The sequence below is a fragment of the Chenopodium quinoa genome, unplaced genomic scaffold (genome assembly GCF_001683475.1).
Source record: "Chenopodium quinoa cultivar QQ74 unplaced genomic scaffold, ASM168347v1, whole genome shotgun sequence".
NCBI classification, from domain to species: Eukaryota; Viridiplantae; Streptophyta; class Magnoliopsida; order Caryophyllales; family Amaranthaceae; genus Chenopodium; species Chenopodium quinoa.
In genome coordinates this window covers 5245399-5389577 of record NW_018743955.1, presented here as the reverse complement: position 1 = coordinate 5389577, position 144179 = coordinate 5245399, and the positions used below count along the sequence as shown (strand labels likewise).

The following is a 144179-nucleotide window of genomic DNA, read 5'->3' as shown; positions in this document are numbered from 1 at the left end:
ACGTATCTGTGATTGACACGTGGCAGGCTCCTATTGGCCTACGTGAAGGACACGTGGCGGAACCTGGTTGGTCCACTTGTCAGACGGTGATTGGTAGATAAAAATCCCCTAATCATATATATATATATACATATGTATGTATACATATATACATATGTATATATACATGTATGTATGTATGTATGTATGTATGTATGTATGTATATATATATATATATATATATATATATATATATATATATATCTGTTTTGAACGGTAACCGATTCGATTTGATTCGAGAAATTCAAGACCCAAATCCGATTTGTTGTAACCGAACTGAACTCAACCCATATCCGAATTTGACTTGATTTGAACTTATTAACTCGACACCGATTTGACCTGACTTGAGGTCAACCCGAATCTGATTTGATCCGACCTAAATTCAAACCGAACTGGTTTGACCCGATTTAAACTCAATCTGAACAAAAATTAACCCAAAAAATACCCGATTTAATCCAATCTGTTTTTTTATTAGAACTGATATTAACTCGACTCGATCTTAATCCAACCTAATTTTGAGTTGACATGATTTCAAACTACCATAATCTACTTGGATGACTTGATATCGTTTAAAAATGTACTTATTTCAATATTAAATTTCGTCAACCCAACTAAAATTCAACCAAACACAAAAAGTATCTGAATGATAATTGACCGAATATTGATATAACCTTAGTAATCAAACCGAAATTAACATAACCGAAATCAACCGAACCGGAACCAACCCGATCCAAAGTCATCTAACCCGAAGTTAATCCGTTCAAAATTGTTTTGAACCCAATCCGAATTTATCCGAACCGAATATGAACCGATATGAAGTTAATCTGACCCAAACCCGATCTAGACCGGACAAATCTTGACTCAAATTTGGTCTGACCCAAATTTGACCTGACCCAAAAGTAACCTAATCTGATCCGAGGTGGGTTACCAGGGTAATTTTGAACCTAATATACCCAATCCGAACAGACGCGGCCCGTCATAGATTAGCTACACTCCATCTGGTGATCAGAAATGACACCTATACTTAAGAGGCAATGAAACATACCCATACAATTGGACTCGAAATCAAAGTTAATTTCGTCGCAATATCTAGTTTATTACAATTTATTTGGAAAGTTTTTCAAAAATAAGTCAACCTTTACTAAAAATAAGTCAAACAAATTGGTTGTTGGTGTAATAGTCATTGAGACTGCACTTGGTAGGGAGGACTGCGTGTTCAATCCCCCACAACAACAATAGGGAGGGACAGAACTAACCTAACCACCCAAAACTGAACCCTAAATCCGAAAAAGCCTAGAGGGTTTTAAAAAAAACAACGAACTAAGGATAAGTCGACCTTTTAGGGGTATTATATTTAATTAGGTCAACCTAAGGATAACTCAGAATTGGACTTGTAATATATCGTTGGAAAGCTCTTTTCAAGCCCTATCTAACTACACAACTATTGGACTCATATGGATCAAACTAAACTGGATTGGAAGTTTTTCATAAATAGGATACGAAATGAATGATTTTTTTGAAATAAGAAATGAATTATTTTTAATTTATAACATTTTAGAAAAGGGGAAATCCACGAGACTTTTCAACATTTCACCTCGCTCGATATTCAATGACATGAAAGATACTCATCACTGGGTTTGGTTTTTGGGAAGACACAATCAGGTGTCTACAATATGCATCGACAAATGGGTACCCATTTTTAGCAACCTGTGCTTAAAACACGAGTCCATGCAAAAAAAAAAAAAAACACCCAGCACCGATGCCTTAATCCCAACAATTCCTCGTAAGTTAAGGGCACCGCTTAATCGGTGCCTTAATCCTAAGAAATAAAAAGGCAACGCGCTCTCTCTATCTCTTTCCAAGGTAAATAGTTGTTAATAAGAGATTTCACTATTAGCATCTATGATACAAGTATTTAGAGGTGTCAATTCGGATGATTGACTCGGGTCTGGTGAAGTCGGGTCGGATCGGATCGAATCAATTTTTTAAGTTGAATCATACTAAATTATTGTGTTTACGTGAGTCAAAATCTAAATCCGATATATTCTGTATCGGTTTTCGAACATGTGTTGTACACCACGGTCTATTTTCATAGGATTACTGTCCCACAATAAGGGTTTGTTCTCATACGTTGAAATTCAGTTCAGCTCAACTCAGTTCAGCTCTTAATTTCCTTCTCTTATGAAATATTCATTTCAGTTCAGTTTAGCTCAGTTCAGTCAATGAGAACATACCCTAAAGAGTGACAAATAATTGTTCATTTTGGTAACGAACAGTTGCGAACCCTTTGTAAATAAAATTATACTTGTCAGCTTACCGCATTTCGAAAATTAACAATGTGTACAAGCAAGTAATTGCTAAACAGATCCATTAACTACTATTTTATTTAATTATGATGATAGCACCCTGCTTTAGACCTTGCTTGAATTTGTCACATAATGTTACGATACAACACAAGATATTAAAAATCAACATCTATTAAGCACCCTGTCCTCTTCCCTTTCTATTTGACAATGAGGACATTGGAATACCCTGCTTTCATGACCTTCAACAATTGTACCTTCAACAACACTAGACCCATGGACATTGCACCTAATCGATATCGCCGAGTTTTCTCTCGAGTACCAATAATTGCTGCAACCAAATAACAAATGGATAGCAACAATGGTATGTAGTCAAATTTTACAATATCTCTTTATTGGTAAGTTTTTCTTGTAAATTGATGATAAGCTGGATCATTGAACTAATGAGACCGAAGTAAAGAGAAATTCCACCAAATAATCTCCCTTCATTTCCCGGATAGTAAAACCAGCAACAATAACCTTTGTTTCGCCATACAATCCCAGCTCCCTTTCCTTGATGCAACGCCTCGAAAATTGCCATCATTAAGCATATAGAAGAAGTAATGATGCTTAGTTTAAAGTAAATATTTGGACCAATTTTTCCTTGACTTTTCACTTGGGAAAATTTAGCTTGACATAATTCAACAACCACATTAAGCACAACAAACACCCACTTAAGAAAGTCTCTATTTCCTAGAGTTTTTGATCTTAGAGTTTTGAGTATATTCTTAAGAAAGTTACCTTGATCGCGATCTTGTAGATTTTCCATATACCTAATGCTACAAATAGGATTATAGTCTACTACACTAAGACTAAGCCCAAATTTACTAACAATAGCATCCAACTGCAATTTAATTTCCTTAACCTGACGAGACATGAAATATTTAAGCGAATTAAGCCAGAGTGCTAGACCAACCCCGTTACTATAAAGACTGTTAACAAAAAAGCGGCGTATACCCCCCTTGGAATGAGCAAGGGTAAAGAACTTACGAGCATCCGCCATGAGATCCTCCATTATGCGTAGTTCCTGCTTAGACTCAGCATCAAGGAGTACATTATTCATGATGTTGGAGACAGTTTTGTTGGAGCCAGACCCAGTTGATATCTGATATCAACAAACTTTTGTTAATATCACCAGTTTTTCTCTCTCCTCCCTTCACATGACCAATTTTTCTTTCTCTCTCCTCCATTCCCATGACCACTACTTCCTTCTCTCTCCTCCATTCCCATGCCCAAGGTCGACCACATAGCGGATCTACACCGGCCTGCCGGCCAGCCAAAAAAATGACACCTTAGTAGCAATTTATGAAAATTGGGGCCATACAAACCCTTTAGGGAAAGGGATTTGCTCGTACTAGTGGTGTTGCGGCGGTCGAATGTTGGTGCAACGACCTGTGGTGGTTGGCTGGGGTCGATTCGTAAAGGCTAGTGAAGCTAAAGGTGGTGCTGTGGGTGGTAGCTAGTGGTGGTGCGGCAGCCAAATGTTGGTGCGGCGACCGTGTGGTGGTCGGCTGGGGTCGATTGGTGGTTGGCAGGAGTCGATTCGTGAAGTTAAAGGTGGTGCTGTGGGTGGTAGTAGAGGTTGCACGGTGGTGATAGAGGGGAGAGAAAAGAGGTGTGGTTGCTAAAATTACAATATTACCCTTGGTGTGGTAGCTAAATTTACAAAATTAGACTTGATATTAACAAGTTTTGTTGATATCTGATATCAACTTGTATTTACTCGTTTTGTTGAGGTCTTCGAGTTGAGACTTGTAGTAGCCCTACGTGTCGTTGTCACAAGTCTCTTTGATGGTGTATGATTCGTGGTACCCAAACGCGTATGTCTTCATCTCAGGCCCGGTACATTCAATCAGGTTGATTCCGAGTTCGGCCATTAATTAGGAATTTTAATGATGATTTAGAATGATGCTAGCTGAAACTTATTGAGTAATTGAGTTGAATTACTAATACATTACACCGTTACGCTTTGTTTGGATAGCAAAGAAGGAAGGAAAAGAAAGGAAGGGCAAATGGAGGAAGGGAAGGGAAAAGAAAGGGAGGGGGAGGTGAGCTCCATTTTCCCTCCAAATCTCTCCAATTTTGGAGAGATTATGGTTATTATAGAGAAAGGGAAAATGGATCCCTCCCTCTCCTTCCCCTTCCTTCCCCCAATCTTTTACCCAAACAAGAGATTTTGTCCCCCTCCATTTCTTTTCTCTTCTTTTCCTTCCATTTCTTCCTATCTAACCAAAGTGTTAACTATTACGAGGGAGGGAGTACTTATAAATGTAATGACCTATACTTCTTACTGTGTAAAGTGATTTTTCCGCAGCTCAGCACCTTCCAGCTGGTTTCCATGAAATTCACTGCAAATAAATGAAAGGTGAAAAGTAAACTTATGCAATATTTATATCATAAAGTTTTGAGAGAGGTTAAAAAGCTTGATGGTTTGTTTGGATAAAGAAAAGGGAAGGAAAAGAAGGGGAGGGAGGAGAAGAGGAGGGGAACGGAGGGAAAGGGAGGGGAGGGAATAATGATGAGTTTTCCTTTCAAATCTCTCATTGGAGGGATCAATTTTCTACAATTTAATCCTTCCATTTCTCTCCCCTTCAATTCCCTCCCTTTCTCATTTGCTATCCAAATGAAAGACACTCCATCTCTCCATTTCTCTTCCCTTCTTTTCCCTCCATTTCCTTCAATCCAAACACACCGTGAATGAATTATATTATGTGATTCCATGAGTAATCAATATAATACGACTACATATATTTGAGCATTTGACTAAGTATTAAATCAAGGAATTAATACAATTAATAAATAATAATACTTCCTTCATTTTTATTTAGGCGCGTCTGATTTAGGCACATATATTAAGGAGAGGAGAGAGAGTGAGATAGAATGAAAAAGCAGGTAGCTTGTAAATGCAAGGTAAAAAATTTATTCCAAAAGGAAACGTTTCAACTAAAAAAAAAAAAACTTCCTAAAAAGAAACGGAGGTAGTAAAATAATGATTCTTCAAAAAATAATAATGCTGATATAGTCATCATTATCCTTTACATTGTGTATTTCTCATTTTTTAGGAGCAAATACAAGTTGATCTAATAGATCAACTATCAACAAAAAATGCCAATCTAGAGCCTAGAGGGAAATGTTATAGTTGTTGGTATATATTGACGTTAGTAACGTATACATATCTTTATTTCAGGGTGGGGTTATATTTTATTACATTTTACTTTTTTTACAACTTTTTTTTATTAGGTAGTTTCACATAAAATCTGAGTTTAAAAAAAAACTCTCAAATAAATTCTATAATTTCAACTTACGTGACTTGTAAAAGAAAAAAATATTATGTCTATCCTTATAATAACCAATTGGTTATCGAAACTAATATCATAATACGATAAGGTTAGGCCACATTTCAAAATGCACAAAGACTAAATTATGTAAGCTAGGCCAAAAAAAAAAAAAAAAGTTTTTTTATAAGCTATATGCCTTGAGGTTGTTGAGTTTCTAATGTGTGTCCATACTTTTTCAAAATCAGAAGTTGTGTCCTCTAATTTTAGTTTTTTAATCAGCTGTATTATATGACGTTAACTTGACAATAGTAATTGTAAAAAGAAAAAAAGAAAAAAAAAATGGAAATGTGGCCAAAACAGATTAATATACTTCGTACTTTCTTTTCTGCCTTAAGTAGTTGCATTTTAACTTTCTTTTCTGCCTTAAGTAGTTGCATTTTAACTTTCTTTTCTGCCTTGAGTAGTTGGACTTACTGTCAAAGGATTTTTCTTGTGCTTTTCTCTTTGAAGCTTCTTTCTTGTTTCCTCCCCATTTCTCTCCTGCCAATGTTTATTTTCAACTAACCCTTTGTTCTTTGTGATCTTCTAGGGAATCTATTCTAGGCTGCATGCATGAACATATATAATTTTACGTTAGTAAGGTAGTCCCTCCCCCTCCCCCATCCCCACTATAAAAAGTACCAAGACAAACATTTTAAAAAATATATAATCAAACATATACTACCTCTGTTTCATATTATTTGTAACGATTTGACATAAAGTAAAGAGGAAAAATGTCTAATCATTGCAAATAATATGAAAATAGAGGTAGTAAAAAAATTGAATGTATAATAAAAGATTGTACATCGATCTGCTATAAAGTTACCTTAAAATGATCAAAAGTTATTCTGTAATAAAAAAAGTTACCCAGTATATATGAGTTATTCTAATATGAATAAAATTTATTGATAAAAGTTGCACAAAAAATTCCAAAAGTTAACCTAAATTCAATAAAAGTTACCTCGATGTATAGTTTTTTTTTTTTTTTTTTTTTTTGAAGACCAAGCTACGGATATCATTAAAAAAGATCAATTTCCGCCAAAGTGATCAAGTTTTGGGGAAAAGACCCAAGGGAAACAAATTCGTTACAACCTCTAGTATCCCATCTAGAAATGTGATGGGCTAGAGTATTACCCCCGCGCTTAATATGATAAAACGAGAAATAATTAAAACCGGAAGCTAGACAATTAATATCATCATAAATAAAAAAAAAACAGGAGAGAATCCCTTAGTCTTGGAATTGACAGGCTTCACCACCTTTTCAGCATCTCCAGGAGCACTTCTATGAAGCCAAGTCTGCTAGCAAGCTGGAGCCCAAACCTGCAGACAGGAGCTTCTGCAGCACAAATATCCCACCCTGCACCAACCTGTCTTACAGCAGTAGCAAGAAGCGAGCCCTGCTCACTTCTAATGACCATCCCGAGCCCTGTCTTTGCACCCATATGGGCATCACAGTTCACTTTTACCTTTCTGCATTGGGGCAAGTCCAAGCACTTGGTGCACGACACACAACAACAGCAGATTTGGTTGACACCTTTGCCATATACTCATTGTTTCTCTAACATAATTCATCCAACCTCTAGCCACTTTGACAGCGCACTGAAAGACTCTTGCTCGAAAACACTCTTGTTTCTACAATGCCAAGAAGCCCAGGCTAATGTAGCCACTTGAAGCTGCTCTTCCTTTGATAAATTTGTGGAACACCAGAGCAAATGTTCTGCAAAATTGCTATCCGGAGCAGTAAGAACTTGATTGCACAGTGGGCTAGCAGCCCATATTTCAGCAGCAGCTTTGCAATTAAAAGTGGCATGAATTATTGTTTCCTCGGGGGTATTGCAAATACTACAGGATTGATTAGGGACAATGTGTCCGTAAAATAATCATTCCTTGACAGCAAGGAAACCCTTACATGCTCTCCACAAAAAATGCTTCAACTTTGGAGGACAACCCATAGACCACACAAGCTTCCATATAGCATTCAAATTAGGACCTTGCTCGTATGCATCATTTTTTCTCAACCAGTAGCCCAACTTGACAGTATACACACCATCATTTGAAGGTCACCAATACATCTTATCTGGGGGGCTGCGAGATGACAGCGGAATTGTTAGGATTCTAGCAGCATCCTCTTCATTAAAATTGTTTGTTATTGCATCAAGGTCCCACTCCCCGCATCCATGGTTAATCAGATCGCAAACCCTTAGTTCCATCTCACTCGTAGCACATGGAGTTGGAACAATTACAAAAGCGTTCCCTGGTAACCAACCTTCATTCCAGACATTAATTGCACTACCATTCCCCACTCTCCACTTGAGACCCTCTAATAACAAACCTCTTGCACCCCAAATACTTCTCCAAGCATAGCTTGGATCATAGCCACACGTAGCCTTGAGAACTTCACAATTTTTAAAATATTTGGCTTTTAAAATCGAGTGTATGAGAGTTCCCGGGTTGTGATGTAGCCTCCACATTTGCTTTCCTAAAGGAGCTTGATTGAAGCATTTTAAGTCCCTAAAACCCAACCCACCAAGAGCTTTGGGTCAACACAAGCGCTCCCACCGTTGCCAATGCATCTTACTCGTAGTTTCTGTTGAACCCCACCACAATCTCGCAAGCATGGCATGAATCTGATTAATAAAACCATTAAGGAGCTTGAAAATACTCATCATATAAGTTGGTATAGCCTGGGCCACTGCCTTGATAAGTACCTCTTTTCCCGGACGAGAAAGCAACTTCTCCTTCCACCCCTGCAGTTTCTTCCACAATCTCTCCTTTAACCCTGCAAAAATAGCTTTTTTGACCTCCCTATGATAGTTGGCAACCCAAGGTACTTTTCATGTCTTTCAACCTACCTCACCCCTAAAATATCAATAATTTCTTGCCTTCGGTTTTGACACCTTTTTGCTAAAAACAACTTCTGTCTTGCATAAATTGACTTTCTGACCTGAAACTCTCTCATATTTGCTGATAATATCAGCTATAACCGAGCATTCTTGCACATTTTCTCTAGCAAAAAGAATACTGTCATCTGCAAAAAATAAATGAGACACCCTGGGAGCATTTCTGCAGATTCTAGCACCATGAATCAAGTTACCATTAGCAGCTTTCGCAGTTCGAATCGAAAAAGCATCCGCACATAATAGAAATAAGTACGGAGATATCGGATCACCCTGGCGTAATCCTCTAGATGGTACCACAGACCCCGAGATCTACCCGTTGATCTTAAAGGGGAAAGAGACACTATTAAGACAACACACAATCCGATGAACCCAACATAAGAGAACCCCATCTTGATCATCACTTGCTCCAGAAAGACCCACTCCACCTTTCATATGCCTTACTCATATCAAGCTTTAGAGCGACATTTCCATCTTTCCCTTCACCCCCTCTCTTCATAGCATGAAAAATTTCGAACGCTACAATAGCATTATCAGTGATGAGTCTCTGCGGAACAAACACTCTGATTTGGAGAAAAAATATCTCTAAGGAAATTTTTCAGTTTATTCGCCAACACTTTAGAGATGATTTTATAAATAACATTGCAGCAACTAATAGGCCTAAACTCCGAGATCATAGTAGGTTTATCACATTTTGGAATAAGCACAATGGAAGTGTTATTTATCCCCGCCAAATCTACATTCCCATTCCACCAGCTCTGCACATAAGCAATAATATATGATCCAACAATATGCCAAAATTTCTGAAAAAATAAAGCGTGCATACCATCAGGACCCGGAGCTTTATTTGAATGCATTTGGAACAAGGCTTGTCTAACTTCTTCACCCGTCGATTCTCTATCCAAGATTGAATTCATCTCATCAGACACAACAATATCCAGACCCTCCATTACATCTTGAAACCCAGTAGGCAAACTCGTAGCAAAGAGGTTAGAGAAATAAGCGGCTATCAGCTTCTCAATATCGACTCTCTTGTTCTTCCAAACCTCATTGTCATCAAAGAGCCCCACAATTCTATTCCGGGATTTGCGTTGACTAGCTTTGTGATGAAAATATTTAGTGTTTTTATCCCCATCACGAAGCTCATTTGCCCGTGCACGAGCAAACTAATATGACTCCTCAAGTAAATATAGATAATCAAGCTTCATCGAAAGAGTATGACATTTTTCCAATTTCTCACCATCCATGGGCCTCTCCTTAAGCAACTAAAGAGCCTTCACTGCCTCTTTAATTTTCTTCTTTATTGAGCCAAATGTCAAAGCCACCCAGCTCGCCAATCTTTCACCACAAAAATCTATTCTCTGGCGCAACCCACGACCACCCAAATCAGCCCAAGCTCCTCTTACCGTGTCATTGTAGCCCTCGTCGGACAACTAGAACGCCTCAAACTTGAACCCCGAGCTTCCCCCATCATCACCACATCGCTGCTCAGTAGATAAAATAATTGGTGCATGGTCGGGTGATATGTCTATTTTATATAGTATTTTAACCGTCCCTTGGTCATAATTAGTAGTGTTTTTGGCTCTTTTAAGCCACTTTTATTACTAATTAGTGTTTTCTAGTGTTTTTGTAGTTTTGCTTGAGTTTTGTAGGAAATTGCACATTTGGAGCGTTTTCCGGGTTTTTCATGAAGCAACTACGAGCATTAGGAGGACACGACCATCTTTGAAGCCCAAGACCGGTTAAAGCCGGTGATTAAAGGCTCGGTATGTGATACCGGGGCATTTGGACCGAGTATTCAAGACTCAAAGAGGAAATCCAGATTGGGCCGAAGAATCGAGCCCAATCGAAGTCGAAGCCTCGAAGAAGAGACCGGGCCCGATCGGGCAAGCTTGCGCCCGATCTGGCGGGCGCGCACAAGAATGCACCAGCAAGAAGGCGCGCCCGATCGGGTGAGCATAAGCTCGATCGGGCCCGATCGGGCGGCCCTTCGCCCGATTGGGCGCGTGTTTTTGGATCTGAAGTTTTAGTTTTCAATTAGGATTTGTTTTAGGGATGTTTAAGTTCGATTTTTGTACGTAATTTTGATTATCTTCTTTTACTCTTTCTTAGATTTTCTCTCTGTACTTAGCTTTTGGATTAGTTTCTTTCTCTTATACTTTGTTCTTGACTTTATTCTTAATTCCACATTACTTTGGTAACAATTTCTCTTCTCTTAATCTTAGTTATTTATTATATTCCTTTGATCATGTTTTGTTTTATTACTTTGATTTGTTTAGATTTAATTATGTGTGAGTAGTTCTATTTCTAGGGTTTATGGGGATCCATAAATAATATGAAGGGGTAATATATTGTTGTTGATTATCAATGTTATCACTACAAAAAAAAAATGAGAATAGACAACACTTAAGATTGCAACACTTACAAAAATGTTACTCTTAATAATCTAACGCAACAATATTTATTTGTTACCTTGAACTAAAGTAACAGAAAAAAGTGTTGCTCTAGACTATATAAGGCAACAATCTCTAAAAGTGTTACCTTTTTCTTGTCTAAGACATCAAACATAATAATTGTTGCATGAAAAGATAATAATAATAAAACTATTGTTTGAAAATGTAACATTAATATCTATGTTGCCATCTATGGCAAAATTTATATTAAAAAGACAACATAATTTAAGATGTTGCTTTTATGGAAAGTGTGTTATATATATAAGCAAGTTTGGTGGAGTTGGTGGGGAACTCACCTTGTGACATTGAGGTCACAATTTCGAGCCCTACCAACTACTAAATGCTTGGGAATGTCAACAATTAGAAACATTTTTGAATTGTCTCCTTAGATGACAACATTTTTCATTTGTTGTCTTTGTAAAAGTGTTGCCTTATGTATCATTCTACCTTGGCTTTCAAAATTGTTGCTTTTTAATAAAAATGTGTTGCCTTATGAATAGACAACGGGGGCATATACTATGCCTCATATGTGTTGCCTTATCTACAAGACAACACTTTTTTTATATTAGGAAATGGTTTTGCACTGTTACCTTTGCTTTATTTTGTTGTAGTGTATATTAATTTCCTATTGATTGATTTAATGCTCTGTGACTAGATTTGCACAGATCTTTTATGCATGAGTTTGACAATATTGATTCGAGATTCGAGAGATGAGAATTGATGTTTAGGTCTAGTTTCAATAGGCAGGTTCATTTTTAAATGGTTAAGTCGAGATTCGAGAGATGAGATTTAATACTGGTAAATTAATTGTGTGATTGTAATACGTAGCGAAAGCCCTTTATGATTTGATTAGTTTATGCATTGATGATTGATTATTATGTTTTACCCTAGAATAATATTTATTGGTGAACCTATACCCTAGATATTTTATTCATTGTTTTATCTTTACTCTTAATCTCCGTAGTTTTAGTTTGCTTTAATTATAATAAATTGGTTACTTGATAATTTAGATTACTTTAATTAATTAGGAATAAAAAGACTTGTTTCCCTATGGATTCGACCCTACTTTCATATCTATTATTAGTTAGTGGTTTTAGGAATTACTTTTGATTATGTGATACGGCTTTAGCCTGTCAAAATTTTGGCGTCGTTGCCGGGGAAACGGTTTTATTTTTAATTCTGATTTTCTTTTGTAGTCTAGGTTATTTCTTTTTGTCTCAGAGAATGTTAGTTCTTTGAGGCAAGTCTCATATTTGCTTTTAGTTTTCTTTGTTTATGCCCAAGTGTTCCAGATCAGGTTACATCCCATTCGATCTTGAGATCGAACGATCCTTCCATAAACAGAAGAATTTCTATAAGCAAATTCTAGCGATTCACAGGTATCTTCTGATCTAGAATCAGAGATGACGGCTCCAAAGAAGCTTAGTGATTATTCACAACCAAAGCTTACAGATTTTCCACACCCGACTCCAACTCCAGCTCTTGATGGGGTACAGTTTGAGATTAAACCCCAATTTATAACGATGATAGAAAGGAAGCAATTAAGTGGAGCTAAGGGTGAAGACCCAAATCTTCATATTGCAGACTACTGTCAATACTGTAATACCATCAGGCAAGCTGGGGTCACACAAGACCAAATCAGGGAGATTCTCTTTCCTTTTTTGTTTAACTGGAAAAGCCAAATTATGGTTTAAATAGAAATGCACTCGGTATAAGTGTCTGGGAAACTCTTGTTTTGAATTTCTATAAAAAATACTATCCGGTAGAGAGAACAGCTATACTACGGAGTGCAATTCATAACTTTTCCCAAGAAGCCGATGAAACTTTATATGAGGCTTGGGAGAGGTTCAAGGACCTACAAAGAGAATGCCCCCACCATAATTTGGAACAATGGCAGTTTATCCAAGCCTTTTACAATGGCATTGGAAATTCATCTAGAATAATCTTGGATTCTGCCGCTAGTGGGAGGTTTATGAACCTTAATGTTGATGATGCAGGTCAAGTTATTGAAGATATGGCGATACAAAATTCTCAATATGGGAATCCCAGAGGCTTTGCTAACAAAGGGAAACATAGTGTTGACTCTGTATCCTTTTTGCAAGCTTAATTAACCTCTATCTGCAAAAAATTAGATACCAAATGTAGCTAATGTTTCTGCAATTAATAATAATGCTAATGAGGCTTTCTGTGAAAATTGTGGAATTTTAGGTCATTGGGAACAAGATTGCAAAAGTTTCGTGGAGCAAGTCAATGCCTTTCAAGCTTATATGCAGAATAACCCATACTCCAACACCTACAATCCTGGGTATCGGAATCATCCATACCTTTCCTACCAGAGTACCAATGTTCAAAATCCACCACCACCACAATAACCACAGGCGCCACAACAACAACAACAGAAATACTACCACCCCAATGCTGGAAGAAGAACCAACCACAACAACCCTCCTCATCTTCCGACCCTGATTTGGTAGAAATTAGAGCGATGCTTGTTAACATGCAAAAGCACATGGAGAGTAGAGATGCCCAAATTGATTCGATCCTAGCACACAAAAAATTGTAGATAACCAAATTGCACAATAGCCCGTCAACAGGGACCCCTACCAGCACAGCCGACCAGGCCTACAGATCAAGTCTATGCAATTACTCTAAGGAGTGATTCAAACTATGAAGGGCCCCTTATGCCTAAAGATGATGAACCTGTTTTAATAAATAATGCTAATCTGGATTCCGTTAAACCTGACAGTGTAGCTAATAGCCCTGCAGGGCTAAAGAACAGTACTAATATATCTGATTTTACATTGCAGGGTACGACTCTAGGGAAAGTGTCCACTCCAGATAAGAGTAGTAATGCTCCAAAGTCGTTTATCAAACTTCCATTCCCCAATCGTCACTTGAAAACTAATTTGGATAAGCAGTTTGGTAAGTTTCTGGAGATGGTAAAAGATTTGCAAGTAACAGTTCCCTTCACTGTATTAATTACACAAATTCCTGCATATGAAAAAATCATGAAGGAAATATTGACAAGAAAAAGGTCTATTAGTGAGGTGGAGACAGTAGCTTTCACTACAGAGTGTAGTGCCGTACTTCAAAATAAATCTCCGCCTAAATTAAAAGATCCGGGTATTTTTTCTATCCCTTGTCATATTGGCAATCTAATGATTGATAATGCATTGTGTGATTTGGGTGCTAGCGTTATTGTTATGCCATTATCTGTATGTTCCAAGCTAGATATGGGTAAATTAAAAGCTACTAATATTACTCTACTAATGGCTGACCTTCCTTTAAATACCACCTAGGTGTTTTAGAGGACGTTCCTGTTAGAGTAGGTAAATTTTATATACCTGTTGATTTTGTTGTTCTTGATATGGCCGAGGATATGCAAACCCCAATTATTTTGGGTAGACCATTCCTTAACACTGCAGGAGCAATTATAGATGTGAGAAGTGGCAAATTAACGCTATCGGTGGGGGACGATAAAATTATTTTTAATCTTAACAATACCCCTAAAAGCCCCATGACAGAGGAGAAGTGCTTTAGTGTTAATGTGGTTCAAAGTTATTCTAACAAGCCCCAAGCTATTGTAAAAGATCCCTTGGAGACGGGATCTTGTGTTGCATCCTTTTCAGATGAGATAGACAAATGGCAGAAGGAAGTTTATGCAATAGAAAGAGCCCTCTACACTGTCAGTCTTGGCTTTGAGGATGAGAATGTGGAATCAAACAAGCAAGTTGTGGAAATTGAGCCTACGGTGAGTGTTCCGCCAGATCGAGTTGCAAGTGCTAAATGCAGTGACAATTTTAAGCAACCCTCGATCGAAGAGGGATCTTTGGTGCGTAGCATTGAAGAGCCCCCAATCCAAGTCAAGGAGGATCCACCAGATAAAGTGAATTGGCGTCCCACTGGGTATATCAGGAAGCCGCGTCGTGGCCTAAACACCGCTCAACCGGGTGAGAAACCACCCGACCAAGCGTTAGGTCAAGGGTCCTAGTTCTTGTACTTGGTAAGAAGGTCGTGCGGGACCTAGATAAACCAGCGCTTTGCGGGAGGCAACCTCTATTTCTTGCTTTATAGACTAGTTTTTTCCTTTATTTTATTTTATTTTATTTTTATTTAGTGAGGTGAGGAGAGTGCAATTTTACCTTTCATAAGTTTTTGTACAGGTATTAGATCATAAAGTAAGGAATTTTAAGGAAAAAATTGAAGAAAAAGAAAACATCCGATTTGGGTACGGGCCTGATCGGGCGGCCCCGCCAGATGAGGCGCGCACATAGGGGTCACAAATCGAGCAAAAAGTGCCCGATCGGGCAAGGAGTCCCGATTTGGCGTGCAATTTGGATTTTATTGGAGTTTTAATTCGCCCGATCGAGCGAGGCTTGCCCAATCGGGCGAGCAAGGAAGGAAGAAAATCAAAGGGAAATTTCGCCCGATCAGGCGAGTCCACCCGATCGGGCGGAATTTTGGAGAAATAGAGTGACATAAAAAGAAATGTCGGGCGAAGCTCGCCCGATCGGGCGAGCAACGTGGCGAATTTCAGGTTCGAGTTCGCGCCCGATCGGGTGCGGATATCACATTTCAGTAGAACGAGTCTTCGCCCGATCGGGCGCGCCTAATTTTTTGTCCGGGGTTATATTTCTTTATCCTCCTTTCTTTTCTTTTCCTTTCTTACCTATTCTTCTTCATTCACACTTTCTCTCTCTAAAACCTCCATTTTCAAACCTCCAAACTCACTTTCCTTTCAAAATCTCCTCAAATTCATCCATCAAAACTAAATTTTTCTTACATATTCTTAGACAAAATTGGCCTCAACACTCTGAACTTTGGCTTGGGTGCACTCAGCACCCTGAACTATGAAAAATAGCCAAAACACCCTGAAGTATTAGCATGGTTGCACTTAGCACCATACAAGAAAATTTCCGGCCAAAAGTGGCCGGATTCCGGCGACTTTTTTTTAAATAAAAAAAATGTTTTTTTTTTTAATTTTCTTCTTCTTCTTCTTCTTCTTCTTCTTCTTCTTATTATTATTATTATTATTATTATTATTATTACAAAAATAACTCGATTTGCGTGTTGTTATTTATTTTTTTACGGAAATTAAGGTTTCGGGGGTCGTTTTTACCCTTAATGAGTCCAAATTAAGCTCGGAATTCGCAAAAAAAAAATAATGAAAATACCTCGTTTTGCATGTTGAGGAATATCTCGATTGGCGTATTGTTATTTTTTGTGATGGAAATTGTTCGGGTAAGGTTTCGGGGGTCATTTTTATCCTTAATGGATCCAAATTAAGCTCGGAATTCGCAAAAAAGTAATGGAAATACTTCGTTTTGCGTGTCGAGGAATATCTCAATTTGCGTATTGTTATTTCTTGTGACAGAAATTGTTTTGGTAAGGTTCCGGGGTCATTTTTACCCTTAATGAGTCCAAATTAAGCTCGGAATTCGCAAAAAAATAATGGAAATACCTCGTTTTGCATGTCGAGGAATATCTCAATTTGCATATCGGTTTCGGGGTCATTTTTACTCTTATTGGGTCCGAATTCAGTTCGGGATTTGCAAAGAAAATACTTCGTTTTACGTGTCAAGAAATATCTCGATTTGCGTGTCTTAGCTACTTAGATATTTCTCGACACGCAAAACGAGGTATTTCCGTTTTTTATTTTTTGCAAAATCTGAGCTAAATTTGGTCCATTAAGGGTAAAAATGACCCCCGAAACCTTACCTGAACAATTTCTGTCAAAGAAATAACAACACACAAATAGAGGTATTTTCTTAATAATAATAATAATAATAATAATAATAATAATAATAATAATAATAATAATAATAATAATAATAATAATAATCTTCCTCTACAATTTCCACTAAATTTCTACCACTTTCTCTCAAGTTTTCTCAAAACCCTTAGAGAGAGAAAGCTTCAATTCCTTAATTTTTCACTTCAAATGGCTTCAAAGAGATCTAGACAACAAAGAGGTGAAGGTTCTAGGCAACAACAACAACCGATGGTCGACACGGAGCTTCAAATACCGGGATGGGAGGAAGTTGTCATAACCTCAACCGAACAACGAGCTAGGATACTCAACCTCATCCAGAGGCAAGTAATATCTACTCGATTTGTACATCATCCTACGTTGCCTAGGCTAGGACTTGATAAACCGGTAGAGAAATTGTTTAAAGGTATAGGATTGAGTGGATTTTTCCAAATGCATTATGATACCTATGATTATTTGACATTAGAATTTATTTCTAGCTTCAATGTTATTAAAACTAATGCTTTAATCACTCATGTCCAATTCCGATTGCTAAACAATGATATGCGATTAACTTTAAAAGAATTTGGTAAATTGTTTGAGCTTAAATCGGACAAACCTATTGAACCCTCGCAAGACCACATTGACGTGGTCTATAAAAGACTCACTGGGGAGGGTTTGCTTAACCTCCAACATGCCAAAGGGACGTGGATTCAACATCCCGTCCCAAAGATTTGGCAAAGGTTTTCCGGCCTCACAATCTTTGGGAGGCATGAGCCGGCAAATGTTAGGAGAGATGAACTTGAATTATTGGCTTCCTATATGATTTCTAATGCTGAAAAACTGACATACCACATAGGATAGCCCAACATTTTCAAAGGGCGGCCAATGCGGCCGAGGGGGGTAGGTCTAGGGCGCCTATCTACTTTGGGGGGTTGGTGACCCATATAGCAGTGAAACACCTAGGATGGAACCCGACCGGGCATAGGAAAGTGGAGGGTTCTACTCTCATGGACCTAGCAACTTAGGGGGCCTAAACTGGGTGCAACCTATGGGCGGTGAGACTTGGTGGATAGTCCACCGGGAATCGGGTAGGAGAGATCAAGCATTTACGCTACCCAACCCCGCTTGACCAAATTTGAGAAGGGGAAGCCTTCCTACACTTTCGAGTTAAACGGTCAAGGTGAGGTTCAAGAACCTCACCCTTCACCACAACCCCACCTTTTACCCCAACACTGTAGGGAATAGTTTCAAGCCTTTAAAATCCCACTAGCTTGAACCCCACTGTGACCATACACTAAAGTATGGTGGCGTCCAAAAGGGAAGAAGATAGAGCAAAAGAGTCGCCAACAAGTTTTTAAGGAACTTGTAAACCGTTCACGAGGTGAAGGTTACACCCCTTAACGATCCAAGAGATCTTCAACTCCATAAGGTCATGAACCAAATAAGGGTTCGGGGATGAAGGTACAAATCCAACCTAAAAGAGATTGAACTTGCCCTAATAATAGGCCTCTACTTTATTCTGCTCCTATTCATGTGCGCTTTCTGACTAACATGCAATCAATAGGATTAACCCTAAACCTGTTTTATCTATGTTGGTTGAATTTAATGCACAAATAAACTATATTGGCGATCACTTGAATTATAGTCACAATTAACCTAACAAGATTATTAATTATCTTATCAAGCGTGATTGCAAATACCAATTCCCTTTAACCTGCAATAAAAGGTGATCAAGCAATAACAATATACAATATACAATAATATGCATATCAAGCAACATAATAAATAATCATCATCAATCATAATCATAAATATTAGAAAGATCATAGAAAGCATCATACTTTTAATCATACTTGATATTAAAAACACCCTAGACATGATACTAGGAATAAAAATAACAATCTAAGCACGATGTCTACATCATAAAATCAATAAAACCATTAAAGTACTTACTTGGATGCCTCGTACCTCTTTCTAATAACAAAATACACACGTTAGTAACTTCAAGGAAAATAATAAACAAAGCAACTAATTAAATAATTGAAAGAGAAATTTGGGACCAAACCCTCAGAAATTAAAACCTTTCACGTCTAGGGCGAAGGCAACTTCGAATATGGCTAGGTGTATCAAGATCTTGTGAATGCGGAATTTTGTATGAAAAAGCAAGAAAGAAAGAATGCTAAAAAATTAATGTTATTGAGAATTGATGAAAGAAAGATGATGAATAAAGAGAATTGGATGAACGAAAAAGAATAAGGAGAACTGGTGAATGTTGGTGATTGTTGATTATAGATTGTAGATTGTAGATTGTAGATTGAAGATTGTAGATGAATAAAAATGGAGTTTTTTGATACGATATTTATAAAGAAAATCGGCCAAAAAAGATAATTTATCAAAATAGAGCCTGAAGATCACAGAAACACATTGGCGCCAGCCTTGGCTCATTGGCGCCAGGACCAGTGGCTAGCGCCAGACGCCAATGGCTGGCGTCTGGCGCCAATCCTGGTTCCAGGCGCCAAGGCCTGGGGTTTGACGCCAAACCGGCTTTTAACACGTTTTCGAAAATCTGATAATTTTACCGTACTGGAAGATAAAATATTATAATTTCAGTCGAAAATGCTATTTGATCTAATTTAAACTCTAAAGAATCCTAATTGAATTAAGAATGATAAAACCTTCTAGAATGTTCTAGAAGACCAAAACCATTCCTAATTACATTAGGAATGATAAATCATATTAGGTTCTCCCCTAGATCATTGGGCCGTACTTAAAACTTAAACCGGGCCCAGTTTAGTAAATTGGCCATAACTTCCTAAATACTCATCGGAATTGGGCTTATAATATATCGTTGGAAAGGTCTTTTCAAGCCCCATCCAACTACACCATTATTGGACCCATATCATGGACCAACCAAACTTGATCGGCTGTTTTCCTAAAATAAAGTTTTCAAAAACAGAGAGAAAAGAAAAGAAAAGAAATAAAACTTTTCGCAACACTAGACCTTTCCACACTTTCGTTTCATTCGATTATGATTCGACGTGAAAGGTACTCATCACTGGGTTTGGTTTTGGGGAGACACAAATGGGTGTCTACAGACCCCAACACCATTCACCCCACTACCAACCACTACCCCAACCCTACACATATGGCATACCCACCTCTTCCGTCGATTATAACATCGACCCCTATGCCCCTTATGATTTTTTGGCTTTTAGGAGCCAACTTGACCGTATAAAGAGAGGGCAAGGTAGAGTGGAGGGCATGGTGCAAAACCTAGACTCTAGGTTAGACACTTTAGATAGGAGGGTAGGTCATGTTGAGAGGAACCTCGGGAGGGGTTTATACCCTATGTATGACGACTATGCACGCCGAGGGGCTATTCCCCCGAGGCCTTAGTTCCCGATTGGTTCCAATACCCCCAAGGAGGGTATTCGACCCCCGGGGCCTTTGGTACTTATGTGGACTACTCCTTAAGTCCATGAATATGGGGCCGATGCTCCTTTTGGGGAATGGGGGGAAATGTAGACCCTAACTACTTTGCAGGTGGTTCGGGCTTTGGTGGTGTTGGTACGAGCAATGGAGGTGCCGGCTCGAGTTATGTAGGAGGCTACCAGAGGATGGATGAGGATGATGACGAGGAGTAGCTTCTCCTAGCTACACTCCCAAGCCAACAAGGGCATTGTTTGATTTGGCTTGAGGGGAGATTTCTTGTACACATGGTAACTCTTTCTCTCTTTTCTCTATTTATTGCTTTTCTAGTATAGATTTTATTGCTTTCTAGTGTAGTTTTTATTGCTTTCCTTTATGAAAAAATACAAAAAAAATTTGAAAAATATAAAAAAAAAATCTAAAAATAGTTCCAATGAATTGTAAATCATGCTTCCCTGTGCCCCATACTTGAGAAAATTTGTTTTGATTCTTGGTATATGATGATAAGCGTTGTGGATTTGTTGATCATGATTCGATGTTTGATTGCCTTGGAACCTTAACATGAGTCAATTTTGTCCAACTACTTGTGAATATAGTGCTTGACTAGTTGACTTGGTTAGGAATGTGTGATAGTTCCTGGTATGTCAATGAATTTGAGTATTGATTTGCAACTATAAGTAATGTTTATATGACTCATTATTATGCACATTGAGGAAGACGAAGTCATTTGTTCTTTTAGGTAGCCTCCGGATGATTTTAGATACATTTGTTCCCTTCTTGCTACCCATGTTGTTGCCTTGACTTTTTGTTGTTTATTTAGCCATATTACAAGCCGATTTTCCCCATTGGTTATTAGTCCCAAGCTTGGCTTGGGGGAGCTATTAGTGAGTGACGTACTGAGGTGAGAGAGTTTGTAGTGTGCTAATTATTTGCACAATTTGGGTGGGTTTTGAGAAGTTATTTTGTTCTTGATCATGTTTATTTTTGATGAGTTTGAAAGTTATATTTTCTTGAAAAAATAAAGTAAGATGTTATGAAAAAAAAAGTTCAAGAAAAAAAAAGAAAAAAAATAAGTGAACTTCAAGAGAAAGAAAAAAATTGTTCAATGTTCAAATGTTCTAGTTGGAGGTTGATCAAAAGAAAAAAAAAATTGAGCTTCAATGAAAAAAAATTCAAGTTTGGAAAATAAAGTTTGTTTATTCACTCCATTTCTTCATTATTATATCTTATGAGTGAAATTGTAAGAGTTGGGATTGTTTATATTGTTTGGAGTTGTATTTGGTGGATTATTAATTGGGGTTGAGTTGTGTAGGAGATGTTGATCATTATTTATTTTGATCATGGGTTTACTAGGATTTGCTCCCTTAAGCATAGCTTTTCTCTCACTTGTTCCCAAATGATTCCTATCCTTTACCCTAGCCTTACATTACAAGCTTTAAAGACCTTTCGACCTTTGTGCATAGAGTTGTATGAATGTGAAAGTGTTGTTCATCAATGCGAGTTATGATTTGACATATTTCGAGTCGACTAGTAGGTTGAGCGTACATCTTTTTATACACACGAGAGTGTGAGTTGGAAGGGCATTGTTCACAATAAAGGGGTTGGTTGGAGAGCGATCAAGTACATCTTTTACTCGCCACATAAATGAGAGTTGAGTGTGTGAGAACTAGTCTTGAATTCTATATGCTCTTGTGGTTTGCTCTATTTGACTATTGTTAGGGAGGAAGGGTAATTGGACGGATTTGATTGGTTGATTTTGAAGCATGTTTATTGGATTTACCATGAATTGTTTATGCTTAATTTTTACTTTTTTGGGGTAAAGCATATTTATTTATTCATTGATGAGATCTTTGCTTAGGGAGAAGCAAAGGTTTGGCTTGGGGGAGTTTGATATGTCTATTTTATATAGTATTTTACCCCCATCCCTTGGTCATAATTAGTAGTGTTTTTGGCTCTTTTGAGCCATTTTTATTACTAATTAGTGTTTTCTATTATTTTTGTAGTTTTGCTTGAGTTTTGTAGGAAATTTCACATTTGGAGCGTTTTCTGGTTTTTTCATGGAGCAACTACAAACATTAAGAGGACACGACCGGGGCTTGGACATCCCCAAGACCCTCTACTTTTGGAATAGAATTAAAAGGAGAAACACTACTCACACCAAGTTTTTGTTTCTTCTCTATTCTAGCAGCAGGAACATTTAGAGCAGATTCGGACATAGCCTCGACACTCCTCTTCCTTGAACCCGACCCTACATCCCCAGTCTCAGTAGTATCCATATCCACGGACACAACATTTCTTTGTTTCTTTTGCCCCCTAGACTCGGCATTCAGCATTTTACAGGCCCCATCACGCTTCTGATCAGTCACCTCACCCCCCAAATTCGTTACACTCCCACCTTCATTGCCAATAATTCCATCACCAATAATCTCAGAATGTAAGGGAGCAACGTTCTTACCTCTTTCCATGACCATAGACGGCCTAAAAACCATTGCACCACTACCCTCGTCAGTAATAGTCACAAGAGAAACAACCTTGGGTTTTGGTATGGAAGAAGAGCTCGCATTTGGTGAGGCAAACATCAAATTTCTCGCAGCACTTGGAGGCCCAAGCCGAATTGCAACTGGGTCATTGTAGTCAGACCGCTGCACTCTACCTCTCTTCGACATACTCTCCATCCATTTCTTCTCCATCTCTCTTTCGGCAATAGGCACTTTCGAGCGGTAAGGGGATGCAGCCAAGAATGGCCCATATTGAAACACCATTGGAGATTCATCAGTGCATTTGTCCTTTTCATTACAGTCCTTATCATTGTGTCTGATGCGGCCACAATAATAGCAGAAGTCTCCAAGTCGCTCATACTTGAAGCCAATCCATTTGGTAATCCCGGAGTCCAAAAGGAACATCAAGGATACGGATCTAGAGGGCAGTTATCAAATGTAATTTCAGACGGTTGTTCATCGGCACAAATTTCCTGTAATAAAAGGGTTTGATTATCAAACGCCCAAGGTCTTCCATCTAGCACCTTTTTCCTATTAACAGCATTGAAAAATTGAAACACAAAGAGGTTGGTATCGACAGACCTAATCGCAACGTTCTCATCGATTCGCCATATGTTTTTCAACACCCTCTTCATGGCCTTTACATTGAATGTCTTCTTAGTCAGAAGTTTTCCCACCAGAGATAATTCGAGCTTTTGTTGTGGCTCATCATCATCCACCATAGCACTCAAACCATCAAGCACAAAGTTCTCCTCTTCAGCCAGTTTCAGATTTTCCCACGCTTTCACCAATTGATCATCCATAAAGCACAAGACCGTATGATTCAAAGAGGAAGATTTTGAATGTATTTTAAAGGAATTTGCAGGATTAGATTGCACGTAAAAATTGAGAAAAAAGTACGGAACCCTAGAGAGAAAATTTTCAGAACCCTACTCGAGGGACTTATAGTAGTATGATAATTTATCAAATTTATTGGATGTATACCTCGATGTATAGTAATTTTACTTTACATTGGATGTATACAAAAGTTTTTGAAATTCTAATGTAGTCATTTTTTACTACCACAATTTTTTAAAATGGATGGTTAAGATTATTTGTTTTAGTTATTTACTAGATTAACCCCATGTGATGCACGATTTTAAAATAAGTATTGAATTATAGACTTTTAATACGTATTGAAAGAAAATAACTTTCTTATTTTTTCTAACTAATTTCTAATTAAATATGAATATACAATTCCCGAAAATGCATAATTTTCATATTTAATTAAGAAATTTCAATTAAATTAAATTATTAACTAATGTTAACAACTCGTAAATAACTAAATAGCATAATATGTGTAGAAAACCCAAATTTAAAATTTTAAAATTCAAATGGAATATATTTTCAAAGCTATGTTAAATAGGTTACTTAAAAAGGAAAAAGAAATATAACATCATCCTTGCATTTTGGAGGGAAAAAATTTAAATAAAAAATTGACACATAGATAATGGTGATATCAGAGCCTTAGCGGTTGTTAATTTAGTATATACTAGATTAGACTCGTGTGTTGCACGAGTTAAATAATTTTGTTATCATGCATAAACAATTAATTATATCATACATGTAAAAAAGAGTGCCAATTTCTTTTTATTAAAAATGTGTAGTGTTGATTAAAATAATAATTATTTTAAAAAAGATTAAAATAAAAATAATAATTAATGACATCACCAATAAAAATGGAGGGAAACTTTTTAATATGAAAATGACACGTAGGATAATTAAAGGGATAATGAAGTCAGCAGTGTTTTATTTTAGTAACTAGTTTAGTCCCGTGCGTTACACGGATTAAGTAGTCATTATTTGTTTAAATAGTTTTCAAATTTATATTAAAAAAATCATAATCTCATTAATTAATTTTGAAAGAAGCACCGTATTTATTTAGTTTTGGAATATAAGAGGAGGAAAAAAAAAGGATGAGGTCAAAAATAGTTTAGGCAGGAAAATTTTTAATAAGAAATTGACATGTGTCCCTTCATGTTTTGTTTTAGTAATAGTTAATAGATAATTAATAGATAAAGATTTTTAAATAAAATCTTTTTTTAATTATTTAAAAAATATTTTTAATTTCCAAAATTTATTTTTCAATATTGCAGAAAATATATATTTTTTAATTATATAATTTAATTACTATTTATTAATAATCAAAATAAACATTAAATCATAAAATCAAAATTTAAAAAATGTTCATCATGTTCATATGTCATTATTTAAATTTCGAGATAATATGAAATGGGTCTAGGCAACTCGAAACAAGGAGGAGGATAGTTTGGTCCACAAACAAGGCTTAGAAGATACCATACTAAAACCATTTAGCAGTAGTAGAGTTAGGCCTTGTTTGGCTTGTCTTATTTTTTCTTATTTGAACTTATTTAATCTAGTCTGGTTTAATCTGATCTTAATGTGAATGTCAGATTTGATCAAACTTTAACATTAAATATACAATAATTTATATGAAAAAATATATCAAGTGGGGTCTTGTTAGATTCGTAATAATGTGTATTTTATTAATGTGTGATTTTCATAATTTTTGTCATTACAAAATTAAAGATATATAGTGATAAAAAACAGCACATAAAACGATGATCTGATCTGAACTTATTTTATCCTAACATTTGTTTTACACTCTTGAATCACTAAAACTCTCTTTCCCATGTATTTTAATTTTTTTTTTCATTTTTTAGATTTATCTACATTTTAATTAAGAATTAACTTTTGTTGATTTATAGATTATTGATTGATAAGTATTATAATAAATAATTCGGTTTATAATAAAATTATGTGATAGGTTTTTTCAAAATAAAATAAAATTATGTGATAGGTTAATTTGGTATTTGCAATTTTTAATTATAGCTTATAATATACAATTAAAATAAAAGTAGGCAAAAAAAAAAAGGAAAAATTGTCCGGAATAATCCCACCTTTGTGTCGTCCGCTGAAAATAATCCCACATTTGGATTATTTTTAAATAATCCGACCTTATACTTAATCCACTCTAAATGGTCCCAACCGGTCATGTAACCTATTATAACAGGTTACTTGACACGTGGCGACCTTTTATTGGTAAAAAAAATAAAAATAAAATAAAATAAATTTTTAACAAATAAATTAATTTTTTAAATGAAAAAATAAAAATAAAATATTAATATTTAAAAAACCACCCAAGCTACCGCCGGAGTCCCTACTCCGTGGCGCCGGCCACCATAACTCAACCCTAGCGCCAACGACCAACCAAGTGGCTCCGGCCACTCCCGATCCCCCACCTTGAACCACCAACATTCATCCCTCCCCCACGAAAACCCACCTGGAAAGGGTTTCGGAAAACTACAGGCGACCTTTTCCCACCACGTTTTCCGGCCTGGCTGCCTCCTCCCCTACCCATGTCCCTTTTTCGGCCCCCTCCCCTTCCCCTCCCCTACTGATTTTGACATAATCCCCTCTCCCCAGTAAGTTTCGGCCCCCTCCCCCGTCGATTTCAACATAAACCCCTCTCCCCAGTCACCACGAGAATAGGTGTGGTGGTTTAAAGACGTCAAGATAAGGGGAGGAGCGGCGATCTACGTGGGTTTGGAAGCGGCTACCAGCGCGGGTTCTAGAAGCGGCGACGGCGCGGTCTGGGCTGATGGTGGCAGCGTAGAGTTGGCTGGCTGGTGGTTGTTGTTAAATTAGTTTTAAAATAATTAATTAATGTTAATTAGTTATAATCATTTCTAAGATAAATTAAAATTAAAACTTATTTATTGACCAACCATATAGTAACACGTGTAAATTAAATATAATTAAAAAAAAACTTATGCAACCGGTTACAAATCACCTGGGACCATTTCGAGAGATTGAGTATAAAGGTCGGATTATTTAAAAAAAAATCCAAAGGTGGGATTATTTTCAGCGGACGCCCAAAGGTGAGATTATTTTCATTTTTTTAATTTATCTACATTTTAATTAAGAATTAACTTTTGTTGATTTATAGATTATTGATTGACAAGTATTATAATAAATAATTCGGGTTATAATAAAATTATGTGATAGGTTTTTTCAAAATAAATTAAAATTATGTGATAGGTTAATTTTGGAGGATATTGATCTTCATTAATATATATTATGCTCGTTGGTCCTCAAAAAAAAAATGTGATAGGTTAATTTGGTATTTGCAATTTTTAATTATAGCTTATAATATACAATTAAAATAAAAGTAGGCATAAAAATATGAGTAATATTTTTTCTTATTTTAAAATAGGTCACACATTATTTTAAGAATACTCCCTCTATCCCTTTATTTTTGCCCCATTTGGTTTTACACGGTCTTTAAGGCACGTGTTAAAACATTTATATCTCCATTTTCATACGCTTAAAAATTATAAAAAGTTTCTATTAATTAAAATTACAATGCGACAAACCAAATAAGATCTCACATGAATATATTTCCTTTAGTAGAACAACAAGAATTTGCAGTCAAAGTTTTCAAAGTTTAACTCAAATTTTGACAATGGAACAAAAAAAATAGTGACGGAGGGAGTATAATTTTTGTTTATAGTTTCCCATAAATTTTTTTTAGAAATAATATTTTTCAAATCTTATTATTTTGAATATAATAATTATTACATTAATATGGAGTGTATATAAAAAGAAATATTTTATTTTTGGTAAATAATTTGTTTCCTTAATTAATATATGTTTTTAATTAAAAAAATAACTAAGAACACACTAAGTAATGACACGTGTCATTGTTGATACGGTGTGTCTTTTATTATTTATTATTACTATTACTATTACTATTACTATTACTATTACTATTATTATACTAGTACATGGTTGGTCTCTTATGGTCTAAGAATTGTTTATATTTTCTGATATAGTAAGTAAGTTCAAGGTTTTATATTAGTTGAATGTTTTAGAATTGTTGCTCATTTGATAATTGAACAAAGAATTGTTTCTCAATTGATAAATGAGCAAAAAGAAAAAAAAATTGCTCATTTGATAATAGAACAAAAAATTGTTGCTCATTTGATAAATGAGCAAATTAAATAATTATTTGCTCATTTGCTAAAGGAACAAAAAGTTGTTGCTCATTTGATAAATGAGCAAAAAGTTGTTTACTCAGCTCATTTGATAAATGAACAAAAAATTGTTACTAAAAAAAAAGGTTTGTTTGACATCATTTTTTGTTTTCAATTTTTTGTGTTTTTTAAAACAGAAAACCAAAAATAGGAAATTAGAAAAAGGTGTTTCCACTTTTTTTTGCTCTCAATTTTCAAAATTATCATGATTTTAACAAGGTTGGCAAATTTTTGACTCAATTTGTGACACATATCATATGACTTTAAAATACAAAAAACCAATAAATAGAAAACCACAACGATACCAAACGAACCCGAAATTATAGGAGTTTATTTGGTTGTAAAATAACATTTTTGCCATTACTATGTAAGCAATCTCAACAGTTGGATCATGTGGTATGTATCCAAGGGTTGTGATTTATTCTTTATATATAATAGGGCTCTTACATAGAGACCTATTCTTATCGGATCCCTCCCTTAGTTTTGTGCCCGGGCGCCAGATTGTCGATAAGATTTTAGGATAAACTTTTTGGCTTGTATTTTATATACAGTCATATAATTCATTGTGATGATTCTCAATATTCAGACATATGATATCATATCGTTTATTTATATAATAGTGTACATTTTGTAGTTTTGTTTGTAAATAGGTTTCAATGTTATTATTAATTTGAAATTATTTTTACAGATATGAAAGTATTTTTACCAAATCAAAATCATTTTTATTGATTAAAACTTTTTTTTTTACTGATTCTATCTCTATTATTTTTTAAAATAAATAAAATATATTATAAATGAATCTTGTTTTAAAGAACTTTTTAAAACAAATTTCATGATGCCTACAATATTTTTATCTTTAAAAATTTATTCAAACTTCGCTTACTTAGCATCATAAGTGTCACAATAATGCATATTTGTCGTCTACGTCGCACAACACTTGGCAAAAATTTCGAATGCCAAGTGTTGTTGTCTCGTGGCTTGGCTGCGAAACCGACGTTATTTATTAGTGATATGATTATTGATGATTTGATGAATACGGTAGCTAAAAAAAACATTTACACTTTGTTTGGATAGAAGGAAATGAAAGGAAGAGAAAGGGAGGGGGACAAACTCTCTTGTTTGGGTAAAGGATTGAGGAAAGGAAGGGAAAGGAGAGGGAGGGACCGAGGGACCCATTTTCCCTCTCTCTTTAATAATCATAATCCCTCCAAAATTGGAGAGATTTGGAGGGAAAATTGAGCTCACCTCTCCCTCCCCTTCTTCTCCCTTCCCTTCTTCTTTCCCTCCCCTTACTTTCCTTCCTTATTTCCTATCCAAACAAAGCGTTAACAAAATAATTATTGACTGAGCTCTAGAGTTTAGCCATTGCTACCATTAGCCATCATTAACATGAACTCGAAATATAATCAAATAATCGATGTCATTTCTTTGCATCTCTCACTCTATTCCATACTACACCAAACCTTAAAAAACAAAGCTAATTAATTTTAGAGTATTTTTCAGATTCTTCACAAAGCAACCATCAAAGTGTTTCTTTCAGATTGCGTAACTTGTCTCTTTGATATGCAATCTCCAACCTCTTTCTGACCATTGCCACTACATTGGTAGTCGCCTTCTATTGATCTTTAGCCGTGTTTTTCAGTAGAAGACATTTTCTTATCCGCCAAATGGAGCCATCAATTGACTTGGCAGTGTTACTAGCCCAATGATGTAATACATAAAATTCAAACCACCAAAATCTCCATAATCTTCGCGGACAATGGTATATTACATATTTACATGTACAAGATGATAGTATCAGTTCTAGTGAAGAACTTACTTGAGGAATGAATTAGCATCCCAAAAGAACACCTATCCAATGTCTATCAATCTATCAGAATCACAAACGATTGAAACAACTTTGAGAAGTCTACACTTAATGAGTGATTGTAAAGAATCACGCCCTAGCCATAAATCAATTAGAGCGCCAGAATTGCTGACTGGTAATCTCTGCCAAAGAGTTTATGACTAAGCTGCAGTGTACATCTGTCTTTACTGTGAGGAAACAGGTAAAATCTAATTACAGACTTCCCTATGAAGAAAAGGGAGGACTTGATTGTTCCAAATGACTAACACATATATCCAGATGAGTAACAAGTCAAGGTACTTGAGCTTCACTGCTTCACATAGTTTCAGATATCACTACCCTGCAGCAACACCATAATGAATGAAGAGATTGGCATTATAATTGTGCTGTACATAATATGTACGAAGCACAAATTCTGATCCAACTTGCTATTCAATTTAAAAAAACTTCACAGATGCACAGATCATTCACCTTAATGTCACGACTGTAGATGATAATCAAGAGTGAAGGCATGTATATCAGAAGGGCTGGTTCCAGGTCTGCCAACATGATTAAGTTAGACGAATTCTTATAAACACAATTTTTAAAGGCTATGCACTCAGAAAGTATCTCCTTCAAAAAGAAAAAAAAAAAAAAAATTGGCAGATGATAATCTAGGTAGTAATACGAGATTAACACAAGGTTCACAACTAACATTAGGTGTTGGGAATTGTTCCATAGTGCAAACATATATTACTGCTCAATCCAACCAATGACAGCTACCCATCACAAACCACACAAAGCTATGAATGTATGATACACCATCATGCATGCAATATATATATGGCTTAATGTAACCCATTTTCCCCCCAAACCCCAAAATTCCTGGTTAAAGAAAACCATTAACTAAGAATCCAAATGTAGCTAATTCATTGTACCAAGCTTCCCCATTTCATTGAATTAAATTACATACCATATAAAATTCAGATAAATGTACAAAGTTAGTCTATAATTATTATACCTGTTACTGTCATTTTTTTTGTTTGCGGGAGTATTAAACGATAAACCACAAACATAGTACTTCAATTAGCTTCGTATTCATTTATTCCGAATGTTGTCAGTCCTTAAAGTTTAAAATTCTAACTCTGATCTACCTAAAAACAATGTGCTACAAGGATGAGAAAAAATGTTCCAAAATCAAACCATAGTTTTCCACATCCAAAAACTTATTTTAAAAATAAAAAAAAGGGTAACTAATTATGATATTACCTTTTATTAATTGTACCATAATGGAACTTGGGTTTGCCAGCTCTCATATCTTCTATGTACTGAAACCAGAGGCACAAGTCAAAAAAGAATATACATCTTAACAGCTGAAGTATGATTGGAACAGCCAAGTCTTGCTATACCAGTTTAAGAGTAACAAGCATTGATGAAAATGCCAAAGAATCAAAAGGTATTTCATCAAGTTCAAATAGTTTGCACTCGATTGATTCAGGACCAGGGGAAAAATGTGGCTTCTTCAGCTTGGCCAAAAATATGATGTAGGTCTGTTGCAGGAAAAGTTGTTACAAGATCAGAGCAAACAATAACAGTGACACTGATACACTCATATAGTGAAGACTTCCTTACCTGACCAATGAGTGGAATGTCTAATTGAGCAAATGGTGACAAAACTTCAACTTCAGCACCTGCTTCTTCTTGGGTCTCCCTAATAGCACCTTCTGCAGCAGACTCACCCATTTCCATGAAACCAGCAGGAAGAGTCCTATGTAGATAATTTCCAATGGTCTAAAAAAGCGGTAATATGAGCGGAAAGCAAGCATAATGGAATAAGAACGAATACTTTTGTTCTTCTCATATTCAAAACCAAATAACCCTTTTAAAACACTCACCACCGACCATAAGAAGGTTGAATATTCCGCTTGCAAAGTAGGATCTTATTCTCATGCTCAATGAGGCACCCCACAACCTGTAACAAGTGGTTAACCAATATAAGCCATATGATAACACATTATTAATGAAGCACACAGTACTAGTTACTATCATTCCAGATGAGATACCAACACCAAACTTTCAGCTTTAGCTGTTATATGCACGGTGACACCACCCCAGTCCCCTAGAAGCCTTATCCAACCAGTATCTAGAAGCTTGAGATTTGACATCTTTCACCAACAGTTTCAACAAAAATGAATCATCCAAAAAGCAAGAAATCATCATAGAAATAAAAAAATATTGAGTCAAACATTTCACATGTAGCCATAGATATTACTAACATACACCATTTTCAAACTTACAAATAATCTCCTCTGAAAATTCTCAAATTTTAATTATTTCAGCAAAACCCAAAAGCTTCATCAGAGATGATGCAACAGATACATTGATAAGTATCAGTTTTTCCTGGATCATAGAAGATCATTATCTATCCACCAAAATGGGCAGCATGTAGCCAATGTTACTAATACATGCCAATATAGCTAATTTGACCCATATTAAAACAATCATGAACCGTGACACAAGCCTATGAGAGTCAGCTTCTGTAATGAGTAATTAGTACCATCATCAATATTGGAAACATTATTTGAAAGTTGGAACACTGGAATCTTCTAAAAGTGAACAGAGCAAGCAGTGTTAAGTTTCACTGTTAAGTACTTGAATTCATTAGATGGTTAGATTTATATCATTTTAAAATGATTAAAGACCAAATTATAGCAAAGCTATGCCTTCCTTTATATGTTTTATATCTCTTTTCCTCTCAACTCTCCTTGCTAAAACTTATCCATGGATATTTTCTTCCTCTCCTCTTATCTGTCCTCAACTCCTCTTGAATACATCTATATACAACTAAAAATCTTATTCCTAAATATCTAGTGATCAATCTGATCATGAATTCATGACTTGATATCTATATTCTATACTAACAATTGACAGAGGTGGAATTGCTGAACCCATAATGTTTTTAAAAGACCCAAAAACTCTATTTCCAAAAAAAAAAAGAAAAAACTCAGAAATCAGTGATCTAGATATTGCGTTAATTGTATTCACTATTCAGAAGCAATAAACTAACTTAGTAATTATTATAATATTCGTCATTTTACCAAGGTACCAATTTGATCTTATCTCTCTAGCAAAAGATACGTAGTATTAAATTTATGAATTGGCAGAAATGCAGATAAATAAGCTGAAAATTATAAAGTTTTTTGTTCCATAAATGATAAGCCATCTCAATGTATTTTTTACTAATGTTATTTATAAATCAAATGACATTCAGTTTCTTTTACAAAATTTTTGTTGTTTTTTTTTCTTCCTTCTCCTTTCCCTTTGGCAATTTATTGCCTCTAAGTCTGACTCACCAATATACAAATTGTTTGGGCAAGCTAAAGATGACGTCTAAAGCTTCTCCTAATACTGGAGGTTTGTAAAGGAAGTTTGGTTATATTTTGGGAAATTTCTAAACACGGAGTTTATTGCTATCGTGTCTTTAATATAGAACTGGCATAGCTCATCAATACCTTGTGAATAGGGGTGGAGAGAGCAAGAAGAGGGGAATATCTGTGTCAGCTACATTTTGCATGGGGGGAGAGAGAAGGTATAAGAGAAGGTAAGTGGGTGTGTCATTCTTTATTTTAAAATATATTTCTTGCCTCTTGAAATATAAAGATGGTTTCACTTGAAATATTTTTTACAAAAACTTGAATACCTTTTATCCCAGCTCAGTTTAAAATAACTAAAACTGGGAAAGAATGACAAACAACCAGCCACATTTTCAATTAGATAAGTTGACCTTCCAACAATTTAAAATAGAAAGCATGACATCTCCTATCATGGCATTTTTTTGGTCATATTATAGTTCTCTTGTTCTACAATTATCGACACATGAACAATTACCATTTTAGGATTCTGATAGGCAATTTTTCCACAAACAGTGCAAATTGCTCTCATCTTCTCATCCCCATCAGGTATATCATGCTTTGTTGAGCCTCCACACCACTGACAAAAATTGACTTTACGGACATTTCCCTACATATACAGAAATGGGAAAAAAAGCATGGTAAGGGTACATATGAAGTAATAGCAAATGACTTCATATCTTCAATTCATGATTCACCACAAGATTGCAATAGTAGAAGCAGAGCTTTGAGAAAAGTGTAGTGAATAAGTTTACAGAAAAACTAGCATAGGAAATGCAAGTGATCCTTGCTATGAAATGTTTAACTTCAGCATAGAATAACTTGGAGATTTAATCACAAGAATAGAACAAATAAATTACGGAAGTCACAGAAAAAAGAAAAATAATTAGCAACTCTCAGAGAAATTCATCAACCTGGACAATGAAAACGCATTACATTGGAATGATGTAAAATACAACTCAACTATCTCTGTATGAAAGTTAAGTAGATAGCACAAATTTTTTACCAGTAGAAAAACAACCATGATTACCTGTTAAAGAACAAAATCATTTCCATTTTAAATTACAATATCCAAAAATATTAATCACATTCAGATAATAATTTGAATTTTACTGTATTCCTTCTATCCCTTAATTGGAAAGGGAAACTTAGGATGTGCCAGACACTCAAAATGGAAAGAGAAATATTGATGAGATGTAAAATTGGAGAAGGAATATAAAATATTATTAAATAGCTTTCTTTAACTTATACAAATGCAATGAAAATAACAAGTAAACGATAAACTGCTAAGCAATAAGTGATAACAGAGACAGTAAAGTTCCATCTCCTAACTGGAAAAGAGACATGCCACCTTAAGCCATTAAAACTCTGCAGTGAGTGGTGACTCAGATTAGATAAATGTTAGACAGTTATTCAAACAGGGGAAAACAGCATTGGCACCATAAGTATTGGCACCATGCCAAGACACCTCCTTCCAGCTCTCGGCAACTAAAAACAAAGCATCTGTTATACTGAAGGAACAAGAAAGTATCTCTGAGCCTAAGAGATGTGACAGCAATAGCATCACTATATCCTTGTGCATATTCTCTTTCAACCCTCATTAAGTTTCTGAGTAAAAAGCAATTGTTGGATGCCAAACAAAGCTATCATTATCTCAGCACCCAAACAAACATTTTATATTAAAGTCCCCATCCAACCTTGAAAGAAGGCTAATGACAAAAGGAATGCTAGCTGGATATACACAAAAGTCGAAAAAAAAAACCCAAAAAATTAAAAATAAAATAAAAAATATAGATCACGAATGCAGAAACAGTCATCACAGCACTATGAAGGTCCGTCATTAACAATTTATTGTGGTTTGACTCACACAAACATACAAGTAAAAAGTTTGATATCTTGTTTTTCTTTCTCCAACTTTTTCATTCCAGCAACTCTAATTTACTTCCATCTCTCATGGCCTAAACCTATGACCCCATCTAATTTATTCCTCCAGTCCTCCTCCCAATATAGATTTAATTTCCAAGCAGCACCATATTATCATATGCCGATTCTAGTTAAATGCCACAAGTCAAAACTCAGAAGCATCCTGGCTTGAAGCTCTGCTGATAAGCCTGGGACACCTAACAAAAGCCACATCTGCTTACATCATGTAACTCTAGGCATACTAAGCTGCAAATAATAAAATGGAAAAATTATGGTTATCTTATAAGAAGTTCAGAGGATACCCATGGAGCCTCCAAGCTTCCCACAAGTCCAATTTTAAACCCTCATTCAATACAAAGCCAAGCTCTATCATGTACAAAAAGGCCTTAAATTTCTAAAGAGATTCTAACAATAAAGTCTCAAGGACCTCAATTCTCTAATTCTCAATCTGAATTAGAAAGTTCTACATTTGCAGGGAACACATGGATTTGGCAGTGATAATTCTCCCCTGCTCATTTTTTAGCAATGAAGGATTCTTCTCCATTTTTTTGTTTCTTGCTTACATTAGAAGCAACTGTCTTTCAATGATGCAAACCAGTTGAGTCTATGGATTTCATTAGTGCTTAACAACAGTAACCAGTAAGTCTTGTTCCTGTCAACCTCCATTCTTATCCAACTTCCACTGGTCCTTAGTCCTCACCTAGTTCAGCTCTCCCAGACGGCAGTCCTAGATGGCTACACTGACTAAACAACCAATCTTAAATTCTTCATTCCATGCATTGACTCCTGTATTGAGCACAAAAACTTGGAGAATTCCTTCAACTAAGAAATAAATAAGATGATACCAAAGTAATTTCCTAGCCCCAGGTTAATACAAAACAACACTTCATCCTTTTAAACACCAAAATTCCCTGGCTGTAAACCAAGATACAGTTCAAATATCCAAGCTCCCCAAGGTACGCCGACATTCAATGCATAAGTCCAATCACCAAAAGCATCAGACGCATAAACCCACGATTGATCATCACGGCCAAGTTACAACCTAGTGTCTCAACTTGCAACTTCACTTAACATACACTTGAAACTTCTGCAACCAGAAACAAGCTCAAACACTTTGAATCTTCCAGAGCATATAGCGACAACAGAAAAGCAAAGTCATAATCCCAAAACGGAAGGGGACATGACATAAACCAAGAACCGATCCCTTGTGACCATCCATAATATTTTCGCAACCCTCAAACTTTCTTGCTGGTTGGCGCCTCACATAACCAAATCAACTTAGTCAAATCTCTCCTATTATTCTATCCTATTCCTAGACGTCTGCATTTACACCATTAATTCTATCTTTCAAGGCATAAACGCCTAACATTCTGACTCGTATATAATGCCAACAATTTTGTTCCTTTTAACCTTAAACGCACACTACAACGTAGTATATCCTTCCTATGAGTCAGGTTACAACACAATAAGAAGTATACTTGAGTTGAAATTCCAAGAACCAAACGAGGCTCAATTTCTGTATAATGTCTCAAAACAAAATGGAGGCCTTACTCAATTAGCATCAAACTATTTTCACATTTTAGATGTACACTGAGTAAAATAACACAAACCAAGTAAGCCACACACAGCAATTAATGCTTAATGATTTTTCTAATAATCTTGCAAAGTTCCAATAAATCAAACAATTAAATCAAACCCAATTCCCATTTACACTCGCACAACATTTAATCACAAAGAAAAATCAAAACAAAGTTAAAATAATCAAAATTAATTCAAGAAAATGTAATGTAATATCCGAAATAAACATGCCAATCAATAAATTCAAGATTATATAACACAAAAGAACTCAACCCCAGTTACTTAAACAACCCAAATTGCAAAATTTGTATGAAATCAAAACAAAAGGCTTTAGCATAAAGATTATACCGAAGAAATCAAAGAATCGGAGGATGAAGAAGAGGAAGAAGCAGTTAAATTTGAGTCGCTCCGAGTTGATGACATCCGAAAAGATTTGAGACAGTGAATCTTCGAAGTTGATAAAATGGAAGTAGAATTCGACAATGAGATTATGGGAAATCTTGGTTGAGGAAATTTAATTCGATTTGCGAGGAAGAAAGAAGAAGAAGAAGATGAGGAGTAAGCTATCATCATCTGCACAAGTCTTAACATTTCTAATTTCTCTGGGTTTAATATTCACATCTTAATACAACTACTACGTAGATATTTTTGCTGCTAGATAAATGCCAACCTTAATGAATTAGTATTGATATACTCGTCAAAATTACGTAGTATAAATTTTTTTAAGGGAAATTACAACTAATTTATAAACTCGTAAATTTAGAAAACTAGAACTAGAATAATTTTCGTGTTATATTTATACTTTAAGACTAGAAGAGGCTAATCTGATACTGTTTTACGAGTTGTTATAAAAAAAATACTCCCTCCTTTACGAATTACTCGCAACAAAGAAGAGGATTGTGAACTCCTAGGCAAAAGATTGTTAAGTGTAATTAATGAAAAATAAGGGCATGTGTTTAGTATTAATCCAAAAGAAAAAAAGAAAACCAAATCAAACACAACCATCCAGGCAGCACCACAAAACCACCACCACCTAGCAATTCAAACCCACGAAACCACCCACGAAATTCAAACCCAGCACCACCAAACCCTGAAATTCGAACCTAGAAATTCAACCCACCAAGCACCACAAATTCGACCCACCAAGCACCACAACGAACCCAGAAAAAGTCAGATTTAGAAAATGAAGAGATAGAAAACGAAGGCGTCGACTAGGAAGAAGACAACGGCGGTGATTTCCGGCGATAGTAGTGATCGATGGTGGTGGTGGTTGTTGACAATGAAGGTGATGGAGGTGGTGGTGGTTGTTGCCAATGAAGGTGATGGTGGTGGTGGTGATGGTTGTCAATGAAGGTGATGATGAATTTAGATGGGAGGTGATTAAATTAAGGAAAAATGAAAACTAATAATCCCACCTTTGTCACTTCTACTCAAAACATTCCCACCTTTTCGAATTCCCAAAATAATCCCACCTTTGACCCCCCCCCCCCATCTTCTCAAAATGAGCCTTTTAACCCACAACTTGTTTAACAGGTAAAACTTTTTATTTTTTTTTCAATCTCTCATCTCCCACCTTAGCTATCCACTATAACCACCACCACCCTTCCATAAGCACCACCACATCACCACCTAACCCCACCACCTTCTTTCTCTCTCCTAACCTCGACCACCGCCATCCACCCACCCACAAAACCCCCCTAACACCAACCACCCCAGCCACCTAGAAATACCACCGCCCACGAATTCTAGCCACCACGAACCCTATAGCCACCACGAACTCCCACCACCCACAAATCCCGACCACCCACGAAACTCAAACCGCCCCCGCCGATCTCACCCACGAAACCCACGAACCCCGAAATCCCGACCAACCCACGAACCCCAGCCACCACAAACTCCTACCACCAACAAATCCTGACCACCCACGAAACTCAAATCACCCCCGCCGATCTCACCCACGAAACCCACCAACCCCAAAATCCCGACCAAACCACGAACCCCGGCCACCAAGAACCCCAGCCACCACAAACTCCCACGAAACCTAAACCACCCCCGCCGATCTCACCCACGAAACCCACCAACCCGAAATCCCGACCAACCCACAAAACCCAAACAACCCCGAAATACCGACCAACCCACAAAACCCAAACAACCCCGAAATACCGCCGCCCACGAACCCCGACCACCCACGAACCCTGGTCTCACCCACGAAACCGAGAAAGGGAGGTAGGGAAAGGGGAGGGGTGGTGAAGTGGTGTCTGATGCGGTGGACGGTGGTAAGGAGTATTTTTTTTTAAATTTGCAAAAATTAAAATTGTACCAATCAGAAGGTGACACGTGGCAAGTCACCTTCTAAAATAAGTTACCAATTTCACAAATCGATAAAAGGCTCATTTTGAGAAGATGAGGGTCAAAGATGGGATTTTTTTGGAAATTCGAAAAGGTGGGATTGTTTTGAGCAGAAATGGCAAAGGTGAGATTATTAGTTTCCATTTTTCAATGTTAGGGATTAAGTTAATAAGATAAAATCAGTAGTTTAATTAGGGTGTTTAGAAAATAAAGTAAGGGTAATGTTGTAATATCACACAAAAAAACTTACCATAAAAGGAAAGACTAATTTTGTAGCAAGTAATGTGTACCGGCCATTTTTAGTAATTGTTGCGAGTAATTCGTAATGGATGGAGTAATTGGATTTGATCAGCCCCGTTCATAGCGTTTTGGTGGCCTATGGGCAAAATAACAGATTGGAGCCCTAATCAACTACTAGTAAAGTAAAAAACTAAAAACTTTAAATTACAAGGAAAAAAAGCGCACTATATATATAAAAAGCATAGCATAAAACGTACAAACAACAATCATCCTTACTTTACAAAATTATAGCATACCAAAAAATGAAAAAAATAAAAAATTGTACAAATCAATTATTTACCATTATATTATCAAATAGTCAAGTAAAAAAAAATGGGATAGAATTAAAGGAGGAGGAATATTGGGATATATGTTTATTTTGGAGTTTGGGTATATGAAAATTGTTTAAATCTGCGGTGCAATTAAACTACATAGTATATTATTTCCATCTAGTTTAAGCTCGCTACTAAGAAATTCGGCCTCCACCCCTAGGGGCCCGGGGCAGCAACACCTCATGCGCTGCCTAGGGACGACTATGGATTTGATCAATCTGGATTAGAATTGGAAATAATTGGACATTAGGGATGAATAATTTTTTTTTTTTTTTGAAGAAAATCGATCGGGAATATATTAAGTGAGGTCAAGTTTCGCCAAAGTTTGAAGACTTTGAGGGAAGGGACCCAAACAAACAAATTCATAACCTCTAGAGTACCACCTCGCAACGAGATGAGCAAGAGTATTCCCTTCACATTTCACATGACACATAGAAAAATCAGTAAAAAGAAGAAGCTAGCAGCACTAAATCTTCAAGTAGTAAACTCATTAGGTCAAAGCCCACCCTATTCTGCCTAATTCCCTGAACAACCATGAGAGAATCACTCGCAATTATGACTTTGTTATACCACAACCTAAAGGCCAGTTACGCACCAAAACGGCATGCCATAGCCTCTGCCTAAACAAAACTCCACCCATCATGCTCCCTACGGACATCAGCAACCAAAATAGCACCCATTTCGTCTCTTATAAAAGCACCCAGACTTGTAAATCCACCTACATGAGCGTCACACTTTACTTGGATAAAAACCAGCACTTGGGCGATTCCACGAGAACATAGCGGGATTAGAGGCATTAACAGTAGGCTTAAAAACTTTGCACGCATAGTCACCATACTCCATAACATTTCTTACAAGCCCAGCTGCAACAAGAATTGGTGAAGGTGACTCATTATAAAAAATGACCCTGTTGCGGCACCACCACGTAGCCCACATCAAAGCAGCCATCGTCAGGAGCGCTTTGCTAGACACTTTCGAAGCTAGCCACATAAAAGGGGCAGAGAAATCAGAAATAAGGGCCTGGGAAAGCAATGCAGTAAACTCACTCACACTCCATATTTGAACCGCAACACTACACTAAAAAATTGTATGCACAATTGACTCAACCATACTTCCATAGATTGTGCACACACAATCAGGAATCAAGTGACGATAGTGCAGCCTCTCTTTAACCCCACGAAAGCCTTTGCAAGCTCTCCACAGAGAGTGACATAATTTTGGCGGGCCTTTAAGACTCCAAATTGTCTTCCAAACGTCACTTCCTTGATGAGATCGACCCGAATTAGGATTTCGATTGCCAAGCCAATAACCAGATTTCACACTATACTCCCCCAACTTCAAAGGCCACCAATGCATTACGTCCCTAGTGCATCAAAAGGAAAGCGAGATAGAAAAAATAAGTGCTTGATCAGAAGCTGAGAAGTTCTGCTGGACAACATCCCCCTTCCAAGACATAGAGTCAAAATTGATCAAGTCACAAACTCTCAAATTCATGTCACTATTGGGCGGTGGTGAGGGAATGATAGGTTTAGGCGTCGCTCGAAGTGCGCCTACGTTAAAGCATGTGGTGAGTATGCTTGGCACTCATAGGAAGTGGGAATTGACATAATACGATTAAGGACAAATAAAGTAGGGAGCCACCAACAAGTTTTTAAGGAACTTGTAAACCGTTTACGGATCATAAAAGGCAACCACGATTAAGGGACAACGATAGGCAACAACGATTGACCCGTGAAGGTTACACCCCATTCATAATCCATGATATTACTAACTCGATATGGTTCGGAACCACGAAAGGAGGATCGGGGATGATGGTACGAAGTGAGTCATGGAGCCACATTCGCCCGTATTGGCCTCTACTCGATTCTTATAGTGAAAAGTGATCCCTGCGATCTCAAAGGCATACAAACAAAATATTCAATTTGCTCCAAACTATTATTAAGCTAAAATATTTGTGATCACTTGAATCAAACAACAAGATTAAAAAGGAACCTAAACCGGTTGTCCAAATTATCTTATTAGGCGTGGTTTTCAATTACATATTCCCTTTAAACATGTAATATGGTGATCATAAAAAATATAATAGAATAAACATTAATATTGGAAGCAATTTAACCATAATTCCAACAATATAAAATCGTTAGAAAAATAATAGAAATAAAAGGAACATAATTCTTACTTTGATTCTCTTTGTTTGCAACTAAAAAATAATAAACGAGTTAGTAACTTCAAGGAAATAATAATAAAATAATAATTAAATTAAATTAAATTAAGTAGAGTTGATTTGGGGCCAAACCCTCAAACAGTTCTACCTTTCACGCCTTGGCTTAAGGACAGAACCACGAGTAAAGTATGGACTGCTTGGAGTACTTGAAGAAGGAATTTTGAAAGAAAAAGGGTAGGCTAGTGTTTAGGCTAGAGCATAGAAGAGAGAAAAATCAACTAGAGAATTAATTGATGCCCTATACATCAGAAATGAGGGGGTATTTATAGAGAAAATGTGCTGAGGGAGCACACGGAACCCTAAAATGATAAAAACCCTAAAAAAGTATCCCGCGACACGACAAACTGTACCGTGACACGGTGCATTTTTAGTGTGACGCGGGAAATTTTCAGTAAACGGGGAAGAAAACACGTTAAGGGTTTACACGGAAAAGACACGGAATTTCCCGTGTCACGGCAGATTTCCCGTGTCACGGAAAATCCCACCGTCAGACGGGAATTGATTCATGTGACACGGTGGGTACCTGCCGTGGCGCGGGAATTCCCTGCCCGTTTTTCCTTCTAAATACATTTTTAACCCTAATTTCATTCGGCATTTTAAGTGCCGATTGATAATTTCGGGCCTTTTCTGACTTATTATTATTTGGGATAAAATAAGAAAATAATAAAATAAAATAAATAAAAGGTTTGGGCTAAAATTAAATAATAAATTTGGGTTGAAATTAAAAACTATGCTTTTACCAAACATCAAGACTAATCCATGGACTGTTCAAAAATATGAATTTAATCAAATACGATTTTTTAAGCACTCTTGGGATTAAATACTGAACCCGACCAATAGTGGCGGTGAAAGGTTGTTCATCATTGGGTTTGGTTCTGGGGAGACATTTTTATGTGTCTACAGAAGCCCCCACTTTGACTGAGTTTGTAGAAACGTCAGTTTCGAAAACGATAGTCAAAGTAGTCGATAGGGACGGAGAATGATTTAAGACGTTCTGCGATCCTAAATCACTCTGTATACGTTCTGCGATCCTAAATCACTCTGTATACGCAGAAAAATGTTAATTCCACAGATAAAAGAGTAAAGGGATAGAATACATATCTGACACCAGTGTATCGGTGACAAATGATGATTGGTATCTTCCTATGCTTGAAGGAATGCATCGGATGATGTTTCGCTGAAATGCTTTCCACGCCTGAGGAAAGTTGATGAACGATATAATCGCTGACTTCTTCGTGCTGAGAGGTGACAACGACCGACAATTTTCCATGCTTGAGGAAAAATTTGTCTATTGAAATTACAAGTCTCTGTGTATCGAGAACCTTGTGCTGGAATAATAGTGGTTCGATTGTCCCCGAACGTGGGCCGCAGATGATTCACACCTTCAAGTCGATTGTCCGACCTTATTAGGTGTTTAAAATGTCGAAAAAATAGACTTTGATGCTTGCTAGGGGTAAAAGGGTAATTTTAGTCCCCTTTAAGTATCAGTTAGAATTTTCCGCGTAATTCCAGTGAAAAAATAACTTCCCAAAAGCCTCGAAAAATCATTCAAACTGTTCAAAAACGCCAGGAATATTCGTTGACAACGCGCAGAGCCACCGTGCCACGTGGCATTATCCCGTGACACGGTATCATCCCCCGTTAGACGGGATATAACCCCGTGTCACGGGGCATTTTTTGCTGTTTGAATTGGTCAATGGCGTGGATTTTTATGCTTTTGACCCGCAAATTCCAGCGTGCCACGTCATCAAAGTACCGTTAAACGGTAACGGGTACCGTGGCATGAGAACGGGGTTGGGTAACGGTCATATTTTGGCTTTAAAATCAAGCTTCTGCTTCACAATTTTCGCCATTTTGCCATTTTCATTATTCATCTCCTCTCTCCCTCTTCTCCATTTTTCATTTTCTTGCTCACACAGATCACCGCGCCACGGTTAAAAGCACCGGCGCTCCTCTGGCGTCACCGTGACACGGGACCAGAAACCGTGACACGGCGGATTTCTTTGCCTGTCTACTTCGTTCTAGCTGCGGTGTATTGTTGTTGCTGCTGCTTGAGGTCGACTGCTTCCACTACCTGCACTCCGCTGCTGCTGCCGGAGCTTTGTCATCGTCTCAGAGGATCCGTGACACGAACGACAGCCACCGTGCCACGGCGTTTCTTCCCGTGCCGCGGTGAGTAAGCTGGGTTGCCGGAGTTATTTTCAGCTTTTGTTGCTCGATTTTTCACCAAATTCACTCCAATTTTTTTGCTATACTCCTCATATTCGAACCTCTACAAGGATCTATGTAAGTTCCTCTTAATTTTGTGTTGAATTTGCCGCAAATTTCATGTGAAAACCTTGAAAAATCAAATTGGGGATTTTTGATTTTGAGGTTATATGTCACAATTATTGCCATGAATTTGCTTGCATATGTACGTATGCGTGTTTGTGAGAGATTTTAGACAAAAATTGCATGATTTGGTGAAGAATTGAGCAAAATCACCATTTTTGATACTACTTGTTGTAAATGGTGTTCCTTGTTGTTCATGTTGTTCTTTTGCACTTGAATTGATGACATGTTGGTTGTAGTTCTTGTAAAATATGCTATAATGCGTCGATATATTGTTTTTGTGCAACTTTGAGACATGTTTTGTATTGCGTATGTACTACATTGTCATGGAGAACATAATATCATGCAATTGGGAGAACATAGTATTAGTTCGTCATGGAGAAACTAAATACTATAAATAATTCCATTATTTTGCCAATTTTTAGCCTTGAGGTAAAAATTTAGCGTATAATGCGATAAATAACTTAGGAAGTGATGCTAAGCATTTAGATTTTTTATCAAAATGCAACTCAAACCAAATGTCTTAGGAAATGATGCTAAGCATTTAGATTTTTATTTTTATAATAGCATGCCTAGGCGACGGGATCGCGATCTTTCCACCCATGGTCGGCGTCAGGTTTTTCGGGAGGACACTCCTACTATTCCTGAGGATATGGACGACGATGTCTTAAAGTCCGAGCCTCGGACTTCTACGAGTAGAGGTAGGTGGGTTCCACCTCTGTGGACTCCAGACTAGTTGGTTTTCTGTCGTGAGAACCACGTTTCTCATCGCCCACTTGCCGGCATAGTTAACGGCACGCTTCGCCACCACGGTTCTGGTGCCGGAGATTTGATTCCTCGACTTCACCAGATTATCACGAGGGATCCTGCTACGAACGCCTTATGGGAATCGGCTGGTTTAGTGGATTTTTATTCGGCGGTCGTAGGGTTTAGCAGCCCCCGGGGTTGCGGTGCGACGGTTGTTCGCGCATTTTTGGAGTATTTTTGGGATACTACCAACACCTTTCACTTTGCTTGGGGGGAGATGATAGTGACCCCTCTGGACTTTAGCATGATTAGCGGGTTGCGCTTCACTGACCGGGCTGTAGCTCAGATGTCTGATCTTTCTTGGGGAGCGGCTGAGGCAGCCGATTTGTTAGGTCCGATTGTTCAGCATATCAGGATTCAGCCAGTGTCTCAAGGTGGTCCTAGGAGCGGGCGATCGGAGCTGGCTTCGGTTCTTGCCGGTGGTTTTGACATGGAGGAGACGTCAGCTGAGCAGCGAGTGCGGATCTTCATTCTGATTCTCATCTCCATGACTCTTTCTCCAGATAGGAGTTCACGTGCACTCCTTTTCTACCTCCCTTCTTTAGTCAGGATCAGTGAGATAGGATCCTTTAGCTGGGCCAGCCTCGGATACGCCGACCTTCTCTTGTCGTTGCGTCAGGGTGTAGGCAGCTGAACGACGGGTCTCCCGTCACTGTCTACGGTCTGTGGAGAGTCGTAGAGGTGATGATACTTTCCTCTTCTTGTTTTATTTTAATTTGTTCGACTCATGTGCTCAAAGATTACTTTTCATTGCAGCTATGTGTTAATTCGGATGAAATACTACAAGAGGGGGGGTGAATTGTAGTATGTTCCTAGTGCCTACTTTTCGCGGAATATAAAACTAATTGCTGTTAGGAACTTAGACAATGCAAAGAGGATTTTACGAGGAAACCATCCAGGGCCCAACTGGAAGTAAAACCTCGACCCTACCTTAGGGATTTCAAACACAAACCACTTCACTATAATAGGGCAAACACCAAGTTACAAACCTATTAAGCGACAGACCTTTACTCACAAGTTTCTGACTAAACTTGCTACACGATAAGACCCTATCTTACCCAATCTAAGTCCCAAACTTAGATTCACTCAGCACTCCCAAAGTGCCTACACTCGGCCTCTCACTAGAAGCTTATTCGGCTTCACCCTAGAAGCTCACACATTGCACTCTTACAATACAATATTATAAAAACAAGAATCCTCACGAACTCTCACACCCCAATACATAAAACACTCAAAACCCTTTTTCCCAATTACAAGATCTCAAAGAATAACTCTAAATACATACTAATGAATAAAGAGATAAAACTAATATGCTGGACACTTCAAGATCTTTCTGGAACTTACTGGACGAACTGTAATCGGAACCTGACTGGAACTTCGACCTGGAGGTTTGACTTAGCTTTGTGGTGAAGGATGAAACCATTAAGCACGACCACTAAGCTTCATCTGCCTCAACTTTGAATGAATACATATGAGCATATTTATAGTACACCCAAATTATTCTTTTCGTAAAAGATAAGTTTTATTAAAAGATAGAAATAAAAGATATTTTCCAAAAATAAGTTTTCCAAAAATATATCTTTTGTTAAGAATATATTCAATCAATAATAATAAGATATATTTACCATAAAATCAGATTTTATCTAAATCTTATATTTTCCAAATATACTAATATATCTTACCATATCTTTTTACAAAATATATAATTACCATATCTTTTTACAAAAGATATACTTGCCATAAAATTAGATTTTATTTAAAACTTATTTTGCTGAAAATATTTTCCAAAAATAACTTATCTTTTTCCACAAGGATTTATTAGAAAATAGATATCTTTATTATGTAAAACCAAATCCTTAAAAGATATGCACGTGGTAGATAAATATTTATATCATTAAATTTGACCTGCGACCTTTAACGACGTGCAGACCTAAGTTCCGATTAGGTTCTTGAACTCTGACAGTCTCTGAGTTCCTGACAAGTCAGTAACTCTAATTTCATTGACTATCATGAGTTCACCTTGGTTCTTTAGACTTGTTCCAGACTGACTTTTATGTCCAACATACTTACATGAATCCTAGAGCGACATACTTCGATTTCTCCGTCTTCATGTTGTTTCTTTGAAACACTTGTTCTGGAATCTTGTAGTATTTATGTATTCTATATCTCGGGGCAAGTTCCTGTTAGGGAACTTAGATAGTTCTTGTTAGAGAACTAAGTTCCTGTTAGGGAACTCTTCATGTACCTGTTAGGGAACATGGAACTCTTCATGTACCTGTTAGGGAACATGCTCCGGCTTTCGTGGGAAAGCCTGCCGATAGTTCCTTATGGATTTTGTTAGAGAATACCTTCAGGTTCCTTCGTGGTTTGGTTCTCATGGGAGAACCTGCTTTAGGTTCATTCATTCTCTCTTGTTCCTCTTGAAGTCTTCTATGTTCCAACCCATTGACTTCACCTAAGTCAGTTCCTGTCTTCACATAAACACTTAAGAGAAACATTAGATTGAAGTTTGTTCGTCATAAACAAACTTCAAGTGAGAGAACTAATTAAACTTAAAGCTTATGTAAATACTCCTACACATATACAACTCATGTATGCATAGTGTACTTACCTTATGAAGCTAACATATGCAAACACCTATTTACATAGTTACCTTCATGGTTCTTTAGCCATCATCATGTTTATCAACCATAACACTCATCATTGTTCTTGTTTCTCTATTGCTTATCATATATTGCTCAGGTTCCTTATATATATATATGTGACTGATCAGGTTCCTTGTATCCTGTTCCAAGTATAACTTGTTCTTTCTATGCACAACTTAACAAACACATTAGATAGATAATCATCATTAGTTTACAATCTTCAAAACCTAATTACTCAACACTATGGTTCTACGAGTACTTCCCAGGATTGGCTCCTTGACGGCGTCGTGGAGCGGTTCATGACTCCCTGTCGGGGCCAGCTGGCGTGACCGAGGAGAGTCACGAGTGGAGTCTGTCTCTGCGCTGCGCGGGCTGCTACGCCGAGGCACCTCTTCTGTTGGCGTAAGAATTAGTTTTGTTATTTTTTCTCTGACGTTATTTCCGGTGTTTCATGCCAACTTTTTATGGTTTTCAAGTTGCCATTGATGTCCAGTATTGTCCTTGGGCCGGGATGACTGATCTTCCTGAGGCCTTGCATCTTTCAGCGCACCACACCATTTTGGTTGGTACCGGACGCTTTGTCTGGTATTTGGGGGAGTATGTCGTTCGTTAGCATAGCGGTGATCGCTTTGTAGTGCCCTCATCTCCACCGGAATCGATGCTGGACTCGCGCTTGCTTAGGGAGTTTATAAACAGGGGGAGCGCTACACTTTTCCTTGGCAGGAGCTTGTGCACATGGAGGGTGATTACGCGCAGGACTTGCTTCCCTCTCTGGCTCCTCCACCCCGCCTTCCTGAGGTATGATTTCTTTTGAGGATTTTGCTACTAGTCTCTGTTTAAATAGTCGAATAACTTGATTATTCAATCGTATTTTCAGATGACTGCTCGCCCTGTGGAGAGGATCGAGATTCCGCCTCAGTCTGTCCGCTACCCAGGGCCGATTGGTATTACCGAGGACCACATTACTGACGCGCCAGAGGGTTACAGGCAGGCGCACAAGTCTCTGCCCGAGGTTTTTCAGCCGGTAAGTTTTTGATGCATTATTCATCCTTTTAACACCGCTTGTTACTGATTTTTCTTTGTTTTGTTCTCAGCCTAACCGCTTGGAGATGAAGGGATTCATGAATCTGGTGGACGCTCTGAAGTACTGCATTATCAAGCTTTGGCGTGGTGCGAGTTATCGGATCAGTTCTAGCGATGTTCTTGAGGTATGCTCATTTTTTCCACTTCTACCGTTTGTTTTATTTTGCATTGTTGACGCCTTTTGATTTTGTATCTTTCAGGAGCAACGGAGGTCCCGCTCGCGCTCGAGGCATAGAGGCTCGGGCGAGGAGGAGCTTGGTCGTGGTAGACGATCTCTTGTGGTTCATCGGCATTCTCAGTCTCAGCGAGAGCCTCAGATTACTCAGCCGTTTCAAGAGGCTCAGTGGCAGCAGCCTCAGTCTTCCCAGCGCTTTCAGGGCCAGGGTCAGGGGCAGCGACAGTCGTTTTCACAGCCTTCACAGCCTGAGTTTAGGCTTGTTTTGACTCTCGTGGATCCTAGTTTATTTTCAGCTCCATCTTCTGGGATTCCTCCACCGGTGTCGGGCTTATTCTTAGTTCCAATGTATGGGACGATGCCTCCATCGACGATTCCCATGTCTTTGAGTCAGTCTACACCGTTTGCCAGTTGGACGGGTCCTGCTTTGAGTTTGACTGTTGCTGGAGTCACAGGGACTAGTAGGGACACTACTCCCCGTACTCGGATGATGGCGGGACTCTTTGGCTCACCGTTCCCGTCTTCACAGGCTGGAGATGATACTGACCCTAACTCTTCTAGTTCTGCAGACTTTTGACCGAGGGTCTTTATTTGTACATACTGTGATGACACTTGACACTGTTTATTTATTATGACTCATTTTGTACATTATTCACAGTTTATGCATTTATTAGTGTGTATTAGTGTGTGCTTGAGACTCATTGTGTGTGATCGTGCATTTATTAATGACGCGACAAAAACGTAAGTGGAGTAAAGTGGAGAGTACCGACCTTCCCCAAAGGAAAAAGAAATAAAAAGACAAGAAAAAATAAATAAAAAGTAAATATATAAATGATAAAGAGAAAACAGAAATAAATAAAATAAAAATAAATAATGAAAAGAAATGATAAAAATAAAAATAAAAATAATAATAAAAAGAAAAAAGAAGTTGAGAGTTTCATTAGGAATGAAACTCTCAGAAAACTGAAAAAAATAAATGGTGAAGATAAAATACTAAAAAAATCCGGATAGATACGGGAAAAGATAAAAAAAGAAAACGCGTAGGGTGTCGCGACACGGCACTGTACACCGTGTCACGACAAAAATTCCCGTGACACGGCAAAAATTCCCCATGTCACGGTGCGCGTATTCTACAACGGTGTGGTTTACGCGTACGAAAAGATAATTTCTGAGTAGTTCCGAGCGCTTTTGCTATAAAATAGGACCAGTATATTCGTGATATGCATAATTACGAAACACAAAATAATTAGAATTTCATATTTCAATAATAATTTCTCAGAATTTTGATAATACATTGCGCGACTGGTCTTATGCTTTGACCAATGCTGACAATAGAGAGTTAGAATTGTTTCATGTCAGGGGTTTACATAGAATTGAACATGATTTTCTTAGGGCAGCATTAGACTATTGGAGTCTAGAAACACATTGTTTTAAATTTGATTACGATGAAATCTGTCCCCTACCGAAGGAATTTGGTGCAATCTTTGGATTTCCTGCTAGAAATCTTATTGCCATGCCTACCCTACGTGAATATTATTACCAAGATTTTGAACGCCATCTGAATCTAACAGATCCAGATTTAAATAGAATTGTGTGTGGTAATGAGGTAGACTTAGAAAAACTTGCAAATTTATATTTTAATCGTCCTATCTCTGAGTCTTATCATGTATATCATAGAAGGGCATATATTTTTTGCATGTTTAGCAAGCTATTATTTGCAAACGGTAGGGTAGGACATGCTTGTCTAGCGTCTGTGCTTAAACATGTTGAATATGGGAGATCCCCTATGCCTACGTGCCTTGGAGAAACGTTTCGTGGCCTTGACGAAGCAACAACTTACCGGAAAGCCATCAGGAAGGGCTCTCTAGTATTGCTGCAGGTAAAAATACACTCCGAGTAGCCCCCGTAACACAAAACAGGCACCGTGTCACGGTGGTTGTCTGCCGTGACACGGTGAAGTCTGCCGTGTCACGGGAAATCTGCATTTTTTTTTGACTGATTTTATTTTTTATTTTTTATTTTTTTTATTTTTTTTTTTTGCAGATTTGGTGATGGAGCGTTTAGAATTATTTGAAGCCCCCGACGATGTTGAAAAATATGGCCCTAACGATCTAGTCCGCAGGAAAAAGAATTACTCTGTGAACATGTCGTATGAAGACTGGAAAAATTTCTTTGCAAAGAGGGAATTTTCCATTCGTTGGGTGGTGCCTTGGTGGAGGCTTACTAGGATGGTTGGTACGAATGATACTCCATATTGCCGTGTTCCTAGTATCTCAAAACTGACTTTTTATTGTCCTTCTCGACTGATGCGGCAGTATGGACTTGAACAAGTAGTTCCACGCTATAACGATTGTCCTCGTGAAGTATCGTTGCATGAAAGTAACGTTCACAAGTACGAGACTTATTGGATTGGAAGACATTTGTGGACCGTTTCTGCAAGTGACCAAGCTCCTCCTCCTTTATCTAGTGCATACAAGGCATGGTTGAACCCTAGAAGTAGGAGGGAACGATTCGGATCACGCAAGTCTGATGTGAAGAGTCGTCTTGGAAATAAGAAAGCACCTCCTAAAGATCGTCTAGGTCCAAGAACACAAGGGATTGAGTTTAAGACTCCTATAATGCCGAAAAGGAAAAATTATGTGAAAGGGAAGGGTAAGGAGAAGATGGTCTATAGAGAGAAACAACCGAAGAATTTTAAGAAAGGTGAAAGGGGTGAAAGTTCGACTAGGGGTGTGACGGTTCGGGCTACAAAAGACACATTAATGGTGAAGGCGGACCTAATTGAAAAAGAGAATGAGGTTCCTAAAGTGAAGAAGGATTCGATCAGTATTACTTTGCTTTTATGATTTATAATTTTTTATTTAAAATAAGGCGTATGATGCCAATAATTGTGGTCACATTTATTTTTGGATAATAATAGCATATTTATTTTAGCCTTAAATAAAAAATTGCAATGACTTTTTTTTTTATTTATCCGAGTTAAGGAGTCGGACGCAATGGAAGAATGAAAAAAAAAACCTCGAACAAATAATGAATCCGCAAAGAATGCGTCACTAAAAAAAATCGAAAAACTGAAATTCCACCGTGCCATGGTGAAAAATCCCGTGACACGTTGGAAATTCCCGTGTCACGGCGTTTTTTTTTTTTTTTTTGCCAGGTCCACCGTGCCACGGTGGACTGTCCCGTGTCGCGGCAAAACCCTTTTTTTTTTTGGTCGTGAAGCAATGCTGAACTGATGCGTATACTTGATCGACAGAGGGAGGATATTTTTTTTTTAAAGTGGCCGGGCCCCTTTGAGGGGTTGCCTACGTATCCTTAAAAAGGAATCAGGCCAAACGTAGCTCTATTGGGTCATGAACCCATGCGACTAGGCATAGAATTTCTTGAGTTGATCCAAGTTGGTTAAATTGTGGAAACCGTTACCGTCCATGTCTACCAATTGCGCCGCTCCGCCAGACAAGATGGCTTTAACAATGTACGGGCCTGACCAATTTGATCTGAATTTTCCTCTTGGATCCAACACATTTTTACGAAGTGCCTTAAGCACCAGGTCACCCTCTTTGATGTTCCTAGTCTTGACTTTTTTTATTAAAATGTCGTGCCATACGTTGTTGGTAGGTTTGGACATGATGCAAAGCTGCCAAGCGTTTTTCATCAAGTAAGACTAGTTCATCATATCTTGCTCTAATCCAGTCGACTTCATCTAGTTTGCTTTCCAATGCGATTCGAAGAGAAGGGATTTCGAGTTCAATTCGTTGTACAGCTTCAACTCCATAGACCAAAGAGAAAGGGGTAGCCCCCGTTGATGTACGAACAGAGGTTCGATATCCCCAAAGGGCGAAATGTAGCTTACTTGGCCAATCCTTGTAATTTTCTGTCATCTTTTCGATGATAGTTTTCACATTTTTGTTGGCCGATTCGACCGCACCATTTGTTTGTGGTCTGTAAGGTGATGATCTGTGATGCTTGATACGATATTTCTGTAATAATTCCACGCATTCGGCTTGGAAATGCGTTCCATTATCGCTGATCATCTCATGTGGTACCCCATAGCGGCATATGATATTTTTCTCAATGAATTGAGTTACGTGTTTCACCGTCAGCTTAGCATATGAGGCACCTTCGACCCATTTGGTGAAATAGTCGATCGCTAAGAGGATGAATTCGTGCCCCCCTTGTCCTGGTGGTGTTATTTTTCCAATGATGTCGATGCCCCAAGTGGAGAAAGGCCATGGAGAAGTATATGTGTAGTGAAGCGAAGGTGGAACATGCTGTAAATTTGCGAAGACTTGACACTTCATACATTTCTTAATGTATTCGTGACAATCTCTCTCCATAGTAGTCCAATAATAACCTTGTCGTTGAATCTTTTGGACTAACATCTTTGCATTCATGTGCGTTCCACATATACTGGCATGGAGGTTTTCCATGGTTCTGTGTGCTTCTTTCTTGGCTATGCATAAGATATTTCTCCCCATTGCAGTTCTCTTGTGGAGTTCTCCCCTGATGAGCACATAATGTGAGGCCAGGAGCCTCAAAGCACGGCGTGCCCTTTTATCAGTATTGGGAGGGTATTCTCCTCTTGTCACATAGTTAAGGATATTTGTATACCATGGCTCTTCATCTTCTTCTTGTGGTTCTTGTTCATCGTCGAGTGTGTGAACATAAGCTGGCTCATATCTTCTTTCTATGGTCAACGACATTCTGATTGTATCCGTTGGAATTCGCACCATTGATGCTAATTTAGCTAGTGCGTCGGCGAATTGGTTTTCTTCTCTCGGCAAATACGTATATTCCACTTCATCTAGTTGCTCCGTGAGAGTTTCTAAATGAGCTTGATACGTAGCGAGACTTTCACTTCTCACTTTCCATCTCTTGGAGATTTGGTTAATGATTAGTGAAGAATCACCGTAGATTCTGAGTTTCTTAATGCCCAAGGCGACAGCTGTTTCTAACCCTAATACATGCTTCATATTCTGCGGCATTGTTAGTGACATCAAAGTCGAGCTTCATGGAAATTGGGATGTGCTCTTCATTGGGTGATACAAGCAAGACTCCTACACCACATCCTTTTTGGTTTCAAGCTCCATCGAAATAGAGCGTCTAGCTATCATCTTCGGTCATGAGTAAATCTTCGTCAGGGAAATCGTACTCATCTTCTTCTAGCGGAAAGTCTGCTAAGAAGTCAGAAACCGCAGAACCTTTGATGGCTTTTTGTGGTACAAATTTCAAGTCAAACTGAGCAAGATTGACTATCCACCTTGATAATCCGCCACTGAGTGTTGCTTTTTCGAACAAGTATTTGAGAGGATCCATCTTGGACACGACATGCACTGTATGAGTGAGCATGTAATGTCTTAGTTTATGTGCGGCCCATACAAGTGCGAGACACAATTTTTCAAGTGGTGTGTATCGTGTCTCATATCCTTGAAGCTTCTTAATCAAGTAGTAGATTGCATTCTCCTTGCTTTCAATCTCTTGTGCTAGCATTGCCCCCATCGTTTCTCTTGTGACCGTAAGGTAGAGTCGAAGAGGAAAGTCGGGTATTGCTGGCGCTAGCACGGGTGGGTTTGCCAGGTACTCTTTGATTTTTTCGAAACCTTTTTGGCAATCGTCATCCCATGTGACTGGGGCATTTTTCTTAAGCTTCTTGAATATAGGTTCACATATCGCTGTGAGCTTTGATATGAACCTACTTATATATTGCAACCTTCCTATGAAACCTCGAATCTCCTTCTCATTTTTGGGCGGTGGCATGGCCATGATCGCCTTTACTTTTGTGGGATCTATTTCAATCACTCGAGAACTGATCACATATCCAAGTAATTTGCCTAACGTGACTCCGAATGCACACTTTGCTGGATTTAATCTCATGTTGTACTTGCGGAGTCGTTCAAAGAACTTGCGAAGTGCAATAATATGGCCTGGGAGATCTTTAGACTTAACTATCGTATCATCGACATAGACCTCCACCTCTTTGTGCATCATGTCATGTAATAATGTCGTAGCTGCTCTTTGGTAGGTGGCACCCGCGTTTTTCAACCCGAATGGCATTGCCGTATAGCAATATGTACCCCATTGTATGATGAATGTGGTTTTCTCCATATCTTCTTCAGCCATCGATACTTGATTATATCCGGCGTAACCGTCCATGAATGATAGGAGTGCATGGTTTGCTGTGTTATCGATCAGAATGTCAATGTGAGGTAGAGGGAACCCATCTTTTGGGCTTGCTTTATTGAGGTCCCTGTAATCAACACACATTCTAACCCTTCCATCCTTCTTTGGAACTGGAACCACATTTGCTATCCATTCTGGATACTTGGATACTTTGATGAAACCTGCGGCCAACTGCTTTCTGATTTCTTCTTTGATTTTGAGATCCACATCCGGTTTCATACGGCGCAGCTTTTGTTTGACAGGCTTCATACCTGGAATGAGTGGTATCGTATGCTGAGTTATATCCCTGTCAATTCCTGGCATATCTTGGTATGACCAAGCAAATACATCAACAAATTCACTAAGCAAGTTAATTAGCTCTTTGTGTTCATCTTGACTTAGTGTTAATCCATTTTTACTTCTTTAACAGTCGTATCATTGGAAATGTTAACTGTTTCTGTATCTTCAATAACTGCTATTTTATTTTCGTGTTCTTCCATTGCTTTTATTATTTCTTTGTCATTTTTATCATTAGCAAAGCAATATTGATCAGGGTTAGGGGAATGACACGCATCGTAAGCAAAGGTACTCATTTTATTGAATTCATTGGCTAATACATCAAGAGGGGTAAGGTCAGCTGCGACCTCACCGGGACTAGAAAGAGATGACTCAACAAGAGACTCAGGATTGAACTCTATAGAAGAAAGAGGGTCGGCCTCATACTCTAAGGACTCGTCTACAGACTTAGACTCAGACTCGGACTCGGACCCAGACGACTCAGACTCATCAAACATAGGACCTTCACCAGCGGTTATTTCCAACTTCTCTCCTCTTGGAGTAGTGATCCTCAATGTCTTGCGCCATCCCCTTCAAATATTATCAGCTTGGACGATTAACTCGGAAGGGTCAAAATCCTTGTTTGCTATAACAGCTTGAACGAGCTCGGAATTATCATTGCAGACGGGCTTAGACTCATTCTTCTCGATTCCAAAAAGAAGGTTAATGCCTAGATCATCAGAGCTTGGGCTATCTGGTTTCTCAGTTGTGAAGAGCTCTTTGTCTTCATCAAGAAAGTCACAATCGAGGAACATCTCGAATCCTAGTTCACGCTTCCCATCGTAGACGAATGGCTCAGGGAATTCATAGCATGGGAAGTCTTCCCCTTCTTTGATGTACTGGCCATTGAGGGTTAATGGATATGGATCCATGGCCATTTCCGTCTTCATGATTCGAGCGTTGTTGCGATCCTTCATCTTCAAGAGGGCTTGTTTCACATCTTCTTTTGTTGGTTTGAATCCCAAGCCAAAAGTATCCTTCTTTAGTGCACCAGGATGGCCCCAAAATTCAGACATTTTCTTTTTGAGTCCGAGGGTCATTCCAGGGAAATGCCCTTGCTTCTTCAGAATGGCATTAATGTTGGTGTTTGAATAGGGATCGAAGTCGATATGGCACTTTTCTTCTTCAATTACGAGAACATCATCGAGTGAAACCCCCAAAGATCTTCATCTTCTTCGTCATGTTCGACATGGACGATAGGAGTGTCGATAACTTGAATGCGCATAGGAGAGTCATCAATGATAATTGGAACCCCTCCAACTATGGCTTTCACTTTTTGGTGCAGTGATGATGGAATCGCCTTTAGCTCATGAAGCCAAGGGCGTCCTAACAACATATTGAAGGAGGCCTTAATGTCTACCACCTGAAACTTAGTGCAACGTTCAATGGCCCCAGTAGTTATGTTCAGTATGATAGTACCCACGGCTTGACGACGAGTATTATCATAAGCGCGAATCCCTTGAGTGGAGGGAGTCAGTTCTTCATTCTTTATGCCCAACTTCTTTGCAGTACGGAGTGGGCACACATTGATTGCAGAGCCATTATCAACCAAACTCATAGGAACATTCATCTGCCTACACACCACAGTGAGGTGTAAGGCCTTATTATGTTGGTCCCCTTCCGGGGGCAGATCCTTGTCAGAAAACAAAATCAGATTGCTAGTACTTGGCAATTCAGTAGTGAGAAAGTTGACCAGTCCTTGAGGAGTCATGTCATCATCAACTCCTATTTTCACCAGAGCATTCATCACAGCCTTTCGATGCTCGTGGGAGGTGGCCAAAAGCTTCCATACATTCATCTCCACCTTGGTCTTTTGCAATTGTTTGACCACATCGTTGTTTACAGGGTCGATGGGATCAATTATCGGATGTGATTGTGGTGGAGGTGGAGGTGGACTAGGTTGTTGCAACCGTCCACTTCTGGTGAGAACCTTGAACTCAAAGTCTCCCCAAACATCTTCACTCGTGCCAAGAGATGAATAGGCTATATCCTTGAGATAGACGTCTTCATCGTCACTATTCCAAATTCCATTCACTTCTTCAGAACTCGAGACAAACACAACTTCTGGCAGAGGTTCATTCATAGGTTGAATGAGTATTGACGGATCAAAGGAGACTTCATCTCCCATGATAGCCAAAGCATCAGAAAGAGGACCTGTTTGAATGTTAGGCTTCTTGCCCCCTGGAGGGACAGGAAGTTGATTAGCATCAATTAGGTCTTGGATTGCATCCTTCAACCTCCAAAACTTCTCAGTATTATGACCCTTTCCTTGATGAAACTTTCAATAAGCATTGGGGTCATAGCTAGCGGTCCTATTCTCTGGTCGAGGTTCTGGAAATGGTCCAATTTGCATAATCAATCCTTGTCCATGCAAACGGTCATAAGCAGCATCGTAAGTCATTCCCAAAGGCGTGTAAACCCTCCTTTGCCTTTGGAATCTTTGAGGAGGAGCATTAAGGGCCAACACATCATTGATATTGATATTGTTGGTAGCATTATTGGGCTTGGAAGACGAAGAAGAAGGAGTGTCGTTCTTCTTGTTTTTCTAAGTGCTGTTATTACTGTTGCTACCAGCAGTCTTCATTAGTTCATCCTCGATATTGATTCCAATATCGTATACAGCTTCAAAGGTACTCAAAGGCAGAAACTTCAAGTGTTGCTTTTACTTATGAGTCAGATTGGCAATGAACAAGCGAACCATCTCCTTTTCCTTGGGGGGATCCACCAAGAGCGTGGCTGTTTCCCTCCACCTGCTTAGGTAAGTGGTGAAGCCTCCATTCTCTTTCTGTTTGAGAATGGAGAGTTCACGTTCAGAAGTCTTAGCCTGAATGTTACACTTGTAACGATTCATAAATCTTTCAGCAACATCCTCCCAGGTCGCGACATGATTGGATTCCAAAGAGTAAAACCATTGTTGACAGGCATGCTCCAAGGAAAGAGGGAACACTGTAGGGAAGAGTGTCACATCTACTCCCTTAAGAGCCATAGTCACAGAAAAAGCCTTCAAATGGAAAAGCGGATTATCAGTAGGCTTGAATTTGGGAATATCAGCAGTGGAAAACTTCTCAGGAAGCTTGTCCCTTATGGACGAAGAGGTGACAGGCTGTTCCACATAAGTGAATTCTTCAGAAATTTTGCTCATCTGTTCCTTAATCTTGTCCATTGCAGCGGTAGTGACATTTTTTTTATTGTCTTGCTCTACCGTGCTGACTCTAGTGGTGAGTGTTTTCATCATGTTAGACAACATTTCAATTGTCTTGTTGATGTTCTCGATATCTTCCTTAGTAGCCATTGGTTGAAAGTAGACTGGAGATGGATCTTGTGTAGATGATTGTGGTGGTTTCCTTGTACGCCTCTTTGGTATAAGAGGTTGTTGAGGTATTGACTCGAACCGTAACAATATACCCCTGCTTCTTGACCAAGTGCTGTGACACCGAAACAAACACACCTTTAATGACCAAACTTAACCTTAACCCATCCGTAAAAATGAATTTTTTTTAAAAAAACTATAATTTTGAAATTCTATTGGTTTATTTTAAAAAAAATATATGGGAGGATACTATCCGACTTACTCCGAAAAAAAACGACACAAAAAAACAAGACTATCCTAAAATACGGTCAAAAGTAGTGCACGACTAAGGAAAAAAGTGTGTGAACATGATATGTGAGTGATTAAGTAAGGTTATGGACGCGTGTTTTGACCGTATAGCTAGACATGACACCAAACTGGACATAGCAACCACATACGTACGCACAAAAACCGAAAAAGACTAACAGGACACTTTTCCTGGGCACCGTGTCACGGTGTTGACTGTCGTGACACGGTGCGGTCCACCGTCAGACGGTAGAAAGCCCCGTGTCACGGCACTGTTCACCGTGGCGCGGAAGAACATGTCGTGACACGCACGGTGCGCAGTTCCAGGTAAGTTTTGTGATTTTCCAGATTTTAATCGATTTTAGGTCCGTACTAATTACTATGTGAGAATAAAAACCTCGGTCATGGGTTAAACAAAAGAGTAAACACATGAGGGTTAACACCGAACAACCGCATAGCATTTAGGCACGATGATGTAAAAAAAGTTCGCAACCTAGAGTCAAGATCTATGTTCAACTATTGGTCAAGCTTTGGGTGTCAAAAGGGTACCATGGTTAAGAGTTTGGACGCGTTTGCAAGACAGCCTCCCTTGAGGGTGTATGCCAACGGGCGGCTCCGCGAGTTCGTAATGAAACCGAACTCGACTCCATGGTTTGGGTGGATTTAATAACTCGGATGAACCCTTATTGCCATGAGCGTTTTTGGGTTGATAGAGCTTAAATCCCCCGGGACTAAGACGCATGTAGAACACATACGTTTTTTCAGAAAAATCGAAGGAAGTTGACTGTGAGAAGAGAAAATAAGCCACCGGACTGATTTTAGGACTGTCGTGACACGACAAAAATTCCCGTGCCACGGTACTGTGCACCGTCGGACGGTGCACTGTACCGTGACACGACAAATTTTGCCGTGGCACGGCAGTCAGAAGATCTGACTGGTGCCCTGTTTTCCTTCGTGCGCAACCAAGTTATTCAATTTTTCCTACGGGACAGACTTTAATGCGACGTTAAAACGTCTATGCATATGCAAAAACTGCCAAATTAATCACAGGAATATTTTTTTTCAAGAATCTTTCAAGTCTCATCCACTCATCTTAATTAAATACCGATCACTCAAATCAATAAATAACCAAGAATCCTCCCCAGTGGAGTCGCCAAATTGTAGGCATCGCTCAAAGTGCGCCTACGTTAAAGCATGTGGTGAATATGCTTGGCACTCATATGAAGTGGGAATTGACATAATACGATTACGAACAAATAAAGTAGGGAGCCGCCAACAAGTTTTTAAGGAACTTGTAAACCGTTCACGGATCATAAAAGGCAACCACGATTAAGGGACAACGATAGGCAACAACGATTGACCCGTGAAGGTTACACCCCATTCATAATCCATGAGATTACTAACTCCATATGGTTCGGAACCACGAAAGGAGGATCAGGGATGATGGTACGAAGTGAGTCATGGAGTCACATTCGCCCGTATTGGCCTATACTCGATTCTTATAGTGAAAAGTGATTCCTGCGATCTCAAAGGCATACAAACAAAATATTCAATTTGCTCCAAACTATTATTAAGCTAAAATATTTGTGATCACTTGAATTAAACAACAAGATTAAAAAGGAACCTAAACCGGTTGTCCAAATTATCTTATTACGCGTGGTTTTCAATTACATATTCCCTTTAAACATGAAATATGGTGATCATAAAAAATATAATAGAATAAACATTAATATTGGAAGCAATTTAACCATAATTCCAACAATATAAAATCATTAGAAAAATAATAGAAATAAAAGGAACATAATTCTTACTTTGATTCTGTTTGTTTGCAACTACAAAATAATAAACGAGTTAGTAACTTCAAGGAAATAATAATAAAACAATAATAAAATTAAATTAAATTAAGTAGAGTTGATTTGGGGCCAAACCCTCATACAGTTCTACCTTTCACGCCTTGGCTTAAGGACAGAACCACGAGTAAAGTATGGACTGCTTGGAGTACTTGAAGAAGGAATTTTGAAAGAAAAAGGGTAGGCTAGTGTTTAGGCTAGAGCATAGAAGAGAGAAAAATCAACTAGAGAATTAATTGATGCCCCATACATCAGAAATGAGGGGGTATTTATAGAAAAAATGTGATGAGGAGCACACGGAACCCTAAAATGATAAAAACCCTAAAAAATTATCCCGCGACACGGCAAAATGTACCGTGACACGGGAAGTCCCAACGTCAGACGGGAAACATTCCCGTGACACGGTGCCTTTTTAGTGTGATGCGGGAAATTTTCAGTAAACGGGGAAGAAAACGCGTTAAGGGTTTACGCGGAAAAGACACGGAATTTCCCGTGTCACGGCAGATTTCCCGTGTCACGGAAAATCCCACCGTCAGACGGGAATGATTCCTGTGACACGGTGGGTACCTGCCGTGGCGCGGGAATTAACAACCCGCTTTTCCGTCTAAATACATTTTTAACCCTAATTTCATTCGGCATTTTAAGTGCCGATTGATAATTTCGGGCCTTTTCTGACTTATTATTATTTGGGCTAAAATAAAAAAATAATTAAATAAAATAAATAAAAGGTTTGGGCTAAAATTAAATAATAAATTTGGGCTGAAATTAAAAACTATGCTTTTACCAAACATCAAGACTAATCCATGGACTGTTCAAAAATATGAATTTAATCAAATACGATTTTTTTAAGCACTCTTGGGATTAAATACTGAACCCGACCAGTAGTGACGGTGAAAGGTTGTTCATCATCGGGTTTGGTTTTGGGGAGACATTTTTAGGTGTCTACAATAAGTTGTCGTACACCTGTCAAAAATAAATTCCTAACAAAACCAACTAACAATGTAGTAGGGTAAGTAGGGTCAAATCCACAGAGAGATGACTATTTAATCTAACCTATAAGAATTGGGTGAAACTAAACTATGTCACGAAATTGGGATAGAAATATAGTCTAATTGAAATAAGAAATAAAACAATTAATAAAAAGACCTAGGGTTATTTTTCACCATGTTTATAGTTCTAAATCTATCAAATATCAATATCAATAACAATTCAATCAATCAATTATCTAGAGCAACTGCTAAGCCTATGGTCGGGTCTTAACGCTCTCAATTCAACATATGTAGTTCGGTCGCTAACATAATCAGAATTGCTAGTTGTAGGTAAGCCTCTAAAAGTAAGATCTTTTGATTCAAACTCTTATTAAAAAAATTAATCAAACAATTGATCGGGTTGCAAGATTAATAAGAAAAACAATATCAATTAGAGATATCAATAATTAGATCATAAATAATATCAATCAAGAATTAAAGTATAAACATGGATTCCCAAACCCTATAAATTGAACTACTCAAACAAGAAATAAATAATTAAAGCTAATTAAATCTAATAAAGAAACCAAAATTAAAATAAAGAAATAAAATTACCTCAATGAATAAAATTAATAAACTCAAGAGCAATTCATAGAGAATCCATGGAGTTGCCCATGAAAAACTAGGGCTAAGAAAACGAACGTAAAATAAAAAAGTATAAAAAGGCATAAGGGAAAAATAATATCCCTTCGAGTAATTATATTATCCTAAACCTAAATAAAATAGGAAAATAAAAATAACAAAAGAAGTTTAATGATTGGTCGAATTTAAGAGTGGTAGTCCACATAGGACTCCTCGATCATCAAATGTGCGCACCACCCATCGGGCGATGGGTGGCCGATGGTCGGACTCCACAGCTAGCTATGATACTCGACCATCGGGTGATGGAAAAACAGCGCCCCAAGAAGCAGCTCACGCTTGCTCGTACAGCACGGCCATCGGCCCATCGCTCGATGGTTGGGCGATGGATTGGCAGCTTCGCGGGATTGACTTCAAAGGCTTGTATCTTGAGATCTAGGAAGCGTATAGGGGCGTGCAACCTATCAATGGAAATCCCTTCAAGTCTAGTTTCCAATGCAACTTGAATCGCTTCAATCCGATCTATAGAACTTAAGATATGATCAAAATAGTGAGCAAAGGTCATTTTTGACACTTTGTAGACCATTCTTTCCTTCATTTCTAACTCAAATTCAATTCCAAAAAGCGCATAACAACCCTTGTGGATGCTATATTCATTCCTCATGCATATAAATCTCAAAATAATCTTCCACAAACGCATATCCTTCATTGAGCGACCTCGATTCATCGACGTTTCATCATTTCATTGTCCGATTCTTCCAAAACTACTCCGAAAGCGTCCAAATAATTATAAAAACTACCTGAAACATTAAAAAAATACAAACGAAGCTTTATAGAGTACCAGGGAAATCGGGGCACCTGCCCAGGCCCACGGATAAAGAGGGCCCAATTTTTCTTAACTTTTAAGTCAATAAGATAGGTTATATTAATTATGCGAGCAAATATATATATATGTTTTCTTCTGTGGGTCGGTGGTTTAATATTATACATGCAACTTGGCAACTCAAGGGTTCGAAACTCAATACCGTTTTTTTATTTTTTTTATTTTTTTTTTATTTTTTTTTATTAACCCTTTTTCCTCATTACATTGCATACTCTAGTTACTTTTTTTGTTTAACAAGGAACCAACTTAGTATCATTATAAACCATTAAAAAAATGTACGTAGTATATACTTAAGTTTTGATTTTACTTATTCTTCATTATTTTATTAATTGGAACACAATTTTTTTTCTTCTTGTCTTATTAAATAGACCAAACTTTACTACCAAAGACCTACTAAAATTGGATATGAACTACAATATATATATTGTTTAAACATATGAAAGTTTATAAGGTACTTAAATTCATATTTAAAAACTACGAGTACTTATATTCATATAATTTTCATTTAATAATTCATCATTTAAATACCAGAGAAATATAATTATAATCTTTCGCTCTTTGTATCACAATTTATTTTGGTTATAAGAAGTAGTAAGAATACTAAGTGTCTAAGATATTGGATCATGAAAAAGTTAGCGATCAATTTCATTTACGGGAGAGGGAAGATCTTAATGTTATTTTATTTTTGGTAGATGAGGCGTGTGTATCTACATAAAGTTGTCAGCAATAATAGATACGGAGTAGTATGTATTTTACAACATTTAAATTTTTTTACAAAATTGGTTATTACTATAACATGTAAAATTAGATTATTTGTCCAAAAAGCAATAAAAAGTTAATATATTTCTTTAAAAAATTATGTTACTATATAGGGGCCCAAAATATTTTTTTACCCGGGCCCTGAATAAACAACTTATGCATTTAAGACCTAAAAAGCGACAAAAAGACCTAAAAACAACTATGAAACTAGTATAAACGTGTCTACAAATCCTATATAAATGTGATTCATCAGGGAACTACAACCGAAAAACACCTCGGCAGCCACGCACTTTCCCAAACCTTAATATCACTACTGTTTCCCACCCTCCATTTCAAACCATCAAGCAAAAGTGCCTTTGCCCCCCACATACTCCTCCAAGTAAAGCTAGGATCATATCCTTAACAAGCATCTAAAACATCACAATGCTTAAAATACTTGGCTTTTAAAATAGCATGGAGAATGGTACCTTGGTGGTGATGGAGACGCCAACATTTTTTTGCCAAAAGAGCCATATTAAAACAACGAAAATCTCGAAAGCCCGTTCCACCCTCAGTTTTCAGCTTGCACAAAAGTTCCCACCGTTGCCAATGCAATTTCCTTGACGAGTCCGTAGAACCCCACCAAAACCGAGCCATCATCAAGTGGATATCATCAATAAGACCCATCAGGGAGTCTAAAAACTCATCATATAACTAGTTATAGGGTTTATAACAAATAAAAAGTTGTACTATTTAATTAAAATGCTTTACATTAAAAGTTTGAAATACTGGTTTGCACCAAAAAAAAAAAGGGTTTGAAATACTGGTCAAAAGACGGAAAAGTTTTTATACAAAGTACATAGTATTAGATTAGCTTTTCCTTAAAAAAAAAAAGATTAGACTAGAATGTACCTAGAACGTGTTCGACAAAATATAGTTGTGAAGGTAGTTGTTAGCTGTGTAGGTAACTTTTAGCTGTCAACAATTGTAGCTATGAAGATAGATAATTTAGGTATGAATGTTCGGTAAAGTAACGGTCGACTAGCTATTACATATAAAAAAAAAAAATCAATATTTTATATTTAAAACTATAGTTTAAATTTTCAACAAGTACCTCTACTTTCAAAAGCTAATATTTCTATCTTTTCATAAAAGCTACCTCTACCACTAAAAGCTACCCAAACCACTACTTTGCCAAACACTCACCTAGTATAATACTATAATGGCAATTAACGGAATTTGCAAATAAGATATTCATGTGAGGGTAATTATAATTTTTTACTTTTCATTTTTTGATTTATTCCGCTTTTAAAAGTGAGAAATACCATGGAGACTGCATACAAATGCTCCATTGGAGTTTGGAGTGAATTTAGTATAATTGACGAGTAACTATAGCCAACTACCTAGTGCTGTCAAATTTTAAACCGAAACCGTTTAATTGCCCGAAACAAACCAACCTAAATGAGAACCGAACCGATTAAAAATCGTTTTTTTGAAACCAAAAACCGACCCGTACCATATGTGAATGAACCCAAAATCGAATCGATTCGAATAACGTTACACCGTATAAGAACCGAACCCTCTAATGAACCGAACTGAAATAAAATTAAACCAAAAAAAAAACGAACTGTATCTAACCCGAAACCGTTTGAACCGGGATAAAAACCGTTCACACCGAATCGTTAACGACCCGCGACCCATTTTCACCGAACTATATATAAACCAAACCGCTTGCAAACCGAATCGTTTATGAACCGGACCACTTATAAACGAATCGGCTACAAACTGCTTACTATAAAGAGAATATTAAAATCAAGTTAAAAGGTGTTTTAAATGAAATTTAATTATGCACACATGTTTACTACTGATCTAACACTGTTATTTTTCCCAACTTTTTTTTTAAATGTAATTATGTGGATTAAGCAAAATAATATTACTATTGATTATACAAAGAACCATTAAGAATTTGACAATTTATCATAGTATAAAAATTCTTCCTGCCAAATTAATATTAATTGAAAATTTATCATAACATAAAATATCTTCTTGCCAAATTATTATAATAGTATAAAATATCTTTCGACCCGAACCGTAATTTAGTAAACTCGAAATGGAACCGATCCAAATAACGTTAAACCGTAGAAGAACCGAACCAGTTATAAACTGAACCAAAAAACAACCAAACTAGTTATGAACTGAACCGAAATAGTTATAAACTGAATCGAAAAAGAACCGAACTATTTCGAACCCGAAACCGTTTCCAGCCTGAAACTGTTTGAACCGAGATAAAAACCGTTTACACCGAACTATTAACAAACCGAAATCCGTCTGCATCGAACCGTTTACTACCCGGACTGTTTACAACCCGATTCGAATTAAAACCGCTCAAGAATAAACTGAAACCAAATCAAACCGATAACTATTTAAACCGAACTGAAACCGACCCGCGAGACACTTAAACCGATTTCAAACTGGCCCGATTTAATACCGAATTAATTTCAAACCGAACCAAACCCGAACTGTCAAACCGTTTTGACAGTACTACCACTAGCAGGTATGGGCTCATAGTTGTCATACCACTATAATTTTTTATTTTTTTATTTTTTTTTCCCTTTCCTCTTCATCTTCTTCCTCCCTTAAATCCTTTCCCCACCTCCATGGATAGCTCCCATTTCCAGCCAAACCTCCGTCCACAACGCCTCCACCTTTGACAACAAGGAACCCACCCCACTAGCCACCAACTTGGTTGAAACCCAGAAATACGCCACCACCTTCGTTAGAAATCACCGAAAACCACCCAAAAAACATAACTCAAAAAAATAAAATGAGTAAGCAATGCTATGGAGTACTTCCGCTGATTTTCATGGTTTTCAAACGTAAACAAGTTCCATGTCAGAGATACAAACTTATGGCTCTAGCCATTAAAAACGATGAGGTCTATGCTGAAATTGACAACATTAGTAGTTTGTCGATGCTTAGTTATTATTGATTTGTATAATGTTATTATTGGTTAGTATACTGTAGACACCCATTTGTGTCTCCCCAAAACCAAACCCAGTGATGAGTACCTTTCACGTCGAATCATAATCGAATGAAGTGAAAGTGTGGAAAGTCTAGTGTTGCGGATAGTTTTAATTTATTATCTCCTCTCTCTGTTTTTGAAAACCTATTGTAAGAAAACAACCAATCTAGTTTTTTTTGGTCCATGATATAGGTCCAATAGTAGTGTAGTTGGATGGGGTTTGAAAAGAGCTTTCCAACGATATATTATAAGCCCAATTCCGATGAATATTGAGGAAGTTATGGCCAAATTACCGAACTGGGCCCGGTCTGAGCCTCATATGCGGCCCAATGATCTAGAGGAGGGCCTAATATAGATTTATCATTCCTAATGTAATTAGGAATGGTTTTAGTCTTCTAGATTCTTCTAGAAGGTTCTTTTCATTCCTGATTCAATTAGCATTGATAAGTTGACTTTTTAGAGTTTTTATCAGAATAAAAGAATGTTTTTTAGGAAAATACGATTTTATCCTCCTGTACGGAAATTTCTATTTAATTTTAGAAAACGCGTCAAAAACTTAGTCAGCGCCAAACGCCAGCATTAGCGCCTGACGCTAAGCTTGGCGCTTAGCGCTAGCGTTAGCGCCTGACGCTAATGTCAGCGTCCGGCGCTAACCTGGTTTTACGCGTCAGAACTCTGTTTCGATTTTTTATTTTTTTGGTTGATTTTCTCTATCAATAGTCTTCTAAAAACCCCGTTTTTATTCACCAACTCTCATCAAGATTCTCTTGATTACTCTCTCTCTCTTTTCTAAATTAGCCTTCTCTCAAATACAAAATTCCGCATTCGCAAGACTTAGATACACCTAACCATATTCGAAGTTGCCTTCGCCCTAGACGTGAAAGGTTTAATTTCTGAGAGTTTGGTCCCAAATCTCTCTTTTTAATTATTTAATTTAATTGTTTTGATTATTATTTTCCTTGAAGTTACTAACGCGTGTATTTTGTTATTAGAAAGAGGTACGAGGCATACAAGTAAGTACTTTAGTGATTTTTATTGATGTTATTATGTAGAAATCATGCTTAAGTTGTTATTTTGATTTCTAGTATCATGCATAGGGTAATTTTAATATCAAGTATGATTAAAAGTATGATGCTTCTTATGTTATTCCTAATATTTATGATTGTTAGTATCATGTTAGGGCTAAATATTTGATTTTTATTGCTTAGTGACATGGTAGGGTTTGTTATTAATCTTGTTAGTATCATGCCTAGGATCTTGCTATGCTTTAACATGATTATGATTATTTTCATTATTATTATTATTATTATTATTATTATTATTATTATTATTATTATTATTATTATTATCTCAAAAACAAAAGCCATACAACCTACAATAAATTAGTGGGAAGCCGAGATACAATCTGGGCCCCCACTCCTCTAGCTATTGCAAATCCTACCCTAGTGAAGATATGATTAATATAATTATTGTTATTATTATTTATTATGTTGATTGATATTTATTTATTGTTATTGTTTGATCACACCTTTTATGCATGTTTAAAGGGAATTGGTACTTGTAATCACGCTTAATGAGATAATTAATAATCTTGTTTAGGGTTAATTACGATTATAATTCAAGTGATCGCCAATAATAGATTTATTTGTACATTAATATTCAACCAACATAGATAAACAGGTTTAGGGTAACCCTATTGATTGCATGTTAGTCAGAAAGCGCACATGAATACGATCAGAATAAAACAGAGGCCTATTATTAGAGCAGGTTCAATCTCTTTTAGGTTGGATTTGTACCTTCATCCCCGAACCCTATTTGGTTCATGACCTTATGGAGTTGACGATCTCTTGGATCGTTAAGGGGTGTAACCTTCACCTCGTGAACGGTTTACAAGTTCCTGAAAAAACTTGTTGGCGACTCTTTTGCTCTATCTTCTTTCCCTTTGGACGCCACCATACTTTAGTGTATGATCACAGTGGGGTTCAAGCTAGAGGATTAACGCTTGAAATATTCCCTACATATACTGTTATTAAAAGGAGAGACTACTTTTTTACAACATGATAAGTAGTACACAAAATTACATTTTTGCCCCTGGTATAAGTCTATGGACCCAACGAGCCCATACTTGGTACTGGTCTATCACTACTCGTAATTGACTTCTTCATTTACACTTTGTATTAGCATAAGCATAAGATGTCGTATAATTTCCTAATAAGTGAGAAATTGACATAAGATGTACTCGTACTTGATAGTCCATACCTATAATTCTCTAAATCACCAGTGAATATATGGAATACATTGATGTACCTCATCTTATAATTACAACTAGTTTATATTTGTGCTAATGCACTTGAAATATATAATACAGATTACAAATAATGTCTCTTTTCTTACCGAAACAAACAATGTCTTTGTTTTAGAATAATTGACACAATTTGATTTTTGGCAATACTAACCTATTGCCATTTTTTTTATAACTAGGGCAGTGCTACGCGCGCGTTGCGCGCAAAGCAATTTGGTGTTGCTAGTGTGCGAGACCGGAGGTGTAATTTTTTTTTTGGCTAATTTGTAGTTTTTGTTTAGGTAATTATGAACAAATGTATATTAATTAGTGAATTTACATGTTGATAAATTGAATTGTATTAAAAAAAATTTTTTTACCCCATTGCAAACTATTGCGTCAAACTTTATAACTATTGGTTCTAAATTCTCATTAGTCTATAAAAGATAATATAGTTAAGTGAAATCTTATTGGATTTGCCTCATTGTATATTTTTTAATATTAAGTTTTTATAATTTTTACGCATATAGATTTTGAGTTATATACATCATAAGACATGTATTAGAGATCGTGAAAAGTCAAATGAGAAAAAAAAAAAATGGACAGAGGGTGTAAAATACATTGCTTTCATGTAGATGTCTTGTATGTCCTGGTGTTGTGAAATTCCGCGGTGTCCCGGAGTAAAATGTAGTGCAAGTAAAATGTATTGCTTTCAATTTCATATAAATGTCCGGTAGAATTCTGATGTTGTTATTATTTGGGTCGCATGCGATAATTCTGTTGTATTTTATGAAAAATGTCAGTATTGCCCCTAACTTTTTAGATGAAAGTACATTCAAACCCCTCGATAAACAATGATCATTTCTCACTGTAACAAACATGAATTTGCTCCTCAATTTAGAGGCCAGACAAACATTCTCCATAACACTTCAAAATCCAAACATAAATACTCCCAAAATTCAGTTATTTCAAAAAGCATACACAAAACCAGAAATTTCACTTCAAATTCACTTCGTAACATTCAAAGCTTTAATAACTCAAAATACAGAAAAAATCACCAGAAATCTATATATGCACTCAATTAAAATCCAGAAAATTCAACGAAAAATTGAAAAGAGTGAGGAAATGGTACCTCAGCAGCGAGAAACACAAGGATAGCAGAAACATACATAAGATAACTAGAACCGACCCTCTAAGCATCAATTTTTTTCATTTTCACATCTTTTGGCAATCACTATATGAAAAATGTCTTCCCCTGCTGAGAGTTCAACAAAATATTTCATCAAAAAGCAAGTTAAAGCCCTAAAAATCAAGAAAATGTGCAAAAAACTAACATATCATAGAGGCATTTGTCGAGAGGAGGCGGTAGTAGCATGGGGAAAACAGGATAAGGCAGCGGAGGCGGAATAACGGGAGCATGTGCAAAATATTTAAGTTGAATTCCTAGATTCGAATTTGACCCAAATTTTGTAATATCCCAAAACCCAAAATTCAAAGTCACCTGAAACATTGGTTCTTCGACGATCATCGGACTTCCGCCATGAAAGATTTGGTGAAAATTTTTCACGAACTATCTCTCTACTTCCACCACTACGATATTTTCCGATCAATCTTGGTTCTTCAGATGTGGCTCTCCTCTTGAATTTTTGGATCACACCATTGAGGTAGTTGGAAATGATGTTAAGTTTATTAGAATTCAGAAGGTGAAGATTCATTTGTTGGCAATGCAAGTCTTATTTGTGAACATCATTGATCAGGGAAGAGAAGAAAATTGTAAAAAACAAAGTGGCTAATTTCTAGGTAAAAAGCAAGGTTGCATGCAGTGGCGGAGCCACAGTATGTCCTGGTAGGGCACGTGCCCTGCCAGGTTTTTTTTTTTTTTTAAAAAAAGTTTGTCTAAATTTTGTTTAAATAGAATATAAAGTGCATTATTATGTTATAACTTACTAGTAGCCTAGTGGGTAGAGCTTTACCTTTTCAATCAAAGGTCATGGGTTCTAATCTCTTGCCCAACATTTTTGTTATTTTTTTCCATCTCATTGTTTATTCTTCTTAATATCCCCCACCCCCTCCCCCCTTTTTTTTTCTTTTCTTTTCTCTTAATGTCCTTTTTATCCAATTTCCTAAATAACACAAAAACTTACTAACATAAAAGTTTGATCACTTGGGCAAGATTACTTTTCTACCTAAGATAATGAAATTGATGATATAATAATATGCTTTCAAAACTTGAAAACTATTCAAGTTTAATTTTAACATTTCTTTTTACATATACTAGTATACTTGAATTATTAGTTATAAATCCTTATAATTAGTATTTTGGATAATCCTATTTGATCACATGTTCCCTACACATGTGGGCACTATTCATAAGGGGAACAAGTGAAACTTTTTAAGGGTTGAGAATTAATATATATATCTTATATGTAATTAGGTTAAATGTTAATAAATTGATACAAGTACTATTATACTTTCATAACACAAGTAACTCATTAATGTTTGCTCTTTTGCTTTGCATACTTTGTGAAAATCTCAAATTTCTTTTACATTTTCGGATCTTTTACCAAATTTAGCCATATTATTACAAAATATTGCCTTGGAATTTTTTTTTTCCTTATTTATTTATTTATTTTTTGTCATGTAAACAGCTAGTTTTTTTTAATAAATAATTGGGTTTCAATTTTAAGTCATAATTTTGATTATAGCCGCACAACATTACAAATTCCCATTACTCCCATTATACCTTTGCATCTAATTTCGCACTATAGAATTGTTCACTCTTTTTTTGTTTGTTTTGTTTATATGATTGAATGGTTGTAGGTTTGTTTCATCTAACACCAATTTTTAGAATTGTTCTATCCTAGCAACTGAAATCATAGACGATCGATAACAGAAAATTTTCTTAGGATCATTCTCATGTTTATTAAAGAGTATATTTATAAGTATTATTTATACGTGAATGGATAACTGAAATTACATTATCATAAATTTTCTTTGGATCATTATGATGTTGTAGGTCTATGATGCATAATATAATTTTTTTTTTTTTTTTTTTTTTTTTTTTTTTTTTTTTTTTTCTCAAATTGAATTGAGCATAACACAATAGTTAGAAACTCTGAATTGTTTATTTTTAAGTGATTAATGCTAAAAATATTGCATATATGTTGATGTAAATTTTGCTAGAAATTTTTACAAGATTTGAATGATTAAAAGTTTGGAACAGGGGTGCTTATATCTGAATAATCTGATTGTATTTCAGTTCATTTAGGAAAAAAAAAAAAAAAAAAAAAAAACCTTCCAAGTTATTATTTTGTTAATATTTTAGCCATTTTGGTAATTAGTTTTGCTAAAGTAGCTAATTCAGTAAAAGATCCTACATTTTCACCACAAAGTAGCTGAATTCATCAAGATTTGTTATCAGTTTGTGTAATTTGATTGCAAAATTCGGTATCATCTAACTATAGGTAATATCCTGGGATCAATAAAATGGTTTAAAATATTACAAGTTGCAATCCTTCTCTCCACAACTGTAAAAGGAAGTTGATTGTTTTTGGTAGTACAGCACACATAAGGTGCAAAAATGAAGTTCTACATTTTATACATATTCTATGAAGTCTTTTAACACCCACAAACTATACAAATATAAGATAAAAACAGCAATCTTATTTGCATTACATTGAAGAAATTAAAGAACAATGACAAATCATCCAGATTCCTGTGATATAAGTAGCAAAAACAAGTTAATTAAGAGAGGATTTACACAAGTTGTTGAACAGGAACATGAGAATCACCTTCCATTTATGCTAGAGAACGTGCTAAGCATGCCTCCGCTATAAGAATGCTCATTGGTAAAGGATGGAGAAGGCGCTGGCCAGACAAAGGCAGGCTTCTCTGAGGAGACTGTTGGTAGAATTGCTTCACCTAACAGAACCTGCAGAACATATCCCATAGACGGCCTCATGTTTGGGTTCGGATGGCAGCAAGCCAACCCCAATACAAGCATCTGCTTCGCCTGCCTCTCATCATAACTTCCCTTCAATTTAGGGTCTATAGCATCAGTTACAGAATCCAATGAATTAAGTTCCCACACCCAGTCTATAATGCAGGTGCTGCTCTCACTCAGCTCATCTTGAATTCCCGGTTTTTTTCCTGTGGCCAATACTAATGCCAGAACACCAAAGGCGAAAACATCTGTTTCTGTGGTTGCTTTTCCTGTCAGGAAGAGTTCTGGAGCCATGTACCCTGGTGTTCCTGCAATTTCCTTGGTAGAATGATGAGTCTTCTCACTAAGCTTAAACATCCGAGCCAGTCCAAAGTCTCCGAGCCTAGCATTAAATTCTGCATCCAACATTATGTTGCTGGCTTTAATGTCCCGGTGTAGTACTCTTTTCAAGCACTCGTTGTGTAGATAATCCAAAGCTTGAGCAACACCACAGATTATATTATATCTCTTGGTCCAGCTTAGTGTTTTATCTTCTATTTTCCAGCCGATTATCTCATCATTACAGTACAAGAACGTGTCTAAGCTTCTGTGCTGCATGTACTCGTAAACTAAGAGAAGTTCACTTCCTTCATAACACCACCCAATCAATTCTACAAGATTCTTGTGATGAAGGCTACCAATGGTGGTGACCTCGGCGATCAAATTCTGCATTCCTTTCGGTGTATCTTTGACCCTTTTAACTGCGACAAACTGTCCCTCCAAATTTCCTTTGTAGACTATGCCAAAGCCTCCTCTTCCTAGCTCATTTTTTCGGTTAAAATTCCCTGTAGCAGCCTTGAGATCCTTGAGCTTGAACTTCTTGGGACCAACTCCTGTGAAGATCGGTAAATCATAACTACTCAATGGCCTTTGTTTTCTTTTGTAGCAGAAGTAACCAGCAGCAACACCAATTCCACATAATGAGACCAAAATGCTCACAGCAACCACAATATAAACCCACCTTGGAAACTTTGATTCTTTGCCTAGTTCATCAAAGGTGAAATACCATTCTAGAATGCAGTTACGTTCAATTGCTACTGGTCCGGTTGAGGCAGAAAACCCGACATACACCATTTCAGGAAGATACTGAGAAAGATCAAGGTTCGGAATAGACAGAATAGGAGCTTTTGTGCCTACTTTCTTCCCTCGAAAAACAGATATATTCATAGTTTTTGTATCACCATCATAAACAATCATCGCGGTAATATTAGTACTAGTACCATTTGAAATAACAAGACCTGAATTGTTCAATGAAGTTTGATGCTTGGAATTTATGCTGTTGATGTTGAAACCAACATGGTTGTTATCAAGGTCTTCTGCAAAGCTCTTCTTGGTGTCAAACTCCACCGCGACTATGCTAGCTTGAGAGGTTCCATTGGTCGTGGCATTAACTATCCCAAGCCATTGACCCATGCTATTATTTGGAACCTTGCTGTCTTGACTCAAGATGAAAGCTAGCCCTTCACCAGGAGGACCAGAATAAGGCGATACATTAAGAACAAAAGTCGAATTGAAAGATGCCAGTCTTCCTTTCTTCCACAGCCTGATGGGATTATTATGCACGATTCTTCCATAACGATTTTTGATTTGTTCGGTATTACCAATGTCCATTGTAACTTGGAGGGCGTCATGGACTATGTATGCTTCCCCTGTTATAATTAAATCTCTTTCAATTCCTCGCGGAAAGTTTGGATAGTTGAAGCACCATCCTTGGCTAACTGCAGCAACAAATATCAGCAATACCAGCAGCAGAAACTTGCTACTGCTACTGCAATGAAAAGCCAGGACTGCTTGCTGAATCTTCATGAAGATTTTTTTTTTTTTTGGTGAAATCGATAACACAATCAGGGTATATGGTAAAAGTTCTGTTAATTAAGGTACAAGATAAAGAGAATCATTCATGATTAGTTATCGACTTAGCTTGTTTTTAATTTATTTCCTTTTAGATTTGGTTGAATCAGTAACTGGTCTGCATGATCAGTTATCTCTACTGAGTCTTGATTCTGCATTATTTTATACATTTTTCTGTTCTGCATTCCTAAGGAAAGTTTGTGAGAGAGAATGTTCTAGCTGATTGGTTCTACTTTCAGAGCAAATTTAGTGCATTTTTAATTACTAATTCATCAACTTCGATTCAGCAGCTTTTAGATGCTGAGATCAGACATGTTCATATATTCAACATTGCTAAAATACTAGCTCATATTGCAGACCAGAGAATATTGACTGTCTGCCTGTCTTAGGGTAGTGCTTAGAATGTTATATTCTTAATTCTTCTATAAGAAAGTTTTTTCGAAAGTGATTGTATAGTTAAGCTCACTATCTCAGGAGGGTGTGCTTGAATTGTTGGACTTGAGAGCTACATAGCATCATTTTAGGTACATTTACTTGGGGAAAACTATCCTTAGGTTATACATGTGTCGATTTTTACGATTTTATACACGTGACAGATAAAATCTGTTGTACACAATAGTGTATTGTACACCCAAGACTATTTTGTCGCTCACTTGGCAAAGCTTCATACGAGTGTGGATGTATTTTGTGCATTATACACCCAGATTCATGCTAATAGGCCAGCATGATTTATCTTGAAACAACCATTGACTCGATTTATGTACTTCAATTCCACTTTCTGATCTTTACTGAGTCCTCTGCATTAGTTTATATATGTTTCTGATCTGGAAAATATTCTGGAAGAATATTCTGGTTAATTAATATCCTACATTCTATGCATTTTTAGTTCACTTCATCTATAATCTGAATTAGATATTCTGATTTCAAAATAAAGCCGCTAATTTTGACTATTATTATACTCTGAGGATACAAATCTATCTAATACATATTGCTGAATAGTGAAAGATAACAATTTCTTTTGGACTTTTAAATTGATCATGTACATCAAAAAAAAAAAACAAAAAAAAAAACAAAAAAAAAAAGGTAACAATTTCTTTTGGACTTTTGAATTGATCATGTACATGAAGGACTCTTCCTGAAATGTTTCTTCTTTGCCATTCTCGGCTAATTACAACTACAGACAGCAACGAACTTGGGACCTGTTCACATTTATTGAACTGAGCTGAATAAAACTGAACTGATCTGATTGGAGCTGATCTGAACTGAACTAAATTGAATTGAGCTAAAATGAATATTTTATGAGAGAGGGAAATTAGGAGCTTGTAGACACCCATTTGTGTCTCCCCAAAACCAAACCCAGTGATGAGTACCTTTCACGTCGAATCATAATCGAATGAAGCGAAAGTGTGGAAAGTCTAGCGTTGCGGATAGTTTTTAATTTCTTTTCTCTTCTCTCTGTTTTTGAAAACTTATTTTAAGAAAACAACCAATCCAGTTTGGTTGGTCCATGATATGGGTCCAATAGTAGTGTAGTTGGATAGGGCTTGACAAGACCTTTCCAACGATATATTATAAGTCCAATTCCGATGAATATTGAGGAAGTTATGACCAATTTACCAAACTGGGCCCGGTTTGAACCTTATATACGGCCCAATGATCTAGGGGAGGGCCTAATATGATTTATCATTCCTAATGCAATTAGGAACGGTTTTAGTCTTCTAGATTCTTCTAGAAGGTTCTTTTCATTCCTAATTCAATTAGCATTGATAAATTGACTTTTGTTGACTTTTCAGAGTTTTAATTAAAATCAAAAAGCATTTTCGAGAAAAGATATGATTTTATCCTCCAGTACGGCAAACTTATCTGATTTTCGAAAACACGTCAAAAACAGGCCTGGCGCCTGACTCCAGGCATTGGCGCCTGGAACCAGGCCTGGCGCCTGGTGCTAGACATTGGCGCCAATTAGCTGGTGCTGGCGCCAGCTCTGTTTTGCGTGCGCCAATCTCGTTTTGCGTGCGCCAAGTGCTCTGTTTTAATATTTTATCTTTTTGGCTGATTTTCTCTATAAATAACGTATTAAAAACTCCGTTTTCATTAACCAGTTCTCACGAATATTCACTTACAATCAGTTTTCATTCATCATCAATTCTCTCTAATTCTCTTCTATAATCATCAATTTTTTCTTTCTTTCTAAACCTTGCTTTCACATACAAAATTCCGCATTCACAAGATCTAGAAACACCTAGCCATATTCGAAGTTGCCTTCGCCCTAGACGTGAAAGGTTTTAATTTCTGAGGGTTTGGTCCCAAATCTCTATTTCAATTATTTAATTTAATTGTTTGTTTTATTATTTTCCTTGAAGTTACTAACGTGTGTATTTTGTAATTAGAAAGGGGTACGAGGCATCAAAGTAAGTACTTTAATTGATTTATTGATATTATGATGTAGAAATCATGTTTAAATTGTTATTATGATATTCCTAGTATCATGTCTAAGGTAATTTTAATATTAAATATGATTGTTATGATGCTTCCTATGTTCTTCCTAATATTTATGATTGCTAGTATCATGTTAGGGTTAAAGATTTGATCTTTATTGCTTAGTGACATGCTAGGGTTTGTTATTAATCTTGTTAGTATCATGCCTAGGATCTTGCTATTATTATGCTTTAATATTAACATTAATATGATTATGATTATAATTGTTATAATTTATGATGATTATGAACATTATTATTATTATTATTATTATTTTGATGATTATAATTTTATTGTCATAATATTAATTTATTATGTTGCTTGATGATATTTGATTGTTATTGCTTGATCACGCCTTTTATGCATGTTTAAAGGGAATTGGTACTTGTGATCACGCTTAATAAGATAATTAACAATCTTGTTAGGGTTAATGTGATTATATTTCAAGTGATCGCCAATAATAGATTTATTTGTGCATTAATATTCAACCAATATAGATAAACATGTTTAGGGTTAATCCTATTGATTGCATGTTAGTCAGAAAGCGTACATGACTACGATCAGAACAAAGTAGAGGCCTATTATTAGGGCAGGTTCAATCTCTTTTATGTTGGATTTGTACCTTCATCCCCGAACCCTTATTTGGTTCAAGACCTTATGGAGTTGACGATCTCCTGGATCGTTAAGGGGTGTAACCTTCACCTCGTGAACGGTTTACAAGTTCCTAAAACTTGTTGGCGACTCTTTTGCTCTATCTTCTTCCCTTTTGGACGCCACCGTACTTTAGTGTATGATCACAGTGGGGTTCAAGTTAGGGGTTTAACGCTTGAAATTATTCCCCACAGAGCTGAACTGAACTGAACTGATTGGGATTGAATAGAACTGAACTGAAATTAAGTAAATGTGAACAGACCCTTAACAGAAGAAAATTGGTAATGCGAATACCATTAAATAAAGTCTAGACTACTAGACTAGTAGTAATAGAGTGACATTAGGGATAATCTTGTACTTATTCTATAGTTAGGTACTTATCCTTATCTTGTACCTAGGTGTAAACTCTAATTGTTTATTATATTAATAGTGTCGGGCTCTCGTATTGATCAGGTTAGTCGTATCATTTTCTTCACATGGTAGCAGAGCCACCTAATCTTAAAACCCTTAAACTGTCGAGCGTAATTTTGTGATTCTCCTTCATGGCTATATTCACTAAGATTTTCGATCTTGTTAAAATCCATTACTCAGCCAAGGTGCAAGGCAAAGAATTAACTAATAGAAGAAATTTTTGATAACATGTTAAATAAAAAAAAAAAGTGAACACAAATGTTCTTGATGAATTTTTCATAGCTTTATTAGCTAGGTTGAACAGGAAATTAGTCAGCAATATTAAATTGGTCAGCCCCCAATAACCATATTGAGCATCTTTGAATATACTAAGAGGTTTTATTCATCTGCAAACCAATGACAATCTTTGGAAAAACAAGCTTGTTTTTACTTGGAATTTGCACATAAACTTGTATGTACAATGTACTTGAAAGATTCAAAAAATCAACATTTAAAATTACGTATTGTTAGGATATTTATACACGTAAAGAACGAAACGGTATTTTCAATGTATTAGGTCTTATGTATATTTATCTATATATACATCGCCAAGGCTTTGTATTGAGGGTGGGTCAAACACTCATACATGGTATCAAGAGCTCTAGGATTCAAAAAAGAAAAACAAATAGAAATCATTTTTGAGATTCCATTTTTTAATTTTTCCCCAAATCATTTTTTTTTTCTTCTGTGTATAACTTTTTTTTACACAAATATGTTTATATCAGTCTTGTTCTTATTACAACTTATACCACGGAGTACGAACATATTAGTGGGTGTGGGTTGATATCCACACTCATTGCCCTAATGGCTTTCTCTACACTAAAAACAATTAAAAGGAAGCACAATTTTTAATGAGAAGAGAAATGTATATGATGAATAAAGACGATATAGCGATAAATACTAGTCAATTAAGGACCATTAAAAAAAATACTAGATTAAAGAAACGTTACAATTTCAAATTTCCAAGGTTAAAGTGTTGCGATTAAAAGAGAATATTGGAGAAAATACACAGTATAATTTAGTCTTATCTTGAATGAGCTAACCTCCAAATATTAATAAATCAAGAACCTAAAGGTTAAGATGTAGCCATCACATAGAAAAAAGGCAAATTTAAAATTTTCCTCCCATCTATTTCCATGAAACTTCCTAATCAATCACAACATGAAGTATTGCCTCATGGGAAATATAATAAGAATTTTGTAATTTTTGTTATGTTTTTTTTAATTTTTTCAAATCCATTATTGGATAATCTATGTCAAATTTAATGAATTCTGACTATTGTGTTTTACTACTCCATAAATATTGATTACTACAATACTACAGAGTACATTTTTTTTTTTTTTTTGAAAGAAGGAGTACATATTATTATAATACTAGTAGCTATAATGTGAGATTTATTGTTTATTTATTTAAATTTTTAACAGGAATTACGTAAGGTTTAACTTTGTTGGTTCGTTTTCTACATACGTGGTACTTTTGTCATTTAGACCAAATATCTATAAGAAGCAAAATAAAATTAACTCGCTATACGTGAAAGACGTGTCTATACAGTGTAATATAAAAATCAATCTTTCTATGCATATGCAAAGAAAAGCAAAATAAAATACATACACACACTACGTTATATTACCAACTCATCTACAAAACTAGACTTTTCATCAATTGCTAAATCATGTTTGACATTTTACCCATTTCTTGATTTATAATATAGAGAATTAATCCATAAAATGCACGAGATGACAAAGACATGAACATTGAATCCTTTATAAAATAAAACAAACATAGATGTTAAAATATACATTAACCATTTCTAATTTTCTATATATACTTTTTATAATTCATTTCTATGCACTTTGCAAATTCATAGTGTAAAAAAAAATGAAAATGTTACATAATATCATCAAAATTCTTCTTGTTACACTTCTATACCTTGCTACACTTGATCAAGTATGGTGTTTCGATTTTAATTATACAACTTTCCCTGATTGGAACGACGGAGACTTCATCAGGTCTGGTGATTCCTACTTATATTCAGGTGCCATACAAGTAACAAGGGACACTATTGGAGCAATTGCAACTCTTTTCAATCATAGTGGAAAAATCGTACACAGACGAGCTTTTAGGCTATATAACAAACAAAGAAATGCATCTTTCAGCACACAATTTGTGCTCAATATACAAACAATACAAAATGGTGGTGGTGAAGGGCTAGCATTTATTTTGGCTAAGGATTCCGAGGTTCAGGTTGACAGCCAAGGGCAGTGGCTAGGAATTGTCAATGCTAACACAAATGGTACTACTGAGGGCAACATTGTGGCAGTCGAGTTTGACACGAAAAAGAGCTTTCCAGGAGATTTGGATGATAACCATGTTGGTCTGAACATTAATAGTGTGTATTCTGAGCAGCAGGTTTCACTGTATGGACGAGGTATCAAAGTTGCAGATGCAAAGGATGTTACTGCTGTCATCAGCTATGATGGTGTGACGAAAGTTATTAATGTGTCTGTAAAGGGAGATAATCAAACAGAGTTTTCGCGGTTAATGAGTGTTCCTATTGATCTGTCCCTGCATCTTCCTGAGAAAGTTTATGTGGGATTTTCAGGTTCGACAGGAACAGGAGTGGAGCTTAACTGTGTGAAATCATGGTCCTTTTATGGAGATGACATAGATGAAGAAAAGCAAATATGGGTCTGGATTTTGATTTCTGTCGTAATTGTTGTATTCGTTTCGTGTGATATTGTAGTTGGGTGTTTATATAGAAGACATAGAAGGAAGCAAAAACAAGTGGATTATGATGATGGTGGGCTCTCTATGCAGAGCATTGAGACGGGTTTAGGTCCGAAGAAGTTCAGGCTCAAGGATTTAAAGGGTGCTACTGGTAATTTTAGTCCCAAGAATGAGCTTGGAAGAGGAGGATTTGGGGTGGTTTACAAGGGAAAGTTGGATATGAAAGAAGTGGCTGTCAAAAGAATCATCAATACGCGTCAAGGGAAGCAAAATCTGATAGCTGAAGTCACAACAATTGGTAGTCTTCACCACAAGAATCTAGTGGAGTTGATAGGGTGGTGTTTTGAGAAACACGAGTTTTTGTTGGTGTATGAGTATATATGCCTAATGGAAGCCTTGATAAGTTTATTTGCTCTGATGATGAAAATATGACATTAAGTTGGGAAAGAAGGCATGTCATCATTTGTGGTGTGGCTCAATCTTTGGATTATCTTCACCATGAGTGCTCGAAGTGGGTTCTACACCGTGATATTAAAACTAGCAATATAATGCTGGATTCAGAATTTAATGCTCGCTTAGGAGATTTTGGGCTTGCTAGGATGTTTAAAGTAGGTGAGCAGACACACCATTCGACGAAAGAACTTATGGGAACACCAGGTTACATGGCACCAGAGATTTTTCTCATGGGACATTCTACTGCAGAAACTGATGTTTATGCATTTGGTGTTTTGGTTCTAGTGGTGATCAGTGGGCGAATGCCAGGGAAACAAAATGATGACAAGAATTTAGTCGATTGGGTGTGGAACTTTACAAGTCCGGTATGATTCTTAGTGCTATTGATCCAAGATTGAAGGATGAGTTTGATATTGGGCAGGCTGAGTGCATGCTTTTACTGGGTTTAGCTTGCTGTCATCCAAACCCTTATACAAGACCTTCCATGAGAAACGCGCTTCAAGTTTTGATGGGGGAGGCACTTCCACCATCAGTTTCCATTGAGAAGCCTGTCTTCATGTGGCCTGCAACAATTGATATAACATCCTTTGATCACTTGGAGGATTCTCGTGGAGGAGAGAACATGTTGGAAGAAATTTATTCAGATCTTGTTGTAAGATAGCATAGTCATACTGTAACTTACAATAACTTTAGCTTGTTGATTATCATAATCAACACTTACAGTATGCTTTGAATTTGATTCTTTTTTTAATTAAATCAAGCATACCTTAATTATATTCATATACTCATGTGTATCTGTTGAATATCATGTAGATCTTCAGCCTAATATTGTTTAAAATGGCAAAGGATAGTAAGCCACTTTGCCCTGAGCTTGTTATGCAGATGTTTCGTACTTTGATTTCATCTATTGTTTACTGTCATTCTATGCATTTTAGTGCAAATAATCTGATTGTTTTATCCTACTTAGCTTTTTGGCTTGGTTTACAAGAGGACTCTTATGTACAAAGCAAAGCAGACACAAAATTTTAACTGCATATCTAGTTTCTGACTTAAATTTTCTATCAAAAGAAGCATGAGTCCTTGAAGCTGCTCGAATGACCTTAGACATACTGAGTTCCACATTGAATTAGCTAAGTTTTAAACTGTCTGTATATAATAGGCAAAGATAGGGTATCCAAACTATATAATTATTTGAGTTGTATACTGAATTTCTTCTGATATTCTCACAATTACTCTATATTTTCGTGTCAGTTTGTTAATTACTGCAGCCTATATTGACTGTTTTCCATCATTTGTGATAGAAAGTCAAGCCGTAATAATAAATCTAAAGGATGTATGCATACTAATGTATACTAGTAAAATTTTAGTTGAACAAGCAACACCATCAGATACTGCTTTGCATTTTCCTATGCAATTTCTGAATTTCCCAAACAGCTTGTTTTTTCTAATCAGCACATTTTAAACAATATTCTGACCTATCAAGCTCAAGTGCACGTATCATGCTGTTTGATAATCTCTTTGACCATTCAGAAAAAAATTAAAAAAAACGTAGTTGATGACTTTTGCTGTAAATGAATTATTTGACTGAGATAAGTAGTCTTCAAGGATTGATACATTCAATATTTTCATTCATAAAAATATTAATCTCCTTTTCATACGCGGTTATCAACCAATGTGGCCAAATCCTACTAGGGAACAGGCAGAGTGGCACTGTTTATTCGTTGAGGTTGTCAATCAGTAATTTCTGACAGTCTGTTCTGAGCAAGAAAAATATTCTGTTATCTTAATGGACTGTCCTCTACTGAAAAACTACCTTTAGAGATGTCACGTACCTTGATCATTTTGGATTCTGTGAGTGCAAGCAGTGTGTTCATTATACTTCTACTTGTCACAGCAACAGCTAGCCAGGTACGCTGCTTGAACATCAACTACAGAAGCTTCCCTGAAAATGTTAGAAACAATTTTATTTTCGAAGGTCAATCCAACATGATCCAAAATATTCTACAAGTAACCAATGGCCTTCCTGGAAACCTGTCAGCTAATCTGCAAGGAAGAATCTTATACAAAAATAGACTGAAGTTATGGAGAAAAAGTCACCGAGTCTCTTCTTTCAACACAAGATTTGTATTGGCAATCGCCCCTCAGTCTAATCCTCCTGGTGAAGGTCTCGCGTTTATTCTAACTAGGGACCCTCAGGTTCCAGAAAATAGCTATGGCCAGTGGTTGGGAATAACAAATGCTGGTAAAGATGGTTCCCCTGGAAATAAAATAGTCGCGTTTGAATTTGATACAAGAAAGAGCTTCAGAGAAGATGTTGATGATAATCATTTTGGTGTAAACATCAATAGCATAAAATCTAACAGGACGACTTCACTGACCCAATTTGGAGTTAATCTTTCGAGTCTTAATCCTGTCACTGCTACAATTGACTATGATGGCACCAAGAAAATGGTGAATGTAAGAGTTTCGATGAACAAAAGAGGAGAAAACTCTGAATTCCCAATCCTTTCCATGCCTCTTGATCTATCTACACACCTTTCGGAAGATGTTTATGTTGGATTCTCTGCCTCAACTGGAACAGGTATTCAACTGAACTGCATAACAGAATGGTACTTCTCCAGCAGTGACATTGAGAAATATAATGCAACCAACTTTTATGTTGCTATCCTGATTCCGCTTATATCTGTAATTTGTATGGGTAGTCTAGCATGTTGCATTTACTGGAGAATGAAATGGAAAAGGAAATGTACAAAGGATAAGGATGGGATCTTAGATGTAGAGACTCAATGTTCAATGTTGAGTCCTAAGAAATACCGGTTTAAGGAGCTCAAAGTTGCAACTAGTAATTTCAATTCTAAAATGAGCTTGGTAGAGGAGGATTTGGCATAGTATACAAGGGAGTGTTGAATGGTAAAGAGGCGGCTGTCAAAAGAATCACAAGGTCTACAAAGCAAGGAAAGAAAAATTTGATTGCGGAGGTAACCACTATTGGTGGCATCCACCATAAGAATCTTGTGGATTTGATGGGATGGTGTTATGAAAACACTGAGCTCTTGCTTGTTTATGAGTTCATGCCAAATAAGAGCTTGGACATGCTCATATTTTGTGATGATCCAAACCCGAAAGTAGGGGGGTCAATGACACTGAATTGGGGAAGAAGGCATACTATCATATGTGGTGTGGCTCAGGCTATTGACTATCTTCATCATGAATGTTCAAAAAGGGTGTTACACCGAGACATAAAAACCAGCAATGTGCTTTTGGATGCAGAGCTTAATGCTCGTTTAGGGGACTTTGGCCTTGCTCGAACCTTCAAATTAGGGGAAAAAACTCACCACACTAGCAAAGATATCTCAGGAACACCAGGGTATATGGCTCCTGAAATTTTTCTGACAGGGAGATCAACAACTGAGACTGATGTTTATGCCTTTGGTGTTCTGATGCTGGAGGTAGCCTGTGGAAAAAAGTTGGATATTCAGACAAAAGACGATGAATTTAGAGTAAGCATCATTGACTGGGTTTGGGAATTTCACAAACACGGAATTCTTACTGATGCTATTGATCCCAAGTTGAATAACCAATATGACAAGAAACAAGCTGAGTGCATGCTGGCCTTGGGATTGGCCTGTTGCCACCCAAACCCGTATATAAGGCCATCCATGAGAATTACATCACAGGTCCTCTCAGGAGAAGTAGTTCCCCCGGATGTCCCCTTGGAGAAGCCTGCCTTTATGTGGCCAGCTAATGCACCCAGTACTTATCGAACACTGGATCATTGTTCCACTGGTGGCATAATGAGTTCATCTACTGATATAAGTGGGAGATAAATACAGTGGCCAATATGCTTTATTCATGAACTGCTACAAGTACGAGTAAACTACAAATTATAGTGTATTATTGTATATAGTATCTTTAAATTATGTTTCTCTATATTATCTTGAAAGGAACAACAATAATTTTTTTGTTGTGAGCTCATTTGTCTATTGCCCTGGAAAATAATTGCATCCTACATGTTTGAAAATCTTCTGGAAGATAATCAAATCAATGAAGAATTTGACTGAATGAATATCAGATAAAAGGTTGATACTCTAAATGAGAATGTCAGCAAACAACAGACAAAAATTTTGCAAGTACAATGAACGAGTCTGACCTGACACAAGAACACAGCTACTGCAGAGAAAGAAAAAGAGTGTTCCGCTTAAATTAAAAGTGCATATTACAGCATGATAGCCTTTACAAACTCACCAGTATGAAAGAATACATTCAGGTGAACTAAAAGAGAAATAGGGGAAAGAGCAGATATCTCTCAATGATTTACAAACAAATAATTTTCGGTATGAAATTCCTTATTGTTATGATAGCTATGTAAGTAGCTAGTAGCCACATCTACGCAAATGGTGCGCCGTGTGCACAATGCTCATAGTGCAATCACTATCTATATTCTTTGGGTTTGAACTACATAATCTTGTAAGTTTGACATGTATGTTCTTTTATTCTTTCATTATGATATATCATATATGTTCTTTACAAAACCAGATTAGTTGGGTTTGAATATTTTTACTAAACTAAAGTAAAACACTAATTCCTTACAAAACTCGTATGGGGGACACTCCACTAAAACACTACAATTTTTTTATTAGAAGTATAACCTAACAATATAATCACCAAAAGAGCTGTTAAATAATTTGGTCAATATTCAATAAAGCTAAATTTTTTGACAGGAATGGTCCTTCTTGGACTGCAGCTACTTAAGTACGCAACTATAACCATTAACCATAACATATCCTACTAAAACAATTCAACCTATTTATTATTACACGTCCAAAAATATACCTATTTTTTTGACTAATTTGTTCATAAATTCTTATAGACTAGACTTGCATTGGTAACTGCAATTATTGCAGGAAATGACCAAGTCCTGAACTCATTCGTCGCAATAAAACATAACATATTGGCTCCTTATAAGATAAAACCATAGATTTAAAACAAACAATCTTCACATCCATAGTTGTGATGTACAAAACTCGAGTTTGTAGTGAAAATGATCCACAATATCATGGATTTCCTTTTTCTTATAATTCTAGCCCTGAATACACTTGATCAAGTAGGGTGTTACACATCAAGCTATACAACTTTCAATAATTCGGTTGGAGATGATTTCATCACGCCGAATGATAACTCTGTCATACTTAAAAATGCTATACAAGTTACCAGGGATGTTAGTGGCTCTGTCTTCAACCTCTCGGGGAAGGTCTTATACAAACGACCGTTTGATTTATGGAGCAAAAGTGGAAGAATTGCATCTTTCAACTCAACATTTGTTGTCAACATCGAAACAAGAAACGACATTGGCCTTACAGGCCAACATGGTGGTGAAGGGCTAGCATTCATCTTAGCCAAAGACGCGGAACTCCCAACCAACAGTGAGGGCCAGTGGCTAGGAATTGTCAATGCAAGTACGAATGGATCATTCCAGAGCAACATTGTTGCTATCGAGTTAGACACGAAAAAGAGCTTTGCTGAAGATTTGGATGATAACCATGTTGGTTTGGACATTAACAGTGTATATTCTAAGTCACAAGTTTCACTCAGCAGGTTGGGTATCAGAATTTCTGAAGGTAAGGATATTACAGTTAGGATCAACTATGATGGTGTAACGAAAGTGATGAAAGTGTCTGTCAAGGCGGAAAATCAAACTGAGTTTTCTCGAATAATGAGTGTGCCTATTGATCTTGCCCTGCATCTTTCTAGAACAGTTTATGTCGGATTTTTAGGTTCAACAGGTACAGGTTCTGAGAACAATTGTGTAAAATCATGGTTTTTCAATGCAGATGATATAGACCGAACAAAGCGGTTGTGGGTATGGATTGTGATTCCTGTCATTATTGTGGTGCTCTTATTATGCAGTACTGTAGGTTGGTGTCTGTACGTGACACAGAGAAGAAAAGAGAATCAAGCGAGGGATGATGATGATCTCGATATGCAGAACATTGAGACGGGTTTAGGTCCGAAGAAATTCAGACTGAAGGAACTCAAGGGTGCTACTGGTAATTTCAGTCCGAAGAATGAGCTTGGAAGAGGAGGATTTGGGATAGTTTACAAGGGTATGTTGGATATAAAGGATGTGGCGGTTAAAAGAATCATCAATACTAGTCAAGGGAAGCAAAATCTGATAGCAGAAGTCACAACAATTGGCAGTCTTCATCATAAGAATCTAGTAGAGTTGATAGGGTGGTGTTATGAGAAAAACGAGTTCTTGTTAGTGTATGAGTATATGCCTAATGGAAGCCTAGATCAATTCATACGTTCTGACGATGAAAATATGATCTTAGGTTGGGAGATAAGGCATAATATCATTTGTGGTGTGGCGCTATCTTTGGATTATCTTCATCATGAGTGCTCAAAGAGGGTTCTACACCGAGACATAAAGTCTAGCAACATAATGCTGGATTCAGAATTCAATGCTCGATTAGGAGATTTTGGCCTTGCTCGGACCTTCAAATTAAGTGAAAAAACTCACCATACTAGCAAGGATATCTCAGGAACACCAGGCTATATGGCTCCTGAAATTTTTCTGACAGGAAGATCAACAACTGAGACTGATGTTTACGCCTTTGGTGTTGTGATGCTGGAGGTAGTTTGTGGAAGAAGGTTGGATATTCTAACAAAAGACGATGAAATTAGAGTAAATATCATTGATTGGGTTTGGGAATTTCACAAACATGGAGTCCTTACTGATGCTATTGATCCCAAGTTGAAGGGCCAATTCGACAAGATACAAGCTGAGTGCATGCTCGCCTTGGGGTTGGCTTGCTGCCACCCAAACCCGTATATAAGGCCATCCATGAGAATTACATTACAGGTCTTCTGGGGAGAAGTAGCTCCCCCTGATGTCCCCTTGGAGAAGCCTGCCTTTATGTGGCCAGCTAATGCACTCTGTAGTTACCGAGAAAATGATCTTTGTTTTACTGGTGGCATAATGAGCACATAATCACGAGTGAACTGGAAAATATAATATCTTTAAATTCTGTTTCTTTGTATTAATTTAGCTGTAAGCTCATTTGTATTTTGCCTTGGAAAGTAGTTGTATCCTTATATCCTACATGTTCTTAAATCTCCTAGAAGATAATTAAACATACAAGAAAGTTGAAGAATTTGGCAAAAAACATACTTGTATCAGATGCTAGTAAAACTTCATACTCTTAGTAGTGAAGTGAAAATATGTCAGCATACAACATACAAATTTTGCAAATTCAGAGAACGAGCCGGACCTAAATGCTAAAATAGAGAGAAAATAGAAGTGGATGACTTAGCTTTTCATTGATGGCTTCTACCTCTATATATAAAATACAAGTTAACCCTAATATGATAGGATTAGGAAACTAGGAAAATAAGGAAAAGATATCAAAAAGATATTCACCAGCCTCAAGAGATACTAACGAAATATTTCCTAAAAAATATCCTAATATATTCTCAATACCCCCCCTCAAGTTGGAGCATGAGGATTGTAAATGCCCAACTTGGAAAGAAGATGATCAAAGTATCAAACTAAGACTTCCCAAGCACCTTATTAAAAATATCTGCAAGTTGCTCCTTAGTTGAAACATAGGAAGGAGCAATTAACCCCTCCGTAATAGCATCTCGAACAATGTGACAATCAATCTCAATGTGTTTTGTTCGTTCATGAAAAAACTGGATTTCGAGCTATATGTAAAGCAGATTGATTATCACAAAACAACTTTATCGCCTTAGGGTGTTAAACACCCAAACTCAAAAGCAAAGCCTTCAACCATTTCAACTCATGTGTGGTTGAAGCCATGCAACGATACTCAGCCTCAGAAGAAGAAAAAGAAACCGTGGGTTGCTTTTTGATCTTCCACGAAATAGGAGATTTACCAAGAAACACTAGCCAACCAGTCAACGAACGACGAGTAAGAGGACACGCCGCCCAATCGGAATCACACCAACCTTGCAAAGTCAGGTCACTGTCTGCACTCAACAAGATACCCTGTCCCGGGGTACCCTTTAAATAACGAACTACCCTCAGAGCCGCCTCCCAGTGCTCAATGCGAGGTTCTTGCATATATTGCGAGAGAATATGAACAGAATACGCCAAATTTGGTCTAGTAACCAATAGATAAATTAACCGTCCTACCAGTCTGCGATAAGACTCAGGATTAGCAAGTAACTCACCACTAGCAAGGCTAAGCTTATGATTTTGCTCAATCGGAAAGCCGCTTGGCTTTGCCCCTAGCAACCCTGCTTCTGAAATAATATCCAAAGTATATTTGCGTTGACACAAAAACAATCCAGATTTACTACGAGCTACCTCAATGCCCAAAAAATACTTCAAAGGACCAGGATCCTTCATCTTGAAACAATCACCAAGATAAGCCTGGAACACAGTTAATGCAGTGAAATCATTCCCAGAAATAATAAGATCATCAACATAAACTAAGACATTAATTTGAACATTGCCTTTAGTGTATGTGAAAAGAGAATAATCAGAGTAACATTGAATAAAACTGTACCCTTTTAGAGCCGTGGTGAGTTTTGCAAACCAACACCTTGGAGCCTGTTTCAACCCATACAGAGACTTTCTCAAATGACACACCAACCTCGGATCCGAGCTCTCAAAACCTGGAGGTAATTTCATGTACACCTCCTCTTCTAGATCACCATGTAAAAAAGCATTATGAACATCCATCTGATGAAGCTCCCAATTTTTAGAAGTGGCTATAGCGAGAAAAGCCCAAACTGTAGTCATTTTTGCAACTGGAGCGAAAGTCTCACTGTAATCTATACCTTCCTGCTGATGATTACCAAAAACAACCAAGCGAGACTTGAGACGTTCAACATCACCATTAGACAAAAATTTCGTCTTGTAAACCCATTGACTGCCTAGAGCCTTCTTACCGGGAGGAAGATACTCTAAAGTCCAAGTCCCATTGTCTTCGAAAGCCCTTATTTCTTCTTTCATAGAACGTTGCCATCCTTCAGATTTCATGGCTTCTTTAAATGATTCTGGATCCTTTCTCAAAACTACGGCAACAAGAAATTTGCGATAATTCACTGAAAACATGTCACAGTTTATGTAGTGTGCCAAGGGATACAGAGTACCTGAAGTCTGATTGGAAGTAGGAGACAGACTCTTAGCAACAACCGTGTGTGTAACAAAATCACGAAGCAAAACCGAGGGATATCTAAAACCACGCCCCAATTCACTGTCAACGTGAGGTGCTGCAAATTGCTCGGTGCGATGCTGCTGAGCAGTGGTAGAATCTGCTACCTGCTGTTTGTGCGGTGCTGCAGGGCAGTGGTAGAATCAGCCACCTGCTGCTCGGTGCGGCACTGCTTGGCAGTGGCAGAATCTGCCACCTGCTCGGTGTTCTGCTGCTGGGTAGTGGCAGAATCTGCCACCTGCTCTGTGCGGTGCTGCTGGGCAGTGGCTGCCTCAGCAAGCTGATGCTCTGTTTTATATTGCTGCTTCTCAGTACTCTGTTGGGCATTGGCAGTGGCAGGGGACTCCGCAACCCCCCTGCAGCCAATACTGTCATGTTGCGGGGTGGTTGCGGAGTGACAGCATCCCCCCCCCCCCTTTTTCCATAGTAAAAGTGTCGTCATAAATATTTGCACCATTATCATCGTAACCCAAATCACAAGCAGCAAAATCCACATGAATATCATCCTCCGTATCACCAAAATTTACATCAATCGGGGAACCAAACGGAAACATATCTTCAACAAATTTCACATCACGAGAGACAAAAAATTTCTTTGTTTCAAGATCAAATAATTTCCATCCCTTTTTCCCGAATGGATACCCCACAAAAACACATTTACGACTCCTACTAGCAAACTTATCCCTCTTCGTCTTTTGATTGTGTGCGAAACACAAACAACCAAAAGTACGAATAGCACCAAAAGAAGGAGGTTTATTGAAAAGAATTTCGAAAGGAGTTTTGTTTTGTAGAATAGGGGTAGGGGTGCGATTAATTAAATGAGCCGCAGCTAAAACACACTCACCCCAAAAATAAATAGGAAGATTGGCTTGGAATCTCAAGGCCCTACTAACATTAAGAATGTGTCTGTGTTTTCTCTCTACCCTCCCGTTTTGTTGAGGAGTCCCAACACAAGAGGTTTGAAAGAGAATACCAGTTGCAACAAAATAATCGTTCAAACAATTAGATTCAGTCTCATTATCACTCTGCACTATTTTAATTGTTTGATTAAATTGTCTATCAACCATAGCAACAAAAGTCATAAACATCCGAAAAACCTCAGTTTTATCAAGCAGCAAATAGATCCAAACAGCACGAGAATAATCATCAACAATAGTCAAGAAATAACGAGCCCCACACGAAGAAACATGACGATATGGACCCCATAAATCACAATGTATTTTTTCAAAAATTCTAGATGCTTTATTGTCACTCAAAGGAAACTTGTCTCTAGAATGTTGAGCACGAAAACATATTTCACAACCTTTTGCTAAACTAGTGTTATTATTACTAATATGAGGAAGCAACTTAACTACCTTTTTAGAAGGGTGACCCATTCTTTTATGCCAAAGATCCAACTCAAAAGTCGCTCCAACCACTGACACACGTTGCACCACATCCGGCTTGCTAAGATAATATAGTTCGTCTTGCCTAAGACCCATGCCAATTAGCTCCTTCATTGGGTCTTGTATAGCACACATATGCGAGTTAAACTGTACAACAACTTTTAATTGGTCACTAAGTTGAGAGACAGAAATTAAATTGCAATTCAAATTTGGGACAATCAAAACCCCAGAGATAGTGATTTTATCAGACAAACAAACAGATCCGGCCAAAGTTGCGAGTACACTGTCACCATTGGGCAAACCAACAGGGCATTCAATGTTGTAAGAATCAAATAGCCAAGATTTATTTCCGGTGACATGATGAGTTGCACCAGTATCAATAATCCAACAAGTGTTATCAAATTTACCATTGAGACGAATTTCTGGGATTATTGTATTACCATGAAAATCGGCCATGGTTTAGTGTTGTAAAAAAATTAACCTGCTCTTGATACCATGCAAAAATAGAGAGAAAATAGAAGTGAATGACTTAGCTTTTCATTGATGTATGGCTTCAACCTCTATATATAAAATACAAGTTAACCCTAATATGATAGGATTAGGAAACTAGGAAAATAAGGAAAAGATATCAAAAAGATATTCACCAGCCTCAAGAAATACTAACAAAATATTTCCTAAAAAATATCCTAATATATTCTCAATACTAAACATGAACCCGGACACAGTAATGAGCACATAGACTGTACAATACGCAACTGCAGAAAAGAAAGGAGAGTGTAGTCTCCTTGTAAACATTCATATAAAATTATGATTATCTTAAAAAGTTGAACTCAGCTGTCATGAGCTCATGACTTCCGAAGACCTATTATCCTTCTTCCACGTCTATTAAAATAGGTGAACAAACACACCATTCGACGAAAGAGCTTAAGGGAACACCAGGTTACATGACATCAGGAAATCTTCTTATGGGACATTATTCGACTGCAAAAAAAAAAAAAAAAAACTGATATTTTTGCTTTGGGTTTTTTAGTTCATATACCCTGTTGGATAGTGGTGAGGTTTCTCCTTCAATTTGTGTGTTTAACAAGGCCAAAATGCCCTAAACGAGCATTAACATCTGCATCCAAAACCAAATAGTTGGTTCTAAAACCTTGTTCTTGAACATTTGTCACGAAAATAATCAATAGCCTAACTTTCTTAGCTTAATAGGCAGTTGTGTTGGATCATCACTAAATACGAGTTTGTTCAAGCTAATTTTGGAATAAATTCGTGAAAATACGTGTTCAGTGCTTGCATAACACCCTCCTACCTGTAATGGACATAGAATTTACTTCAGCAATTAAATTTTTTAAATCCCATTTTGTATTTAGAGAACTTCTGTAGTTGAAATTTCAGCAAACATGATAAGTTGTTGTGACAAAGTAATTGATAGATATTATATTTAAATAATATTTGTCGCAGATTAATTAGGATATATTAAATGTATATTAATCCTAGTTACGATAAACATACAAAATATACACTTAGGCCTCGTTTGGTTTAATGTAAAACATTTTCAATGGAAAATTAGTTTTCATGGAAAACATATTTTCAAGGAAAAACACAATTGCAAATTAGTTTTCCTTTGTTTGGTTGCATACAAGAAAAGTCCAAGAAAAATAAAAATAAGAGTGGAAATGTAAGGATGAATGAGAGGGAAGTAAAAAAAGAGGTAAGGAGGAGAGCGGAAAATGTGGCTTCCCTTGTTTTTGGAAGGAAAATATTTTCCATCATTAAAGATGGAATTTTCCACCCTTGAAAAATTGTTTTCCACTCCTTAACAAACCAAACAAAAGAAAATGGAAAAAAAATGGAAAAAACATTTTCCATGAAAACCTTTTACATCAAACCAAACAGGGCCTTAATATATCCTAATCTGCGACAAATATTATCCTAAATATAATATCTATCATGATAGAGTATAAAACATATTCCTGGGCCTCAACCATTAGCTTAAACTTTTGGTTGAGATGGTCCACTAACATGGTATCAGAGCCAGCGTGACACAAAGGTCACGGGTTCGAATCTCATCCGCCCCTCCTTCAAAGTGGAATTAATTCGCACCAGGTATGGGTGGACCTGTGTTGCATCCACATTTCAATTCAATTCAGCACAGCTCAGCTCAGTTCAGTTCAGTTCAGTTCAGCTGAGTTCAGTCAATAAGAACAGACCCTTAAGAATAGAGAAAATTAAATTTGGGAAAAAGATAGCCCACCAAGTTATCTTTTTTTTTCCATAAAAACTTAAAAATAAGCTTATTGTAAACAGCTCGTCTTGTGTGCGGTCGGCCACACCGTGTGACCACTTAAAGTAACCCCTACAATATTGTTTAAGTAACCCCTGTAATACAAATCAAGTAACCCCTATAATACTGACCGAGTAACTCTATAACAATGATAAAATAACCCCTTTAACATTGATTAAGTAACCCCCATTACACTAGCAAAGTAACCCCTATAATGGCTGGCCACACAGTGTGGCCAGCCACATATAAGACTTTATGTATTGTAAATGTATATATGCTAAAATTTTGTAAATTTGTAAATATATATGCAATCTCAATGATTCAATGGTGTGACTCTGCCGGTTTTTGCAATCTTTTTCAGGCTGTGGCCAACATTAAAGGTGTGTTTTTTGGTTAAGTACTAGGTTAGGTAACCGATCATTGGGACCAATTAAAGCGAATGATCCCAGAGTGCGAATTACCTATAAATAATCAATAATTGGGATTATTTGAAGTAAATTGCCCAAAATTGAAATTATTATTAAAGTGAAATTTTCCTTGTCCTTATTGGCCATTTTATCATCAGGCTCATCATGTCATGAACTCATGAATTTGATGTGACCCATAAGGTATATAAGTAAAGTATCATGGGTCATCCTGTCAACACAACTATGGGTAATCATGCTATTAAGTACTATCATAAAATTATCATTTAATGTTAACATTTGAAAGTGTTCATTATTTGTCGCAACAAACCAAATACAACATTTGATTGTGCGTGGCAAATGTAACGAGTACTTTGTATACATTATATCTTTTTGAAAATGACAGTATTATTTCTAACAAGGACAATGTCATATAATTGATATAAATATTATCCATCTATCATAGACACTTAGCCATGCAATTGAGAAACACGGTATAAGTGTATAACTATCACCCAACAAAATTGCAATTTGCAAGATGGAAGAAATGGTGCACAAATGACCCATGTGAAATTATGAATAGACAATTTAAGGTCCTTACCCTAGATGTGATATTTGCTTTTATAATGTCGGTTGTCCTTCTCAATTAGATACAATTATGGATCATATAAGTTAAAAATTAAGCTTGTAATTTTAATAATTAACATATAATCCAACGCCACGTCTAATATTGCATGAAGGTTTGCCTCAAATGGGAAATTAATTGAAGAGAGTCTAGAAATTGTGACTGATTTGGACCTTAATCTCGTGGTAATGCTAAGATTATTGGCCTAATGTTGTTATAGGGTGTAAGGTTTGCTTCCTAGAACACAACAACACTTGACAACCCCCTTAATATTTGAGGTCCACTCAAAAGAAAATTAAATTTAAATTTTGACAATTTATTATTAGGAACATATTGTCTGAAAGACTCGTAACTATATTAATCATGCATGTGGGGTATTATATACAAATTCGATCGAAAAGTCCTTGAATTAATTAGTAAGAGAGTTGTTCAAATTTAAATAGAGTATTCCGTTCAGATCCTAGTAATGTAACTATATATGGTAGAGAGCTACGTTTCTCACCAAATAATTTTTAAATGATCGATGGTCTTAAAATGTTAATTAATACGGTCAAACATATATAGTTATATACGGGGAGTATTAGTGACCGTAGAATTGGTAGAAAAAACAAATACTCCCTTTGCTTTTAAGATTAAAAATTTCAATTCGACTCACTATATTTTATTTTTATTTTTATTTTTTATTTTTATTTTATTTTTTACAAAATTCACTATTCGTGTTGTCACAGTAAAAGAAATTTGATTGAATTTTATATTTCATACCTAGTATAAAAAAATAATAATAAACGCATATTTTCGATCAAAATGTAAATTTTCAAAATTATAGCTTTCATTTATACATAGTTTAGATATTTAAGTTCAATGATACAAATTGGAGATCACACAAAAATTAAGTGAGTTGAACATGTTGAGAGGGATGGATAATTAAAGATAATATTTTTTACGAATTTTAATTTGAAATTGTAATAATTTAATCGCTGTCCAAAAAAATATACAAGTGTAGAGCCACCTAGGTGACAAATACGGAGTAAATATTAATGTGATACATATGAGGTTGAATACTCAAATTTTGGATAGATTTTTAAAGATAAAAATGTTGTATAAAGTTTTATTATCGATACACTACTAATATTTCATATATACAAAATTAATCTTAACTTTTAATAAAAATCTAATAACTCGGTTTCATTTCCAACATAAAATTCGTTTTAAAAAAGTTTTTTAAAATAATTATCCATTTATAATATATACAAGTATTAAATAATAAAATAATAGAGTATCAGTAAAAATAAATTTTAATCGGTAAAAATACATTCAATTTAGTAAACATACATTATCACTGTTTTTTTAATTTAAAAAAAAAAAAAAAAAAAAAAAAAAAAAAAAAACTTCATTATCAAAAGTGATTATATGACCGTATTTGACATTCAAGCCAAAAGATTTCTCGGAAAATTCAATAAACAACATGGGCATCGTCCGGGACACAAAATTAGTATATTTATAAATGTGATACATGCATTCATATATATATATATCAAGAAAAAAAATGCATTCATATATAAGTAAATGTGATCGCCTTGTAATTTCTGATTCGATTTACAAAAAAGGTGACATGTATATATGCATGTTTGATTGTGTTTGCCGTGAAAATTACATGGTGGCCTGGTGTCCCAACTTGTTGCATAAATAAACACACAAATATAATCCATGTTGATAAATGTCATATATGGATGTATAATTATGTGGGTTACACTACATATACTAACAAATTAATACAAATCAACGGATATTTTAGTTACACCAAAATACCTTATGATACCCTACTTCCTCTTTCTATATATATGAAGATTTTGAACTACTGTCTAATAAGTTAACACATAACACCATAATCAATTAAGCTAAAAAATTAATTAACCAACACCATAATCAACCCTAAGCAACCATATATCCCACCAATATCAAGAGTAAACTCCTAAGATGGCCGTGCCAACATGCAAGCTTTTGGTGCTCGTCGTGCTCGTCTTCCTTTGCCTCATTTCTGCTCCTATTATAGGTACATAAAATATGTAACGTTTTAATTTGTTCATATAGTTTATAATATTCATTGAATCATCTTATTTGCATTCTATATTGATTCTTAATTATTTTTATTTGTTTTAATTATTCTTGTTTTGATGGTACATATATAGATGCAAGTAGGAATGTGCCAATGAAAAATGAAGGAACAATAACTCCAATGAACAAGAACATTCACAACCATGATGTTGTTCCAAGTACAACGACTATTAACGTTGATGATAACGTAGAAGTATATAATGAAGGTGATGTAACGATGATGGATTACACCCCCGTCAAAGGGAAGTCTCCAATTCACCATTGATATACATATATACATCAAGTAATTAATTACATGCACGGAACGAACATGATAATTAATTAGCTTGTTTAGTAGTAAAAATTATGAAGAGTTGATTATTATCTCCGGCCTAGCAGATTTAGTACTTGCTTACTTCTATATACATAGTATATACACTTGTATAAGTTGTTTGTTCCTTTTTTTTTTAAGGGTAAGAAAAAAGAAAAACAGTAGAAAACCCTTCTCACGAGTGGTATGTTTGTTCCTCTATTAGATGAAAGAATATATATACGAAGTATAAAGGTGTGTCGTACGTGTATGAAATGTGGATCTCGTATATGAGTACCCTACTAATTAATTAATGTTGAATGTTACGGACAATGAAAAATGGATATATATTCCATATGTTGTTTAGATGCTTAGTAGTTAAAAGAGAAGAAGAAAAAAAATAAGTCTTATTTAGCAATTGAATTTTGGTTGTCTTTTTCCGTACAATTTTGTTACTTTCACTAATAAATTTGTATTTGATGTCTATTAGTGGTTATTGATTACCGATTATTCACTTTTTCCGTTATTTTTACATGCATGTAATATTTTGACTTTTACACTCGTCGGTGTATAAAAATTGATCAATCATTGATAAGAGTAGCATTTATCATGGAGTGAAATTATTAAAAGTTGATCTTGAAGGAAGATTGACAAAATTTTACATGATTATATTAGTTCTTAAATATTACATATAAATATTACATATAAATCACCAAATACCATTTTAATGGAATGCATGTGTGGTTAATGTAAATGGCAAAACATTGTGAGTAAAAGAGTGAAGTAACTCTTTACCAATTAAATAAGGAAAAATATACTACGTATATAAAACTCTAGAAAATGTTTGGGAACATGAAAATATAATAAATAAATGGAAATTTGTGTGTAGAACTAGCCTAAAGATAGGTTCATTTGTGAACAACAACTACCCTTTTTTTTTACTCCCTCCGTTAATAGTTATGTGCAACTTTGCACATGATTACGGTTACCAAGGCAAAATTTGGATGGCAAAGATTAGAGGGATTTAAGAGAGTTAATTAAAGTGAGAGCATTGCCACTAATGGGCATTTTTTTGGTTGCCCAATCTCTCTCTAACCACTTTCTCACTCCTCCTCCCCATGGGCATTTTCTTGGTCATTTTTATTCTACACCAATGGTCAAAAATTATAATCCCCACCATTCTCTCTCCTATTTTTTACCCTATACCCCACCAATATTTATCTCTCCTACACATCATTAAATTTGTAATTTAGTATTTCTTAATTTTATTGTTAACAAAATTTTGTATTGATTAAATTATTTATGAGTAGTACAATATTAATTATTTTTAATATTAATTTTTGCAAAATGTATTTTTTAATAAAATAATAATATTTATTCTTAACTAAATTTTTTTATTGATTATATTATTTATGAGTACAATATTAATTATTTGTGTCATTATTTTATGCGAAATTTCATTTTTCATTAGTACAACATTAACGATTACAACATTGGAACATAATGATCGTACACCAATCATACAAACCAAATAAATTAACGATTACAAAACTATTTATTCATTACGACCGTATTTTTGCCAAATATGCTCAACTAAATCATCTTTCAAAGAAAAATGGGTTTGGCTATCACGCAGGGTAATTCTTCTTTGAATATATGCGTCAAAATCAACGTTTGGTGGTCGGCCAACGTCAAATTCGAAAGGCTCGTTGTTATTCACTGTGGCACTTGTACTCGGACCGGACCTTGCTCTATGAAGCTGAGGGCGATCTTCTTCGTAATACCTTCTCAAAACTTCGGCACGAGTGTAATTGTGTCGTTCATCCTCGACAATCATGTTGTGCATAATGATACAAGCTTTCATTATGTCGCTCAAAATGTCTTCGTCGAAAGCAAGTGAGGGTTGTCGTAATATGGCAAACCTAGCCTGTAGAACTCCAAACGCACGTTCAACGTCTTTCTGAGCTGCAGCTTGTTTATCAGCAAATAACTTGTCCTTCTGGAGTTGAGGATATGTGATACCTTGTATAAATGTTGCCCAGTTCGGATATATACCATCTGTTAAGTAGTATCCCATGTTGTACTCATGGTCGTTTACCATAAAACTAATTGGTGGTGCCCGACCTTTCAAAACATCGTCAAACACCGGAGAGCGGTATAGGACGTTAAGATCATTACAAGAGCCGGGTATTCCAAAAAATGCATGCCAAATCCATAAATCTTGATCCGCAACAGCTTCGAGGATAAGGGTTGCATTCTTGCTACGACCTGCGTATTGTGCTTTCCAAGCCATAGGACAGTTCTTCCACTCCCAGTGCATGCAGTCGATGCTACCGATCATGCCCGGGAATCCAAGCATTTCATTTTGGTGAAGGATTCTCCTTAAATCTTCATCTGTTGGACTTCTTAAGTACTCGGCCTCAAAATGCTTGATCACCCCTTGAGTAAAATGTTGCATTGATTTTCTAGATGTTGTTTGACCCATGCGTATGTATTCATCTACGGCATCCGGAGCAACACCGTACGCTAACATTCTTATTGCAGCGGTGCATTTCTGCAGAGGTGATAAGCCAAGCCTACCAGCTGCATTCCTACACTGCTGGAAGAACGGATCGCCCTCAACCACTTTATTCATAATCCGACAGAATAAAGGTTTGTGCATTCGAAATCGACGACGAAACTGATTTTCGGAATACACAGGATTTATTGCAAAGTAATCATTGTACAATTGCAAATGCCCTTTCTCCCTTTCTCTATCTCCCCTATGCTGCGGGACTGTTTCATCTTCATTTACAATTTCGGTCTCGGATGGAGGTGGTTGAGGAAGCATTATGTTAGGTAAGTGATTTGTGACAAATTCGTCAACTAGATTATCAAATTCCGCATATTGATCTGAATCAGAAGAATTTGAGCTTGAGGTTGAGCTTATGGAAAACATTTTTTGTGTTTGGTTTTTGAATGTTTTGGTGTTGTGGATCAATTTATGGATTTCACACCTTTAAATAGGAAATGTTATCAGTGCATGTCCTTCAACTGAGTGTGAACTGACTACTCAATGTATAGTAAAAACAAAATACATGACTACTCAATTCTTAATAATCAATACCAATGCTTGTCATACGGTTGAAGTTATGTATGAAATGACTACTCAATGGTTGTATAAAACAAAAACTACAATTGGACTTGACTACTTTTTGGGATTTGACAGTTCAATGGTTGATAAAACCAACCACTTGACTCATAATTGTATAAGACAAAATTTACACACAGTAGCTAGTACTTCACTCATAATTGAACATAATATATGAAAATGTAATATAATTTGATAAATTTTTGGAACATAATTAATAATAAAAATTAATTCATTGCAACATAAAATAAACAAAATACTTGAAATCATAATGCATAATAAACTACTCTACTTTCCACCATACACTTCTTGAATTAGTTCCTCCTTCCACGCTTCTTCAGTTGGTGTAAGTGGCGTCGTTTTGGACATAATTGCTTGCAACATATCAAATTTCATCTTCTTCTCTTGTAATTCGACCTGTTTGTTTTTCCTCTTTTCCTTTTCCCTTTCAAGCTCCAACCTTTGCTGCCGTAAATTTGCCTCAAAGCTTCTAAGTTCAGTACAAGCCTGTATCTGTTCACCAATACTTAAAATTGCACTATCATGAGCAATAGCTTTTCCCTTACGCTTAGCCTTTGCTTTTTTTACCCCGTCGGGTCTGGGTATACCTCCTGATGAAAACCCACCAACGGGAACATCTCCTTCAGCTTCACTGTCAGTTCTCGATCTCTTTCCACTTCCACTGCTATCCTCGGTGTCCCCTTCCGGACGCAGTTGACAATCCTGTCGTTCCTTTAGTGACAATGCCCATCTGAGTTTCGGCCTCCACTTTGGGTCATTCTTTATCATTTCCCAAGCGTGGGGAAAAACAAAATTGTGTGGTGGTTTGGCTGATATATGGAACAACTTCGAGGCCTTTTGAATTCGATCAACTTCGTTGAATCCACTTCCAGTTAACGGACCCGCTTCATCATAACAACTTGTCCATAACAGTACATCTGCCGCCATCCTTCTCCAACGGTTCTCCAAACTCTTCGCATTTCTGGGTGGTAGTATTTCTGGCTTCTTAGCTTGAACCATGTCATACGCCGCAGATATTTGTCGCCAAAGTTCAGCTGCTTTCATGCCCGTACCCACTATCGCATTTCCACTGTATTTTAAATATAGCCCAATAAGAGCTTCATCTTCTGCGATTGACCAAATACGACTAGCTTTAGCGAGTTGTTGGTTGGAACCCACCCGCATTCTTTGAGTCGACGGAGGGTATTGAGGTGTCTCAGGCACATTTTCTTCTTGGCTATCATCGTACTGAGAGTTACTTCCTTGGTAGACAGGAGATGATTGCTCGTAATCAGTGTTTTCAGTTGGAATCTGTGGAGATATTTCAAGTTGTGGAGGTATTTGTTGTTGTGGAGGATTTTGCAGAGAGGTGTTGCTCAATCTTTGTAGGAAAAGTTGAAATTGAGGTTGATTCATGAAATTCTCATCAAAATCATTACAATTTTGAGAAAGTATTGAGTAAAAGGGGTTATTGGGATTCATATCTATTTTTTTTTTATTAATTTCAAAAACTAACACAATAATAACAATAATAACAATAACTATTATAATAATAATAATAATAATAATAATAATATTAATAACAAAAATAATAACGAACAACAATAATAATATTAATAAGCTAAAATAATAACAATAATAATTATAATTCCAATAATAATAATAATAATAATAATAATAGTAATTATAATAATAATAATATTTATTTTAATAATAATAATAATAATAATAATAATAATACTAATATTAAAAGGATGACTAATTATGAGGGAGAAATTGAGAGAAAATGTAAATACAACAAATTTATGTGAATTTTGGAAATATGAAAATATAGGCAAAATGGGTCTCTATTTGTAGAGAATTTTTTTTTCTAGCCGTTGGTAATTTTTTTTTTTTTTTTAATTTTATAAGCACAAAATACCCGTTACAAAATTGTTACCATTGCAATAATCAGGAATTTCCTGTTTGGTCCAACTCACCTGACAGGACGCGTGTCAGCAACTGATTGGCCGTGCTGACGCGCCTGTCAGGGCTGCTCTTATAATTTTTTTTTGCTTTTCCTACCCTCAAAACGCAACGTTTTGAGGTGAAGCAAAGCAGACGGTTCCTCAAAACGCTGCGTTTTGAGGTAAGCTTAGCCAAAAAAAATTTAAATGCAGCTAGCACGTGGGGCCCAGTTATTCTTGGCCAGTTTTTTAATTTTGCCCAAACTTTGATCAAAAATTGATTTGCCCATGGGCATTTTTAATTTAGACCATTGATGGGGAGTAATTTTTTTTATTTAGACCCCAAAAACTACCCATGGGCATTTTTCTCCCCATTGGTGGCAATGCTCTCAAGTGGAGAGAGAAAGGTGGTCCCCCCCACTTGCAAATAAAGAGGGGAAATCTGATTTTTTGGAGGGAGTATGTTTTCCCCCCCAAATTTTCATAAAAATTTTGATTTTGGAAAATTTAAAATTCCCTCTAACTTTTTAAAAAACAAAAACTTAAAATCCAAGTTTTCTGATTTCATTACAGCATTTATGAGGCTTATAAATAGAAGCCTCCATCATTCATGAAGCATTGAATGCTTCTCAATAATTACATACCAAAGTTTGTTCAAAAGCTAGCTGAAAATCACCAAAAGTTAGCACTAATTACATACGTTTAGCCCATAAACAACCCAAAAAATTACCCCTAATCTAAAATTAGTGCTAAGCTGAAGTTAGTCATCAAATCATCAAGGCTTCAACTTGAGGGCAGCATCATCTCATCAAAAACCTTCATCAGCCCACCCCCCTTCACCATCTACAACAATCTACAAGTGAAAACAGGAAACAAAAGACATGGCAGCAATAGATGAAGACCCTTTTTTCGACATTGAACTCTTAATTTCAGAGGAAGAAATTGCAGACATGTACTACAATTATGAAGAGCAGCTGCAAGATGCAGATTTTGAAGCATACAACTCAGACAATGAGAATATGCAAGAAGAGGCAGAAATAGAAGACATAACCATTAACAACAACAATCAAACTCAGCAAGATGAAACACAAGCATCATTGTTTGAAGAAGGGACTCACCAACCAAACAGAAAACAGCTAAATATGCATCAAAAGAGAGAGGTTGTGGATGCAATGCTATTGAAAATGCAAGATGGTAACCTACCAAGAGGCTACAAGGTAGAATTATCAATCAAGTTCAAGGTTCATAAATCAACAATCACAAGACTGTTCAATGAAATAAAAAGGCAGATGGCAGAAGGGAATTTGATTGATGTCAGGTCCAAAAAGATAGGAAGGACAGGTCCAAAGCCAATGGAATTTTCTGATGAATTCCTACAATCAGTCCCACTTCACTTAAGGCAAACAGAAAGATCATATGCTGCAGCACTCAAAATTTCACATGTTACTCTTCATTATTTGAAGAAAAAGGGGAGAATCAGAACACACACAGCAAGCAGCAAGCCAGCACTAACATCAGATCACAAGGTGGCAAGAATGAAGTGGGTTTTGTCTCACATAAACCCAATCCAAGCGAATGAGAACCCCACATTTGATGACATGAAGTATTCCATCCACATTGATGAGAAATGGTTTTATCTAAACTAGGGGTGGCAAACAGATCAGGTCAGGTCGGGTTCGTGTTCGGTTTTCGTGTTTCGGGTCAGGGAATCCCCAACCTGAACCTGATCCATTTAAGTTTTCGGGTTGAAAATCCCAACCCGAACCTGATATTTTCGGGTTCAGGTCAACCCGAAAACAACCTGATTTGACCTGACTTTTGTTAATTGTTTTAATTTTTTTTTTAGCTGAATAAACTGATTTTTAGCCAAATTTTGTGTTTTCAAACAGTTAACAAAACCTGAATTTTTTACCCAATGTTTTCAATAGTCTAAAATGCCTAATTAACTATTACACACTAAGTCACTAACACACCAAAATAGTCTTAACAAATTACAAACCATAATTAAAAAGAAAAAAATGTCTTTTAATAAACTTTAGTCCTTGTGACTCAAACAATATTCGAAGAAGCATTCTCATCAAATTCTGATAGTTCCGGCGAGGTTTGTGGTGCGTCATCGTTGTCCCCCACCTTAAGCTTCATAACGGATCCACATAGCATTGCCATTTGAGGATCCATATTATCTACAAGAAAAGATAGCAAATTAAAATCAACACATGTACTAAAAATAAAAGATAATTTACAAGTAATATAATAGTTCTAACTCATTTTTTACCTTCCCCAAAATCCCAATCCCTTAAGCAAATTATAGCCTCCACTGTTTCTGATTTTAAAGCACTTCTATAACAATCAAGCACTCGACTTCCAGTACTAAAAGCTGATTCGGAGGCCACAGTTGATACGGGGACAGCAAGAACATCCCTAGCAATTTTAGCTAATATAGGATACCGGACCGAGCAAGTTCTCCAATAAGACAAAATATCAAGGTTGGTGCCTCGGGGGATAAGTGGCTCCTCATAATACATATCAACTTCAGATTTGATTGCCACATTTGATTGCTCCATAGAAAAACTATCAAAATCCTATATACCAAGATTAGATTACATGAGTAGCATGTCACAAAAAATCAAAAAATAAAAATCAGATTATCATACAATAAAATTAGATTATAATATAATAAATCAGATTATAAGAAAATCAGATTATTATACAATAAATCAGATTATAATACAATAAATCAAATTATATGAGTAGCATGACGCCATGACACAAAAAATCATAAAATAAAAATCAGATTATAATACAATAAATCACAGATTATAATATAATAAATCAGATATAATAAAATCAGATTATAATAAAATCAGATTATAAAAAATCAGATTATTAAATCAGGATATGTTTTCACTTGCAATAAAGGTAAATGCATCAGAAAGACAGAAACTCAGAAAGTTGTTTACCATCATAAAATCATCGGAAGCTTCATTAGCATTGGAAGCATTAGCAGTGGGAATAACATTGCTTGATGAAGAATGACTGGATGCATAAGCCTCGTACAACCTCCGTAAAGCATCCTTAACCTTAGAAAACTCAAGCTCGTATTCAACACTATGCTGACCATATATCCTCATGTAACCCCAATTGACACATTGCAACTTATATCGTGGATCCAACACCACAGCAACAGCCATAAATGTACTAAATTCTGACCAATACTTTCCAAATTTCTCATACATTTTACAAGCCATTTTTTGCATAAAAAGATCTGAACTTTTCATTTCATTTTGTAACAACAACCTAACTTGTAAGACTCTATGAAAGTAGAGAATGGAAGTTGGATATTTGGTCCCAGAAAAGGCAAGTGTGACATCATGAAAAACTTTCAAAAACTTGCATATTTTTTCAACTCTACCCCATTCTTCAACAGAAGGACAATGTACATAATTGGCATCAACTTTTTGAAAGTGAATTAAAGCTTTTTTAAAATACAAAGCACAATCAAGCATCATGTAAGTTGAATTCCATCTAGTAGGAATATCTTGTTGTAAAATTCTAGTAGATTGAATTTCAACATGTGATACACAACTTAAAAACCTTTGTTTCCTAGCTTGTGAACTCTTACAATATTTGGCACTCTCTCTAATCTTATACACAGCCTCATCAATTTCTTTTAAACCATCTTGAACAATTAAATTAAGAATGTGAGCACAACACCTTACATGAAAAAATTCCCCACCACAAATCAACTCAAGTTCCCCTTTTAGATTTTCAGCAAAAACATCATTTGAAGAAGCATTATCTAATGTAATTGAAAAAATATTTTTTTGAATACCCCATTCTTTTAACAAACCATACACATGATCACATAAATGAATTCCTGTATGGGGAGGACCAATGTAAGAAAAGTTCAAAATCTTTTTTTGCAAACACCAAGACTTGTCAACATAATGAGCTGTCAATGAAATATAACCATCAGTGGTTATAAAAGTCCAACAATCAGAAGTCAATGCAATTCTACTACAAGTTGAGCCCAAAACAACTTTTAATTTTTCTTTCCCTCTTTTATACATCTTAAGTACATCAGATTTGATAGTATTTCGAGTGACAGGTTTGAAATCAGGATGCAAATAATTAAAACATCTCCTAAAACCCTTGAACTCTACAAACTGAAATGGCATATCATGCTCCACAATAGCAAGAGATAATAATTCACGGAAATAATTAGCATCAAATTCACGCAATCTATTTCCTAAACCAGAGGATGTTTTCTCTAATATCATTTGACCAACATCCCTAAAAGACCTTTGTTTGCAATTTTTCAAATGACGATGAAGATTCCCAGTTCCATTCTTACTATCAGCATTAAAATGTATACCACACTTTTTACATTTGCAAATTAGATTACCATTTTCATCAGGCTCGTCTAAAAAATCAAAATTCACCCAAACACCAGAAGAAAGCCGACGTTGACGTTTCTTACCAGTAAGAATCACACGAGGTTTACCAGAAGAAGTTTTCTGGTTTTTACCATTTCCTTTGTCTTGTGTTGTCGAGTCAATCTCCTCTTCCTCGGAAGAAAGTTGCTGAACATCGGCATCCATAATTACTGCAAAAATTATAACAAAATAAAACATTTATTTTAAAACAAGAGACAAAACTGATCTATTCTTTCTAGAGATATAATCTAAACATCAACATCCATAATTACCGCAAAAAATCAGAAATTATTTGGACAAGAACAACAATATAAAATAAACAACAAGTCAACAACAACAAGCTAGAGATATAATCTAAATCAGACTTAAAATTAAAAAAAAAATCACATGCATGTCAAAGATATATTCTTGCTGTAAATTAGATCAGGAATTGGATTATTGTGCTAGAAATTTACAAAGCAACCCATCATACGTTATATAAACTTAATACTATTATCATGCAAGAACAACAACAATAATCAAATACAAATCTGTATTGAAACAGAAACAAAAACAACAAAAATCAAGAACAAACCAAACGAAAACAACCAAAATGAAATGAAAACAACCAAACTCGAAACGAAAACAACCAAAAATGGAACGGAAACAAAAACAACAAAAATCAAGAACAAAACTAACGAAAACAACAAAACCAAAACGAAAACAACCAAACTCGAAACGAAAACAAAAAAATTAAAACGAAAAAAAAAAACATCAAAAATCAAGAACAAAACCGAAACGAAAACAACAAAACAGAAACGAAAACAACAAAAATCGAAACAAAAACAACAAAAATTAAAAAAGAATTACCTTTGAGAGTTTGAGGTTTGACGGCTTGAAGGAGATTAAGATTTGAAGATTTGAAAAAAAAAAACAAGAATGGAAAATTCAAAATCAGAACTTGAAATTCAAAACAAAAACGAAACGAAATAAAAAACAATTAATAACCATTACCTTTCAGGCGTTGAGGAGTGAGAACGAGTGAGAAGAGGGAAAAGTTGAGAACTTGAGAACGAAAGAGTGAGAAAGAACTAGAAGGAAAGAGTGAGTGTGGAGTGTCTGAGAACTTGAGATTGTTGAGAAAATGAGAACCAGAGAAGTTTAGAGAGAGAGAGAGAGAGAGAGAGAGAGGGCAAAATGAGAAAATAGGAGACAAAAACGGCTGGTGGGGGTTAGTCACATTAGGGTTTTTTTAGGTTTAGAACTTTAAATTGGGCTTGGGCCATTATCCATTAAAATGTTTTTTTTTTAAGACTTTTTTATTCGGGTTATAAGGTCGGGTTCGGGTTGACCCGACCTGATTTTGACCCGAAAATTATTTTCGGGTTATGTGGGTCATTTTCGGGTTGAAATTTTCAACCTTAACCTAACCCATTTAATTTCGGGTCGGGTTCGTGTCAACCCATTTAAGTTTTCGTGTCGAAATTCTCAACCCTAACCCGCTATTTTCGGGTCGGGTTCGGGTCGGGTCAGTTTTTGCCACCCCTAATCTAAACCCAGACAAAAGAAGATTTTATCTGCTACCAAGTGAGGAAGATCCCTATATGGCTCAACAATCAAGGAGGTTCAAATTAAAAGCTATGTTCATGGCCATTATAGGAAAGCCTCTGTATGGGACACATGGGGAACTCCTACATAATGGGAAATATGGGATATTCCCATTCACACAGCAAGAAAGGGCAAAAAAGTCAAGCAAAAACAGACCAGCTGGCACATTGGTCACAAAAGCACTTCAAAATGTCAACAGAGATGCAATAAGGGACATGCTACTTCACAAAGTCATACCAGCAATAGTGTCAAAATGGCCAGCAAGTTTGGCAAAAAATGTGGTGATTCAATGGGATAATGCAAGGCCACATCAAATACCAAGAGATGAAGAGTTCATTCAAGCAACACAAGCAAATGGATTTAACATTGAGTTTGTGTTCCAACCAGCACAATCACCAGATTTGAATGTGTTAGACTTAGGTCTATTTAGATCTATTCAATCTTTGCAATATCAATCTTTTCCAAAGAATGTAGATGAACTTGTTGAAAAGGTCATTGAGTCTTATAACAATTTCAAACCAGAAGTAAACAAGTACACTTGGGTGACATTACAAAGATGCATGATCAAGATTCTAAAGGCAGAAGAAGGGAACAAGTATAAAATCCCACATATGAACAAGAAAAAGCTTGAGAATTTAGGCATTCTCCCAAATTAGATTGATGTAGAAAGGAGTATAGTGGTGGAAGCTGTGGAATACCTGAACACAATGTTCAGGCCAGCACCCCAAGGAAATCATGAAGCAGAAACAGAAGACATGGAGGTAGATGCAGACTAATTACAAAGACACACAGCAAACAACCACACACTGCCACACATAACCACTTAGTAGTGAACAATGATATGTTAAATTTCACTTTTGTTTAGTTATTTTTGTGTATCAATGAATAGGTGGTTAGGTGTATTTTGTATGGTAGAGTATTGAAACACACATGAAAGGCAGTGGTGGTTTAGTTCTAGTGCATTTGTAAGAGGCTTTTTGTAGCCATTTTATCAAGTAAGTGGAAGTACTTAATCACATGAATCCATCAGGAGATCAATTTTTTTGTACACACAACATTTCAAACATGGTTACCTCAACATCAATCACAATATAGTGATTGGTGGAGCTATACCATTGTTCAAATAGTATTTCATAGGAGTCACTTCATCATTTGGATTCAACACACAACACAAATAGTCTAGAGCCAATGGGGACTGTTAAACAATAACAAAAAGGGGCATGTGCAGGGAACTCCATTGGAAATTGTTCTCTACACAATGATCATTGAGAACAATTTTCACACAACAACTCAAACACCCAAATCAAGAAACCATCATAAAGGATCATCATTCAACAACCAAATTCCCATATGCCATATGCCATGATTACAACATCAACCATATCCAACATAATATCCAACTCTTAAAATGCATCATTATCCAACTCTTAAAATGCATCAATAGCCAACAGCACAATAACAAAAAGGGGCATGTGCAGGGAACTCCAACATAAACAGGACATAAGCACCAAAAACATATCCATCAAAAAATCCAACAATAACAGGACAGGAAAAGCAACACCATGTCCATCAAAATTTCCAAATATTAAAGGACAAAATCGCAAACACCTCATACAACATCACAGCACAACAAAGCCACCACAACATAATAAAATTCGGAGTATGTGTGCATAACACAACCACCATAAACAAATCATGTCAGAAGCATACACAATCAACTTAAAAATGGGACTCGATAACAAAAATTAAATAAGTTAGGGTTAGGAAGCGTTACGAGTGCAGCTACTCAGAGGGTTGAACCGTAGGGTTCATCCGCCTCACATAGCACGTCACAACAGGAACAGAACAAGAAGGCACTTCTGGTTTCTTGGCTGGAGGTTCCTTATCAGGCTCCTCATCAGAAGACAGCACAATGAACTCATAGTCAGGGAGGCCACGCATCCTTCTCAGGGCAACATGCGCGGCCTTCCTGGTGGCCTTAACTTAAGGAGGTGGCCTTTCCCTCTTAGATCTAGGCTTAGTGGGCACAACAGCACTACCCTCACCTTGCTCAGCAGCCAGATCTATAGCCATCTCTGAGAAATCAAGTGATTTACAACGGGACTCACCAACACCCTCCTCTTTCTTCGCTTTTTCTTCCTCATCAAGGATTTTGAGGACTTGACCAAGGGCTCTGTAAGTGTACAGAGAGCAGTACGCACCGGTCTCAGTAGACTCGTAAAATTCACGAGGAAAAGAAGATCCAACCTCGAAGCAGTGCATGAAATTGAGGATCAAATTCTCCTCTCCCTTGTCATCCGTAGCCATATAAGCATCCTTAAGAGGATCTAAGTTCAACATTTTTAAGGAGGGACTTTGATTGAGAAAGAAACGAGAAGAGGAGAGTAGATCTGGAGTGAAAAATAGAGAAAATCGGAAGAATAGAGGAGAGAGAAAAACCCTGAAGATGAACTAGGGTTCATCTTATGAACTCTCCAGAAGATATAGGGAGAACGAAACATCACAATTAATTTGGGTAGTTGGGAAGTTGTGTGAATGAAGAGAGAGGAGTGGAATTGGTAGATAAAAGGAGGGAACAATTAGATTAGGTGAATCTGATTAGTTTAGGTTAATTTAGTTTAGGATATTATAATGGTATTGATTAAAAAATAAAACAATTAAAATTAAGGGTAAAATTGTAATTTTGCCCCTTTTTTTTACTAAAAATAGAAAGAAATAGAAAGTTGCACATAACCCCGAGCGGACAAAAATGGCAAAAGTTGCACATAACTAACGGAGGTAGTATTTGTTTAGAATTACCTACAAATTTGAAAATGTTTGGGTAGTGCTGTCCAATAACGTTTTCCGTCCAATTAAAATGTTACTTTGGCCCAATTTTTCACTTTTGTCAATACAATGGCCAATTAATATTAAAATAAGAAAAAACCCGAATTCAATTCAATTAAACCCTCAAACCTTAGAAATCATAATCCCCAAATAATACTAAACTCGTGAACCCTAAAATGAATCCTAATTAAAATCCTAATTAAGTTAATTAGGGCCTAATTAAAACCTTAAAACAAATTGGGGAGTTAATTGTGTGGCAAAAGTGAACAAAGTAGGGCTTCAATAACATCTTAATTGGACGAAAAATGTTAGTGGGTAGTGCTACCCAAACGTTTTCAAACTTGCGGGTAGTTTTAAACAAATAAAAAAAATGAGTAATTGTTCACAAATGATCCTATTTTTAGGGTAGTTCTATGCAAAATTTCCATGATAAATTGTTAAGAAACAAAAATGATATTAGAAAAGGCTTTTAAACGAGCTTTTTAAAAACGAGGTTTTTTTTAGTGGAATAAGCTCTAAACTTCCCATCACATAGTACTTTAAATTAAGTTATTTATTACACCATCCGTCCCCGATTGATAGTCACTTTTGCTATTTTTGGTGACTTAAAATGTTACTCACATTTGCTTTTTTCAAGTACCATTAATATTATTTTTTTACCAAAATTCTCTAACATTTGTAAAAATATTTGTCCAAATTTAACTTTTCCATGTAAATTTCACTTTTCAATGTACTTTAGTTACTTTTTCTCTCTATTTTTTTACATACCAAATGTAAATTTACTTTTTCAATGTACTTTAATTATTTGTCTTTAATTCCCGTGATTTTTTAACAAAAGTGACTATGGAGTACTAGTCAATAAGCTAATATTGATTGTTAAAAAAAAAAAAAAAAGGTAATATTGATCAAATAAAACTAATTTAACCCAAATAATGAAATAAATTATTTACCAAATACAACAATATCTTTTTGTCTAAAATTTCTCTCCAAATAGAGCGTTCTAAATTTGAAGTTTGGCGCTAAATCACAGAAATCTTTCAAAACCCCTCCAAAAATTTTGAAAATAAAAAAAAATAAAATAAAATTCCACAAGTTCTTTTTTTTTTTTTTTTTTTTTTTTTTTGGTGAAGGAAATTCCACAAGTTCTTTCACTATGCTCCGTACAGTTTAACAATTACTTTGAATCAATTCTCAGAAAAAATTAGCATTGAATCAATAAGATAAATCTACAGATGAAACCAAAAGGTTCTACTCCAATTAGAGCATCTGGGCAACGTTCAATTCTTTCCACCTTCAATCATCAATATGCTCAACCATGGTAATAAAACAAAATTTCAATTAATTCAATAATTTTATTGCTGATTTGGGTATTTTTTGAAGAACCCTAATTTCATTACAGCTCTACCAATCATTCAGATGGGTCAGGTGTGCTTTCAAACAAGAACAAACGTGGTTCCAATCTCTCTTTTACTGATTTCCTTAATCGCAAGTTACATACAACTTCCGTTCTTCCTTTTGATAAGGTAATTTTAGCCAATTTCAGTTTTCCGTTCTTTATTTTTATTTTTATTTTTATTTTTATTGAATTTGTTGGGAATTATTTGTTTTTTTAAACTAGTGAAATCCTAGAGATTTTTCTTCTTTTTGGAATTTAATTTGGGAAATGTTAGAGTGTTATTTTGAATATGCAAGATTGTAAACCAGAATATATAATTTGCAAGATTTCTCAATACCTCGGTTTGGATTTAGTTGTCATATTGATGGTTCAAATAATTTTGTAATATGACAATTAATTTAGGACGGAAGGAGTATTTACGGGCTATAAGCCTATAATTTAACTTGTTATTGCTTGATTGGTTGGTTTTGGTTATTAGTTAATTTAATAGACTGTATCCTTTATTGGGGATAAAATGATTAAGAATTCTGAGAGAAACTTTTTAGTGAATGGAACAAGGATGAGATGATTTTGGAAGTTGGAACAGTAATGTGTCTTTTTAGGCAGTGGGCTAGAAGGATGCAAGAGAGAACACATAATCTACCCTCGAGCATTTGCTAAGGAAACACATTACGATGCTAAGGCTAGTTACAAGACTGGTAAGGAATAAGGGATAGATGTATCGTAGATATGGGTGTCAAAATATACCTAAATGAGTATGAGGAGAGGAGGGGGTGGGGGGTTGGTGTTCTTGACAACAGGTGATACCGCGATTTTTATGTCAATCTGTCAAATGTGACCTCTCTTTAGGATAAAGGTTGGGTAACATGAGTAAGCCTCATCTAAGAAGTCTTAACTGTTTTTCTACTTGTAGATTGCAACTTCTGTAAATATCACTTATTTCATCTCTACTGCAATTAGATGGAAACTATATTCTATACAATTTTAAGTTTTAAGTTAAATTGATAAACATTGGACTGGATTTCATTTATTTTTATGGTTGGATATGTGTTCCTCTCACAGTTTCATTCAAAGGGAGCATTATTGCTTTAGTCTTAAACTATTCTTTCCTAGAATTTGTTCAACTTGATAATTTTTACAACATATTCACTGCTGTAATAAAGGATGACAAAACATTCTCGGTGGTCAAGAACGAGACTTCTCCCTTGGCAGCAAACTGCAATCCAAGAACTAAATCCATTTTGAGAGGTGAGCAATATGATTGCGAAGGACCTCGTGATGAAAAGGGGCACGTGATTGAAGATTCAGTGTTTAAGCTGTTCAATGATTCAGGAGGAAACAAAAAGAGGTCTTCTGAATGCTTGAATGGTTAGTGCAATCTTTTGATGCAGTCTCATAGCTATGGTGTACATTTTTGTTTTTGTACACTAAATTGTCAAATGCTGAATGCATAACATATTGTCTTCCTGATTCTTCATATAATTGTTAGGAAATTTCTTTCTGTTTTCATACTTAATAATTAGTCCTCGCAAAAAATTTAGGAACATGTCTACATGAGTGAGTTAGGAATTTGCAGATTTTGAAAGTGTAGCAACACAGTAGGAATCCAATTTGCTTCAGATTTTCTGATCTGCTGCTAATATTTCCATAATGTTAATAAGGACGGACAATGATGTTCTTGAGAATTAAAAGAGATTAGGAAGAGTTGATGGGCTACTCAGACTTAGGTTTCGTTGCAACTTATTAAAATCAGTAATACGGAGTATTAAAGTTGATAAGGATTCCCTAAATAAAAACTTTGCTCTAAATAAGTAAATGTGCAACAAATCACAACTAATAATTGGACTTTCATACTTTGATTTGCCATATTCAACATTGTTAGTTTGCCTTACACTATGAGAACAATATTCTCCTCTCTTCGACTCTTCTAATAATTTATTATTCTGATCATCTGATGTTTAATCTCTTTAAATTGTGTCATTGTCTGTCCATTGTATCAAGTCTCTGATTTCGTTTGGAAACCACAAACATGATATTGTGCATTTCTTTCATTGAAACCTTAGGCACTTACTCCACACTTTTACTATTCAATATGTATGACATGGAAATTAATAATTGGACTTCAACCAACTATTGGAGAAAACAGGTCTTATTTTCGCTATTTATTCTCAAGGGATGGTGTGGTAAGTGCCCATAAAGATCTCACTCCTAGAATAAAATCTGATTATGCATACAGATATTGTCAAGCGGACAAGCCTAGAGATAGATCCATTACTGTATCAGAATTCAAATAAACCAAGAGTCTAAGACCGCAATCTAACCATTGTAAGTTGATTAAGATCAAAAGGCTAGAAGATATGTTTGAGGCATGCTTGTAGAACTGAACGTTTAACATGATTATTGACAATGTCACTGCCTGAAAATTACTTCCAATAGTGAGGTAAGCTGTAAGTCATAGCTTTTGACTATAATTTCTACATTGTATATTGTTGATCGATGAGTTTATGCTTCTTGTTAAATAGAGATTTTACAACTTATTCTCTCTGTTTTTCTGTACTGCTTTTCATTCCTCCTGTATTTTAACAATTTATGCCTTAGTATCTATGTCATATGCCTTCTGAGTCGTTCTGACATATACTAGGTGGTCTTAATCCAGCATATTAGTATGGTTTTTATCAAATATCGAAGGATTTAACCACAATGCTGACTTTTTCATTGGTTCAAACACTACTGAAGTAATCCTTTTTTGGTTTATTTATCTGAACTGCAGCAGATCCATCACAATCAGAAGGTGCTTCAAAGCAGCATAGTCAAAATCATTTGTTAGTCCTAGGAGATGACCCCAAGCCAAAGAGAAGATCCCTTGGAAGAAATACCTGTAGCAATAAGAAACAAAGGCCTCTTTATAACCATTGTAAGTACTACGTTATTCCAAACTATTGCTACTACTGTCATACTTGAGGTTTATTAATCAATGTGGCATGGAACTATGGAGTATAGAAAGAATGAAATGTGACTTAAATTTTGGTCCGGCAGATGAAAATGGAACTGGTTTCTGGGAACCTGAGAGAGAAGGTATCGACAGTGCTGAAGTTGGGAGCACGGAAATGTGGGAAGGCATGGGTTCAACAACCACACTCGGGGGACTAGATGAATTAAGCACTTTTGACCACCTTTAACTATTAACCAATGCGTTTGTACTACCATGGTATGATTAAGCAATCTGACTTCTCTGTAAATGAGGACTCACGCCAAATTCTACTTACATGTTGAATCTCTAAGCAAGTTTATACTATATATATGTGTAGATAACTAGATACTAATATCCTAATATCTGTGATCCTTGTTTTTGGGCGTGCAAATAATGGGCGAGATCAAAGGATCTTTAGGAGATCAATGGACAACTCATCATAGAACCAACTGTCGTTTTCAATATCTTATGAACAATGCAAGAGATTTGATCATTTGATGCCATAAGTTGGCTTTAAGGTTTGATTTAAATATCATAGATAGGGTCAAAATATTGGAGTTTCTCAACCCTTGAAACTCGAATAATGCTTGTGTCTTCTCAAAGTTCGCTTTGGAATAATTTAGTCACAGTCTCTGTATTATGTAAATTAAACTAGAAAGATGCTTGAATGATATGTGAATAGACATTGTAAAAGCATTTAAGAATAAAATATGAAAAATGCTTGTTTTGAATGGTAAAAAAGGCATGCTTTGCGAAATGGGGAAAGGCATCATGACTTGTGGCTTTGCTTTTAGCCCAAATGCTTAATCCATTCAGCTAGGCCTATAAAAGTTTAATCCCAACTATATTGTGCAAAAACTATTATAGTGATATCATGCCTAGAATCAAAGAAACTATTGTCAACCCCAATTATAATCACTTGCACAACTCATTCAAGGGGGTTCTCTTAGGGGGCGGAGCTCATTCTTAAGTGCTTTCTTTTCTCTCAAAAGTACTTGAATAATGTTAATCATTTCTGTATCCGTCCAATTTTACAAAATGTTTTAAGAAAACAATGTAACAACTTAAGTGTCAAATTTACATTGACTTGACATTTATCATTCTTATGTATCATTACCTATGCACTCCTTTATTCCTACTAACAGCCCCCTTGGTAGGTCATACACTCATACATGATGGTAATGAGAACGTGTTTGTATTTATCAAGGTTCATTCTAACAGCAATGGTAATTCACCCCAAATTGTGCATTTTTCTTTATAAATTTTCGTTTCCACCTATACATGAAAAAACATGAAGACAACACATGCTTGAAGATGAAATTGCATTACCATGGAGATTACAATCTTGATTTCATTTCTAATATACACTAAAAATTCATTTTCATTATCATCATTCATAATCGGCTACTAAACAGGCCAAGGGTACTAACCTATCATAGAGTGATAGAACCACTATCATAGAACCCTTTTATGATATGCACTAACTAGCAAACATGACGTGTGGTCCCTGTTCTTTTGAGATTCACTGCTACTGCTACTAGCCTAGTGCTGCTGCTATAATTTAGTTCCTAATTTTCTATTTTGGAGATCCAAAATAACGTTCTTATTTCTATTGTTATACTATCATTTTTTTAACATGCAAATACAAATTTGTCTACCAGATTAACGAATTTTGTTCATCTGGTGGCAATTTCTGTAAATATAGTCAAAAAGCATGGTCATTCAGTACTTTTGGTGAGCTGTCCAATTACTGTTTGCAACTTGAATTTAGGAAATTACACATGAACCTCTTAACTAGTACGTGAAAGAGAGTGAGGGATGACTCAAGTGGTTAAAGCTCCCCTCCCGATTACAAGAGATCTTGAGATAGATTCTCATCACCCGCCTTTGTGGCTCTCTAAACACCAAAAAAAAAAAACTACTACGTGAAAAGATACATGTACCTATCAACTAATACTTGAAAAGACAATTATACCCCATTTTGTTTATCTAGAAGATAAATTAGACACATCTCTTTTTTTAACTATATTCATTGTGCTTTCTAAATTACCCTTGAATTTTGCTCATGCTTTGTAGTTTTTTCCACTTTCTCTCTCAAACTTTTGTCTATAATTGAACTTTTCATTTTAATTAATGTACTCCATCCACTTTTTCATCTTATATCCTAAATACCGTTAAAAAAAATACAAACAAAAACTATATTATGGAACGAAAGGAGTATTATACTTGATTTTGGGTGTAACTATAGTAACACATATTCCCTCCTTCCCACAGTACACAAGATGAATTCTGAGTACTATAAAAATAACAGTATCTCTTAGATGAGTTAGTTCCATGCCACTAAGAATTCCACATATACTTGAACAATTTCAGAAAAAAAAAAAACAAAAAAAAAACAAAAAAAAAAGAAAAACATAAAGAGATAACTTTTTTGAGAAATAAAATAATCATATAACTAATATATAAAGCTAAACTTTTAGCCACGGTACGAGGTAGCGACACTTGGCGTTTCAACTTTTCGCCAAGTGTCGCGCTCGTTGGATAGATTTAAAGAGTTAGTCTTAAGTACTCCTGAAGTATGGTACTCCTTGGATACCATACTACCATGCTATCCACGTATTTATGTTAAAACCATGAGTTATTTTGGATTGAACCTTATATTATTTTGCTAAACTATAATGTTATTTGCTTAAATATTATGTTAGTATTTATTATATTAGTCTTTTGTTTTTTTGTCAAAACATTATATTGTGTTATTTTGGTTTAAATCATATAATGATCTTTTTACGTATGATGTTATTTTGCTTAAACTTGGTGTTATTTTTTTAATATAACTTATTTTTTTATATTAATTAAACATTGTATTATTTTGCCAAAAACTTGTGTTATTTTGTTTAAACTTATTTTAGAGGAAGAATAAAATCGAAAGAGGTGAATATGGCCCAGTGAACATAGCATATAATTGAAGGAGTTCTGTCTTTGATAAGTGCAATTACTAGATATATCAAGGATCACTATTATGGAGATAATAAGTTCGTTCTTTTGGATCGTCATTATCTGTTGCTAGACAATGATCAATGATTTTTAGGCTAGTCAAATAGTCCAAAACCCACTAGAATGGATTCTATGAGGTCACACACAAGGGTATTGGGTTAAGCAAGTTAGAGGCTCATTTATGGGCCTCATGAACAACAAACTAATCATAAATAGGATTGGGCTAGCATAGTTAGATTAGAGTTAGGTTTTTGGTCTTGGCCATGGACTCTTATTTAGAGATGAGATCTATAAATAAGATCCATGCCTAGGATTGTATGTGACAACACAATTAACGGTTGATTGTGAATCAAGCAACCAGAAATCTCAAAACTCTCACACTCTCTCTCCTCCCTCCCCCCCTTGGACTCACGGCCGGCCATCCCTAGTGGCGCGTGTGGTGGTTCGTGATTGGTTCGTTGCTTGTTCTTCTCCTTAGAAGGTCCATTGAAAGGTTCAATTGCAATTAACTAGCATTAGTAGAGGTCTTAATCCGTGCCCGTGGACCAAGTAGAGGAACCACACTTGAGGTTCTTTATCTCCCATTGTTCTTCCTCAATCGCACGTGGAATCACGCTTCAAAGGTACAATTATATGTTGTTTATGTGTTATGCATTAGATCTTGGGATTAGGTACTGTATGAATATGATTTATATTTTTTCGCAATTAGTACCTATAAACTCCTACAGTGGTATCAGTTAGCCTATTGCATTTACGCACACTGAATATTAATTCTTTGATAGTCCACAATTTTAATTCAATTAGGAGGGAGAATAATTTAATTATGGTTCAATCTTTATATTAAATGAGATTTAATTTTTAGAATTGTTTAAATATGATTTAAATTGCTCAATTATTCTAGCAAAATCCGATTTAAGCCCTAGAATTTTCAGAAATTATGATTGAAATAAAGCCTTAAATTTTGATTTTGTGCTTAATTTTGATGATTTTCGAATATTTATGCTTCATAAATTTAATTAGATTGATTTGATAATAAAATATGATTTTTGTATAATTAATAATTTGATTTAAGAGTTAAATTAAATTTGAATTAATTTTGTGAAGAACTCTAGATTTGAAATTGAATTAAGAATTTGATTTCAAAATTGAATTAGGCATAAATGTTATGTTTTAATTCAAAAGACCTAATTTTAGTTTAATTTAACAAAAGTTGTTACTTTAAATTAAATCTCTAAAAAAGGGGAAAGATTTGATTTTGGGAGGGGGCAGCCGTGGCTAGGTGGACAAACCACCGTTAGGTGGCCACGATGGCTGCCAGGTGGTCAAAAAGGTGCAGCAAGGAGGGCGCAGGCTCAAGGACAGGCGGCAGCAGCGAGGCGCGGACTGGCAGCAGCAACGAAGTGCAACAGTTAGTTGCATAATCGACTGCTGGAGGTTGTGGTCTGCTCCTGGCTGGGCTCCGGCCTATATGCAACGCGCGGACAGCCCTCAGACAACACCTCCGGCGTCCAACTAGAACATTTCCAGTTAGGGTGAAGGCTACGTCGTGGCTGGGTTTTTGTACTTGGTTACAGTCGCGGGATGCGGTGGTTCCGTGGCTTGGTTATTCCTAGCTGCGGGCTTGCGTTCTGTTGCTGCGTTGGTTGGGGTTCACCCCTAGGTGACGTGGCAGCAGATTTATAAAATAAATAAATTGTTTTTATCAAAATTCTTTTGTTTTAAAATATTTTCAAAATAAATTCTGATTTTATTTTGAGGATAAAAATCAAATTTTAAAAGTTGGTTTTTGATAATTATCCTGAATTAAAGTTGTTAATTTTGGATAGGATTTGTTATAATATTTTGAGCATATTCCAAAAAGATAAATATTGATTTATATAATGTGATTATCCCATAATTATTTTAGGATATAATTTATTTTAAATTTGGTAATTGGCTAGTAATTAGGATAGAATTTCCTAATTAGTTAGGATAATCTTTGAGGATAAATATGATTTATCTTTTAAGATTAAAATAAGATTTGATTCTATCTCATGAATAATTTAGAATATATGATATTTTATTGATGGACATGAATAATATATGATATTATCTAATTGCATTAATTAAAAATATAAGATATTTTGGTGCCATGTTTCCTTAATTGTGAACATTATTCGATGTTGTAGTTTAGGAAAGCATGATGAGTGATTTATTATGTGGCAATTTTATAATATATGATGTTGTTTATTTCTATATAATGACTAGTATGGCCCAATAGATTGCTAAATACGATTTGCGCATCGTGAAGTATTTTGTAATCTTAGTACGGTCTACGTACCGATAAAGTATTTTTGTAATTTTATTTTATTTTATTTAAGTAGTAGATAGAATAGAATAGAATTACAGGTTGCAGTTAATCCAAGAAGCCCATGAAGTGAAGGCCCAAAGGAGCAAGGTGGATTAGATTCATGATGATTTAAGTGGGAGCATTTACTTTATTTGTTTTCTTAGGATTAGGGGTCATACTATGTCTTGTTTATTTATGCATTCTGTATTTTATGCATGTTAGATTTTATTGATGTTTTGTGATGATGCGCTAGAGTTCACTCACAACATAATGAATCTAGGTCCCGTTAATATTGAGGTTGTTTTTCCAATTAAAAACCCAATAAACCTTTGATATTTATGATGGGTCATGCCAAAGCTGGGTGTCATATTATATCTTGGGAGAGTTGGGGTAAATCAAGTTTTACAATTTTAATTGGTTATACTCAACAAGGTTACCTAAAGAGTTTAGAACCTTGAAGCTAAGGGTAATAATTAAGAATGTGATGATTAATTATTCAACCAAGAATTACAAAGAGTTGTAATCAATAAAGAGTTTACTCACCTTGAAAATGTAATGGTTTATGGTAGGGCCAAAGTCCGGTCAATTATTGCACAAATAAAGAGTCTTGGAATCACTTAATTCAAGTTGGGATCACTTAAATTGAATAGAGTGTTTTAAAGTTGCCAAATTTAATTCGCTTTTGGCACTTTAAATTTTATTAAACATAATTGAATTTTGCTTTTACTTACAAGTAAAATGTCGTTCTAATTTTATTATTATATATAATCTCCTCGATTGAAAATAAAGTTGAGAAACATTCTCAAAAGGTTAAAAGATAATCCATAAACCTATATTCCAATTTTGCTAAGATGGTTCTAAAAGGCAAGTTTTAGAAACCCATGTCACATGTCTAATGTTGGTTTTATTCAAAATGTTTGAATAAGATGCCAACACTAGGGTTGTACACCGGTCCAAAACCGGACCGGACCTGGATCGGAACTGTTGGGACCAGGACCTGAATCAGGATATTTTTAGGACCGGAGACCGGACCTGATTTGACAGGTCCGGTTCCGGGTTAGACCTGAACAATCAGGTCCGGTCCCGGTTTTGGACCGGATAGAATCTGAATCATTTTAATACCTTATAGATTTAAAATGTTAAAAAAAAATAAAAAATCCAAATTCACAAATTGAATAAATATCAAAGTATATTTCTGTTATATAATACTTGTATATATTACTACAGTAACTACAATCAAAATTCAGTAAATTTGAACCTAAATTAAGAAATTGAAATTTAATTAAGAACCTAATTTGAAACTTACAGTAAGAAGACTAAAAAGCCTAAACTTTAATTCTAATTAAAATGAACAAATCAAAAAAAAAAATTGAAGAATCTAGAATTGGAATTAGTTATGGGGAGTTGGGGACTGATGGTGACTCCGCTTCTCATAATGGACCCTTAGACAGTCACTTGCTGGAGTGGTGACCGACTGCCGCAGTGGGTTGTGTCCTTGGTGGCCGAGTGTAAAGCGGTGGGGTTGGGTCGCGTGTTGGACTGGTGAGTCGACGGTGCAGCAGTGACGGGTCTAGTGCTTGACGTCGCAGTGGGTTGACGGTGGTGCAGCCCGGCAGCAGCAACCTTACCAGTTTGTGTGGGTGGAGAAAGATTATGGAGAATGATTGAGAATTAAGAGAGTAAGAAAGGAGGAAGGAAATGAAACATTAGAAGTGACAGCTATGAGTGTTGTATTTAGGGTTTAGTAGGATATTAAGGGAATGCTGAACTTTTTTTAAAACTACAGCTCAAAATCGGTCTTCAGGTCCGGACCTGAAACCCCCGTTTTTAACCCGAACCGGACTTGAAAACCGGAATCCATGTTTTCTACAGACCAGGACCGGACCTGAATTTACCGGTCCGGTTCCGGTCCGGTCCGAACAGGTCCGGATCAGGTCGGGTTTCAGGTCCGGTCTAACTTATGTACACCCCTAGCCAACACATCTTCATTTTGAAAAGTGTTTCAAGGGATGTAATGAGATGGGAGGTACAAACCCTCTAAAAGACAAGTATAGAAGTCCAATAAAATCTTTTATCTTCTATATGATTGAATATAAGAAAGTGATTGGAAATCTCTATGATCAAAAGTTGATCAAATGACATTATTCTTCATCTATTTCATATAAAGTTAAATGGTTGATTAAACTCTAATATGAATAATGATTGAATAGACTTAGCAAAATCATGAAATGTGCTTAAAGTAGTTAAGCAAAGTATCATTTTGAACCTAAGAGAAGTGTTCTAAGTGGCTCAAATGAGAAAGGTTTAGGAATATATGAGGATTGCATTAAGAAGTTATAGGCCAAGAAATGCAGACAAGTTGCTATTTCTCAAACCTAGACTACTTACATGCTAAGAGTTATTATGAACAACAAATGTTTCAAATAGAATGGACCAATTCCAATTGATTAGAAACTACCTCATATAGTTGGAAGGTAAATGAATGGAAATGTTCCAATTTATGAAGTATATTATAGAAATTGATTTAGCATATTGCTACTTCTTGGACATATGATGTCTTGTTTAGTTCTCTCTCATTGAGAATGTAATTGAACTAAATGAAGAAGTATGGCTAAAGGAGAAATAAATCTACAAGTTTAGAAGCAAATGTTGCTACTTCACAAGTAGAATCTACAAGTCTGGAAGCAAAAGTTGCAACATTACAAGTAGAACCTACATTTCACCTCACCTAGTAATTGGCTAGAATTAAATAAATGTTATTTATTTTTTCCATTATCAAAATAATAATCAATGTTAGTAATGACTTAGCATTGAAGATTCAAAAACCGTGGAGTAAATGTTATTCTATGCTTCATTGAGTTAAAATGTATTTTGAATTGCTAAATAGGTTTAAAGTTCTATATGATAGAAATAATTAAACCAAATCTGTAGATATATATATATATATATATATATATATATATATATATATATATATATTGTCTCTAATATGTCAATCAATTCGAATGAAAAATGAACATTGCATGCGGAAGATTCAAAGGGGTGGACTTTCAATATCATTGGATTATGAATCCATTGATATATGTATATATCATTCTAATTTGAAAAGTTTTGACAAAGTCACCATTTAGAGAAATGATTATGCGAACTCAAAGTTCAATACATATCGATGTAAGAAAACCAAAGGTTCAAAGGCTAGAGATGGACAATGAAACTTCATTTGTAATATGGTCACTTGTGCTTAGTTGAAGCATAAGAGTAAAAAATTTGAAAAGTTCAAAATGTTCAGTATAAAGTTCAGCATCAACTTGACAAGATAATGATTACATTACAATATGATTGTAATTGTGAAAATTTAAGTCATGACATGTACTTGGCAACACATTCAAAATATTGCGATATGATCGTAATAATGAGAATTTAAACCAAGACCTTGAAAAATATCCAAGAGTTGTGACATCGTTTTACAACAAACTCCAAGAGAAAACCTTGTGAAGTGTTTATGAAGGGAGCTATCAATCTATATAAGATATATTGTTATAATGGATGAAAATTACCTATCTTCCAACCATTGTTCAAGGGATATACTTTTAAGATAAGCTACAAAACTAAGCAAACTATATATGTCAAATCAAATGTAGCAAAGACTCCATATATGATATGGATAAGAAGAGTTCTTATAAAGTCTTTCTACAAAGGAAAGAATGAAAGTTGTATTAAATCGTTTGATGCACGTTCGATTCCTATATAGAGCACGAGGTACTACTAAACAAACCATACTTAGTACAAAATGTTTGTTGCTCAAGTAGGTGCCCTTATGGAAATTGTTCCAAAAGGTCAAGTGGGAGTAGTGTAAATCTCGAAAGAGTTCAAGAAAAGCAACAAACAAACATGGTTCAAAACCATGGTTGGTTCACCTTATGCTAAATATGCCTCCTCAAAAGGAATGTGGGAGTATAAGAATCTTGAAAAGTTCTAGAACCTTGAAAGAGTTCAAGAAAAGTGAATTCGAAAATCTTGAAGAAATTCGAGAAGAAATCGAATAAAAGCAACAATATGAGCATGATTCACCTCATGTTACAAATGACAACGCGTGGTCTCATTAAGTGTAATGGGAATAATAACCATGTGTTGAAGGTAGTACATTCCAAGTGCACATCCTTAATTGTCGTTTCTCATTGAAAGCTAAACAAAGTTGTTGTATGAGTTTCAATTGTTGCATAAAAACCCACAATGATGACTAGCATACGTAAAACTTAGCCAAAGAAATATGATTTCATATTGACTAAGAGTTCTAAGATATTTATTTTGGAACATGATGATTATGCAAGTAATAAGGATGATTTGACAAGTTATAACTCCAAGTGGTTTAAAGCCAGGAAATCTAAAATAGATTCTAAGTTTGTAAGCAAGCGTATGAAACTTGAATAATTTTCCTAATTGGGTGAGACCCAGTATAAGAAAAACAGACAAGAAAGGAAAATGTTTTCTAACTAAAGCAAAGACTTGTTAAAGGATTCAACAAATTCATAGTATGACTATAACTACGATGAAACCTTTATATTAGACATGTTGCAAATACCTACTAAAGATATTTTAGTGTTTTCTACCTTATAAGATTTGGTAGATGGATTTCAAAACGCTTTCTTGAAATTGTTCATGAAAGAAGATTTGTATATGATACATTTTGAAAATCCAATAATCCAAAGGATGCATAAACGATCCATTAATGGTGTAACACCCCAATAATTCTCTCTTACAAAACCTATGAGAAACCTGTATATAACCTGAACAATTTCAAGAGAATTATTGGCGTGCTACCGCCACGTGTTCAAACGTTAAGGCTATTTCAGAAATTAGCAGCGGAAAATTAAAACAGTTATAAATAAACTTCAAAACAAAAGGATTAAATCAAAATAAGTGTTACAAGTTGGAACCATTAAGACCCTTATTCAAAACCCAATAAAAGTAGTAAGTGATTAAATCCAGTGTTCAAATAAATTCAAACCAAAGGAAATACTGTCGAATAAAATCGAATTAAAATAATTCAAACTTGCAAAAGAAGGAAACTGCAAACAACCAACTCTCTACTCAAGATCCCACAACCCTGATGAATGCTGCATGTGTAAAAACATGTGGTTATTCTGCTCCCCAATATTACAAGTGTTAAAATTGGGTCGTCACAGGGTCATTGAAAGGTGAAGGCCATGACCAAAAAAAGACACACACAAAAGCACGCAGTCAGCAAAGCTGAGTACATACAAGCTGCGAAATAAATTAAGAAAATACCTAACATGCTACTAATAATCAAGCATAAGCATCATTATTTACAGACTCAACTCATGACTCAATTTTCAAATTTATTAAGACCTCGCTAATTGATATTAACTAACTCATGTATTTATTTCATTGGATTTAGCAATAGACAAGGTTGTCCAACCCATGTCCCATTTAGAACATCAATAAAAGAAAAATACCATGCCTCCTTTCGAAAACATCAATAAACATCCAACGACCACGGGCGCGACTCCGTGACCTTAGTTAGTATGAGATCTCACCTAACTCCTAGTTTTAAAAAAAATATATTTGAAATAGGAGACTCGTAGATCAGACGGCCTCGATAAAAGTACACGGCTAATACCCCATGTACCCCAACCCCTGATTGTCATTACTCTAGATGTGCACCAATCCAGAGTTTTATTGCCCATCCATCTTGCACTTTATGTGATTTACAGGTTTAGACTTGGTGGTGACTCATATACATTACAATACAAACATTTCAAACATAATTCAATCAAACATGGCAAATTCCCAATTTAAATTCTTGATTTATTAGTGAGAAACAGCATTTATTAATTATTCCTTTACTACCTCGGTGTATGAACACCTTGAGTGCATAAGGCACCCCTAAACCTTAACCTCGTCTTATAAGACTTGAATTCCTCCTTTACTCATCCTGTTTGCATAATCATGAATGAGTAATAATTTAATCTTTACACCAATCACATACCTTTGCCTTTAAGCGCACCTTGCATAACTAGAGCACAAATAATACTTGCATTATAAACTAGTGCACATCATTTGAAATTCACAATGTATAACCAAAGAATTTAACCCAGTCAATCCTATACATGATACTAAGTTCTCGATCCGTCCTTAAACATGCACCTACAAGCAAGGTTTCGTAACTTGTACGTACCTTCTGTAAACAATCCGGTTGGCCACTTTAAAACTAGAAGTCGCCTTCTACAAAGTCCTTGCCTAAACCAAACAATTAGAAATAAATCAATACCAAAGCAAATAAATTTACAGCAATACTAAACTACTTTAAACCTCTTAAATCATCAAAATAAAACCTTTAAATTGTCCCCAATAGTCAAAGTTAATAATATAACATCCCAACTATAAGTTTATATGTTAGAATTATGAAAATATAGTGTTTAATATCAAATTACAGCAACTTTAAAGTAAATAAATAATTCCGAAATTTTGTTTTAAGTATATAAAATAACCCCATAAGCATAATTACTTGAAATAATCATTATGTACCAAGTTAGTGTGTTAAAAACCCCAAAATATATCAATTCAATGCAATTAGAGGCTTCAAAATAAAAGTATTAAATCTGAAAATTATTTTTAAAATTAGAATTTAAAGTTCAAAGCTTTTTTAATCATAACATACCCATAATAATTATTTTGTAGGTTTAGAAGCATAAAAACATGAAACTAACATAACTTGCTCATAAAAATTGAAACTTTAATAATCTGAAAATTTATATATGATCAAAATAATTATATTTAACAAAATTTAAGCATAGTATAATTAGATAACTTGATTAGCACGTTTTCAAGCCTTAAAACATGAAAAATTAAGGTTTAAACCCTAAAATATACAAAATACATAATCTGAAATTTTATATAATAATTTAGACATACTAAACCCATAAATTTATAATCTTTTGTAACTTAAACATACTATTAAAGCCTAATAACAATAATTTTATAATTGAAATCAAACAAAAATTGAAGCTTTAATCAAAATAACAAAAATAAAGGAAGAGAAAACAAGAGGAAGGAGAAGAGAGGAGGGGTGAACTGGCTGGGCTGGCGGTGCAGGGGCGGCGTGGCGCGGCGGCAGGGAGGCGGTGCGGCTGTGCAGTCCTCACGGCTGGCAACCTCGAAGCTTCACCCTCTTTTTTTTTGTTTGTTGTATGCGTGAAGGAGGAGAAGAGAGTGAAGGGTTTTTTTTTTTTTTTTTTATTTCACGTGAAAAGGAAAGAGCGAGAATAGAAGAGGGTTTTATTTTGGGTTTAGGAACTTGTAATTTGGGCTTGAATAAGAGGAATTAAGTGTTAATAATTAAAATCTCATTACTTTACCTCAAAATAATTCATGGTTATAAAATCAAAAATAGAAATATTTGTATAAATAATAAACTAATACATTATAATTATGTTGAAAATATGGGAGATTACAAATGGATTGAAGTAAGCATCATGGAGTTGGTGTTCTTAATTTTGTGAGTTAATCAAATTGTTTGATGTTCTCGTAAAATGAAGAAAAGGTCTTGTGTGTACAAGATGTTTAGTGTGAGCTATGAAGTCTTCTTGGTCTAGTATGATGAGAAATTATTCATTACTTGAAGGGTCAAGTGGTGGTTAATGCATTTTGTATGAAAAACCTTGAAGAGCACGATGAGTACAATTGGGATTTAAGATCTATAGAGATAGTTTTTTGAAGTATGTTTGAGCTTAGTTAAGAAGCTTATATTGATAAGATTCTTATAAGGTTCAACATTATATTGAAAGGAGTTTCAATCCCATGTAACATGGCACGTTGTTTAATGATTCAATACTTTGAAAAAGGTTGACGAAATTAAGGTTTTGAGTGATGATCCTTATGAAATTTGCAAAGGATGCATCATGCATGTCATGGACTATACTCGTTTATTTGATTCACGTGTTTTAAAGAACAAGTGATGATAGATTTCAATCGAAATCCAATGTAACGTTGGAATACAAATTAGAAATTTCTAAGTTCCTTGAGAAAGGATGAAGGAAGATTCTTAGTGTATGGAGATGAAGATTATTATAAAATTTAGAAGTTGCAAAATTCATGTTTATGAGAATGTCTCATGAACTCTACTTACTAAACCCCTTCCATAACCAAGGTATGAGAGTCATACTAATATTCTTGGATTGAAGCAAGTTATGTAATTTAAGTTGTGTATGTTTTGAGAAAACATGTCACATAATTAACACATTAATTTGCAGAATTATGTTTATCAATTGAAACAAAGTTTCAATCTTATTTAATCGTGGTTTCAATATTAAATAAAATGTCCAAAATAATTATGGATTGATGGGTTCATCAGGTTAATGACCTGGTGAATGGAACGCCACAGGTGAACTAAATTCATATATTATTCAAGTTCCTAGTTCTAAATCATTAAAATGGACATAAATGATTTCATTAAATGGACTAGCATGTAAGATTGATTGGATAGCGCAGTTTCATGGGCTATAGAAGCGTAGTGAATCTCGGTCAATCACATGAATATGCATGAATGATGCATGATCGAACTATAGACCTACTTTGAAGCTCAAGTATAGAGCTTTCGGATATATTAGTGGATTCCTTTGACATGAGTGAAACATTGATTCCATTCAATGATTGATGTAACTGTGTACATTCAAACTTCTTCCCGTAACTGAAGATTATAAAGGGTGTTTCCTGGTTACCTCATGATTTGAGTGGGATCCTTAATTAGCTGCCACAAGATTGGATTGAGTCTACCTATTTAATTAGGAATGTGTCTTGGCCCCTTGAGGAGGGAGAATTCAGAAAATGCATGGTCGTGCTCAAATAGATTACATAGTAATCATTTGTTTTGTAATTCTAACTTAGTTTCTCAACAAAAGATTTGTAGATTAATGTGATCACGACATGAGATGCAATCATATTATCAAATCGACACCGTAGGGAATATTTCAAGCATTATCCCAAATTTGAACCCCATTGTGATCATACACTAAAGTACGGTGGCGTCCAAAGGGAAAGAAGATAGAGCAAAAGAGTCGCCAACAAGTTTTAGGAACTTGTAAACCGTTCACAGGGTGAAGGTTACACCCCTTAACGATCCAAGAGATCGTCAACTCCAATAGGTCTGGAACCATGACTGGTAGTTTGGGGATGAAGGTACAAATCCAACCTAAAAGAAATTGAACCTGCCCTAATAATAGGCCTCTACTTCATTCTGATCGTATTCATGTGCGCTTTCTGACTAACATGCAATCAATAGGATTAACCCTAAACCTGTTTAATCTATGTTGGTTGAATATTAATGCACAAATAAAACTATTATTGGCGATCACTTGAATTATAATCAAATTAACCCTAAACAAGATTATTAATTATCTTATTAAGTGTGATTACAAGTACCAATTCCCTTTAAACATGCATAAAAGGTGTGATCAAGCAATAGCTATAAATATCAAGCAACATAATAATTATTATAACAATTATAAAAATAATAATCATAATCATCATAACAATTATAATCATAATATTCATGTTAAAGCATAATAATAGCAAGATCCTAGGCATGATACTAACAAGATTAATAACAAACCCTAGCATGTCACTAAACAATAAAGATCAAAGCTTTAACCCTAACATGAAACTAACAAAAATATTAGGAAAAGAATAGGAAGCATCATAATAATCATAATTGTCATATTTGATATTAGAAATTATAGTTATTACCCTAAACATGATACTAGGAGATCAAAACGCCCTAACGTGATACTAGGAATCATAATAACAACCTAGACATGATTTCTAAATCATAATATCAATAAAAATCATTAAAGCACTTACTTGGATGCCTCGTACCTCTTTCTAATAACAAAATACACACGTTAGTAACTTCAAGGAAAATGTAATCAAATAATTAAATTAAATAATTGAAATAGAGATTTGGGACCAAACCCTCAAAAATTAAAACCTTTTACGTCTAGGGCGAAAGCAACTTCGAACTTGGCTAGGTGTTTCTTGGTCTTGTGAATGCGGAATTTTGTATGTAAAATTAGAGAGAAAAGAATTCTTAAAACTAGAGAGAATAAGAAAACTAGAGAATATAAGAGAATTAGAGAGAATTGATGATAGTTGATGATGAAAAACGAAGGTTTTAGGAGGCTATTTATAGAGAAAATCAGCCAAACGGATAGAAAAACAAATCAGAGTTTCGACAAGGATAAAACATATTAGCGCCAGACGCTGAACGTTAGCGCTAGGTGCTAAGACTAGCGTCAGGCGCTAATTATTATTTTCACGCGTTTTCTTAATTCAGACAAAATTTAGCCGTACAGAAGGGCAAAATCGTATTTTCCTTAAAAAAACTCTTTTATTCTGATTAAAACTCTAAAAAGTCAACCAAAGTCAATTTATCAATGCTAATTGAATTAGGAATGAAAAGAACCTTCTAGAAGAATCTAGAAGACTAAAATCAATTCTAATTGCATTAGGAATGATAAATCCATATTAGGCCCTCCTCTAGATCATTGGGCCGCATATAAGTATTAAACCGGGTCCAGTTTAGTAATTTGGCCATAACTTTCTCATTATTCATCGGAATTGGGCTTATAATATATCGTTGGAAAGCTCTTTTCAAGCCCCATCCAACTACACCATTATTGGACCCTTGCTATGGACCAAACCAAACTGGATTGGATTTTTTTTATTAAAATTGATTTTCAAAAACAGAGAGAAAAGAAAAGAAATTAAAACTATCCGCAACACTAGACTTTCCACACTTTCACTTCATTCGATTATGATTCGACGTGAAAGGTACTCATCACCGGGTTTGGTTTTAGGGAGACACAAATGAGTGTCTACAGACACACATTGACTTAAGGAATTTGAATATTGTGCACTTGTCTCAGACAAGTGGGAGATTGAAGGAGTTCTGTCTTCGATAAGTGCAATTACTAGATATATCAAGGATCACTATTATGGAGATAATAAGTTCATTCTTTTGGGCCGTCATTATCTGTTGCTAGACTATGATCAATGATTTTTGGGCTAGTCAAATAGTCCAAAGCCCACTAGAATGGATCCTATGAGGTCACACACAAGGGTATTGGGTTAAGCGAGTTAGAGGCCCATTTATGGGCCTCATGAACAAGTAACTAATCATGGCCTCATGAACAAGTAACTAATCATGAATTGGATTGGGCTAGCATAGTTAGATTAGAGTTAGGATTTGGGTTTGGTCATGGACTCTTATTTAGAGATGATATCTATAAATAAGATCCATGCCTAGGGATGTATGTGACAACACAATTAACAGTCGATTGTGAATCAAGCAACCAGAAATCTCAAAACCCTCACACTCTCTCTCTAATCCATGACTCTCTCTCCTCCCCCCCCCCCTTCGGACTATTGGCCGGCCACCCCTAGTGGCGCGTGTGGTGGTTCGTGATTGGTTCGTTGCTCGTTCTTCTCCTTAGAAGGTCAATTGAAAGGTTCAATTGCAACTAACTAGCATTAGTGGATGTCTTAATCCGTGCCCGTGGACCAAGTAGAGGAATCACACTTGAGGTTCTTTATCTCCCATCGTTCTTGCTCGATCGCAAGTGGAATCACGCTTCAAAGGTACAATTATATGTTCTGTATGTGTTATGTATTAGATCTTGGGATTGGGTACTGTATGAATATTATTCATGTTTTTCCACAATTAGTACCTATAAACTCCTGCAGTGGTATCAGTTAGCCTATTGCATTTACGCATATTGAATATTAATTCTTTGATAGTCCACAATTTTAATTCAATTAGGAGGGAGAATAATTTAATTATGGTTCAATCTTTATATTAAATGAGATTTAATTTTTAGAATTGTTTAAATATGATTTAAATTGCTCAATTATTTTAGCAAAATCCGATTTTATGAGAGGAATAGTGTTGTATCTAGTACTGTCAAATTGGTTTGACAGTTCAGTTTTGGTTTGGTTTGAAATCGGGTCGGTTTGAAATTGGGTCGGTTTGAAATCGGTTCAAGTGTCTTACGGGTTGGTTTCAGTTTTGTTTAATTAATTATCGGTTCGATTCGGTTTCGGTTTATTCTTGAGCGGTTTTAATTCGGTTCGGGTTGTAAATAGGTTGGTTAGCAAAAGGTTCAGTGCAGACAGGTTGCGGTTTGTTAACAGTTCGATGTAAACGTTTTTTATACCGGTTCAAACAGTTTCAAGTTGAAATCGGTTTGAGTTAGAAACAGTTCGGTTCTTTTTCGATTCAGTTTTATTTTAGTTTAATTTATAACTGGTTCGCTTTGTTAACGGGTTCAGCTCTTATACCGTTTAACGTTATTTGGATCAGTTCCATTTCGCGTTTACTAAATTATGGTTCGGAACGGTTTTTTATTTCAAAAAGTCGATTTTTTATCGGGTCGTTTGTATTCGGGCAGTTAAACGATTTTGGTTTGAAATTTGATAGTATTTGCTAACCTTATTTTGCTGGTTAACAAGTTTTATATTAAGCCGAGACTTCATCACTTCATATGTAGGCATCATATTATATACAAATTCTCATCTATTTTATAAATACATATCATATTATTTTCAATTTTAGTCATACTGATCTTACTAGTTTATTACGAAGTAGATTATAAAAGTTTAGTGTATTAATGTATTATTATTGTTTTACTGTCAGGTTATTAGTTGCTTCTTATTTAATCATCTTTTGATAAGTCATAATTATGATTTGATGAGTTGTTGTGACATCGAAATTACAGTTTGATTTATAGACGGTTCGGTTTGTAAATGGTTTGGTTCATAAACGGTTTAGTGCAAACGGGTTGCAATTTAGTAACGAATCTGTTTAAACGGTTTTTACCTCGGTTCAAACGGTTTCAGGTTGGAAACGGTTTCGGGTTAGAAACGGTTCGGTTCTTTTTCGGTTCGGTTCTTTTTCGGTTCGGTTTGATTTTAGTTCGGTTTGTTAACGGGTTCGATTCTTATACGGTTGGACATTATTCGGATCGGTTCGGTTTCGGATTTACTTAAATCGGTTCGGGTCAGTTTTTGGTTTTTAAAAAACTGTTTTTAATCGGTTCGGTTTTTCATTTCAATCAGTTGGTTTCAGGCCGTTAAACAGTTTCAATTTAAAATTTTACAGCACTAGTTGTATCTCCTTTATTACTTTTGAATCAAATCGAAATGATTGAGGTTGGACTAGGCAGAATCTTATTATCTAGTGTATTTTTTTTTTATGTGTTTGGAATTAGTAGTCCCTTGATCTGTTCCAATTTAATGTGCATCATTAGAGCACATATCTTTATATAGAGTTATCCCTCAAAAAAAAAAAAAAAATTAAAAAATCTTTATATAGAGTTTTGAAGTGTGATTATCGATGAATAAAATCATTTCGTTGGAACCCTAACTTTCGGTAGTGGAAAAGACTATGCTTATATTTAATTAAAACAAAGTGGCTCCTTGCTGATTATAGAAAGAGGCAAACTAAACTCAAGTTCAAACAAAAGTGAATTGCTAAATATCGCAAACAATACATATCACTAAAAAAACAAAAAAAAAAAAATAAGTGTGGGTAGTTGGGTACCTTGCATTATACAACCATTTTGGGAAAAGAACATATTATACAAATGTAAAAAACATAAAGCTGTAGTAAAAAAAACATACTATTAAAATGTAATGAGTATATACATAAAGTAAAAGGAACATATTTGCATAAAAAAGAATGAAAATAACATATTTCATGTTTTTTTTTTATTATCAGTGTAATCAGTGGTGGATGTATATAGGGGTGTACAAAAACTGGACCGGACCTGAAACCGGACCTGAACCGACCTGATCCGGACCGGACCTGACCCGGACCTGTTGATTTAGGTCCGGTCCCGGTCCTTGAAAATCAAGGTTCCCGGTTCCGGTCCGGACCCGGTCTAAAACCGGGGGTTTCAGGTCCGGACCTGAAACCCGGTTTTTTTTTTTTAAAAAAAAAAAAAAAAACAAACACAAAAACTCAAAAAATCAGAAACGCTGCTCAGTGCTCTACTTCAATTTTTATTTTACTTTCTAACCCTAACTCGCTGCTCACCCTGCTCTGCCTCTACGTTGCGCCTCCTCCCTCATTCTCACTCTCTCCTCGCCTCTGCCTCTGCACTGCGACATCTCCCTTGCTTCCTCACTCTCAGGCGACGCCCACCCAAGGCTTGCTACATCAGCCACCGCAAATCTCCGGTAAGTTTTTTTTGCATATTTAATTATTCTTTATTCTTTTGTTCTTGTTTGAAATCCCGAATTATGGTGTATTGGTGTTCATGTTCAGTGTTCTTGTTTAATTTATATACATAATTCGAATTTATATATGTTTAATTTTATTTATATACATAATTCGAATTTATATATGTTTAATTCGTATAAGATATACATAATTCGAATTTATATATGTTTAATTCGAATAAGATATACATAATTCGAATTTATATATGTTTAATTTTTGGAAGTATGCTTAAATTTATATATGTTTAATTTAATTTATGTGGGTCGAATTTTTGTTCATTTTGGCCGAATTTTATTTATGTTCAGAATATATATTCGAATTTATATACGTATTCGAATTTATATATGTTTAATTTTATTTATGTGGGTAAGCTCTTATGTTTAATTTTATTTATATATGTTTAATTTTGGCTGTTAAGCAGGTTTGATGATTAGGGTTTATTGTTTTTGAATTTATGAACTTGAATTTGTGTTGGGGGTAATTGTGGAAGTTTGATTTTGTGAATTGGGTTTTAATTTGCAGGTTTCGATTGCTTCTGGTGGTGCTTCTAGAGAGAAAACTCAGGTTAGGGAATCAATTCAGGGTTTTGTGATGAATTTGAAATTAGGGATTGGTTTGTCTTGATCTATTAATTTTAGTTGAATTTGAAATGGAATTATTCAATTGAGACTTGTTTGAGCATGCAATTCACAATTTTTCCTGTCTTGGATGGTTAATTGTGTGAATTTGCCGTGTTTTTGGATCATTAATTTTGATTTATTAGTTTGATTCTTATTGTTACCTGCTTTAAAGATACAAGATTATCTACATTCTGCTCCTATAAGTTGATTGTTTGATTTATTTTTGTTTCGAAATGAGAGTAGGCTCACATAAGGGAGCTGGAAGAGGAAGTGAAGCTGCTTAGGAATCTATCACACACAAATATAGTTGCAAGTATTTTATCTTTTCATGTACCAAAATACGATCCGATATTGCTGGATTCTGAGCTTAATTTCCATGCTAGAGATATTTGGGGACTGCAAGAGAGGAGGAGGCTTTAAATATCTTAATGGAATTGGTTCCGGGTGGATCCATTTCCTCACTTCTTGGCAAGTTTGGATCATTTCCGGGTGAATCTTAAGAGACTTTATGTAATGTTATGAGTTTTCGTGGACTCATTTGTATTTTCGGTGGACTCATTTGTATTTTTGGTGTTTGGAAATTGGAACTTTAGAGACGTTATGTAGTTTTGTGATTGATAATTTTGGTTTGTATGTAATTATTAAATTATGCAACAGGTCTAAAAATCACAAAACAAGTCCATATGCAGGTCCAACAGGTTATTTATAAAAAAAACGAAAAAAACCACAAAACAGGTCCATTCAGGTCCAAACCCGGACCGGACCTGATGTTTTAGGTCTGACCCGGAACCGGACCTGTTAAATCAGGTCCGGTCCCCGGTCCTCAAATTTACCCAATTCAGGTCCCCGGTCCAAACAGGTTCGGTCCAGGTCCGGTCCGGTTTTGGACCGGTGTACACCCCTAGATGTATAATATTTAAGGTGGAGGGACACTAAATAAAAAAATAAAGTAAAATGCTTGTATCAAGACTTGAACCCAAGTTTTTAAACTCAAATTCAATGTACTACCACTATGGCAAAGCTAATTTGATGTTATTTATTGCATTAAAATTGTATTTAACATATAAATTTACATCTTTTACTTAATAAAATTTAAAAAAAACTAAAATAATGGCGGGGTCGGTGCCACCCAGGCACCTTAATAGCTCCGCCACTGAGTGTAATGAACATTTACTTTATTTGTGATATAATGTTCATTGTTTATTGTGAATTGTTCTTTGAATTTTATCTTAAAATTATAAAATATCAAAAAATTTGATTCTCTTTACAAAATAGCTATATGTTCTTTACAAATAGCAGTATATTCTTTTCAAAATAGCTACATGTTCTTTCCGTGTTTTTTGTCTGTACCAAGCAAGGTACAGACTGTTGTACCTTAAGATTTTCAGAGTGATAATAAAAAAAATATTACTTCGTATTATTATTTATTTAAATACTCCCTCCGTATTTTAATAAGTGTATCAGTTTGACCAAATACGCATGTTGAGACACGACTTTGATCATTAGTTTATCTCATTATATGTTAATAAAATCATAGGAAATTTTATAACATAAAAGTATACATTATAAAGAATCCAACAATGTCTTATGCAATAATAATTGTTTATAATATATTAGTAAAATAATCAAGTCAAAGTCATTATATATATGAATAGTAAAAAAAGTTAAAGTGTAACACTTATTAAAAGACAAAAAGAGTATTACGCATCCGTACACTTGTTTCTCATATACTTGAGCGTACGAATGCGTTTAGTCATATATTATTGACCAAATCCACACCAATTAAACAACAAAATTTTTAGATCAAAGCATACCAAACATTAAAATTCTAGACCAAAACACCTTATTTCATAGCACGAGTTAGCTTGGTCCACTAGGTTATATCCTTTTTAGGCACATTTTTTTGGTTCATCTAAAAACAAAGGTGTATATTTATCTATTAGACTATCAGTGTATGTGTATCTGAAAGTGAGAGATAGCTCAAGTGGTTAGAGCTTCTCTCACGATTCCAGGAGATCCTGGGATCGATTCTCATCCCCGCTCTTGTGGCTCTTTAAACACTAAAAAAAATTTAGTTTATGTGTATCCTACATAACTGCAATTAACATGCATACTTTTATTATGCAATGTTGATTGATCAAATTAATTGAGACATTTGATTCTTCAACCCTTCCATATATATTGTTTATTTATTTTTTTGACACAAGCATATAAATTGTTTATAAAGACAATAAGGTATTGTTTCTTCTTCTACCAACTTTTCTTAAAAGGACACTGGTAATTCTTGTATGCCAAATTGCCAAGCAGCCATCTATATGCATTAACTAAACGATCGAGCATCATTAAATCTCTTGTGTATATGTTTAGCGTTGCGTGTCACTCTAAGTCTCCGAGTAAATAATAGTCATATTGTCTCAACTCATTTTTTTTAACTCGATCTATGATATTATTTTAAACAGACTTGCTACTTAATTTTACAAAATTAAGAAAACATGTACTTGTATTAAAGACGTGACAACTTTATAATTAACGTTAAACCGGATTTCATGACATATACTTGTATATGTGAGTATGTGACTATTATTTCCCAGGGTGTTATTTAATTAATGAATACACTTGTACACTAAGGCCGTGCTGTAGTTGTCCTTAGTCCTTGTCTCGCCAGCTTTGCATCTGCACGCTATTCTACTTTTCTTCTGCCAACAAAATAATAAGTGACACTCGCATCACACACATTAACACAAATAAACTACGAGTACATATAATTATAAAATACTATAAACTAGTAGTTGTATATTTTTTCCCATTAAACATTCATAAGAGTAACATCTATCTGCCTGCCCTTCTCAATCTTTCTCCTCCACAAATTTAATCAACAGAATGTCAATTTCTGATAACTTATATTATTAATTACGTAGTGCTTTAAATCTTGTGTAGTTGCTCTTTAGCCTTTACACAATTAAAAGTCAAACCACCAATGTTTTTTAATCTAAAGTTTTTCACTAATGAAAACTCAAATTTTTTACGTCTAAAAACTCTTACTACCAATATTTTAATCTTACAAAATTAGCCAAAATGTTTTAATAGTTCGTTCGATTTTGATGCTATTATAATAACATAGCGTTAAATTAGAGTTGCTAAATGGTTGGATTCATTTGGTTTATCGGTTTAAATAAAGGGTCTATTCTCATACGATTGTTTTCAATTTAGATCAATTCAGTTCAGCTCTAATAAGTTCAGTTCAGTTTCTAATTTCCTTCTCTTATAAAATATTCAGTTCAGTTCAACTGAGTTCAGTCAATAAGAATAGACCCAAACTCTTTAAGAATTAATTATCATTTGGTAAGTTAGACATTTATAGTAAGGGTTTTTTCTAGTCATCAACCATCTAATTATATTCTCTCTCTAAAGCTAGAAGCTTTCTCTCTCTCTATTCTTTTTCTAAACTTTCCCATTTATTAAATTTGCATGTGTGGTTCTCCTACTCAGAATTAAGTTGTATAAAAGTGTAGGTGATGATAGTTTTGTGAATACAATAAGAGGAACAGAGCTTTTTCGGTGCAGCAGGCCACACTGTGTGGCCTGCTGCCAAATCAGTAAAAATAACGGATTACACCCGCATAATGGGGTTACTATTCACTCGCATAACGGGGTTACTGGTTTTGTCAGGGTTACTTGTATTTTTTTAGAGGTTACTTGTATTTTTTTTTCAGGGGTTACTTGTATTTTTTTTTTCAGAGGTTACTTGTATTTTTTTTTTCATGGGTTACTTTTATAGATTACTTAATCAGGGGTTACTTTTTTTTTTTTTTTTCAGGGGTTACTTGTATGGATTACTTATTCACGAGTTACTTGTATTTTTTTTATTGGGAGTTACTTGTATGGATTACCTATTCAGGGGTTACTTGTATTTTTTTTCAGGGGTTACTTGTATTTTTTTTTCAGGGGTTACTTGTATAGATTACTTATTCACGGGTTACTTGTATTTTTTTCAGGGATTACTTGTATGAATTACTTATTCAGCGGTTACTTGTATTTTTTTTTTCAAGGGTTACTTGTATTTTTTTTTCCAGGGATTACTTGTATGGATTACTTATTCACGGGTTACTTGTATTATTTTTTTTAGGGGTTACTTGTATTTTTTTTTTCAAGGGTTACTTGTATGGATTACTTATTCAAGGGTTACTTGTATTTTTTTTTCAGGGGTTACTTGTATTTTTTTTTTCAAGAGTTGTATTTTTTTTTTCAGGAGTTACTTGTATTTTTTTTTCAAGATTTACTTTTATTTTTTAAAGAGGTTACTTCTATTTTTTTTTAGGGGTTACTTGTATGGGTTAATTCAAGGGTTACTTTTATGAGTTAGTTATTCAAGGGTTACTTGTAAGAGTTATTTATTCAGAGGTTACTTATATGAGTTACTTCACTTACTTGTATGATGAATTACTTATTCAAGGTTTACTTGTTACTTATTCAAGGGTTGCTTGTAAGCCCTATACCAAATCAGTAACACCCTATAAGTAACCCTTGAGCAAAACTAGTAACACCCTATAAGTAATTCTTAACCAAACCAGTAACACCCTACAAGTAACCCTTGAGCAAAACTAGTAACACCCTACAAGTAACCTTGACCAAAACCAGTAACACCCTACAAGTACCCCTGACCAAACTAGTAACACCTTACATGTATCCCTTGACCAAACCAGTAACACCCTACAAGTACCCCTGACCAAACTAGTAACACCCTACAATTTTAACGTGGAATGTTTGATCCAAGATTTCACAAAGAAAACGAGATCACATTTCTTTGGTTTTCTTCGATTTCACTACTTCAAATATTGTTGATGATTTTAATGATAATTAATCACAATTTTTCACAGCAATTTGACACCCAATTTCTACAATTTTGGGATTTAATTGCAGCAATTTGGCAAAGGGGAGAGAGAAAATGGGTGGAGTAGAGATATTGTTGTTGGTGATTTGTGGTTTGGCTTGAAGAAGAAGCTAAGAAAAGAGGAGAGAGAAAATGGGTGGTGAAGAAATATGGTTGTTGGTGATGTGTGGTTTGACTTGGAGAAGAAGGTAAGAAAAGAAGAGAGAGAGAAGAGTTGTGGTATTTTTTTAAAAAAAATATATAATAAAAATTTGGGGCTGGCCAAATTGTGGCTGGCCACACCGTGTGGCCAGCCACATACAAAAATTTGTGTAAGAGGAATATTATAATTATTACATTATATATTGGACTTTTTGTGAAAAATTACCAAATAAAACATAAATTTTATGTGAAATTAACTAAAAAAAATGTTGTAAGAAACTACTTAATAAAAGGTAAAATTTTATAAGATATACTCCCTCACTCTGTGAATTAAAATTTTAAAATGGTTACATTTATAATTTGTACAAATCAAGTCGGTATAACTAATATAAATAACTTTACAAAGAATCCTATAAGGATAAGCCTAGCTATCTACTACAAGTGTTATTCATATACAGTATTGTTAAATAACCAACTCAACAAAAAACTTAACCTTACGGTTAAAGCCTATGATCGGGGAGTATATACTCTATCACACCCAGTGTTTTAAAATTTCTCTGTGAAAGAAGGGATGGATTAGATTCGAATCCGTGACCTTTGTGTCACGCTGGCTCTTAATACCATGTTAAATGATCAACTCATAACCAAAAGGTATGCTTAAAGCTTAGGATCAATTTATATATTCTACCAAATACCATTGCAAACGATAAGGTCAGGAGCAAGACGAGTTCTTAACTCCTTGTAAAATCTCTTACTGTACCTTTTTCTTCTGTCGAAGTTTACCGGCCACAAACATAAATCATCATCCCATTTAATAATGTACCCTTTCAAATAGGCAATAATGTGGTTGACTTTTAGCCTGCTTTCATTTTTTTTTTTTAGATTTAAAGCTCTGACTATGTCAAAATAAGAGTTTAGACACTTCATTCTTAAGATTCTAATAAGAGTGATATCTTAATTTATCTATTTATTTTGACTTAAGTTACTCCATATAAGTGAAGTTCAAATAATTTAAGTTCAATTCATAGAAAAATATTAAGTTATTTAAGACAATTTCAGATAAAATAAGTTTATTACATATATACATTTTTTTTTTTCCTATAATAGAATACGTTTATATGTAGTATATGAAATTTAGACAAAATAAGCTGAAGAGGATAGAAGCTAAGCTAAGCCAAGTGGACTATAGTATTCATAATCATATATAAATAAGTTAAATTCTTTAAGTAGATCCGAATTCACCAAAGTAGAAAAAAGTCAATACCTTGTTATAAGGTTATTAGTGATAATTAAAGTCTATTTCCACGTTTGATTCTGTTACACATAAATTGATACTTGAATTGACTAGCACCAACATTGGCATTTGGCAACATAAGCTGTGGGGTCTAATGTAAGTTCTCTCATTGAGTCATCATCCTCGAGATGAAGAGTATGATTATATATCAATCGATAGATTCCTCTCCAAATCAATAGCTAATGTATACGATGTATATAGAAGGTTCATCTATCAAATTTACATACTTTTACATAATAATAGTCATCATCTGGCCCCTTGTGAGAAAACTAGTCTCAACTCACATACGACTAATCATTGATAATTAGCATGATAAATTGTAGGCGTGATATCACTATGGATATGATCTTTCAAGCTTGAATATGGTGTAGTGTTACCATGAGATAATGGGAGTTATACAATAACAATGATTTTTTGGAATGGATTGAATTAAGATTAGGGTATCAATATATATATATATATATATATATATATATATATATATATATATATATATATATATATATATATATATATATTTAAAAAGGTGCCTAGCTAATTATCTCATAATGCATTTGGCCCCAGAAAAAGCAAAGAAATTGAGCATATATCCCTCAAAGTAAGAAGTAATGACCAAGGACAACATTAATTCTTTTTATATATATAGAACTGTAAAGTTTGGTTGAATGTTTCTACTTTCTAACCTATATATCATTTGCAGTTCAACTTTGTGCAGCCATAGATATTCCAAGAACAAGGCAGCTGCAACGGTCAAAAGAGATTCATCAACCTCCCAACACTATGTACATACGTTGCATATATACACCCGAGTGTACGTAAACCAAGTAGAATCGGACTATTTTATAAACCCAGATATATAATAGATAAGCTATAGCGTATATACTTGGTACTCTACTACTCCGTATTATATAATGACAAATATTTGGATATTGAAAGTGGGGTGGTTCCCCACAAAAAGCTTTAAAAAATGGTATCATGGAGTGCATGCCTAATGCTGCCAAAGATCCCTCATATAATTACTTGTTTTTTTGGAGATTTTCATTTCTAAATTGATTAGACAATATCATAATTTTAAGTAGCAACCACACATGTACGTTATTGTAACACACTTTACACGGGTGTAAGTTTATTTCCTGAATGTCACCCTTGTCATGATCAATATTCAACAATATGTAGGTAGTGATGTAAGT

General features: G+C 35.6%; 8 protein-coding genes and 1 pseudogene across 10 annotated transcripts; 6 read left to right on the top strand and 3 right to left on the bottom strand.

Moving 5' to 3' along the window:
* Nucleotides 1–29227: 29227 nt before the first annotated feature.
* Nucleotides 29228–37230, bottom strand: LOC110689228 (nudix hydrolase 23, chloroplastic-like). The gene is made up of 8 exons (XM_021865957.1): nucleotides 36909–37230; nucleotides 33538–33669; nucleotides 31545–31621; nucleotides 31282–31417; nucleotides 31059–31199; nucleotides 30919–30977; nucleotides 30142–30209; nucleotides 29228–30010 (listed from the first exon to the last, which is right to left on the bottom strand). Exons 1-7 carry the CDS (start codon nucleotides 37149–37151, stop codon nucleotides 30149–30151), a joined length of 849 nt encoding a protein of 282 aa, XP_021721649.1. The 5' UTR covers nucleotides 37152–37230; the 3' UTR covers nucleotides 29228–30010; nucleotides 30142–30148.
* Nucleotides 37231–72897: 35667 nt separating this feature from the next.
* Nucleotides 72898–75371, bottom strand: LOC110689556 (probable L-type lectin-domain containing receptor kinase S.5). The gene has a single exon (XM_021866330.1). The coding sequence runs from the start codon at nucleotides 75042–75044 to the stop codon at nucleotides 73044–73046; it is 2001 nt and encodes a 666-aa protein (XP_021722022.1). The 5' UTR covers nucleotides 75045–75371; the 3' UTR covers nucleotides 72898–73043.
* Nucleotides 75372–80490: 5119 nt separating this feature from the next.
* Nucleotides 80491–82757, top strand: LOC110689227 (annotated as a pseudogene).
* A 912-nt stretch (nucleotides 82758–83669) lies between these two features.
* Nucleotides 83670–85821, top strand: LOC110689477 (probable L-type lectin-domain containing receptor kinase S.5). The gene is made up of 2 exons (XM_021866264.1): nucleotides 83670–84664; nucleotides 84721–85821. Exons 1-2 carry the CDS (start codon nucleotides 83670–83672, stop codon nucleotides 85673–85675), a joined length of 1950 nt encoding a protein of 649 aa, XP_021721956.1. The 3' UTR covers nucleotides 85676–85821.
* Nucleotides 85822–86904: 1083 nt separating this feature from the next.
* Nucleotides 86905–88976, top strand: LOC110689476 (probable L-type lectin-domain containing receptor kinase S.5). The gene has a single exon (XM_021866263.1). The coding sequence runs from the start codon at nucleotides 86905–86907 to the stop codon at nucleotides 88837–88839; it is 1935 nt and encodes a 644-aa protein (XP_021721955.1). The 3' UTR covers nucleotides 88840–88976.
* A 10711-nt stretch (nucleotides 88977–99687) lies between these two features.
* LOC110689475 (protein ALP1-like) lies at nucleotides 99688–101070 on the bottom strand. The gene has a single exon (XM_021866261.1). The coding sequence runs from the start codon at nucleotides 101068–101070 to the stop codon at nucleotides 99688–99690; it is 1383 nt and encodes a 460-aa protein (XP_021721953.1).
* Nucleotides 101071–104089: 3019 nt separating this feature from the next.
* Nucleotides 104090–104854, top strand: LOC110689474. Its single transcript, XM_021866260.1, has one exon. The coding sequence runs from the start codon at nucleotides 104090–104092 to the stop codon at nucleotides 104852–104854; it is 765 nt and encodes a 254-aa protein (XP_021721952.1).
* Nucleotides 104855–109227: 4373 nt separating this feature from the next.
* LOC110689473 lies at nucleotides 109228–109887 on the top strand. Its single transcript, XM_021866259.1, has one exon. It carries the CDS (start codon nucleotides 109228–109230, stop codon nucleotides 109885–109887), a length of 660 nt encoding a protein of 219 aa, XP_021721951.1.
* Nucleotides 109888–112731: 2844 nt separating this feature from the next.
* Nucleotides 112732–117105, top strand: LOC110689226. Of its 3 annotated transcripts, none has more exons than XM_021865956.1 (5): nucleotides 112732–113375; nucleotides 113474–113580; nucleotides 114617–114821; nucleotides 116224–116367; nucleotides 116490–117105. In XM_021865956.1, exons 1-5 carry the CDS (start codon nucleotides 113363–113365, stop codon nucleotides 116630–116632), a joined length of 612 nt encoding a protein of 203 aa, XP_021721648.1. In that variant the 5' UTR covers nucleotides 112732–113362; the 3' UTR covers nucleotides 116633–117105. The 3 variants fall into 3 exon arrangements, with proteins under 3 accessions (XP_021721648.1, XP_021721647.1, XP_021721646.1); XM_021865955.1 differs by having other exon boundaries at nucleotides 113457–113580; nucleotides 116227–116367; XM_021865954.1 differs by having other exon boundaries at nucleotides 113457–113580.
* The last annotated feature ends 27074 nt before the right edge of the window (nucleotides 117106–144179 follow it).

Bases quoted from the DNA above. Each gene is read 5' to 3' on its own strand.
- LOC110689228 (XM_021865957.1), bottom strand. From the start codon at position 37,151: ATGTTAAGACTTGTGCAGATGATGATAGCTTACTCCTCATCTTCTTCT. The intron at 31,418-31,544 runs GTGAGTGTTTTA...TTATCTACATAG, and splicing joins CAACCTTCTTATGGTCGGTG to GACTCTTCCTGCTGGTTTCA. The intron at 31,200-31,281 runs GTAAGGAAGTCT...TTCCTGCAACAG, and splicing joins ACATTCCACTCATTGGTCAG to ACCTACATCATATTTTTGGC.
- LOC110689556 (XM_021866330.1), bottom strand. From the start codon at position 75,044: ATGAAGATTCAGCAAGCAGTCCTGGCTTTTCATTGCAGTAGCAGTAGC.
- LOC110689477 (XM_021866264.1), top strand. From the start codon at position 83,670: ATGTCACGTACCTTGATCATTTTGGATTCTGTGAGTGCAAGCAGTGTG. The intron at 84,665-84,720 runs GTTTAAGGAGCT...TGAGCTTGGTAG, and splicing joins TTGAGTCCTAAGAAATACCG to AGGAGGATTTGGCATAGTAT.
- LOC110689476 (XM_021866263.1), top strand. From the start codon at position 86,905: ATGGATTTCCTTTTTCTTATAATTCTAGCCCTGAATACACTTGATCAA.
- LOC110689475 (XM_021866261.1), bottom strand. From the start codon at position 101,070: ATGTTTTCCATAAGCTCAACCTCAAGCTCAAATTCTTCTGATTCAGAT.
- LOC110689474 (XM_021866260.1), top strand. From the start codon at position 104,090: ATGGCAGCAATAGATGAAGACCCTTTTTTCGACATTGAACTCTTAATT.
- LOC110689473 (XM_021866259.1), top strand. From the start codon at position 109,228: ATGGCTCAACAATCAAGGAGGTTCAAATTAAAAGCTATGTTCATGGCC.
- LOC110689226 (XM_021865954.1), top strand. From the start codon at position 113,290: ATGAAACCAAAAGGTTCTACTCCAATTAGAGCATCTGGGCAACGTTCA. The intron at 113,376-113,456 runs GTAATAAAACAA...ATTTCATTACAG, and splicing joins CATCAATATGCTCAACCATG to CTCTACCAATCATTCAGATG. The intron at 114,822-116,223 runs GTTAGTGCAATC...TCTGAACTGCAG, and splicing joins GTCTTCTGAATGCTTGAATG to CAGATCCATCACAATCAGAA.